Source organism: Macaca nemestrina, chromosome 20 (assembly GCF_043159975.1).
Source record: "Macaca nemestrina isolate mMacNem1 chromosome 20, mMacNem.hap1, whole genome shotgun sequence".
NCBI classification, from domain to species: domain Eukaryota; kingdom Metazoa; phylum Chordata; class Mammalia; order Primates; family Cercopithecidae; genus Macaca; species Macaca nemestrina.
Genome location: NC_092144.1, coordinates 20,824,911 through 20,954,156, shown reverse-complemented (window position 1 = coordinate 20,954,156; position 129,246 = coordinate 20,824,911). Strand labels below are relative to the sequence as shown.

The 129,246-nt window shown below is 40.7% G+C and overlaps 1 protein-coding gene and 3 long non-coding RNA genes across 9 annotated transcripts; 3 read left to right on the top strand and 1 right to left on the bottom strand.

The window, feature by feature from the left end:
• Window positions 1–8,028: 8,028 nt before the first annotated feature.
• On the top strand, window positions 8,029–23,740 carry LOC105489684 (uncharacterized). Of its 6 annotated transcripts, XR_011617970.1 has the most exons (7): window positions 8,029–8,504; window positions 8,939–8,993; window positions 9,914–10,019; window positions 10,932–11,117; window positions 15,351–16,410; window positions 18,100–18,626; window positions 23,174–23,740. It is a non-coding gene; the product is annotated as an uncharacterized lncRNA (long non-coding RNA). The 6 variants fall into 6 exon arrangements; XR_003019851.2 differs by having other exon boundaries at window positions 9,914–11,117; XR_011617968.1 differs by having other exon boundaries at window positions 8,939–10,019.
• A 10,773-nt stretch (window positions 23,741–34,513) lies between these two features.
• On the top strand, window positions 34,514–37,138 carry LOC139360215 (uncharacterized). The gene is made up of 3 exons (XR_011617436.1): window positions 34,514–34,831; window positions 36,127–36,201; window positions 36,927–37,138. It is a non-coding gene; the product is annotated as an uncharacterized lncRNA (long non-coding RNA).
• A 19,508-nt stretch (window positions 37,139–56,646) lies between these two features.
• On the top strand, window positions 56,647–90,888 carry LOC139360531 (uncharacterized). The gene is made up of 3 exons (XR_011617979.1): window positions 56,647–56,949; window positions 87,871–88,008; window positions 90,756–90,888. It is a non-coding gene; the product is annotated as an uncharacterized lncRNA (long non-coding RNA).
• LOC105489683 (zinc finger protein 728) lies at window positions 72,827–106,517 on the bottom strand. The gene is made up of 4 exons (XM_024795349.2): window positions 106,337–106,517; window positions 91,324–91,450; window positions 86,515–86,610; window positions 72,827–75,313 (listed from the first exon to the last, which is right to left on the bottom strand). Exons 1-4 carry the CDS (start codon window positions 106,337–106,339, stop codon window positions 72,921–72,923), a joined length of 2,619 nt encoding a protein of 872 aa, XP_024651117.2. The 5' UTR covers window positions 106,340–106,517; the 3' UTR covers window positions 72,827–72,920.
• Window positions 106,518–129,246: the final 22,729 nt, after the last annotated feature.

The following is a 129,246-nucleotide window of genomic DNA, read 5'->3' as shown; positions in this document are numbered from 1 at the left end:
CCAGCTACTCAGGAGGCTGAGGCAGGAGAATGGCGTGAACCCGGGAGGCGGAGCTTGCAGTGAGCCAAGATCGCACCACTGCACTCCAGCCTGGGCCACAGAGCGAGACTCTGTCTCAAAAAAAAAAAAAAAAATTATATATATATATATATTTTCTAGGCCAAACGTGGTGGCTCATGCCTGTAAATTCCAGCACTTTGGGAGGCTAAGGCATGTAGATAAACTTGAGATCAGGAGTTCCAGACCAGCCTGTGCAACAGGGTGAAACCCTGTATCTACTAAAAATACAAAAATTAGCTGGGTTTGGCGGCTCACACATGTAATCCCCGTTATTCAGGAGACTGAGACACGAGAGTCACTTGAACCCAGGAGGCAGAGGTTACAGTGAGTGAGCCAGTGTACTCAAGCCTGGGCAACAGAGAGATACTGTGTCTCGACAACAACAACAACAACAGCAACAAAGAAAAAATATATATTTTTATTCTGTCAAGTTTAAATGGATACACTTCATAGTAAAAGAAATCTCAACCAAGGCTCTGCTAGCTGGTGGCTGCTTCATCCAGGATGATGCACCACCATTGCAAGGCCTCTGGTTTCTTGATAACAATCCTCTGTTTTTGGTGGTTGGTGGGCAGGTGTGTACCTGAGACTGCAGCACTGAGCTCTTGAGGTATGTGGGGTGTTCCAAGCACTAGCTTCCAAGCGTCTATTCTGTCACTGTTTAAAATTCTGCAGTGTAGGATACAGATGAGAATAAACAACTCCTGAATGCTAAAAAGTGACTTAGTTCACTCTAGGGTGGTCCCAGGTGGCCATGCAGTGGTTCTGAATCATTCTGTGGCTCCTCCCTCAGTAGCTAGTGGAATGGTTTTATTGGTCTTGTGATTTAAGGTCTGTGTGTGTAAAAGCAGTTAAGGTAAGGGTGGAGAGAGGAGGTAAAAGCCAGATTCCTGAAGCAAATATCCAGGCATTTTTCTTTTGGCTTGGCAAGTTTATTATTTGAATTTATTTCTTGATAATGGTTCATGTGTCCTGAGCAAGGGAGTGAGGAAGGAAAAGAAGCTCTGAGTGGTCTGAGCTCTGTGATTTGCAAAATGTATCAGGTCCAAAGAGATGAGAGTATACGACTTTAATTTCACACCATGTCTGTGGCCAGGGCCAATTGTTTAAGATGTTTTGTTCCTGATTAGCTTCCTCACCTATTATTTCTTTTTTCTGGAATTTGTGAAACAAAGAGCAATTTATAGCCAATAAATAGCTTATGTATTTTAATGTAAATGTTTGGTAAATAACTTAGAAACTGCCTCCTTATTTTATAAGAAAAAAGACCAACTAGTAATGGCTGCTAATTGGTGTATATATTGAGGACAACTTAAATCTATGCTCCTGGTGGCCATCTTCAATATATATTCTTGGGCATTTGTTTGTTTGTTTGTTTATTTTGAGATGGAGTCTCACTCTGTCACCCAGGCTGGAGTGCAGTGGTGAGATCTTGGCTAACTGCAACCTCCACCTCCTGGATTCAAGCGATTCTGCTGCCTCAGCCTCTCAAGTAGCTGAGATTACAAGCATGTGCCACCAGGCCTGGCTAATTTTTTTAATTTTTACTAGAGATGGGTTTCTCCATGTTGGTCAGACTGGTCTCAAACTCCTGACCTCAGGTGACCCACCCACTTCAGCCTCCGAAAGTGCTGAAATTACAGGCATGAGCCATTGCATGCCTGGCCTGTTTGTTTTTTGAGGGCCTCAGTTTGTCACCCAGGCTGAAGCATAGTGGTGGCATCTCTGCTAACTGCAACCTGGACCTCCCAGGTTCAAATGATTTTCTGCCTCAGCCCCCATCCAAGTAGCTAAGACTAAAGGTGCACCACAATGCCCAGCTAATTTTTGTATTTTTTTGTAGAGATGCGGTTTTGCCATGTTGCCCAGACTAGTATCAAACTTCTAAACGAAAGTGATCCACCTGACTCAGCCTTCTGAAGTGTTAGGATTACAAGTGTGAGCCACTATGCCCGCCCTCAGTATATGTTCTTGAATAAACTGTTTTAAGACTAGATTGTGACCTTTGGTTGACTGAGGGCTGGCTTGGAACACCCTCCTTGGAAAGAATACCCAAACCATGAGCCAACTGCTCAGCAGAGAAGGCAAATGAACAACAGGGCACAGCATAGGTTAAAGACACATACAGTGAGTATCTGAGGACTGGCTCCTAATTGTAAGGAAAGTCGCACAGTTGTCTCTGAATGCTTGGACAGCCTTTGAAACTGAGATTATAACTAAAGAAATCATGACAATGAAAGAGATAAGACCTAACCAACTCCATCTTCTAACTTTTAAGCTGTCTGTGTTCATTTCTGGGCATAGGCCAAACTGGCTTTGTAAAAAAAGTTGGTTTATAAACTCGAAAGCACAATTGATAAAAGTTCTCCCCTCTGCAAAAACAAACAAACAAACAAAAAACCTTCTTTCCTGGGGACATATCTGTTTTTGTAGAAAAAACAAATTAGCTAAATGATTAGAAATTACAGTTTGGGGCCATGTAGCCTCTGGCTGCAAGAGTGAGAGCCTCCCAAATTTCTCCTAAGGATAAAATTATTGTTGCAAATCCTAACATTAGTGATAGAGCAAGAGCATCACCATCTTGAACAAGCCCCTCATTCTAAAGTTCACCTTAAAAAAAACTGCCTAAATCCAAAGGACATCAGCCTAAAGGCTAAGGTCAGCATGACCATAAACCACAAATAACATCTCCAACCAGAAACATTCCAAACTCCTCCCTGACCAGAGACATGCTAGCCCTCAGATAACCCCCCTCTGGCAGGGAAGATGCCAGCCTCAAGATAAACCACACAGTGGCTGGAAGAACGTCTGCCCCAAGATGAACTCTCCTACCAGAGACATTCCAACCTAGCCATAAAACTTCTTACTCACAAAGGAAGATTTCAAACTTGTGATAAGCCCCCTCACCCTAAAACCAATATATGTCCTTAGTTTGTAAGAGAAAGCACTCCTGACTGAAATTGGCCAGAATCCCCTCTCAGGTTTCATCTAAAGTAAACCTGCCTTTAACTGTTGAGCCACATTTTGTGTTTTTTTCCTCTTTCTTCAACTCTTACAATCAGTGCTTAAGATATTTTGCAGACCCTGCATTCTGATGCAGCAAATAACACCGTTCAAACTGATAATCTGGTGCAACCAGTTCTGTGATCCCACCCAGGAAGAGAAATTAGCAATTAAGAACTCATTTTAATCCCCTATAATTTTTTTTTTTTTTTTTTTTTTTTTTGAGGTGGAGTTTTCATTCTCATTGCTGAGGCTGGAGTGCAATGGTGCAATCTCGGCTCACTGCAACTTATGCCTCCTGGGTTCAAGTGATTCTCCTTCCTCAGCCTCCCAAGTAGCTGAGATTACAGGCATGTGCCCCCACACCCAGCTATTTTTTTGTATTTAGTAGAGATGGGGTTTCACCATATTGGTCGACCTGGTCTTGAACCCCTGACCTCAAATGATTCACCCACCTTGGCCTCCCAAAGTGCTGGGATTACAGGCGTGAACCATTGTTCCCATCCCCCCCATGCTTTTGAAGTGGCATTGTTATCTGAGGTGATACCCAAGATTCGTTGTCTCATGGCCACGGAAACCTAGGACATGTACACACAAAGAATGAGGTTTAGAGTGGAATTTTAATAGGTGAAAGAAAAAGAAAAGCTCTCTGATGCAGAGAGAGGGCCCAGAGAATTGAGTTGCCACTTTTGCAGTGAAATGCAGAAGGTTTTACAAACGAGCTTGAGGAGTTCCCGTGTGATTTACAAAGGGCATGAAAGATTGGTCATACCAAGTGTGCCATGAGCATAAGCTGCAAAAAATAGACTAGGACAGGGTGTGGCATTTGCAAAGCATGTGAAGAAACTGGCTGCCCTACCCTAATCTTTTAGTAAGCAGATGAGTTCTCTACCTGGCTAGCACCATATTGCTTGCTTCTTTACTGTACACGTGGTGACAATGAAAAGAAAAGATGGAGCTTCCATGTTGAACACACCTGACTTCCACATAGTCCTTTGCTATTGGCACAGTGGCCAGCATTCACCCGTGCAAGCTTCCAGCTTGTTTATCTATGTTTGCAGCTCAATTGTTCAGACTGCTCTTTGTTAGAAAAAACAATGATTTTGGGGCTGCTTTTAATTAAAAGGTAAACTTTACTGAGGACTACTTTACCTTCACTATCTGCCTAAATAATTTATTTCTAGCTCCTGTATTAATTTCATCTTCAACTTGACCAATCAGCACTTCCTACTTTCCCAGCCTATTCCCACCAAAATATCCTAAAAAACTGATCCCCAATGCTTGAGAAGACTGATTTGAGTAATAATAAACTCTAGTCCCATCCCAACCAGCTCTGCATGAACTACCCTTTGTCCATTGTGATTTCCCTGTCTGAATAAATTGGCTCTGTCTAGGCCGTGGGCAATGTGAACCCACTAGGCAGTTACACCTTCCCAGATTCAACTCCCTCCACCAGCTTTCTTAAGCATACTTTTACCTCTTCTTGGTCTGTTTTCTGAAATAAAAACTCATCTTCAGGGTTGTCTCCAACAGGAGAGGAACATCAGGTTACTAAAATTTTAGGAACAGAGATTACACTTTGGTTTAAGAGTATGTCCTTTCTTATGTGGCACATATACACCATGGAATACTATGCAGCCATAAAAAGAATGAGTTCATATCCTTTGCAGGAACATGGATGAAGCTGGAAGCCATCATTCTCAGCAAACTAACACAGGAACAGAAAACCGAGTACCTCCTATTCTCGCTCATAAGTGGGAGTTGAACAATGAGACCACATGGACACAGAGAGGGAAACCCACAGGTGCCTGTTGGGGAGTGAGGGACAAGGGGAGGGGGAGTATTAGGACAAATCCCTAATGCACGCAGGGCTTAAAACCTAGATGACGGGTTGATAGGTGCAGCAAACCACCATGGCACATGTATACCTATCTAGCAAACCTGCATGTTCTGCACATGTATCCCAGAATTTAAAGTAAAAGAAAACAAAGAGTGTACCCTTTCTTCAGGATGGTATGCATAAAAAGGCAGAAAGTGATTTCAAAAGTATACAAAAAAAATTTGCCTCTAATGGATAGATACTTAGGGAAATGAGACTAAAATAGAAAAGCTTTTCATTTATATGCTCCTCTTCACAGTTTATCTGTTTATTTGAATCATAGGGTGCCATTTTGACTTTTGAAAAGCCAAAGTGGCTCCTCTACCATCTTATGAGGGAAGAGGTTAAGCTGAAAGTTTCAACCCTCTATCACATGGTTGGTTTTTCTGGCAACCAAGCCCCATCCTGAGGCTGTTCAGAAGCCCCCAGCCAGCAGCCATCTCATTAGCATAAAAAACTCCTCATTTTAGACATTCCAAAACTTTTAGAGGCTGCATACAAAGTAACAGACAGATTATAACCACTTTCTCACATTGACACGAGCCTCCAGGTGTGGCTCAGCTCTGGTTCTCCCTGGGGAGGTTAGCTCCACCCTCCTCCTTCCAATTAGAACCCAACCTCAATAGCCCTGTGCACACACATGCTTTATGTGTCCTGGCACTCGGCATTCATTGAGGTGATCTTAGTGTTTGTTGTTTATTTCTTCTTGTATTTGCCCCTGGAAGCTCTGTCTAGTTCACCACTGTGTTCCCAGTGTCAAGCACAGTGCTTGGCTCATTGCAGTTTCTCAATGAGCAGTTGTTTAATCAATGAAAAATGACACTGTTTGTGAAAGAAGAGCAGAGTGGAGTGGGTCAGAGCATAACTTCCCTCAGCCCACTTCCTATCTGGGTGACCTTGGGCAAGTCCCTGAATTTTTTTTTTTTTTTTTAATAAATATATTGAGTCTTGCTCTGTCAACAGTTTGGAGTGCAGTGGTGCAATCTCGGCTCACTGCAAACTCCACCTCCTGGGTTCAAGTGATTCTCCTGCCTCAGCCTCCTGAGTAGCTGGGTTTATAGGTGTGCACCACCACGCCAAGCTAATTTTTGTATTTTTAGTAGAGACAGTGAATTTTTTCTTTTCAGTCACTTTGTCTCTGACGTGGGGAATAATTTAAGTTACTTGACAGGGTTTTTGCTATGAGGATTTAATGAACAAAAATATCTAAAATGCTTCAAAACACAAGCTGGCAGTGTGAGTGCTGCACACATGTGAGCTGTTCACATTATCATGCAGTTAGTTGTTGGATTTTTTTTTCACTCGTTTAGATCTTGCATCTTTATTCACCTCATTGCATATAAGTGAAATACATTTTGAATTGTGTTTAATATTTCACGGTAAAATTATTTAAGATATCAATGGTTAGGCCAGGCATGGTTGCTCACACCTGTAGTCCCAGCACTTTGGAAAGCCAAGACAGGTAGGTCTTTTGAGCTCAGGAGTTTGAGGCTGGCCTGGAAAATGTGCTGAAACCCCATCTCTAAAAAAAAAAAAAAAAAAAATACACAAAATTACCTGGGCTGATTCCTGTTGCTTCATAACTCTTGTAGCACAGAGTTGTTTATTTTTTAGATAATGTACATTATCAAAAAAAACAAAAAACAAACAAACAAAAAAAGATAATGTACATTATCTGCTTTTTTTCAATGACGGTTTTTGTATTTTGTATCTAGTTCAAAAAGAGTTTTTATCATCTCAGCAAATAAATATATTCTCCCTTATTTTCAGTGAATAGCCTAAGCCACATAGTTTTAAAAGATTTTCTTTAATTGTCTGGAGCAGTTGATATAATAATCCTTTTCTATATTTTCTCAGTGAGCATATAAGCATCTGGCCTCTGTGTAATTAACTAACTTTGATAATACATTTCAGGTGCTTCTTTTGTAAGACATTCTATTCATTTTCAATGCATCCTTTTTTATACATTCTATGAATACATAGATAAAGGATAGGTAGACATATGCTATATAAATATACGTGTAGATAAATGTAGATGCAAATACATCTCTTTAGACAATGCTGTTTTCAAAATCATAGAGAATGATCACTTTTTAGCCTTTGCACATAATCGGAAAGAACAACAGATTTTACATCTTTAATTACATTTACATTTTTAAAAATATAATACATATGTATACACAATATATTATTTTTAAATACAATTCTGGATTTTATTTTATATTATTAGAACTTCTGAACCTACTCTGATACTTGAGATTAACTTTAAATTGTCTTTTTCTGAGTTCACCCAGTTTTTATTTCAACTAATACTACCTTATGAGTACACCTGGGAGGCTTTCTATATTTATATGTTCTGCATCACTATCTAAAACCTGGAAATTATCTCATCTTGAATTTCTTATGGAAATAGAACATTCTTCACTAAGGATATTAGTATGATGCACTTTAAAGTACTGAGACTTTAAATTAAACCTTTCTCTTTCTGGTCATATTATCTATATAATATTTATTTATTTATTTTAATTTATTTTCAATTTTAGTATTTGCTTATTAATTTACTTTTCTTGAGAGTCTATTTACCTGACTGGAGCACAGCGATATAATCACAGCCCACTGCAGCCTCAAACATCTGGGCTCAAGAAATGCTATCACCTTAGCCCTCTGAGTAGCTGGGATAGCAGGCATGTGCTACCATGTTCAGCTAATTTATTGCTATTATTATTTGTAGGGATGAGTTCTCACTATGTAGCCCAGGCTGGTCTCAAACCCTGGGACTCAAGTAATCCTCCCACCTCAGCCTCCCAAAGTGTTGGGATTACAGGCATGAGTCATTACATCCAGAATGAGGTTTAATTTTTTATATCAAAATATGAAAAACAGGCCAGGCACAGTAGCTCACGCCTGTAATCCCAGCAATTTGGGAGGCCAAGGCGGGTGGATCATTTGAGGTCAGGAGTTTGAGACCAGCCTGGCCAACATGGTGAAACCCCACCTCTACTAAAAATACAAAAATTAGCCATGCATGGTGGCAGGTGCCTATAACCTCAGCTACATAGGAAGCTGAGGTAGGAGAATCGCTTGAACCCAAAAGACAGAGGCTGCAGTCTGTGCTCTAGCCTGGGCGACAGAGCAAGACTCCATGTGAATCCTTTGTGGCCTGGCACACTTACTGTGACATATGGCTGAGTCAAACACCTAGGTGATGTAACTATTCTGCCTGAGCCCTCTTTACAGGTAGCATTGTGACATATCTCTGTGCCCATTACCCCAGTGATGTGACTCTCTTCTGCCTGATTCCTGCTCACAAACAGAATTGTGACATTTTTGCTGGACCCAGCCACTAGCTTATGTGGCTCTATTCTCCTGCCTTGGTGCTGCCCATAGGGGGCATTGTGACATACTTTTCAGCCATGCATCCAGGTTATGTGTGTCTTTCTGTGCCCTGCCCACGTGGGCTATTGTGACATATTGCCGAGTCCTACACCCAGGCGATGCTATTCTCCTGTCTGGTCCTTGCCTACAGGGAACATTGTGATATATCTCTTTGCCAATCACCCAGGTAATGTGACTCTTTTGGTTTTTCTTGTTGTCCCTCACAGGGGAGATTGTGACATACTGCTGGGCCCAGCATTTGGTTATGTGACTCTATACTCCTGTCTTGGTGTTATCCACAGAGGGCAATGTGCCATATCACTGGGCCTTACATCCAGGTGATGTGAGTCTCTTTTTCTACCTTGGCACTGCCCCACAAGGGCTACTTGATTCTCCTGCTTGTGCCCTGCCCTCATGGGTTATTGTGACATATTGCACAGTCCAACACCCAGGTTATGTGACTCTCTTGCCTGGGCCAGTAGAACAGGGGTATTGTCACATATCTCTGTGTCCATCACTCAGGACTCTTCCTGTCTGGTGTCTGGTGTCTGCTCACAGAGGAGATTTTTACCTATCGTCGAGTCCAGCACTTAGCTGATGTGACTCTTCTCTCCTTCCTAGGTTCTGCCCGCAGGGAAGATTTTGATGTGTTTGTGAGTCCAATACCTAGATGAAGGTACTCTTTTTTCTAGGCCATGCCCCATGAAGACATTGTTGCATATTCGTCTAACACCAAGCTGATTTTTTTGTAAAAATCCCTCTGATAGCACAGAGAAAAATTACAGGGCCCAGCACATACCTGAGATTGTGTTTTCTGTATGTAAAACTCACCAACAATTAGGATTGTCACTTTCACATATAGACAGAGCTCACTGGTGGTGATTTGAATATCCCATGAAAAGGCCCAGCTCTCTGGTTATTTTCTCAGCCTCATTCCACTTATACATGTTATAGGTCTACAGTTAAATTTGTGACTGTTACACATGAATATCTGGCCACAGTTGGAATGGTGACTCATTTCTAAACCCAGTTCACAGGCAGGTAAGGGCTTTCCAATCTGGTCCAGCCAGTTTGAGAGATATTGACTCTCATAGCTGTGCTTACTAAAATAGATCCAATCTTTGGTTCATATCAACATGAGGTCTCAAAGCAGATTGAGATTCTCATACATATCATATAAAGACCACAGGTGATTCAGAGATCGTACTAACAAGGCCCAGAACACAAATTAAATTGTGACATTCATATGCACACCCAGCCAACAGTAAATATTTTTATGCTCTCACATAAACACTTCTCACAGTTGAGGTTCTGAATCCTACACCTGAACGCAGTCAAAACTTAGAAAATTGACTCGTATACATAGATCTGGTCCACAGGTCGGTCGGTGACCCTCACACTATGATTCAGCACACCAGTGAGGCGGTGACTTTACTAAGAAGACACAGGTTACAGGAGGAATCGAGGCTCTCATGCAGTACACTGTTGAGATTGTGACTCATGTACACAGACTCAACATTCAGGAGGTGTTGACTCTTACACGTAGAACTGGAACATGTGTAGAATTGTTAATCTTGACCCTGGATCTTTCTGCAGATGTTATTGTGACGTATGCCTCTCCCAGCCCCTGAGCGATTTGACTTTCTTGTCGGGGCCCAGCTGACAGATGGGATTGTGGCATATCGCTGGACTCAGCACCTAGGTGATGTGACATTATTCTTCTGCCTTGGCACTGCACACCTAGGGCTCTATGACATATGTCTGGGCTCATAACTAAGATGATGGGTTCTCTTCTCTTGCCTTGTCTCTGCTCACATGGGAGATAGTAACATATTGCTGGGCTCTGTACCTAGCAGATGTATCTCTCCTTCTCCTGAGTTCTGCTCACAGGTGAGATTGTAACATATCATTGGGCTCAATACCAAAGTAATGTTACTCTTGTGATACATTGTGACATATTGTTGGGCCCAGAACCAAGGTGATGTGAGTCTTTTGCATGGACCCTGACCACAAGAACCATCACGACATATTTCTGAAAGCTCAACTCTTTGATGTGATTATATTCTTATACCTGCTCTTTGCCCATAGGAGAGACTGTAACATACCTCTGGGCCCAGCACCTAGTTGAGGTAGCTCTGCTCTCCTGCCTGGGCCATGCCTGCAGAACAAAGAGTGACTTATCACTGGGCCAGCACACAGGTCATGTTATTTTACTGCCTTGATCCTTGCCCACAATAATCATTGTACATATTTGTGGGCTCTTCTACTAGACGACGTTTGAGTCTCCTCTTCTTCCTGGGATCTGTTCATAGAGGGGATTGTAACATATCACTTGACCCAGCACCTACATGATGTGACCCTCATCTTATGCCTTGGCCCTTCTCACTGGGCTGATTGTGACATATAACTGCGCACAGCTTCTAGGTTATGTGACTCTTCTCTTCCTCCTGAGTCCTGCCCACAGGGGGCATTGTGACATACCTCTAAGCACTTAAACTAGGAAATATGACACTTTTTTCTGGGCTCTCCCCTAAGAGGGTACTGTGACATATTTCTGGACCCAGCACTTAGATGATGTTACACTTCTCTCCTACCTGTTACCTGTGACTGGCAGCAAATCCACATGGGCATGGATCTGCAGCAACCTTAATTCTTACCTCCTAAGAAGAAAAAACTCGACTTAGAGGCATAAGCAGAAGGAGAGACTGAGGAAAGTTCTAGAGCAGGAGCGACAACTGTAGAGTAGAAACAAAATGAAGGAAAGTACACTTGGAAGAAGGCCAAGTGAGTGATTAAAAAGGCAAGTGGACAGTTTGACATTTGACCTGGGGTTTTTTATGTTGGCATACTTCTGGGGTCTTGCATTAATTCTCCCCACCTGCCCAACTCCTGAGATCTTCCTGGGAAGTTTCTGATTACTAGTTTTAAGTAATCCACTAATTGCCTACTTGAGAGGAGAGGAGATGCTGAAGTTAACAGCGGGTCCCCTGTTCATCCTTGGGGTTTTGGAATGAATCAATCTTACCATGTACCCCTAACTTTTCATGCCCTCATCAAGAGGTGATGTTTATTTGAATCAGGTGGGCAAAGTGTTTCAAAAGTCACTGGAAAACTCGGTTCTGGGGCATAACAGGAATAAAAAGTATACAGTAAGTCATAAGAAACTGGCAGAGCCAGAGTTCAAATTGGTGCCTGTCCTGAAAATGTGCCAGCAGACATGGAAGGGTTAGAGGTCATCTGAGCTGTAGGATACGAAAAATTATAAATCTGAGGGGATACCCAGAAACGAGTCAGTGTCTTTGCTGCCATGCAGATGCAGTAAAAGCCATGGGTGCTTAAATAACAGGGAGTTTGTGTTTAAGAAATCACAGAGCATGTGAAGTGAAAGCAAAGAGGCAGATGTGCCCTGGAAGCAGATAGTCCAGCAGGTGAGTAAGGCCATTTCTGAACACACACAGGGAAAACAGGAGAATCGACAGTGCAGGTTTTGGGGAGTCAATTTTAATTTTAAAAAAAGCAGAGGAACCCTGAGACATTTCATGGTGTTCAGCTTTAACCCTATTACTCTTGAGAGTCTCCTATCCAGGAGGGCCACGAGTGCTTCAGTTCTACTCAGTGTGGACCCCAAGCTTCTTCCCACCCCTGCAAACCACCTGTCAGGGTGAGCTGAGAGATTAGCCCATGGAAACAGAGCCACTTGTGGCTGAGAGAAATCATTCTGGGAGCTGGTTAGTAAGCTGTAGAGTGAAGGGTAAAAGGAAATCATATAAAGGGGTTGACTGCCTCTAGCCAATGAAGGTGAGGCATAAAGGTTTTTCACCACTAGGGAGCATATCTGAGTCATGCAGCACCAAAGCATGTTAGCAGCAAAAGGTACCAAGTCACACGGCACCAAAACATGTTACCAGCAGTGAATCCGTGTGGGTACGGGTCTGTAGCAACTTCAATTCTTGCCTCCTCAGAAGAAAAAATTGACTGAGGGACTGAAGGCAGAAAGAGAGACTGAGGCAAGTTTTAGAGCAGGAGTGAAAGTTTATTAAAAAGCTTTAGAACAGCAACAAAAGGAAGGAAAGTACACTTGGAAGAGGGCCAAGCAGGTGACTTGAAAGGCAAGTGCACGGTTTGAATTTTTGACTTTGGGTTTTATTTGTTGGCATACTTTTGGGGTCTCGTGTTACTTTTCCCACCTCACCCAACTCCTGAGATCTTATTGGGAAGCTGCTGATCACCAGTTTCATGTGCTTTCCATTTAGGAGACTGTCTTTCCCTGGTGCCAGTTGTAACCAATTATTACTTTAGAGAGACAGTTAACAACTGCCTGACCATCACCTAATGGTTGACTGACACTCCTGGCGTGTGTGCTGAGGGGGGAGTCCTCCCTTGCCCTGCTCATACCTTACTAGCTACCTACTTTAACACTGCAAGCATTGTGTAATGTTGGTACAGGAGTTAGAAAGAAATTATTTAGGCAGATGGTGAGGGTAAAAGGGTCCTCACCAGAATTTTTCTTCTAACAAAAAGCAGCTCAGGAAATTTTCTTTTTCAAACAATCATCAGCCTGAAAAATGGAGCTACAAAAATAGGTAAGCAAGCTGGAAGATTTTATGGGGAATGCCAGCAGCTGTGCTAATAGAAACGGGCAATCTGGGGGCTGGGCATATGCAACATGGGGGCTCCATTTTCCCTTCTTTATGACCATGTATACAGTAAAGAAATGGGCAACATGGTGCCCATCAGGCAAAGAACCCATATGCATAATAAAAATATTAGGGTGTGGCAGCCAGCTTTTTGTTCTCTATGCAAATAGCACAACTGGTCCAACCAATCTTTTTCACCTTATGTAAATCGGACACCACCTCCTCAAGCTTATCTATAAAACCTCCTGCATTTCACCATGGAACCAGCAACCAATCACTGTGGGACCCCTCTCTACTGCAGAGAGTTCTTCTCTTTCTTTTGCCTATTAAACTTGCACCCTTGATCTCAGTCTTGTGTGTCTGCATTCTTGATTTTCTCGGTGTGGGACAAAAAACTTTGGATGTCATACCAAACAATAAAGCTGCTCCACTGTGACTCTCCTGCATAGGTGTGTATATATATATATATCTATATATCCATGTATATGTGTACATATAGATATCCATGGATATATGCATGCACACACACACACGGATATATGTATATCCATGGATATATATATGGATATATATAGATCGATCTATCTATCTATATATATATATATGGAGAGAGAGAGAGAGAGAGAGAGAGAGTCTCTTCTGTCACCCAGGCTGCAGTGCAGCAACACAATCTTGTCTCATTGCTAACTCCACCTCCCAGGTTCAAGTAATTTTAGTGCCCCAGCCTCCTGTGTAGCTGGGATTACAGGTGTGTACCACCATGCATCTTTTTCTTCGTTCCTTTCTTTCTTTCTTTCTTTCTCTCTCTCTCTTTCTTTCTTTCTTTCTCTTTCCTTTTTCTTCTTCTTTCTTTCTTTTCTTTTTCTTTCTCTCTCTTTTTTTCTCTTTCTTCTTCTTTTTTTCTTTCTTCTTTCTTTCTTTTTTTTTTTTTTTTTTTGCATTTTAGTAGAGATGGAGTTTTGCCATGTTTTCCAGGCTGGTCTCAAACTTCAGGTTACACAACATCCACCTGCCTCAGCCTCCCAAAGCACTGGAGTTACAGGCATGAGCCATCATACCTGGCTATAATATACTTTTAAATTTATGACTTAGGTGATGTGTTTTTCTCTTTCTGCCAGGTGCGGTATGGTTAACTATCACTGGACCTAGCACCTAAGTAATATGACTCTTGTCTTTTGCATCAGCCCCACAAATTTTGCGAACTGTAACATATCACTGGGCCAAACACCTAGAAGATGGGAAGTGCATGCCTATACCCTGCAAAAAGGGCTTTAGCCCTACCACTGTCAAGAGCCTCATGACATATCTCTGCATTCATCATCTAGGAGATGTGACTCTTCCCTGCTGCCTGCACTCTGCCTATAGGGAAGACCATAACAACATTTGGCCCAGCAACAGGGTGATGTGTTTTTTTCCCTGGGCCTTGCTCACAGGGAGCATTGTGACATATCACTGGGACCAGCATCCAGGAGCTGTGACTCTGTGTCCTGCTGTTAGAACAGGGTTGTAACATATCGCTGGCCAAGCACCCAGGTGATGTGACTCTTCTGCCTGGTGCCTGCCTTCAGGGAAAATTGTGACATACGCCTGGCCTAGCACCAAAGTGATGTGACTCTCCTGCTAACTCTATGCACAGGTGGGATTGTGAAATATATCTTTGTTCAGCTCATAGGTGAGGTGATAACTCTCATACCACAAACCAAACAATAGGAGAGATGCTGTCTTTCAAAACTCAGCTTACAGAAATACATAAGATTCAGGGACTCTTCTTTGTATAAATATTATAATAGATTACTGCTCTCTTGTATATAATATAAACTTCTCAGATGGTACAGAGAGTGTCATCACAGGGCCCAGTGCACAGGTGAGAATACATTTTTTGTATGCACACCCCACCACCCATTAGGATTTTCACCCTCACACATGGAAAGAGACTACTGGTAAGGTCTTGAATCTCACACGTGGATGCAGTCTACAGTTGAAATTGTGATTGTCATAGGTGAATATTCAGCTGCAGTTGAGATGGTGACTCATTTCTAACTTCACTCTAAGGCAGGTGAGGACTCTTTTATTTGGAACCAGCCAATTATAAAGGTGTTGATTCTCATACCTGAGCTTAGTTCCACAGGTACAATCACGGGTCCATACCATGATGAAGGTCATAGAGCAGTTTGCAACTCTCATTAATACTGTAGAAGGCTCTTAGGTAGTACTGGGAGAGTCTTAGCAGAGCCCAGCACACAGATGAGATTGTGACACTCATATGCACACCCAGCCAACAGTAAAACTTGTCATCTTTCCATATGAACACAGTCCACTGTTGAGGTCCTGAGTCTCCCTTATGAAAACAGTGCAAAGTTGAAAAATTGACTCTTATATGTGGATTCTTTTCACAGATGGGTTGGTGATGCTCAGACCAATATTCAGCACACCGGTGAGTCTGTGTCTCCAGTAAGCTTCCACAGCCTGCAGGAGAACCTGTGGCTCTCACAAGCAAATCAAGTGCACCAGTGAGATTGCGACTCTTGTACTCAGACCCAACATACAGAATGTGTTAACTCTCAAATTTAAAACCAGAACATGTGTGAGATTACTAATCTAATCTCTAAACCATCCTGCAGGTGTGATTGTGACACATGTCTCTGTTCAGTACTTGAGTGATTTGATTCCTCTGCCTGGGCCCAGTCCAAAGATGTAATTGTGACATATCACTGAACCCAGCACATAGGAGATGTGTCTCCATACTCCTGCCTCGGTGCTGCCCACAGGGGGCATTGTGACATATCACTGGACCTTGCATCCAAGTGATGTAAGTCTCTTCTTTCTTGACACTGACCACAGGAGACACTGTGACATATTCCTGGGCCTCAAACTCAGCTTACATCATTCTCCTATTTGTTCTCTGTCCACATGGGTCATTGTGACATACTGCTGAGTTTGACATCCATGTGATGTAACACTTCAGCCTCAGCTTTGCTCACATGGGGCATTGTGATGTATCTCTGCACCCATCACCAGATGATTCAATTCTTTTCTTCTGTCTCATCTTTGCTCAAAATGGGCAATTGTAACCTATGGCTGGGTCCAGCAAGTAGTTGATGTGACTCTTCTCGCCTTCCTAAGGCCTGCCTGCAGGGGATATGGTAACATTTTACTTTGCCCAACACCAAGATGACATGAGTCTGCTGCCTCTGTCCTGCTTTCAGAAGACATTGTGACATATCACTGGGCCTAGCACAAAGGTGATGTGAGTCTCCTGCCTGGACCCTACTTACAGAGGGAATTTTTACATATTTTTGACTTCATCAACTATTTGATGTGACTCTCCACTCTTACCTGTGCCTTGCCCATAGAAAACATTGTGGCATATCTCTGGGCCCAACACTCAGGTGATGTGACTGTCTTCGGGTCATGCCCACAGGAGAGAGATGCCTTATTGCTAAACCCAGCACACAGGTGAGGTGATTCTTCTGTCTGGTCCCTGCCCACAGTGGTCATGATGACGTCTCTGTAAGCCCATCACCTAGATTATGTGGGTCCTCTTTTGCTTCTGTTAACTATATAGAAGATTGTGACATATTGCTTGGCCCAGACCTTATGTGATGTGACTCTCCTCTCCTGACTTGGTCCTGTTTTTTGTTTTGTTTTATTTTGTTTTTTGAGATGGAGTCTCACTCTGTTGCCCAAGCTGGAGTACAGTGGCATAATCTCTGCTCATTGCAACCTCCACCTCCTGGTTTCAAGCGATTCTCCTGCCTCAGCCCCTGAGTAGCTAGGATTAAAGGTGTGTGTCACCACCCTCAGCTAATTTTTGTATTTTTTTTTTTTTTTTTTTTTTGAGACGGAGTCTAGCTCTGTCGCCCGGGCTGGAGTGCAGTGGCCGGATCTCAGCTCACTGCAAGCTCCGCCTCCAGGGTTTACGCCATTCTCCTGCCTCAGCCTCCCAAGTAACTGGGACTACAGGTGCCTGCCACCTCGCCCGGCTAGCTTTTTTTGTATTTTTTAGTAGAGACGGGTTTCACCGTGTTCGCCAGGATGGTCTCAATCTCCTGACCTCGTGATCCACCCGTCTCGGCCTCCCAAAGTGCTGGGATTACAGGCTTGAGCCACCGCGCCCGGCCTAATTTTTGTATTTTTAGTAGAGACAAAGTTTCACCATGTTGGTCAGGCTGGTCTTGAACTCCTGACTTCCTAATCCACCCACCTCAGCCTCCCAAAGTGTTGGGATTACAGGCATGTGCCACCATGCCCAGCCAAGATAGTGATACATTTCTAAACCCAGGTTATAGGCAGGTGAGGGCTCTTCTACCTATACACAGCTGATTAAAGCGATGTTGAATCTCATACGTGGTCTCAGGGCCACAGGTATAAGCATGGGTCTTCACCAGCATGAATATCTCAGAGCATATTGTGACTCTCCAGCATTGTGTATAAAGTTCTCAGGTAGTACAGAGAGTGTCCTAACAGGATCCAGAACACAGAAAAGATGTTGACGCTCCTATGCACACCCAGTCCACAGTAAAATATGTCATTTTCCCACATAATCATAGCCCAATGTTGAGATTCTGAATCTCACACCTGAAAGAAGTTGAAAGATGGAAAATTGACTCTCATATATAGATCTGGTCTACAGGTAGGTTGGTGACATTCAGATCAAAATTAAGTACACTTGTGAGGCTATAACTCTTCTTAGAAGACACAGTTCACAGGAGCAATTGATGCTCTCATGAACAAATCCAGTCCATGATTGAGATTCTAACTCATGTACTTAGTGTCAGGCCTCTGAGCCCAAGCTAAGCCATCATATCCCCTGTGACCTTCATGTATACATACAGATGACCTGAAGCAACCGAAGATCCACAAAAGAAGTGAAAATAGCCTTAACTGATGACATTCCACCACTATGATTTGTTCCTGCCGCACCTTAACTGATACAATATATTCTCCCCCAACCCTTAAGAAGGTACCTTGTAATATTCTCCCCTGCCCTTAAGAAGGTACTTTGTAATAGTCTCCCTGCCACCTTAAGAAGGTACTTTGTAATATTCTCCCTGCCCTTGAGAATGTACTTTGTACACCTATCCCAAACCTATAAGAACTAATCATAATCCCACCACCCTTTGCTGACTCCTTTTTCGAACTCAGCCTGCCTGCACCTGGGTGAAATAAACAGCATTGTTGCTCACACAAAACCTGTTTGGTGGACTCCCTTCACATGGACACACATGACATTTGGAGCCAAAGACCCAGGACAGAAGGACTCCTTCTGGAGATGAGTCTGCTGTCCTTGCCCTTACTCCATGAGGGGATTCATCTATGACCTCAGGTCCTCAGACCAACCAGCCCAAGGAACATCTCAGCAATTTCAAATTGGGTAAGCGGTCTGTTCACTCTTCTCCAGCCTCTCTCACTACCCTTAAATCTTCCTCTCTCGCTACTCTTCAATCTCCCTGTCCTTCCAATTCCAGTTATTTTCCTCTCTAATAGAGACAAGGATACACATTTCATCTGTGGACCTAGAACTCCAGCACCAGTCACAGACTTGGGAAGAGAGTCTTCCCTTGGTGTTTAATCACTGCGAGGACACCTGCCTGATTATTCACCCACACCCCACTGGTGTCTGATCACTGCGGGGACACCTGCCTTGGTCATTCACCCACATTCCCTTGGTGGTAAGTCAATTGTGGGGACGCCTGCTTTGGCTGCTCACCCACATTGCAGCCCAGGGCTGCTCAACGCTCCCGCTTCTCTGTGTCTCTACCCTCTCTTTTCTCTGGGTGGCTTGCCTCCTTCACGATAGGCAATCTTCTGCTACCCTACATTCTGCCCTCTTCTTCCATAGTCTGTGTTCTCAAGAACTTAAAGCCTCTTCAACTCACACCTGACCTAAAACCTCAACACCTTATTTACTTCTGCAGTACCGCTTAACCCCAATACAAACTCGACAATGGTTCCAAATAGCCAGAAAATGGCACTTTCGATTTCTCCATCCTACAAGATCTAGATAATTTTTGTCGAGAAATGGGCAAATGATATGAGATTCCTGACTTCCAGGCATTCTTTTACACATTGGTCCCTTCCTAGTCTCTGCTCCCAATGCAACTTGACCCAAATCTTTCTTCTTTCTCTCCTGTCTGTTCCTTCACTCTCTACCCCAAGCTCTGAGTCTTTTGAATCTTCCTTTTCAACAGACCCATCTGACCTCTCCCCTCCTCCCCAAGCTGCTCCTCACCAGGCCAAACCAGGTCCCAATTCTTCCTCAGCCTCTGCTTCCCAACCCTATAATCTTTCTATCACCTCCCTCCTCACACCCGATCCGACTTACAGTTTCGTTCCGCAACTAGCCGTCCCTCACCTGACTGACAAATTCCTCTTACAGAGGTGGCTGGAGCTAAAGCATAGTCAAGGTTAATGCTCCTTTTTCTTTATCCGACCTCTCCCAAATCAGTTAGTGTTTAGGCTCTTTTTCATCAAATATAAAAACCCAGCCCAGTTCATGGCTCATTGGACAGCAACCCTGAGATGCTTTACAGCCCTAGACCCTGAAGCGTCAGAAGGTCATCTTAGTCTCAATATGCATTTTATTATGCAATCCACTCCCGACATTAAATAAAGCTCCAAAAATTAGATTCTGGCCCTCAAACCCTACAACAGGACTTAATCTCACCTTCAAAGTGTACAATAATAGAGTAGAGGCAACCAAGTAGCAACGTATTTCTGAGTTGCAATACCTTGCCTCCACCATGAGACCAACCCCAGCCACATCTGAAGCACAAAAGAACTTCAGAATGCCTGAACCACAGTGGCCAGGTGTTCCTCTAGGACCTCCTCCCCCAGGATCTTGTTTCAAGTGTTGGAAATCTGGCCATTGGGCCAAGGAATGCCCACATCCCAGGCTGCCTCCTAAGCCATGTCCCATCTTTATGTGACCCTACTGGATATCAGACTGTCCAACTCACCTGGCAGCAAATCCCAGAACCCCTGGAACTCTGGCCCAAGGCTCTCTGATTGACTCCTTCTCAGATCTTCTTGGCTTAGTGGCTGAAGACTGATGCTGTCCGATCACCTCCGATGCTTCCTGGACCATCACAGATGCTTTGGGTAACTCTTACAGTGGAGGGTATGTCCATCCCCTTCTTAATCAATGCAGAGGCTACCCACTCCACATTATCTTCTTTTCAAGGGCCTGTTTCCCTTGCCTCCATAATTGTCATGGGTATTGATGGCCAGGCTGCTAAACCTCTTAAAACTCCCCAACTCTGGTGCAAACATCCTTTTATGCACTCTTTTTTAGTTATCCCCACCTTCCCAGTTCCCTTATTAGGCAAGACATTTTAACCAAATTATCTGCTTCCCTGATTATTCCTGGACTACAGCCACATCTCATTGCTACCCTTTTCCCCAGTTCAAAGCCTCCTTCACATCCTCCCCTTGTATCTCCCCACCTTAATCCACAGGTATAGGATACCTTTACTCCCTCCTTGATGACTGATCGTGCACCCCTTACCATACCATTAAAACCTAATCACCCTTATGCTGCTCAACACCAATGTCCATCCCACAGCACATTTTAAAATGATTAAAGCCTGTTATTACTCACCAGCTACAGCATAGCCTTCTAAAGTCTATAAACTATCCTTACAATTCCCCCATTTTACCTGTCCAAAAACCAGACAAATCTTACAGGTTAGTTCAGGATCTGCACCTTATCACCCTAATTGTCTTGCCTATCCATGCCATAGTGCCAAACTCATATACTCTCCTATCCTCAATACCTTCCTCCACAACCCATTATTCTGTTCTAGATAAACCTAGCTGACCCCATAAATCATAAATCCTTTCCCCACTCCCCTTTCCATTCCTTAAAAAAAACAGCCCTAAAAGTTGCTCCCACACTAGCTCTCCCTAACTCATCCCAACCCTTTTCACTACACACAGCTGAAGTACAGGGCTATGTGGTCAGAATTCTTACAAAAGAGCTGGGACCGCGCCCTGTAGCCTTTCTGTCCAAATAACTTGACCTTACTGTTTTAGCCTAGTCCTCATGTCTGTGTGGTGGCTGCCACTGCTTTAATACTTTTAGAGGCGCTCAAAATTACAAGCTATGCTCCACTTACTCTCTACAGTTCCTATAATTTTCAAAATCTATTATCCTCCTCACACCTGACTCATAGACTTTCTGCTCCCCAGCTTCTTCAGCTATACTCACTCTTTGTTGAGTCCCCACAATTACCATTGTTCCTGGCCCGGACTTCAATCCAGCCTCCTACATTATTCTGGATACCACACCTGACCTGCATGACTGTATCTCTGATCCACCTGACATTTACTCCATTTCCCAATATTTCCTTCTTTCCTGTTCCTCACCCTGATCGCACTTGATTTATTGATGGCAGTTCCACCAGGCCTAATTGTCACTCACCAGCAAATGCAGGCTATGCTATAGTATCTTCCACATCTATCATTGAGGCTACTGCTCTGCCCACCTCCACTATCTCTCAGCAAGCTGAACTCATTGCCTTAACTCAGGCCCTCACTCTTGCAAAGTTACTACATGTCAATATTTGTACTGACTCTAAATATGCCTTCCATATCCTGCACCACTATGCTGTCAAATGGGCAGAAAGAAATTTCCTCACTACACAAGAATCCATCATTAATGCCTCCTTAACTTCGTCTCAAAAAAAAAAAAAAAAAAAGAAAAGAAAAAAAGAAAGAAAAAAAAAACTCTTCTTAAAGCCACTTTATTTCCAAAGGAAGCTGAAGTCATTCACTGCAATGGCCATCAAAAGGCATCAGATCCCATTGCTCAGGGCAATGCTTATACTGATAAGGTAGCTAAAGAAGCAACTAGCGTTTCAGCTTCTGTCCCTCATGGCCAGTTTTTCTCCTTCTCATTGGTTACTCCTATTTACTCTCCCACTGAAGTTTCCAACTATTAATCTTTCTCCACTCAAGGCAGATGGTTCTTAGACCAAAAAAAAAAAAAAAAAAATCTCCTAGGCCGGGCGCGGTGGCTCAAGCCTGTAATCCCAGCACTTTGGGAGGCCGAGACCGGCGGATCACGAGGTCAGGAGATCGAGACCATCCTGGCTAACCCAGTGAAACCCCGTCTCTACTAAAAAATACAAAAAACTAGCCGGGCGAGGTGGCGGGCGCCTGTAGTCCCAGCTACTCGGGAGGCTGAGGCAGGAGAATGGCGTGAACCCGGGAGGCGGAGCTTGCAGTGAGCTGAGATCCGGCCACTGCACTCCAGCCTGGGCGACAGACCGAGACTCCGTCTCAAAAAAAAAAAAATCTCCTTCCAGCCTCACAGGCCCATTCTCTTCTGTCATTTCAAAACCTCTTCCTTGTAGGTTACAAGCCATTAGCCTACCTCTTAAAATCTCTCATTTCCTTTCCATCGTGAAAATCTATCTCCAATCTGCCACTCTTGACTGCTTCTTGGAGTGGATAGATGATCTTTGCTGACAGGACACACTCCAATACTTTCACCCTGATGAAGTCTTATTCTTTATTCTTTACTTTTATACTCAACCTTATTCTCATTCCAGTTCTTATGCCACCCTCTACCTCGCCCCAGCTATCTCCACCACCTTATCAATCTCACTCACTCTCTCTTAGTCATTTCTAAACCTTCTTTAACAAACAATTGCTGGTTTTGCATTTCTCTTTCCTCCAAAATCGCGGAGGCCTCAATTTACTCACTACTGAAAAAGGAGTACTCTACATATTTTTAAATGAAGAGTGTTGTTTTTACCTAAATCAATCTGGCCTGGTGTATGACAACATGAAAAACTCAAGGATAGAGCCCAAAAACTCACCAACCAAGAAAATAATTATGTTGAACCCCCTTGGACACTCTCTAATTGGATATTCTGGGCACTCCCAATTCTTAGTCCTTTAATACCTATTTTCTCCTTCTTTTATTCAGACCTTGTGTCTTCTGTTTAGTTTCTCAATTCATACAAAACCACATGCAGGCTATCACCAATAATTCTATATGACAAATGCTCCTTCTTACAACCCCACCATATCACCCCTTACCCCAAAATCTTTCTTCAGTTTAATGTCTCCCACTGTAGATTCCCACACCGCCCCAATCCCGCTCAAAGCAGCCCCAAGAAACATCGCCCATTATCTCTCCATACCACCCACAAAAATTTTTGCCATCCAACACTTCACCAATATTTTGTTTTGTTTTTCTTATTAACATAAGAAGACAGGAATGTCAGACCTCTGAGCCCAAGCTAAGCCATCATATCCCCTGTGACCTGCACGTGTACATCCAGATGACCTGAAGCAACCAAAGATCCATAAAAGAAGTGAAAATAGTCTTAACTGATGACATTCCACCATTGCGATTTGTTCCTGCCACACCCTAACTGATACAATATATTCTCCCCCCACCCTTAAGAAGGCACGTTGTAATATTCTCCCCTGCCCTTAAGAAGGTACTTTGTAATAGTCTTACCCCCCACCACTTAAGAAGGTACTTCGTAATATTCTCCCTGAGAATGTACTTTGTATGCCTGACCCAAACCTATAAGAACTAATAATCCCACCACTCTTTGTTGACTCCTTTTTTGGACTCAGCCCGCCTGCACCCAGGTGAAATAAACAGCCTTGTTCCTCACATAAAGTCTGTTTGGTGGACTCTCTTCACACGGACGCGCATGTCAGTTAGACCTAACATATGGCAGGAGTTGACTCTCATGACTAGAACCAGGACATGTGCTAGATTGTTAATCTCATTCCTGAAATTTTCTGCAAGTGTCATTGGGACATACACCTGTGCCCAACAGCTGAGTGATGTGACTGTCTTGCTTGGACACAGCTCACAGGGGCCATTGTAAAATACTGCTGATCCTATTACCCAGGTGATGTGAGTCCCCTCTCCTGCTTTGGCACTGCCCACAGGGAACATTATGACATATGACTGGGACCTGCACCCAAGTTACGTGACTTTTCTGTTTGTGCTCTGCCCACATAAGACACTGTAGCATATTGTCAGTCCAACATCCAGATGATTTAACTCTCCTGCCTGAGCCCTGCCTACAGAGAGCATTGGGACATACGTCTTCATTCATCTTTTAGGTGATGGGACTCTATGTTCCTGCCTGGTCCCTGCTTAAAAGGGATATTGTGACACATCACTAGGGCTAGCACCTAGCAGATGTCTCTTCTCTTCTGCCAGAGTTCTGCCCAAAGACGAGATTGTGACTATGACTGGTTCCAGCAGCACAGTAACATGACTTTTGTCTTGACCCTGCCCTCAGAAGACATTGTAACATATTGCTTGACTCAGCATCAAAATAATGTGAGTCTCCTGCCCGGACTCTGCCCACAGTAGGCATTGTGACATGTCTATGGATGCACCAATTATGTGATGAAACTCTACCCTCTTATTTGGGATATGCCCATTGGAGAGACTGTGACATATCTCTGGGCTCAGCACCTAGGCGATGTGACTCTTGATCCATCCTGAGCACTGCTTATATTGTGTATTGTGACACATGGTTGGGCCAACACCTACGTAATGCTACTTTTCAGCATAGGTTCTTCCAACAGTAGTATTGTAACATAACTTTTCATTTATCTTCTAAGTGACATGACTTCTTTTTCTGTCTGGGCTCTGCCAAAAAAGAAGACTGAGACATATCACTGGACCCACCAGCTAGGTGATGTGAGTCTTTTCTTTTACCTGGGCCTCTCATGTTTTGAATATTATGACATATTGCTAGGCCCAACACCTAGAGTATGGCAGGCTCTTGCCTAAACCCTACTTGCAGAAAGCCTTGTGACATATCTCTGCATACGTTACCTAGGAGATGTGACTCTCTGTTGCTTGCACCCTACCCATAGGAAACATTGTGACATATTGCTAGGAGCAGCACCCAGGTGATGTGACTCTCCTGCCTGGTCTCTGTCCTTAGGGAATATTGAAAAATATCTTTAGACTCAAACCCACATGGTGTGACTCTGCTGCTCACTCCCTATCCACAGGGAGAATTGTGACATATGTCTTTACTCAGGTAACAGATGTGATGATCACCCTCATTCCTCAAACCTGTCAATAGGAGAAACACTGTCTTTTGTAGGTAGGCTTAGAAAAATGGGTAAGATCCTTGATCTCCTCTTTGTGCAAAGATCATGGAGATTTATCACTCTAATGCATGTGGTATAAAGCACTCAGCTGGTACTGAGAGTGTCAGCACAGGGCACAGCACACAATTGAGATTGTGTTTTATATGATCACACTGTGGCACTCATTAAGATCATCACACTCACACATAGACTGAGTCCACTGGAGAGGTCCTGAATCCCAAATGCAGACGCAATCTACAGATGCAATTGTGACAGAACATTCAGCCACTGTTAAGATAGTGATTCATTTCCAAACCCAAATCATAGGTAGGTAAAGACTTTTCTATCTGGAACCTACCAATCGAAGAGATGTTGATCCTCATATCTGGGCTTAAAGCCACAGGTAAAATCATGAATCCATACTAGTATGAAGGTTTCAGAACAGACTGTGACTCTCGTACATACCACATAAAACCCTTGTGTGGTACAGAAAGTGTCCTAACAGGGTCCAGGGTTCAGATGAGATTGTAACACCTGTATGCACACCCAGCTGATAGTAAAAATTGTCATCCTCCCACATGAACACAGACCTTTTTGAAGTTCTTAATTTCACACCCTGTGGCAGTGGAAACTTGGAAAATTGACTATCATCCATGGATCCAATTCACAGGTGAGTTGGTTAATCTCAAACATTCTGCACACGTGTGAGGCCCTGACTCCACAAAGAGGACACAGTTTGCAGGAGGGACTGAGGCTGTCATGTATGGATCCATTCTCTCATTGAGACTGTGACTCCTGTTTTTAGAGCCAACATACAGGAGGTGTTGACTCTCATAAATAAAACCTAGATATGTTCAAGATAGTTGATTGCATCCCTGGACCTTCCTAGGTGTGATTGTGACATAAGCCTCAATCCAGGACCTTTGTAATTTGACTCACTTTCTTGGGGTCAGACAACAGATAAAAATATGACACATCCTTAGACCCAGCACCTAGGTGATGTGACTTTATTCTTTTGCTGTGGCACCACCCACAGAGAGCACTGTGACATATCAAAGTTTTCTGTAGATAGGATATGTGACTCTTGGCCGGGCGCGGTGGCTCAAGCCTGTAATCCCAGCACTTTGGGAGGCCGAGACGGGTGGATCACGAGGTCAGGAGATCGAGACCATCCTGGCTAACACGGTGAAACCCCGTCTCTACTAAAAAATAACAAAAAACTAGCCGGGCGATGTGGCGGACGCCTGTAGTCCCAGCTACTCGGGAGGCTGAGGCAGGAGAATGGCGTGAACCCGGGAGGCGGAGCTTGCAGTGAGCTGAGATCCAGCCACTGCACTCCAGCCTGGGTGACAGAGCAAGTCTCCGTCTCAAAAAAAAAAAAAAAAGGATATGTGACTCTTTTGCCTGTGTCCAGACAACATTGGCCATTGTGAAATATTGCAGGGTCCAACACCCAGGTGATGTAACTCTTATGACAGTTCTCTCTACAGAGGGCATTGTTACATATTTCTGTGCTCATCACTCAGTTGATGTGACTGTCCTCTCCTGCCTGGGCCATGCCTTCAGGAGAGTGGGAGATAGGGAGAGTGACTTATTGCTAGGCCCAGAACACAGGTGATGTAATACTTCTTCCTGGTCTCTTTCCACAGGCATTACTATGATAGGCTCATCACCTGGGTGATATGACGCTCCCGTTTTTTTCTGCAACTTGTGCACAGTGTGGATTGTGAAATATCACTTGGCTTAGCACCTACATGGTATGACTCTCTTCTTATGACTATGCTTTATCCACTGCATTGGTTGTGGCATAAAGCTGGGCCCAGCCACTAGGTTATGTGACTCTCCTCTTTTTCCAGAACCCTACCCACAAGAGGCATTAGGACATATCTCTGGGCCATTCACCTTGGTGATGTGAATCTACTGCCTGCGACTCCCCCTCAAGGGATATTAAGAAATATTGCTGGACCCAGCACCTAGTGATATAATGCTCCTCTTTTGCCTGGGCACAGCTTACATGTGTATTGCAATATGCAGCTTGGTTAAACACCTGGGTGATGTGACTTTCCTGCATAAGCTCTGTCCATAGGGATATTATGACATAGCATTTTGTTCATCACCTAGGTGATGTGACTCTACTCTTTTTCCTGAGCCCTGCAAAAAGAAGAGATTGTGACATATCACCAGACTAAGCACCTTGATGATGTGACTATCCTGTCTTGCTCGGGTTTCACATATTATTGGTATTGTGACAAACCTCTGTGACCAACACCTATGGGTAGGAAAACTTCTGCCTGGACTCAGCCCAAGGGGGCCCCGGGACTTTTTTTTTTTTTTTTTTTGAGATGGAGTCTCACTCTGTCGCCCAAGCTGGAGTGCAATGGTGCAATCTCGGCTCACTGCAACCTCTGCCTCCCGGATTCAAGTGATTCTCCTGCCTCACCCTCCCGAGTAGCTGGGATTGCAGGCACCCGCCACCATTCCCGGCTAATTTTTGTATTTTTAGTGGAGTCGGGGTTTCACTACGTTGGCCAGGCTGGTCTCAAACTCCTGACCTCGTGATCCACCCGCCTCGGCCTCCCAAAGTGCTGGGATTACAGGCCTGAGCCACCGTGCCTGGTCTGTCTCATGACTTTTTTAAAAGACATGTGACTTTAAAAATGTGACTGTCATTTTCTGCCTATACCCTGCCCTCAGGGAAGATTGTGGCATATTACCGAACTAAGCAACCTAGTGATGTGTCTCTTCTGACTGGGGTTTGCCCACAGAGACAATTGTGACATATCACTGGGCCCAGGACCCAGGTGATGTGACTCTGCTGCCTATTCCCAATGTTCAAGAGAGGATTGTAACACATCCCTGGCCAAGAACTCAGGTGATTTGACTCTCCTGCCTTGTCCTTGCCCTCAGAGAAGATTGTGACATATCTTCAGCCCAAAACCCAGGTAATGTGACTTCCCGGCTTGCTCGCTATTCAGAGGAGAAATTATTACATATATCCTGGCCCAGCTCACAGGTGTGATGACGATTCTCACCTCAAACAAGCCAATAGAAGAGATACTGTTTCTCATTGCTCGGCTTAGGAAGACTGGTAAAATACCTGAGTCTCTTTGTATGAAGGTGACAGAGAACTACCACACACTTGTATACAGAATAAAGCCCTTAAGTGGTACAGAGAGTGTCATCACATGTCCCAAAGGGGATATTGCTTCTTGTATGCACACCCAGCCAGCTGTTAGGATTGTCACCCTAACACCAGGATACAGCCCATTGGAGAGGTCTTGTGTCTCACATGCAGATGCAATCCACAGTTTGATTCCTGACTGTCATATGTCAACATCTGTCAAAGGTGGGATGGTGACTCATTTCTAGACCCAGCTCATAGACAAGTGAGGACTCTCCTGTCTGGGCCCAGTTAATTTGAGAAATATTAACTTTTCTACCTGGGCTTAGGGAGCAGCATAAAGGTCTCGGGCAAATTGTGGCTCTCATTCCTACGCTACTATCTCCTTGGGTAGTATACAGAATGTCCTAATGGGGTTCACACACAGGTGAGATTGTGACAGTGATAGCCACACCCAGCTGACAGTAAAAACTGCCATCTTTCCACATGAATACAGACCACTGTTGAGGTGTTGAATCTCACAACCAAAAGCAGTTGAAAATTAAAACATTGTCTCTCGTTGGTAGACCCAATCCACTGGTGGGTTGGTTACTCTCAGATCAAAATTCAGCACACTAATGGGGCCATGACTCCAGTAAGAAAACAGAATTCACAGAACAAATTGAGACTTTCATGTACAAATTCAGCCCACTACTGAGATTTTGACTCATTTACTTAGACCCAACATATAGGAAGTGTTGACTCTTGTACCTAAAACTGGGACATGTGTAAGATTGTTCATCTTTTCCTTAGACTTCCCTGCAGGAATGATTCTTACATATTCCTCTATTTGGCATCTGAGTGACATGACTCTTGCCATGGCCTAGCCCACAGATGGAATTGTGATGTGTTGCTGTACCCAGCACCTAGGTGATGTGACTCATTTTTTCTGCCTTGGCACTATCCATATAAGGTATTTTGACATATCTCTGGGCTACATACCCAGGTTACATGACTCTCCTGCCTGTGTCCTGTCCACAAATGATCATGAAATATTGCTGGGTCCAATGCCCAGGTGGTGTAACTCTCATGCCTAGGCCCTGCCAACAGGGGGCATTGTGACAAATCTCTGCGCCAATAGCCCAGGTTATGTGACTCTCTTTTTTTGCCTGTTCCCTGCTCACAGGGGGCATTATGACATATTGCTGAACTCAGCACCTAACTGATGTGATTCTCCTTTCTAGTTTTTGCCCACAGGGGAGACTGTGACGTAACACTGGGCCTCAAACTAAGGTGATGTCACACTTTCATTTTTGAACTGTATTCAGAAGGAGTTATGACATATTCCTGGGCAAAGCACCAAGGTTATGTGAGTCTCCTGCTTGCACTTAGCCCACAAACGGCATTGTAACATATCTTTAGACCTATCAACTATTTGATGTGACTCTTTTTTTAAAGTGAAAGCAAGTTTATTAGAGAAGTAAATAAACAAAAGAATATCTACTCCCTAGACAGATGCCCTGAGGGCTGCTGGTTGGCTCTTTTTATGGTTATTTCTTGATTACATACTAAACAAGGGATGAACTATTTGTGAGTTTTCCAGGAAATGGATGGGCAGCTTGCAGAAATTAGGGTGCCTCCCCTTTTTACACCATATAGGATACCCTCTTAACATTGCCATGACATCTGTAAACTGTCATAGTGCTGTTGGGAGTGTCTTTTAGCATACTAATGAGCAGTGTGGACTACCAGAGGTCACTTTCATTGTCATTTTTATTTTGGTGGGTTTCTGCTGTCTTTTGTACCACATCCTCTTCCATCAGAAAGATCTTTGTGAAAGGTACCTTGTGCTGACCTCTTTTTTTATCCTGTGACATAGAATGCCTAATCTTCTGGGAGTGCAGGAATTAGGTTAATTCCTTTCTTTTTGAGGTCCCAAGATAACTTGGGACTCTTGGGCCTGTCAGAAAGTGACATTCCTTACTTACCACAGGTCAGGAACCCTGCACAGAGACTGTGTGGACAAGGTAGAAGGCCAATTTTCCCAAAGGGCTTTTACTGGCTCTAAAAATCAAGTAGGATTTCTCAAAGAAAAGACCATGATTCCACTCAAAGCCTTGGTCAAATAACCTGTGTCTCCCATTGTGTCCTGTTGCAAATGAAAATATGTTTATTGCACTTATGCAAATAACTGTATTTCCATAAATTAAGAATACTCACCAATATCTTTGCACATTCTGGAGAAAACAGGGAGAGAGAAACAAACATACCCCAAATTATGTTTACAGGAGTATATTTTACTCAATTGTTAACAGCTGTAAAGGAAAGTGCTCCTGACTGAAAAACAAAGGATCTGCAACATTTTAAGCAAAAAGCCAAAAAATATGATTTCCACCTTTTATTAATTCAGTTCATGCAGTAAATTCTTGTTCTGCATGATATATGTTAATATTTCAGCTTTCCATGAGAGTCTTGAAAGTTTTTCTCCTGTTCTAATTTTGCAGTCTTCAAAGTTATCAGAAATTCGCATTTAAAAGTACCCATCAATGTTCCACAGCAGACTATATATCACCTTTTGAAAAGGATTAAAACAAGACAACAATTGTCTATGGGTGACAAAAAAAAAAAGTCTTAGAACAGCCATTATTAAAACCACAATTGACAGCCGGGCGAGGTGGCTCATGCCTGTAATCCCAGCACTTTGGGAGGCTGAGCCAGGTCAATCACTTGAGGTCAGGAGTTTGAGACCAGCCTGATCAACATGGAGAAATTCTGTCTCTACTGAAAATACAAAATTATCTGGGCGTGGTGGCAGATGCCCGTAATTTTCACTACTCGGGAGGCTGAGGCAGGAGAATTGCTGAGGCAGGAGAACCTCCCCGGGAGGCGGAGGTTGCAGTGAGCTGAGATCATGCCATTGCACTCCAGCCTGGGCAACAAGAGTGAAACTCCATCTCAAAACAAACAAACAAACAAACAACACAACTGACTAGAAATATTGGTTACTCTTATGGAATAAACAATTTTACATAACAATTATAACTATTAATAACATGCTACACACTAAGTCATATCAGACTTACAAGAGTTTTTCATAATTTTGTAACACTCACTAATGACATATTTATACAAATACAACCCCTAGAAAGCCAAATACCATTTCATGTTTGACAATACATTCTGTATAACTTTTATACCAAATAAATTGAATATGTCATTTTCAGACTTCAGGTGACCAAGTTATCTAAAGGATTAATTAGGTCAGAAAAGACAAAATTTATAATTTAGTTTTGGAAAGTTTTTCCCATAGCAAAGGTTTAAAACATTTTACATTATCAAATCAACTCCCAGGTCACCCTATGTCATTCATTTAGCCAAAATGGAAACTTTTCTTTTTAAAAAAATTTTAAAAGCCAAAAACCTTTACTTATTAATAGAGGAAAGGCTTAGCCTTCCAAACAATCTGTCTCTTGTCTTTTTTCTGTAGTTTCTGTATTCAAAACATAAATAAAAATCTTTCATTTTTTAAATATAACATGAAAATCTTGTTCAAGAGTGAAAGCCTATATTTCACCTTTGTGTTAGTATGCTAATGATGCCAAACTCAATTCTTAATAAAATCTTTTTTTTTTTTTTTTGAGACGGAGTCTTGCTCTGTCGCCCAGGCTGGAGTGCAGTGGCGCGATCTTTGCTCACTGCAAGCTCTGCCTCCTGGGTTTACGCCATTCTCCTGCCTCAGCCTCCTGAGTAGCTGGGATTACAGGCGCCCGCCACCGCGCCCGGCTAATTTTTTGTATTTTTAGTAGAGACGGGGTTTCACCATGGTCTCGATCTCCTGACCTTGTGATCCGCCCGCCTCGGCCTCCCAAAGTGCTGGGATTACAGGCGTGAGCCACCACGCCCGGCCCAATAAAATCTTATATGTAAACATATGAAATCTTAATTAGTTTGACTATAAGGTAAGATTCTCAGAAATCTTTTACAACCATTTAAAATTTTTGTTAAAGAGCAAATCTGTGCTATAAGAAAAACCTGCTGTGCTTTTATTCCAATGTTCAATTTATGGAAAAACTGAATAATATCTCTTTAACTTTAGCCAGTATGTTCACACACAAAAATTTTTTATGAGATTAATTTTTTAAAAACCTTCCACAACTTGCTCAAACCTTCACATTTATTCTAACCTAAAACAACTCTTTAACCTTTATCAACTCTCTAACCTAGGCCCCCAAATTAACATTCTTATGCCTTTTTATAATCTTAAGCTGAAAGCACATTCTACTTTCTTACACACTTTGCATGTAAAGCTGTTTTTATTTCCCAAAGATTACTTATGTCACATGAACTAAAAGGCATTCACACAGGGACCCAGTGCACTGGTGAGGTCTTCAACCTCATAGGTGGATGCAGGTCAGTTGGAATTGTGACTGTCATATGTGAACATCCAGCCACAGTTGGGATGGTGACTCATTTCTAAACCCAGCTCATAGACAGTTGACAAATCTTCTATCTGGACCAAATCAACTGAAGAGATGTTGACTCTCATGAATGGGCTTAGGGCCACAGGTACAATCATGGGTGCATACCAGCACGAAGGTCTCAGATCAGATTTTGACTCTCATGCATACCATATAAATCCCTTGAATGGTAGAGCGAGTGTCCCCACAAGGCCCAGCACACAGGTAACATTGTGATACTCTTAGTGGCCAATAGTAAAGACTGTCATTTTTCCACAAGAATACAGCCCACTGTTGAGGTTCTGAATCTCCCACCCAGAGGTAGTGGAAAGTTGGAGAATTAACTCTCATACATGGATCCAATCCACAGGTGAGTTGGTGACTCTCGGACTAAGACTCCCCGCAGCTATCAGGTTGTGACTTCACTAAGGGAACACAGTTTTCAGGAGAAATTTAGTCTCTTGTGTACAAATTCAGTCCCTTGTTGAGACTGTGACTCATGTACTTAGCCCAAACCTACCAAACCTACAGTTGTTGACTCTCATACCTGGAATTGGAACGTGTGTGAAATTAATCTCATCCCTGGACCTTTCTATAGGTGTGAATCTGACATATGCCTCTGCCCAGAATCTGAGTGATTCTCCTGCCTGGGTCTAGCCTTCAGCAGAGATCATGACATATCACTCGGTCTAGCACTTAGCTGATGTAACCTATTCTCCTGCCTTGGCTCTGCCCATAGAAGACATTGTGATGGATTGCTAGGCCCTGCGCCCAGGTTATGTGATTTCTGCCTGTGCCCGGATCACATTGGCTATTTTGACATATTGCACTGTCCAATACCAGGTGATGTTACTTTTCTGCCTGGGCCCTTCCAACAGGGGCCATTATAAAATATCTCTGTGGCCACCACCAATGTGTTTTAACTTTCTTCTCCTGCATGGTTTCTGCTCACAGGAGGAATTGGGTCATATCCCTGGGCTCAGCACCCAGTTGATGTGACTCTTCTTTTTTCCTATGTTCTGCTCACACAGAAGATATTGAAATATGGCTGGGCCCAACACCAAGGAGACACTCTTTCACTTTAGCCCTGCCCTCAGAAGGCATGGCGACATATTGCTGGGCCCAGCGCAAAATAGATTTGAGTCACTTGCCTGGACCCTGCTTACAGGGGGCATTGTGATATATCTCTGGGCTCACTGACTATTTGATCTGAGTCTCCTCTCTTTCCTGGGCTTTGCCTATAGAAGACATTGTAACATATCTCTGGGCTCTGTACCCAGGTGATTTGACTTGCCTCCTCTGTCTGAGCCATGACTACAGATAAAGAGTGACTTATCACATAAGACAAGGGGAGACTGTGATACATCTTCTGGCCCATCGACTATGTGATCTGAGTCTTCTCTCTTTCCGGGGCTTTGCCTATAGTAGGCATTGTGATATATCTCTGGGCTCTGCACCCAGCTACTTTGACTTGCCTCTTCTGTCTGGGCCATGACTACAGATAAGATGGACTTGTCAGTACCCAGCACACAAATGATGTGGTTCTTCTGCCTGCTCTCTGCCCACAGGCATCATTGATACATACCTGTGGTTCCAAAATGTAGATAACGTGACTCTTTTTTTTCGGTGGGAGGGGACATGTCCACGGTGGGGATTTTGACATATTGCTTGGCACAGCATTCATGTTATTTGACTCTCCTCTCAGCCTTAGGCTCTACCCACTGGGGTAATTGTGACATATCTGAGTGCAGCCCCTAGGTTTTGTGGCTCTCCTCTTTTTCATGATTCCTACTCATAGCATGAATTGTGACATACGTCAGGTTTTCTCACCTAGGTTATGTGACTTTCCTGTCTTTGCCCTTCCATCAGAGGGTATTGTGACATATTGCTAGGCCCATTATCTAGGTGATGTGACTCCCTTTGCCTGCCTGTGCACCACCCAAACGGGACATTGTGACACATCTCTGAACCAATTTCCTACATAATGTGCCTCTTCTCTGCTGCCTGAGAAATGCCCCCAAAGTGGATTGTGACATGTCTCTGGGCCCAGCACCTGAATGTTGTGACTCTCCTGCCTGGACTCTATGTGGAGGAAATATGATGATATGTCACTCGGCTCTGTACACAAACGATGTTACTCTCCTGCCTGGGCCTTGCTTATAGAGGGGATTGAGACATTTTCTAGGTAAAGAATTCAGATGATGTCACTATCATTTCTCAGCCTTTTCTGCAGGTAAGATTGTGACTATTACTCAGCCCAGCACACAGATGAAATTTTTCCTCTTGTATGCAAACCCAGCCAACAATTGCTATTGTCACCATAACACATGAATAAAGACCACTGTTGAGGTCCTGAATCTTATATGTGAACACATCAACAGTTGGAACTGTGACTGTCATATATATATCTTGCCAGAAGAGGGATGGTGACTCATTTCTGGACTCAGCTCACAGTGATGATGGTGATGACTGTCATACCTGGACCAAGCCAATAAGAGAGATGTTGAGTCTGGTAGCTAGGCTTAGGGGTCTGGGTCTTTTACTTGTAGGAAGGCAACAGATGATTATGACACTTACACATATGGTATAAAGCTCTTGGGGAATACAGAGTGTCATTACAGGGCCCAGTCCACAGGTGAGATTGTAACTCTCCTATACACACCTAGCCAACAGTTTGAATTGCCACCCTCACACATAGACTGAGCCCATTGCTGAGGTCCTGAATCCACACATGAACCTATTCCACATTTGAAATTGTTACTGTCATATGTGAATTCAGCCACAGGTTGGATGATGACAGATTTCTGAACCCAACTCACTTGCACAGTGAACCCAGACAATAGAAGATGTGTTGACTCTTACATTTAGGCTTAGGTCAAGGAGAAAGATTTTGTGTTTCTCACTTTTATGACGGTCACAGAAAATTATCAGACTCACTCCTATTGTATAATGCCCTCAGGTTGTACAGAAAGTGTCATTAAATAACTCAGCACAAAGTGGAGATTTTGACTCTCAAGTGCACACCGAGCCAAGAGTAAAAATTGTCATCGACACACATAGACAGAACCCACTGGTGAGGTCTTGAATCTCACTCTCAGATGAGTCTACAGTTTGAATTTTTTATATCATGTTTGGATCCAGCCACAGGTGAGAGAGTGACTCATATCTGAACTCAACTAAGTGACACAGTAATGACTTTCATACCTTGATCCAGCCAATATGAGAGGCGTTGACTCTCATACCTGGACTTAGGAAAAGAGGTAAGATCATGAGTGTATACCAGCACTAATGTCTCAAAGGGGATTGTGACTCTCACTCAAACAGTATAAAGCCCTATGGAGGTAAGGAGAGTGTCATAAGAGGACCCAGAGCACAGCTGAAATTGTGATTCTTATGTGCACTTCCAGCCCACAGTAAAAAGTGTCACCCTCCCACATGAATACAGACCACTGATGAGCTTCTGAATTTTACATTTGGACGCAGTTGAAAGGTGAAATTGTGATTCTCATATGTGGATTTTGTCCACAGGTAGATGATGACTCTAGGACCAGGGTTCATCACACCGGTGAGACTTTGACTCTGACACCAGGACACAGCCTGCAGGTGGGATTGGGACTCTCATGCATGGATTCAGTCCATCATTGAGATTGTGACTCATATACTTGCATACAACTCACAGGAGGTGTTGACTCTTACCTGAAGCTGGGACATGTGTGGAATTGTGCATCTTAGCCCTGGACCTTCCCACAAGTGTTGTTGTGACATATACTTTAGCCAAGCACCTGAGTAATTTTACTTCCCTGCCTGGGCCCAGCCTTCAGAAGGGATTGTGACGGATACCTGGGTCAAACACCTAAGTGATATGGCTCTCATGCTTGAGCCCTACCCACAGAGGGTGTTGTAAAATGTCACTGGGCCAAGAACTTAGGTCATGTGACTCTTATTTTCTGCCAGGACCCTGGTCACAGAGCCCATTGTGAGATACCACTGAAACCAGTACCTCAGTGATGTGACCATATGGCCTGGGCCCTGCCCACAGTAGGTATTGTGACATACCTCTGAACTCATTACCTAGGTGATATAACTCTCCTCTTTTGCCTGCATTCTGCCCCCCTCAAAATGGACTGTGACATACCACAGGTCTTAGCACTTAGGTGATATGATTCTCCTCTTCTGCCTGGGCCCTGGCCACAGGGGAAATTGAATCATTTTACTGAGTCCAGACTGCAGGTGATGTGACACTCTATCCTAGGCCCTGCCCACAGGAAGTATTGTGATATATCTCTGTGGCGATAATTTAGGTGCTCTGACTCTTCCATTCTCTCTAGGCCATGCCAATTGAGGGGGATTGTGACATATTTTTGGACCAGCACAAAGGTAATTTAAAACTCCTGCCTAGGCCATTCCCATAGAAGGCATTGTGACACATCACTGGTCACAGCACACAGGTAATTTAACTCTCCTTCCTGGGCCCTGCCCATAGGGGATATTGTAACGTATCTTTAGTCCAGCACTTAAAATACGTGACTCTCCTAGCGGGTTTCTTCTCCACAGGTGAGAATTTCACATATAACTGCACCCAGCACACAGGTGAAATTGTGACTCTAGTATGCTCATCCAGCCAACAGTTACGAGTGTCATCATCGCACATGGACAGAGAACTCTGGTGAGATCCTGAATCTTGTGCACAGACACAGTCCACAGTTGGAATTCTGACTGTCATGTGTAGATCCAGCCACAGGTGTGATGTTGACCTATTTATGGAGTTAACTCACAGGCACAGTGATGACTCTCATACCTCGAGCCAGCCAATAAAAGAGATGTTGACTCTTTTTTTTTTTTTTTTTGAGACTGAGTCTGGCTCTGTCGCCCAGGCTGGAGTGCGGTGGCCGGATCTCAGCTCACTGCAAGCTCCGCCTCCCGGGTTCACGTCATTCTCCTGCCTCAGCCTCCCGAGTAGCTGGGACCACAGGCGCCCGCCACTTCGCCCGGCTAGTTTTTTGTATTTTTTAGTAGAGACGGAGTTTCACCGTGTTAGCCAGGATGGTCTCGATCTCCTGACCTCGTGATCCGCCCGTCTCGGCCTCCCAAAGTGCTGGGATTACAGGCTTGAGCCACCGCGCCCGGCCAAAATGTTGACTCTTATAGCTAGGCTTAAGGAAACTAATAGGGTCCTGGGTCTCCCACCTGTATGAAAGTCACAGAAGATTATGACCCTCATGCATACTGTATAAAGCCCCCTGGTGGAACAGAGATTCATTACAGGACCCAGCACACAGGTGAGATTGTGACTTTGTTATGCAGACACCGCTGACTGTACCATCACCCTAACTTATAAACAGAGCCCGCTGGTGAGGTCCTAAATTTCACGGCCTGACACAGTTCACAGCTGGGATTGTGACTGTGATATTGAAATCTGATCACAGGTGAGATGGTGACTCATTTCTGGATCCAGCTTAGAAAACGGTGATGGCTCTTCCACCTGGACTCAGCCAAATGGAGAGATGTTGAGTCTGTTAACTAGGCTTAGAGCAGCACGTAAGGTTCTGGGTCTCCTGCTTGCATAAAGGTAGCAGAGGATTATGACACTATGCATATTGTACAAAGTCCCCCATTGGTCCTGAGAGGGTCATAACAGGGTCATAACAGCACACAGGTGAGACTGTGACTCTGGTTTGCACACAGGCAGAGTAAGGATTGTCAACCTCCTACATGGACACAGCCCACTGTTGAGATTCTGAATCTCACAACCAGAGCAGTCAAAAGTGGCAATTGTGACTCTCATACGTGGATGTGGTCCACAGGTGAGATGATGACCTTAGACCAGGAGGCAGCACACCTGGAAGCTGGGACTCCTCTACCTAGACGCAGTCTGCAGGTGTGACTGGGGCTCTCATGCACAAATCCTGTCCACCCTTGGGATTGTGACTCACTGACTGAGACCCAATTCACAGGAGTTCACTCTGATACACAGAGCCAGAACATGTGTGGTCACTTTGGGGTAGGAAGTTAACAGAAGACTTTAGAGGTATTGACTTGACAGGAGTGTGTGGGGATTTTATGTAGCAAGACTGAAAGTTTGTTTTTTTTTTTTTTTTTGAGATGGAGTCTCACTCTGTCCCCCAGGCTGGAGTGCAGTGGCGCGATCTCGGCTCACTGCAAGCTCCGCCTCCCGGGATCACGCCATTCTCCTGCCTCAGCCTCCTGAGTAGCTGGGACGACAGGCGGCCGCCACCGCGCCCGGCCAAATTTTTTTGTATTTTTAGTAGAGACGAGGTTTCACCATGGTCTTGATCTCCTGACCTTGTGATCCGCCCGCCTCGGCCTCCCAAAGTGCTGGGATTACAGGCGTGAGCCACCGCGCCTGGCTGAAAGTTTTATTAAGAGTAAAGACTAATTTTTTTTTTCTCCATTTTATCTCCTAAGGCTAGCAGAAAGTATGGCACAACGTGAGTGCTCCACACACATTTATCAATTAAATGAATAAATACACCCCCTTTGTAAACGGTCGAGCTGTGCAAACCAAGACTTTGTTATTATTGTTTAGTTGATAGAATCAAATAGAAGGTAATAAACTGTAAAATTCAGAAAGCGCTATTAAAAGTTTGATGTTACTTCGGCATTCTTAGGTAAAATAGAGTAAAATTTTTAGTTTCTAAGTTTGTGGCCATTATAAAATTAAATTGCTACGTGAGGATGAAAAATGAAATCTTGGCCGGGCGCGGTGGCTCAAGCCTGTAATCCCAGCACTTTGGGAGGCCGAGACGGGCGGATCACGAGGTCAGGAGATCGAGACCATCCTGGCTGACACAGTGAAACCCCGTCTCTACTAAAAAATACAAAAAAACTAGCCGGGCGAGGTGGCGGGCGCCTGTAGTCCCAGCTACTCGGGAGGCTGAGGCAGGAGAATGGCGTGAACCCGGGAGGCGGAGCTTGCAGTGAGCCAAGATCACGCCACTGCACTCCAGCCTGGGCGGCAGAGCGAGACTCTGTCTCAAAAAAAAAAAAAAAAAAAAAAAAAGAAAAATGAAATCTTACTTTAGGCGAGTATAATTTGAGAGGAAAAGGCGAAAAGAGAAAAGAAAAACTGAAAACTCGGTTGGGTCAGATATGCCAGTTCTACTCTATACTTTCTTTTTTGGAAATAGTTCCCTCCTCTCCTGACGCAGAGGGAGGCTGGCTGGGGGACCCTGGGCCCCTCTGTCCCTGTCGCGGTGGCAGTGGCTGATCTCTGCTCAGGCGTGAGGGCTGCGGCCCTGCGCTGGGCTTGAGCCTGCCCAGCCCAGCCCCTCCTCACTTCCCTGGACTCTTCACGATGTCTACCCGCCCCCGCACAATCCTGAGGTTCCCTCTGATGGAAGGGGAGGTGGCAGCAGAAAGCCAGTGGGAGGAACTGGGCCCGCAGGTCGAGGAGGGCTCGCCCAGCTGTGGGAAATGCTCTGGTTGACCGCGGATTTCTGCGCACCACCCTGAGCCCCGACCCTGGCTTTGAGCCAAGGGGTCCCCGGGCTGGGCGACCTTGGACGTGGGTGCTCCGGCTGCTGTCGCTGTTCCTGCTGTGCTCAGCTGAGTCAAGACTGGAACTGGTGCCCGCCAGAAGTGAAGGAGGAGCACCGCAGGCGGGAGGAGGCGGTAGCCCTGGTCCCTGTAAACCAGGCCTTGCTGACAAATCTCAGACGCCAAGAACAGAAGAACGGAGAGCTTCAGCCAAATGGACGAACTGTTGGAGCGGCTGAGGGTGAAGCTGCCCAGACTCCTCAAAGTGGAGCAGCAAAGCAAACACCAGAGAAGGACAAGAAAAATGAAAGTCAAAGAAAATTAGCAGAAACCGAAGGCAGACGCTAACGCAGTGCAAAACAGTTGTTCACACAGTGATAGAAAGAGTTGATGAGTCTCGGAAACTAATCTTAGTGACAGAGCGAAAGGACAGCAGTGAACATGGTAAGGTGCTGATGATTCTGGGCCACCGGATCCCACCATCCCCAGGACAGTAAATACCATCACAGTCACCACACAACGAGTTATAACTGCATCATTTCCTACTTACTCCTAAATGAATACAGTTGATTCTTATCACAAGTGCAAATAAAAAGGTATTTATCTTTGTTTAAAACTAAACTGCCATGCTTTAGCTTTTTTTTTTTTTTTTGAGTTCTTATAATTTTGAAAATGAAGTTGACATTTGTATGGCTTATGAAGTTTTTGATAGTCTTGCATTAGTTGAATTGTTCAAAGTAAGTATATTTTAAACTAAGAAGAGTAAACTGTATGTATTTGTTTTACATATTAAAGGCTCAAAGTAACAAACAATGTAGTTGTTTATGATTTGAAAAGTTCAAAGTTTGATTATTTATCCGTACATACACAGAATAGTGTATCATGCTAAAACATTTGTTTTTTAAAGTGGCAACCATAGTTCCTGCCTGTCTGGATATATTTTGGACTTTTTTTTTTTTTTTTTTTTTTTTAAACGGAGTCTCGCTCTGCCGCCCAGGTTGGAGTACAGTGGCCGGATCTCAGCTCACTGCAAGCTCCGCCTCCCAGGTTTATGCCATTCTCCTGCCTCAGTCTCCCGAGTAGCTGGGACTACAGGCGCCCGCCACCTCGCCCGGCTAGTTTTTTTTTTTTGTATTTTTAGTAGAGACGGGGTTTCACCGTGTTAGCCAGGATGGTCTCGATCTCCTGACCTCGTGATCCGCCCGTCTCGGCCTCCCAAAGTGCTGGGATTACAGGCTTGAGCCACCGCGCCCGGCCTATTTTGGACTTTTGTATGTTAAATACAACATAAAAAAACTTTATTATGTTTTAGAAAATCTAAGATTGGTATACACAAACAAACTTTACAAATTACTGTAGGGTTCAGCAAACTGTGTTACAATGTGACTTTGATACCTCTACATTTTGATGTGTAAATCTTTCTTGAGAAAAGATTGTTTTTTATAAAAAGTCTACAACTTCAGGCTTGTTATAAAATGACAAAACAGTAAAGAAATGGGTGGTTTGCATACTATATGAATACTGGCATTCAATTAAAATACCAAATATTTTAATGAAAACTCTTTAGACAATAGATTTAAATAATTTCTTGATATTTTACTACAGTAATAAATATTCACAGATATTTTATAAATCACCTCTATTAGTACTAGGTTTTACTTAATAGTAGTATATATATAAGATCAAAGATCTGTTAAAAATCGATATATTTATCAATAATTTGGTGTTTCTAAATACCCAGAAGTCTTGTTTTAATCAGATTAGCTCTGGGGATAGTTTACTAATTTTATTTTATATATGGTGTGTTCAAAGTGTTCTGGTTTAACCTAATATTGATTGATGATGGGTAAACAAATCTTTCCTTGCTAATCCCATAGGTTTATTAAATTGTTGAAAATATTTTTAATTAAAAAATTCTGTCTTTCAATGTTGTTTACAGGGATTTAGGTCTAGTTTAATCTGCTCAACCTGTTAATCAGTGTCAGGTGCCAGATTCCACTTTATTTTCAGGGCGTTTGTTGACTTTTTTTTCTTTCTTTTTTTCAGAGAGAGTCTTGCACTGCCATCTGGGCTGGAATGCAATGGTGCAATCTTGGCTCACTGCAACCTCCACCTCCTGGGTTCACACACTTCTCCTGCCTCAGCCTCCTGAGTAGTAGCTGGGATTACAGGTGCACACCACCACACCCGGCTAATTTTTTGTATTTTTAGTAGAGATGGGGTTTCACAGGCCGGGCGCGGTGGCTCAAGCCTGTAATCTCAGCACTTTGGGAGGCCGAGACGGGCAGATCACGAGGTCAGGAGATCGAGACCATCCTGGCTAACATGGTGAAACCCCGTCTCTACTGAAAAATACAAAAAACTAGCTGGGCGAGGTGGTGGGTGCCTGTAGTCCCAGCTACTTGGGAGGCTGAGGCAGGAGAATGGCATGAACCCGGGAGGCAGAGCTTGCAGTGAGCTGAGATCCGGCCACTGCACTCCAGCCTGGGCGACAGAGCGAGACTCCGTCTCAAAAAAAAAAAAAAAAAAAGAGATGGGGTTTCACTATGTTGGCCAGACTGGTCTCAAACTCCACACCTGTGATCTACCCCCGTCAACCTCCCAAAGTGCTGGAATTACAGGTGTGAGCCCCCACACCCGGCCAACATTTCTTTCTTTAGTCTTTCAATAAAATGTCTATTAACAACGACAAATTTCTGCACATATCAAGTTGCTTTTAGTAACTCAAAAGGTAATATTTCCAAAATTCTCATGTTACTGTCTGAGAAAACAGATCCTACTGTTACCTAAAAAATCAACTGGAAGGCGTTTTTATAACCTTGCACCACATAAGAAAAAAACTGCAATGCAGTAGTAATAAGTGAAGATACAGCAAATGAAAAATGGTAATCAAGAATGTCACTTTCAATGTCTGAGTATTTGGACTTTTGGTTTAAAAAAATGTAGTAAAAGAATTTTTGGTAAGCTTTCTGTAGATGAACATTATCATAAGTTAGGACAAAAATCCTTTAAAAATATAAATAAACAAAAGCCTACACCTAAAAACAACAACAACAACAAACAACAACAACAAAAACTAAGATCCAGTAGTGCATAAATATTGATCCTTATTTTGGGAGAGTATGCAACAGACCATTGCATGAACTTTATAAAGATATTTTGCCACAGTGGCGTACTAATAAAAATGATTTATCTTTAATTTGAACGAACATGTCCACATCTTAGAAATACTGCTTTGAGGCCGGACGCGGTGGCTCAAGCCTGTAATCCCAGCACTTTGGGAGGCCGAGACGGGCGGATCATGAGGTCAGGAGATCGAGACCATCCTGGTTAACAAGGTGAAACCCCATCTCTACTAAAAATACAAAAAATTAGCCGGGCGTGGTGGCAGGCGCCTGTAGTCCCAGCTACTCGGGAGGCTGAGGCAGGAGAATGGTGTGAACCTGGGAGGCGGAGCTTGCAGTGAGCCGAGATTGCACCACCGCACTCCAGCCTGGGCAACAGAGCAAGACTCCATCTCAAAAAAAAAATAATAATACTGCTTTGTACTATGAATAATAAATGTAAAAGTCTTTATGCACAAGAGGATCCTGATTCTCAACTAAACATATATGGCAACCCATTCCCCTGTTTCTTCCAAACAGAAGCCTGATTAAGTCTTAAATATGGAGTGAGAGGGACTCAATAACAGGATATGTGAAACAAAAAAGAATGAGATAGGATGGTCACTTCTAAGGCTCAGCAATTGCCTGGGGGACCTCAATATACTGATATCAACTATGAATCTTACTGGGTAAAAAGAAACATAAAAAGCTGAAAACACCATGACTTTAATTTGGTGGAACAGAGTCTCTGGAATTATACATAGTTGTGCTGAAAGTATTGAGCCAGAATGACTTGTATCTAAGGATTATTAAAGGGAATATTTACAAACACATTAGTATTTGTTCCATATCTAGTTACAGCAGCAGTACTCTTGTCTGTAATGTCAACTTCCCAAGATACACGTGCCATAGACAAACTAAGACAAGTGTCTAATATGTTGTTTGCAGTTAGTTTCTAAATTTAACAAACTTGCAATAATTTTATGAATTTCATTAAACTCTGTTTCATGTATAAATCTCACTAAAAGGCACTATTCAGTAGCTATTTCCCTCAGTCTTTTCTGGGATTTTCTGTTCCTTGTTTTCAAACCAACTTTATTTGAATCCTAGTCATTTCCAAAAACCCATTTGTAATAATAGAAAGAGAGCAGAAATGAAGCCAAGTTACCCAAACAGTCCATACCTAATGTATTTGGTTCCCCAAATGAACCAAAAACCACACAAGCTAAACAACAGTAGATTTAAAATTCAACCTAAATTCAACAGTGGTAGTCAATATCATATGCAAAAATAAGCAAAGTCACAATGTAGAAACCCTTAGTCTGTTATCAACAATCATCAAATTCTTATTTTGGCATTTTTAGAAAAACATAAATACATTACATATGACAAAACATACCCACTCACTTACAATAAAATATTTTGAAACATGTATGGTTTTATTCTTATTCTTAAATATATACTATACTGCTTAGACAAGACTTTCAGTAAAAAATACTTGTAGCTACCATGTATGAATTAAAACAGCTGTGGGAAAATAGGATTTTTAGTTAATAATGAAGATCAAAGTTCCAATGATGTAAAATATTTTTTTCTGGGCATACAGCTAAATACCCAAATCAAGCTGAAGGCTGGGTGTGGTGGCTCATGTCTATAATTCCAACACTTTGGGAAGTCGAGCCTGGTGGATCACAAGGTCAGGAGATTGAGACCATCCTGGCTAATGTGGTGAAATCCTGTCTCTACTAAAAATACAAAAAAAAAAAATTAGCTGGGCATGGTTGCAGGCACCTGTAGTCCCAGCTACTCAGGAGGCTGAGGCAGGAGAACGGTGTGAACCCGGGAGGTGAGCTGAGATTGCACCACTGTACTCCAAGCTGGGAGACAGAGTGAGACTCCATCTCAAAAAAAAAAAAAAAAGAAAATTTAATTTTCCCACTGTTGACATAACAGCCAAATCTTAGTCTCAGAGTTGGTAGTTTGGAATAAACCAAGACAAGAACTATTGAGGAAGGATGAGTAGTCAAGAAAGTGACTATGTCTTTGGGATGCAGCAAATATGGCCATTGTACAGTGGCTGCGTATTGCCAACAGAATAAGCCCCAGTATTTGTATTGCATTCCAGCTTATTCAAGCAAAGTTCTCTCCAATAGAGAAACTCCCCTGTAAAGAGCATGCACATTTTGATTTTACCTTTCCTCAAACTGACCTTTTACTTGTTATAATAGTAAAAACACACTGGGTGGAGATTTAAGATGCTAGTGATGTGAAACATGAACAAGCATGTACAGCTACTGTGTCTATGCATCAAGAGGGCCACCCAGGACATGCTTACTACTAACACCACTTTCCACCTCTTTATAATAAGAGTCCCATAAGTAAAGTCCCTAGTTCCAGTCTTTGCTTTCTCATTCTGTAAGCAACAGGCCCTGAATCCCTTCTCTCTCAAGGTGTACTGGGTATTCTGCACCTAACTTTTAAAAGAGTCTACTCCTTTGCAATAAATTATTCCATGCTGCATCTTCTTTGTTGTTTGTCTCTTGTTTAAATTTTTTTGAAACTAAGACAACAACTGAGGCTTCAGAAAAGCCATTAATACTATCATGCTTTGTTTTGCATTTTTTATTGTCAACATTTTTTCTCTCATCTGTCAATATTCACATTTTAAACACAGTCAACACTGCTAAATTGAAAATTTAAATGACCACAAAATAATTTATCATAAAAGCATGTATCTCTCTCATGTTTCACCTTCACCACACTTTCTATCTATTCAACTTTTTAAAAAATTTGACAGTCAAATACATATATCAAATTTAATATTTTAATTAATAATTTGAATTCAATTCCAAAATGATTTATATGGAAATATATTGTTATATTTACTTTTGGCCAAGTTTGGCTTTCCAAACTAAAGGAAATCTAAAGCATGTTTTCAAAGTATTAAGGAACTTAATAGCGTTGAGAGAAGTTAGCTAGCTTGCCTTAGGTAGATAGCAAGGGAAGGGTTTATGGAGAGCCCCCAACCCACGGGTTAGTGCCTTATCCCCACATAACATAAAAAGCGGCTTGGAAAAAAAAATAAGCTCTTGCACTATTAAGACAACTAGCACAGGGGGTTGTGCCTGGACTCATGCCCTCGGATGCACAAGTAGGAGAACTTAAAGCCCATTTAGATAAAAATTTGCGCACAACTCTGGCTTACTTAGATAAGGGAAGGGACTGACATAGAAATGTCTTTGCTCTTTGTATAACCAGTGGGCTCCCAGGAAAAAGTTTTTCTTTTTTTGTGGGCATGAACACAGTAGGCTTTGATGGATTCCATGGACACTTTCTTTTCTCTTTTAACTGTGAGTCTGGTCTTTATAAATTATTACTTCAGCCCTTGATTAGTCGTGGGCCAAGGTCTTTGGTCAAGCTTTTGCTTCCGCTTCTAATAGGTTTTGGGCCAACATGAGCAGCCTTTATGAATCATTACTTCAGCCCCTGATTGGTCCCAGGTCAAGGCCCCAGGCAAAGCTGAGTCACACATTATCTAAGACAGCCCACAAACTAAGCACAATTTTTTCCCATTTCAGTTTATAAAAACACTACATCCCAGCCTTAGAGTGGACAACCCATTCAGACCTCCCTCTCTGCTGGAGTAGGACGTTCTTCTTTTTGCATATTAAACTTTTTGCTCCAAACCTCAACCTTGTGTCCACACTCCTTAATCTTCTTGAATGTAGTGCAAAGAATTCTGGGTATTATATCAAACAACAGAGGTTGTTACATCTTGGTGCAATAGTAAAACTACAACATATTTTGGTGTGTTGACCAGGGAGAAAGGAATTCATCAGAAGGGTGATTAGGAGTGAGGCTCCTTGACCTCAGTTACTTTCTGAGGTTTCTCGTCCCAAGTTTTTTTCTCTCAGAAATAACCTTGAAAACATTGGTTCTGTTCTAATCCAGTTTGCTTTCATGAAGGGCCTACCCAGCGTGTGGAACTGAAAGGAGGTCTTAGGGCAACTGAAGCTTCCTGGCTGAGTCTATGCCTCAGTGTTACCTAAAAACCCTTGGACTAACTCCAGTCCCCAACAGCCAATGAGGGCACTGGCACAAGAACTTCCAGTCTTTTTTTTTTTTTTTCATTTCATTTTTTTTCCTTCTTTTTCTTTTTTGTGCCTATCATTTCTCCTATTCATTCTTTGTATGCAATGTTGTATGGATATAATCATGCTGAGGAAAATCAGTCAGTGTCTTAGTAATCAGATATGTAACTCAGAGTTGTGGTTTGGAATTTCCTAGCAACAGGGACAATTCAAAATCTCTCTAAATTTTTACTTAGTTAAGGCCTTTCTCTTCCCCAGTAATAAACATTCATGGCACTGTATGAGAGAGTATTTCACCCTGAGTAAATACCCTGCTTTGCATTTGGTTTGTTTCTTCTCTCCATGTGAAAGCTCAGCACTGTCCAATGAATCTAAACAGTTCCTTGAGACAAGTTCATTTTTTGTTCTGTGGCATATGCTACAGGAACAGCCTATCAAAACCCAAACCTCTTTCTTACTTTTGCCTAAAAATATAAAGCTGGAGTTTTTACCTACCATTTCTAATTTTACAGCATCCCTAGTGGAATGGGATTGTTCTCCACAGGAAGCCTTGTCAATGCCCAAAACATAACAGTTCCCCAATTATTTTCCCTTTTACATCCCTTTATCAATGATAAAACCTCATGCCCTGTTTGTAAACAGAAAAACTGAGCTTTCAAGAGCCAGAAGAAGCCATGCTAGCAAAACAAATCTTCAATTTTTACACATTTTAAAGGCATCTGTTCTTCATCAAACTACATTGGAATTTGAACAGAAAAGGAGTTTTATGTTTGAAAGTAAATTGGTCCCATTATCTGGGATTCTGATGCCTTCCTGAGGCCATAGCTAGGGAAACAAAAAATGGTATTAGGGCATTCCCTCTATAAAAGTATCTTACCCAAATCCAACTACTTCATAATTTCTTCCTGGCCACTGGAGTACCTTGAGAGCCTTTTGGGCTGACTGGGTCTAGAAAACAAGCAGGATGGAAAGTTAGGTGAGAAGGTGAGCATAATGTGCCCTATCAATGAACTCCTCCAGAACCATGGGTGAAGGTCATGCTTGCACCCATGGGTAACATCTATGATGGTTGCTGGGACCCAGAGGAAAAAAAGGAAGATCGAGAAGTGATATGTCCTTTTTCTTTTTCTGCCACACTGAAAAGAGAAAGGCGACTGAGGAACACCTTGTCTCACCTTTTTCTAGATAAGTAACAACCCATCTACAGTCTGCATTCCCCTCTACTGCATTCTGAAACACTGGAACTTCTTTTTTTTTTTTTTTTTTTTTTTTTTTTTTTTTTGAGACGGAGTCTCGCTGTGTCTCCCAGGCTGGAGTGCAGTGGCGTGATCTCGGCTCACTGCAAGCTCCGCCTCCCGGGTTCACGCCATTCTCCCGCCTCAGCCTCCCAAGTAGCTGAGACTACAGGTGCCCGCCACCACGCCCGGCTAGTTTTCTGTATTTTTAGTAGAGACGGGGTTTCACCATGTTAGCCAGGATAGTCTCGATCTCCTGACCTCGTGATCCACCCGCCTTGGCCTCCCAAAGTGCTGGGATTACAGGCTTGAGCCACCGCGCCCGGCCTACACTGGAACTTCTTTAACCCTGAAACTAAAGAAAAAATGACTTATATTCTATTGCACAAACCCATGGCCATCTTAGAGACAGGAGACCTGGCTTTCTAAGGGAAGTATTCATTTCAACACTGTTCAACAAATTGATCTTTCTTTGCCCTGTGAGACAACCCAGATCTTTGTAAGCATTGTAAAATTAAATCTGCCCTCTTGGCAGCCATATCAGACAAGACTAAAAAATATATTTCCCAAAAGTTGAGATATAAACCCTTGGGGAACCCTCAAATGCAACTTCTGGGTGCCCTACCAGCTTCCCATATTTTGGGCCACCAATACCCATATATCATCAGCTCCTCTGGTTGTGTCACTCAAGAAACCCACAACATTGCTGCTGTCCCCTACAGAAAATGCCCAATAGACATGGTGTGACTAGGATTCAAGTTCCCTTCTTATTGCAGGACCTTAAGAAAATAAAGTGAGCCCCAGGCAAGTTCTCTAATGACCCCGATACATATATAGAGTCTTTCCAAAATTTAAGACAAGGTTTAATGTTACATGGAGAATGTTTAATGTTACATGTTTAATGTTATTGGCTGCTTTTAAGCCAAACCCTAACTGTTAAGAAACAGGCAACCTGACAGGCAGCAAAAAAAACTCAAAAAACACAGTAGGTTTCCTAGAGCCAGTCAGAAAAGAACCCAGTCAAAAGGGAAAAAGAGAGACAGAATCTCCATTCCCAATAAGAATAAAAACAATGCCCTTTAAATATTCTAATTGAAGCCCTTGTAATCCTATACAGTAGTGGAAAAGAAAACACTATCTGATGTGCATATTAGAAAGGTTGCAAAGAACCACAATCAAGCATGTTAACTACTCTAACCCATCCTTGTTAAATCACAAACCAGATTAAAATCCCATGGTCTTTTTGAAAAGGCTGAAAAAACTAATAAACAACTTCCAAGGAATGTGAATGACCTCTTCAAGGAGAACTACAAACCACTGCTAATGAAATAAGAGAGGACAAAAACAAATGGAAGAAAATTCCATGCTCATGGAAGTGCTTGCCCATGCCGATGTCCTGAATGGTATTGCCTAGGTTTTCTTCTAGAGTTTTCTTCTAGGGTTTTTATGGTTTTATGGTTTTAGATCTAACATTTAAGTCTTTAATTCATCTTGAATTAAATTTTGTATAAGGTGTAAGGAAGGGCTATTTCTGAGGTCTTACTTCTGATCCATCTATTTTGGTACCAGTACCATGCTGTTTTGGTTACTGTAGCCTTGTAGTATAGTTTGAAAGAAGGTAGCATGATAACTCCAGCTTTGTTCTTTCTGCTTAGGATTATCATGGCAATGTGGGCTCTTTTTTGGTTCCACATGAACTTTAAAGAATTTTTTTCCAATTCTGTGAAGAAAGTCAATGGTAGCTTGATGGGGATGGCATTGAATCTATAAATTACCTTAGGCAATATGGCCATATTCACGATATTCAGTCTTCCTATCCATGAGCATGGAATGTACTTCCATTTGTTTGTGTCCTCTTTTGTTTTGTTGAGCAGTGGTTTGTAGTTCTGCTTGAAGAGGTCCTTCACATCCCTTGTAAGTTGGATTCCTAGGTATTTTATTCTCTTTGAAGCAATTGTGAATGGGAGTTCACTCATGATTTGGCTCTCTGTTTGTCTGTTATTGGTGTATAGGAATGCTTGTGATTTTTGCACATTGAAAAATTTCATATTCTGAGACTTTGCTGAAGTTGCTTGTCAGCTTAAGGAGATTTTGGGTTGAGATGATGGGGTTTTCTAAGTGTACAATCATGTCATCTGCAGACAGGGACCATTTGACTTCATCTTTTCCTAATTGAATACCCTTTATTTCTTTCTCTTGCCTGATTGCCGTGACCAGAACTTCCAACTCTATGTTGAAAAGGAGTGGTAAGAGAGGGCATCCCTGTCTTGTGCCAGTTTTCAAAGGGAATGTTTCCAGTTTTTGCCCATTCAGTATGCTATTGGCTGTGGGTTTGTTATAAATAGCTTTTATTATTTTGAGATACATCCCATCAATACCTAGCTGACTGAGAGTTTTTAGCATGAAGGACTGTTGGGTTTTGTTGTATGCTTTTTCTGCATCTATTGAGATAATCATGTGATTTTTGTCATTGGGTTAGTTTATGCAGATTACATCTGCAGACGCTGTCTGCTGCCTTTTGTTCAGCTATGCCCTGCCCCCAGAGGTGGAGTCTACAGAGGCAGGCAGGCCTCTTTGAGCTGCAGTGGGCTCCAACCAGTTCAAGGTTCCCAGTCACTTTGCTTACCTACTCAAGCCTCAGCAATGGCAGATGCCCCCTGCCAGCCTCACTGCCCCCTTGCAGTGGGATGTCAGAATGCTGTGCCAGCGGTGAGCGAGGCTCCATGGGCATGGGACTCTCTGAGCCAGGCATGGGATATAATCTTCTGGTGTGCCATTTGCTAAGACCATTGGAAAAGCACAGTATTAGGGTGGGAGTGTCCCGATTTTCCAGGTACGGTCTGTCACATCTTCTCTTGGCTAGGAAAGTGATTACCCTGACACCTTGCACTTCCTTGGTGAGGTGATGCCCCGCCCTGCTTTGGCTCACACTCCATAGGCTGAAGCCACTGTCCAACAAGCCCCAGTGAGATGAACCCAGTACCTCAGTTGAAAATGCAGAAATCACCCATTGTCTGAGTCACTCATGCTGGGAACTGTAGACTGGAGCTCTTCCTGTTCGGCCATCTTGGAACCTCTATCAACTAGTTATAAGCATTCTTAACTTACAACAATATAGTTGTTTGCATCAGTGAAACAAAAATCCATTTTCTATTTTTTTTTTTTTTCTTTTGAGACATTGTCTCACTCTGTCTGTGGCCAGCATGCAGTGGCACAATATCAGCTCACTGCAACCTCTGTCTCTCAGGTTCAAGTGTTTCTCCCGCCTCAGCTTCCTGAGTAGCTGAGAGTACACACATGCACCACCATGACCAGCTAATTTTTGTATTTTTAGTACAGATGGGGTTTCACCATGTTGGCTAGGATAATTTTGATCTCTCCATGATCTGCCCACCTCAGCATACCAAAGTGATGTGATTACAGGAATGAGTCACTGTGCCCATTTTCTTATGCAATGAAACACAATAGAAAAATGCTAGTTCTTTTACCATGGCTTTAACTGGAAGGGTGTGTTTTCCTTTAAGAAATCAAGTTTAAGTTGCAAAACCAGTAACAGCCTCTTGGGAAAGCTGGTCTCATCCTTGTCTACACAGTCCTCATACAGATTTCCTGGCCTGTGGTGAGTAAAAAGATGTCACTTTCTAGCAGACTCAGAAACACTATGCTCTTGGAACCTCAGAAATACAGGAGTTTAACCAACTCACAGGTATTTAAGAGTACAAATCCATGGCTTGGCCCAGCTTTGAAAAGTCCTATTTAAGGCCGGGCGCGGTGGCTCAAGCCTGTAATCCCAGCACTTTGGGAGGCCGAGACGGGTGGATCACGAGGTCAGGAGATTGAGACCATCCTGGATAACACGGTGAAACCCCGTCTCTACTAAGAAATACAAAAAACTAGCCGGGCGAGGTGGCGGGCGCCTGTAGTCCCAGCTACTCGGGAGGGTGAGGCCGGAGAATGGCGTGAACCCGGGAGGCGGAGCTTGCAGTGAGCTGAGATCCGGCCACTGCACTCCAGCCTGGGCTACAGAGCGAGACTCCGTCTCAAAAAAAAAAAAAAAAAAAAAAAAAGTCCTATTTAAGATTTCTTCTGGAACAGAGTTCCATCAAAGCCTATCAAAAAGGCCTATGGAGAGAGAGTTATTCTTGCTGCTCTATGTTCAAATAGTTAGGCCAAGGATAATACTAAAGTCTGTTTTGCAAACAATTCAGACTATTGTAAGCTGTTTTTAACAAAACTAAATCTAAAAGAAAGAAATTATGTTTCAAAACTTATCATACATTTATCATCAACTTCTAGTTTCATTCATTTTTTTAAAGTTTTTGATGACGTTTTAAACTAACCCTGCTTATTCCTGTAAGCCAACCAGGAATCTCTGCCTGCAGTACAGAAAAAAAAGAAAGGGAATGGTAACGTAAAAATCTAAATCAATATTCTAGTTCTAAGCAATTATTCTGGAAATCCAGCTGGGTGATGGAAATAAATAAGGTGTCAATAACCCACAGGTTTCTTTTATCAGAAAGTAAGATCAAGGGAGCTAACCAAAGCCAAGCCTCATGCCCCCAAATCTTAGCAAATATAACTATAGCTACCAGTTATCGGGGTGTGTCAGCAGCCTCAACATTTTTAGACTTTTCCTACCCTCCTCGTTTCATTTCAATGCATGTCCTCTACTAAACCAGATTGTTTCTTTTTCCCTAAAAACTCTCAAGCTCCAAGTGGTAATGCAAATGGAATGATGCATAAACACATGTTTCTTCCGAGACACTTAAACCAGCCCTGGAAGAAATTCTAGCTGCTGTTTTCTACACAGCACCCCTCTCCAGCGAGGAATAGCCAGAAATATCAATGCCTATTCTCCCTAACAGCAGTTAGGGTCTCCACTCCTGAGAGGTGACTGAGAAGGATTAACTAGCTAGCCTAATGTAGACAGCGAGGGAAGGGTCCCCAGAGAGCCCCCAATCCATGAGTCAGTGCCTCATAACCACATACCTACCAAGCCGGGCATAATGGCACACACTTGCAATCCCAGTGACTCAGGAGGCATGAGAATTGCTTGAACCTCAGAGGCAGAGGTTGGAGTGAACTGAGATCACACCATTGCACTCCAGCCTGGGTGACAGAGCAAGACTCAGTCTCAAGAAAACAAACAAACAAAGACCTCATCTTTCATCAATATTTTAATAGTTTTATGTCTGAGTACTTAAGCCTCAAGGACAGGACTCTGGATGATGATAAGAGCATATTTAAATTCATAAAGTGAAAAATGACCATCAGAGTCTAATAAGTGATGAATACAGCAACATAATACTTCACAAAATCATTCTGGGTATGTTTGACAAACAAGAAGGTTGCACAGGACCTTCTTGTGCGACCCATGTGAAGTGTTCTCTCTCACTTTAGTCTCAATTCCCAACCTTACAACTAACACATACTAACATACGCAGAATGAGAAAAATTAACTTATTTTCTTAGAAAGCCATGATTCACATTTTATTCTATTAAATCTTTTCCATATTGCTGCTACAGTAGTGTTGAAGTGCACCCTCTTTCACCAGAAGAATACTTTTGTGAAAGTGAATAGACTGACACTGGAGAAGACCAGCTCAGCACAGTCACCTGAACGATCCCATTGCTTTTCAGGCAGTAAAAATGCCTTCGAGCAGTGAAAATAAAGTTACTGCAGATGGAGCAGACAGTTACACACGGAAAAACATTGTCAATTGTTTGAAGATTACATTGCACGGTCTACAACTTTTAAAATATAAAATGCATATCATAAATACAGCAGAAGAAAATAGAATAAAAATGAGGGAGTTGTCCACAAAAGACAGTCAATGCTGTATTATAGCAATATAGAAAAATATATATCTACTGTCAGAAGAAGGTAACTTGAAGTATTTCAGAGATGTTCTCTAAGAAACTAAAAATATTTTTAGTTTTAGATTCTGTAAAAAATGCTTTTTAAGCATTTTTAATTTTCAAAAAAATGTGAGTGCATATTTTGTCAGCTTAGTTTTTCTGAAGAATTTAAATATAATAGAGTAAAATAATACATATTAAAAATACCTTTTCTGGTAATGGAGAAGTTTAATTTTTAGATTAAAAAAGTAAAATTTTACACAAATATATGCTGACCAATTTAATCAGAAGCTTCTTTCTTACAACTGTGAGAAATGACACAAAGATCCAACATTTATGTTGGTGGGAGAGAAAATGATTACCAGGTGCTAGAAAATTGTTGTTTCACTAATCAATGTTGATTTTTATTGCTATATTGTCTCAGATTATGTTAATAATAAAGTAATGGCCTTGATCCAAAAATTTTTTTTTAATTTATTGTTTCAGTCAAAATATTAACCAAAAGAAGGCATAGAAATAAAGGTATTTAACAGTCATAATTTATAGAATAAAATTAAAATGTTTCTAGAAATAAAAAAGAAAAAAGAGATAAAGAAATAAGAAAAGGAAAAAAAGTGGATTACTTACAATAGCTAAGGTATGAAATCAACCTAAGTGTCCATCAACAGGTGAATGAACTTTAAAAAGTGGTATATTTACACAATGGAATGCTCTTTATTCCTTCAAAAGAAAGAAGTCTTAGAGGTGGGCTCAGCAGTCTGTGTCTTAGCAAGCCTTGCAGGGACTCTGATGCATGCTGAAGTTTGAGCATCACTGGAATGGATAGTGTCAATATGATTGCTCAGTCACCCCACCTATCCTGAATGTCAAGAACATCTTGAGTGAGACCAGTAAGTATATTGTAGCTCTTTCTCCAGCCACAACAAGAAAGTCTTTGTTTCACCTTTGCCTTCCACCATGATTTTAAGTTTCCTGAAGCCTCTGCAGCTGTGTGAAACTAGAAAAATATGCACATCCAAAAGCCTCATTTGAAACTTCCAGACAGAAAGCCAAGCATTTGGAGGGTCTCTTTGGACAGTTCTAAACACGACTGCAGAAAAGAAAGCAACCCTACTCAGTGTGAAGATGATGAGAATGAAGACCTTTATGATGATCTACTTCCACTTAATAAATAGTGATTCCAGAATCCTTAACACAGCACTCAGCTACCAATGCCAATGAATAAGATTTTGGATCATGGTTGAAATCTGTTCACCACTCCTTTTGTAGATGTTCTGAATTGTGTACCAGAAGTCAATTGTTATTGGGGGATCCCACCCCCAATATTTCAATGTAGCTTCTATTTTCCCTAAATGTCGGCCAGTCTGAGAAATAAAGAGAGAGAGTATAAAGAGAGGAATTTTGCAGCTGGGCCTCCGGGGGTGACATCACATATTGGTAGGACCATGATGTTCACCTGAGCTGCAAAACCAGCAGGTTTTTATTAAGGACTTCAAAAGGGGAGGGGGTGTATGAACAGGGAGTATGTCACAAAGATGACATGCTTCAAAGGGCAAAAAGAGAACAAAGATCACATGCTTCTGAGGAAACAGGGCAAGGACAAAAGCAAAGATCACAAGGCAAATGGCAAAATTAGAATTACTGATGAGGGCCTATGTACAGCTGTGCATATATTGTCTTGATAAACATCTTAAACAACAGAAAACAGGGTTCAAGAGCAGAGAACCAGTCTAACCTGAAATTCACCACCCTAGTTTTTTTCCCCACCCTAATAAGCCAGAGGGTACTGCAGGAGACCAGGGCCTATTTCAGTCCTTATCTCAACCGCATAAGACAGACAATCCCAAAGTGGCCGTTTATAGACCTCCCCACAGGAATGCATTCCTTTCCCAGGGTCTTAATTATTAGTATGCTATGCTAGGAAAAGAATTCAGTGATATCTTCCCTACTTGCAAGTCCATTTATAGGCTCTCTGTAAGAAGAAAAATATGGCTCTATTCTGTCCAACCCGGCAGGCAGTCAGACCTTATGGTTGTCTTCCCTTGTTCCCTAAAATCATTGTTATTCTGTTATTTTTCAAGGTCCACTGATTACATATTGTGCAAACACACATGCTTTGCAATCAATTTGTACAATAGTGGTCCCGAGGTGACGTACATCCTCAGCTTACAAAGATTAACAGGATTAAGAGATTAAAGTAACACAGGCATAAGAAATTATGAGTATTGTTTGGGAACTGACAAATGTTCATGAAATCTTCACAATTTATGTTTAGAGATTGAAGTAAAGACAGGTGTAAGAAATTATAAGAGTATTTTTAGGGAAGTGATAAATGTCCATATTAAAATGAAATCTTCACAATTTATGTTCCTCTGCTGCAGCTCCAGGCCGTCCCTCCATTTGGGGTCCCTGACTTCCTGCAACAAATTGTCTCATTATTAAGATGGCTTCTAAAGTGATTCATTTTTGTGACACATAATAAGTGTTAGCTGAGGTCTAGCTGTATGGTGAAAAGTGCTGATGAAAACTGTTGTCTACAGAGAAGATAGTCAACTTTTATTAACTGTGAGTTATACTAGGAGCTATACTTAACTCATTTAGACTTTATTTGGTCAGCTTTTTTTATATTTCAAAAAAAGGAGACTTTTTTAAAAAGAAGTATTTTTAAATATATATTCTGCTCAAATCACCATTTCCTTTTTTTTTTTTCTGACTAAAAGGACTTTTTCATGATCTTTCAGGGATTATATTTTCTTTCACCTCTACCTTCATTCTCTTTCTTCAGCCAATTGATTACAAAAGGGATGCAGAGAAGACACATTTGCTTCTCATCCACACATCACTTCCACTTGCTATTCGTCAATGTGAGTAGAGCTGACAATAGCAGTTTTCTAAAAGGCCAGCTGCTTCCAGGAAAGCAGGCAATGCTCTTTTTACTTTAACAATGATAATCAACAGCACTTGTTTTGGTGATACTCCCGGCCAAAAACTGTTATTTTGCCTGAAGTACTGGTTTTCTATTTTTCTCTATATTTATTAATAAAATAAAATTCTTTATTTTTTTTAACTTTTTTTTTTTTTTTTTTTTTGAGACAGAGTTTCGCTCTTTTTGCCCAGGCTGGAGTGCAATGGCGCGATCTCGGCTCACCGCAACATCTGCCTCCCGGGTTCAAGCAATTCTCCTGCCTCAGCCTCCCGAGTAGCTGGGATTACAGGCATTTGCCACCACCCCAGCTAATTTTGTATTTTTAGTAGAGACGGGGTTTCTGCATGTTGGTCAGGCTGGTCTTGAACTCCCGACCTCAGGTGATCCACCTGCCTCGGCCTCCCAAAGTGCTGGGATTAAAAGCGTGAGCCACCGCGCCCGGCAATAAAATAAAATTCTTAACCAAGAGGAATTTATCTCATTCAAGTTTTATGGAATTTTGTTTACATTTACGTGTCTCTGACTTTCCTGGAATATTGAAATTGTTATGAATCTAAACTGAGTACTGTAAATAAACAATCTTCTACTAAAATACTTTTTGTTTTGTTTTGTTTTGTTTTTGAGACGGAGTCTCGCTCTGTCGCCCAGGCTGGAGTGCAGTGGCGCGATCTCGGCTCACTGCAAGCTCCGCCTCCTGGGTTTACGCCATTCTCCTGCCTCAGCCTCCTGAGTAGCTGGGACTACAGGCGCCCGCCACCGCGCCCGGCTAATTTTTTGCATTTTTAGTAGAGACGGGGTTTCACTGTGGTCTCGATCTCCTGACCTTGTGATCCGCCCGCCTCGGCCTCCCAAAGTGCTGGGATTACAGGCGTGAGCCACCGCGCCCGGCCTTACTAAAATACTTTTTGAAGTGGAATGATATTTATAAAAACTTTTCATAACATTGAAGAAATGTTTTAACCGTGTTCCCAGTAATTACGCTGAACACAGAATTTTCAATTTTCAGTATTTTCTCGGAGTCATTAAGGGGAAATTGATATCTTTACAAATGGGGAAAAAAAGGTGCTGAGTGGAGATGCAAAACATTGCAGATGAATGCTTTTCACATGCAGCTATTAGGGTCTTAATTTAGTTGAACTGTCATTTGCATAGCTAGACATACTAGCTAGACATACTGAAGCTAGTCATACTATTTTTTGGCAACTAATGCCATATTTGTTACCCATTAGTTTTATACACTTACTTGCTTGGCTGAAAAAAATAAATCTTCTCTTAATTCACTCTAAATTGAGAGACTAGATTCACAGTCAGGACTATAATAGTAGTTGAATGTTTGTAATACTACTCTTGGCAAATTCTCATATATTCACATTCAGAATGGATATAAATTTTATGAAAAGTTAGGGAACTGACAAAAAGTAAAACATTTCAAATAGGTTAAGTAAGTTTTGAGATCTATTGCACAGCAGGGTAACTATAGTAACTATAAAGTATTGTATATTTCAAAATAACTAAGTAAATTTCAAATGTAACACCACAAAAATGATTGGCAAGTGAGTTCATAGATATGTTATTAAATGAAACTTAATTATTCCATATTTTATACATATACTAAAACATCACATTGTATCCCATAAATTTATGCAACTGTGATTTGCCAATCAAAAACACTACTAATACTTTTTTTTTATATAAGAGAGAATGAAATAAGCTATTGCACCAGAGAAAAATGTGGTTGTTCACCTTAAAATTTTAGGAAACATATACATTTTTTATATATATATATATAAAATTTCAAATGGCTTGCTCATTTACAGATGTAGGTAAGTAAACTTTTAATATCATGAACAGACAGAACCCAGCACTCAGAAATAGACTATTGATTTTTAATGTTCAAAATAGTATAGTACTTTAAAAGACAGACTCTGAAGCAACTGTTTAGAGTAAAATTCTCTCTCTCTCTCTCTCTCTCTCTCTATATATATATATATATATATTTTTTTTTTTTTTTTTTTTTGAGACGGAGTCTCGCTCTGTCGCCCAGGCTGGAGTGCAGTGGCCAGATCTCAGCTCACTGCAAGCTCCGCCTCCCGGGTTCCCGCCATTCTCCTGCCTCAGCCTCCCGAGTAGCTGGGACCACAGGCGCCGCCACCTCGCCCGGCTAATTTTTTGTGTTTTTAGTAGAGACGGGGTTTCGCCGTGTTAGCCAGGATGGTCTCGATCTCCTGACCTCGTGATCCGCCCATCTCGGCCTCCCAAAGTGCTGGGATTACAGGCTTGAGCCACCGCGCCCGGCCTCTATATTTTTAAATAAGTGATTTCCTTCACTTGTTAGATAAAAATTTTATTTTTAAACTATATTGAAATTTATCAAATTAACATAAATTCATTAAACAAGTAAATAAAAAACATGATGCCTTCCTCTCTCTAATTATAAAACTGACAGACACTCTGCATTTAACCAAACACTTTGATAAAGGGATTCTAATGATGATATCTCTCATGACTTAAAAGTCACTAGTTTTAACTTAGACATATATTACATTTTTATATTAAAATCTAGGATTAGCCTATTATTACATAGAAAATTTGTGGTCTGCATGTACATCATCATCCATTGAGTAGTCTACAGTTTCTGAGTTTCAGAAACGCTAATATAAGAACACTTCTTTCAATTGAATAATTTAAATTTTCTCAGTGACTAAAAATGATTGGAATTACTTATCACTCACAATGTGGTTTTAAATATTATTTAATGAAGATATATAAAGTTTCATTTAAAATCATTTTAACAACATTTCTTTTGCTTTTTCACTTTTATTAGAAAATGAGTATGAAAATGTATGTTTTTACAAGCTTATAAATTTTATTTAAATTTAGACATAGTGCTAATCTTAAAAGATCTGTATGTTTAAGATTATGGATAACCTATTTACACTTAGAAGATAAATAACTGGGCCGGGCGCGGTGGCTCAAGCCTGTAATCCCAGCACTTTGGGAGGCCGAGGCGGGTGGATCACGAGGTCAGGAGATCGAGACTATCCTGGCTAACATGGTGAAACCCCGTCTCTACTAAAAATACAAAAAACTAGCGGGGCGTGGTGGCGGGCGCCTGTAGTCTCAGCTACTTGGGAGGCTGAGACAGGAGAATGGCGTGAACCCGGGAGGCGGAGCTTGCAGTGAGCCGAGATCACGCCACTGCACTCCAGCCTGGGAGACACAGCGAGACTCCGTCTCAAAAAAAAAAAAAAAAAAAAAAAAAAAAAAAAAAAAAAGAAGATAAATAACTGCTTTCCAGTAAATCAAATGGGGCAATTTTGACTCTCGATTATAAGCTATTAAAATATTAATACTATCATCTAGGTGGAAATTTGAGATATCTGCAGGTTCAGGTTTTTTAGCATATAATAAATCAGAAACTATAAATTTTTATAAACTAAATAATGAACTAAAAATATAAAGTATCACTTTCTTTTTCTCAGTTTTGAAATACTGTCATTATTTCTAGGTAATATAACACTAAATTACAGAGGCTGTGGCCATTGAAATTAGAAATGTCATGGTTGATTCTTCTTTACTTGCTGCCTTTTTATTTCAAACACAGCAGCACAAGGAAGGCAAGAAAGGCTACACTCTGATTGCAAACACATAAGTGCCCTTCTAGGGAGAATAAATGTGTGAGCAGATTCCCTTGAAATTCATGGCATCTTTTGTTCAAGTAAAGACTTTTGTATGGAGAGTAATAAAGACAGTAATTTCATACTGCAATGGCATAAGAAAAGTACTCTAAAAATACCTTCTGACCCATTATTTCTATTTTTCACAGGAATGATTGTGATGAAATGAGCATTTGCAGCACTGTGGTCTTAAATAACCCCTTTTTTTTTTTTTTTTTTTCTTTTTTGAGACGGAGTCTCGCTCTGTCGCCCAGGCTGGAGTGCAGTGGCCGGATCTCAGCTCACTGCAAGCTCTGCCTCCTGGGTTTAGGCCATTCTCCTGCCTCAGCCTCCCGAGTAGCTGGGACTACAGGCGCCCACCACCTCGCCCGGCTAGTTTTTTGTATTTTTTTTTTCAGTAGAGACGGGGTTTCACCGTGTTAGCCAGGATGGTCTCAATCTCCCGACCTCGTGATCCGCCCGTCTCAGCCTCCCAAAGTGCTGAGATTACAGGCTTGAGCCACCGCGCCCGGCCTAACCCCCACTTTCTGTTGAATTATTTTTGGAATATAACCATAAGCTTTTTGTGCTTTTTTTTTTTTTTTTTTTTTTGAGACGGAGTCTCGCTCTGTCGCCCAGACTGGAGTGCAGTGGCGCGATCTCGGCTCACTGCAAGCTCCGCCTCCCGGGTTCCCGCCATTCTCCTGCCTCAGCCTCCAGAGTAGCTGGGACTACAGGCGCCCGCCACCACGCCCAGCTAATTTCTTTTTGTATTTTTAGTAGAGACGGGGTTTCACCGTGTTAGCCAGGATGGTCTCGATCTCCTGACCTCGTGATCCGCCCACCTCGGCCTCCCAAAGTGCTGGGATTACAGGCTTGAGCCACCGCGCCCGGCCTTGTGCTTTTTTTTTTTTAAGAAAAAATGTTTTATATTTCTAATTCAGTAATTTAGCATAATTTTTAGTCTCACCCTTTCAAAAATAGTTCATTCTGAAAAAAATATGATTAAGCCACTTACCACATTTTCTCCCAAAACAGTAGAGTAACAAATTAAGTCTATAGTCTAGTGTACAGTTAATACATAAATAATAAAGCTGTAATTTGTTTTACCTGCACACTTGAAAATAAAACACTTTTTGGCTATAGACAAAGAAATTTCAGAGGTTAGCTTATAAAATGTGAGACCTTGTATAGAAACATTCACCACTATGTCTTAAGGGGTGAAAATTTGTCTTTCACCCCTTTCAACTATTAACCCAGAGCTGGAAAAATAGAACATGTCATTATACCAAAAAGCATTTTATTATTTTTATTTTATATTTAAGGGATACATGTGCAGATTTGTAAAACAGGTATACTACATGATGTTGGGGTTTGGACACTTAATAATTCCATTGCCCAAGTAGTGTACATCATACCTAAGCAGATTTTCAATGCTTATCTCCCATCCTTCCTCCTTCTTTATAGAATTCCCAGTGTTTATTGTTTTCATCTTTGTTTCCATGTGCACCCAATTTTTAGCGTCCATGCTGCATTCATGTTGCTGCATAGTATTGGAGGTTGTATAACCACATCACTTTTCTTATCCAATAAGAGATTCATGGGCAACTGCTTTAATTCTGCTTTTGCTATTATGTATAGTGCTGCAATGAACTTGTGAGTGCTGGTGTCTCTTTAGCAAAATTATGTATTCTTTTTGGGGCAGACACCCAGTAATGGGCTTGATTGGTCAAATGGCAATTCTATTTTTAGTTATTTGAGAAGTCTCCAAACTGCTCTGCACAGGCCCTGAATTAATTTGCATTCCCAACAGTGCAGAAAGATTTCCTCTTCTCCACAACTTCAACATCTTATTTATCTTACTTTTAACAACAGTCATTCTTACTGGTGTGAAATGGTATCACACTGTCACTTTGATTTACATCTTTCTAATAATTAGGAATGTTGAGCAATTTTTACATGTTTATTGGCAGCTCATATGTCTTCTTTTGAGAAGCTGGCTATTCATATCTTGTTTGCTCTTTTTATTAAATGTTTTATAGATTCTGTATACTAATCCTTCATTGTCTGCAGTTTGCAAATATTTTATTTCATACTGTAGGTCATCTGTTTACTTTGTTGATAGTTTCTTTTATTGTGCAAAAGCTCTTTGGATTAGATGCCATTTTTAATTTTTATTTTGGTTCCACTCATGTTAGATGTTAGTCATAAATTCTTTCCAGAGGCCAATATTTTCTAAGTATTCTTCTAAGATTTTTGTAGCTTGGAGACTCACAGATCAAGTCTTTAATCTATGTTATTTATTTTTATATATAGAAAAAGGTAGGAGTACAATTTTCTTCCACATATGACTAACCAGTTTTCCCAGTATTATTTACTGAATAGGGAGTTTATTCCCCTTTTGTTTATTTCTGTTGGTTTTGTAAAAATAACCTGGTTGTAAAGTATAGCTTAATTCAGGACTCTCTATTCCATTTCATTGGTCTATATGTATATTTTTGTACCAGAACCATGTCATACTGGTTACTCTGATGCAATCTTGGCTCACTGCAACCTCCACTACCCAGGTTCAAGTGATTCTCTTGCTTCAGCCTCCCAAGTAGCTGGGATTACAGGCATGCACCACCACACCTGGCTAATTTTTTGTATTTAGTAGAGACGCAGGTTTCACCATGTTGGCCAGGCTGGTCTCAAATTTCTGACCTCAGGTGATCCATCCACCTCAGTCTATCAAAGGGCTGAGATGACAGGCATGAGCCACCACGCTCAGCCCAGATTTATTCTTTTAGTCTGATGCTGTCTTGGCTATTCGATCTCCTTAATTCTTTTGTATATAATTTAGAATAGTTTTCTTTTTCTAATTCTATGAAAAAGCATCATGGATAGTCTGATAAAAATAGCACTTAATCTGTAGGTTGCTTTAGGCAGAATGACCATTTTAATTATATTCTTTGAACCCATGAACATGCAATATTTTTGCATTTATTTGCAAAAGAAATGCCTCTCATTTCTTTCAGCAATGTTTTGTTCTTTGTAGAGATATTTTACTCCATTGATTTAATGTATTTCCAGAGTTTTTTTGTTTGCTTGTGGCTACTGTAAATAGAGCTGTTTTTTGTTCTGTTTGAATATTATTGGTGTACAGAAATGCTATGCATTTGTGTTGATTTTGTATTCTCATATTTTTTTGAAGTCTTTTTTCACGCTTAGGAGTCTTTTGGTGAAATCTTTAAAGTATTCTAGGTAGAGAATTCTATCATCAGTAAAGATAATTTGACTTCCTTTGTTTTCTGTTTGGATTCCTTTTATTTCTCTGGCTAGGACTTCATAACTTCAAAAGGACAGTTTAGAATTGATATTTTTATTCTTACGAATGCTTCCAGTTCTTGCTCTTTTAGTATGATGATGGCTAAGGATTTGTCATAGATGACTCTTATTGAGATATGTTTCATCAATGTCTAGTGTGCTGACAACATTTTTGAGTCAATATTGGATTTTCTTGAATGCTTTTTCTGTCCCTATTGTTAAATATTTTTTTTAGTTATCTTCACATGGTGAATCACACTTATTGATTTGCATATGATGAAACATCTTTGTATTTATGGAATAAAGCTCATATGATTGTAGAAAATTAACATTCTGATTTGCTTTTGAATTCAGTTTGCTAGTATTTCATGGAGGATTATTGTTCCAATATTCACCCAGAATATTGACTTGTAGTTTCCTTTTAATCTTGTGTCTTCACTAGATTTTAGTTTCATATATTTCACTGATTTCATATAATTAGTTAGGGTGAAATCCCACCTTGATTTTTTGGAATACATAAAGTAGGCTTAGGACCAGCTTATCTTTGTATATGTGGTAAAACTTGGCTGCCATTTCATACGATCCAGGGCTTTTTATGGTTAGTAGGTTTATTATTACTTATTCAATGTCATTATACGTGTTATACATTTTTGCTCTGCTAAAGACTTGTTATTAGGCCGGGCACTGTGGCTCATGCCTGTAATCCCAGCACTTTGGATGGCCAAGGTGGGAATATAATGAGTTCGGCAGATCGAGAACATCCTGGCTAACACGGTGAAACCCCATCTCTACCAAAAACACAAAAAATTAGCTGGGAGTGGTGGCAGGTGCCAGTAGTCCCAGCTAATCGGGAGGCAGAGGCAGGAGAATGGTGTGAATCCTGGAGGCAGAGCTTGCAGTGAGCCAAGATCATGCCACTGCATTCCAGCCTGGGTGACAGAGATAGACTCTATCTCAAAAAAAAAAAAAAAAAGACTTCTGTTGTTTTCTGGTTCAATCTTGAGAAGTTTTGTGTATCCAGGAGTTAATCTATTTTCTCTAAGTTTTCTACTTTGCATGCATGTTCATAGAAGTCTCTGAGAATATTTTTACATCTATGTAGAATTAGATGTGATTTCACATCTCTAACATTTAAATACATGCAGAATAAGAGTTTAACAAAATTCAACATTTCTTCATGATAAATTTCTGAAAAAAGAAGCTCAAGCCAATAAATGCCACATATAACAAGCAGAGAAAACAAAGCACAGCTGATAACATACTAAACAGGGAAATCTTGTAAGCTTTTACTCTAAGAGCAAGAAGACAAAATTACCCACTTTCTTCAGTCTTATTAAACATAGTACTAAATATCCAAGACAGAGAAATTAGAAAATAAAATCAGAGCACTGAGATTAGAAAAATTGTTAAGCTATTCCTGTGTAATTTTTTATTTCTATACATAATCTTAAGTAAACAAAAGTCTAAGACATTACTAAAAATTAGTAGGACTAATAAACAAATTTACTAAACTTGCAGAATACAAAAGCAACATCCAACTCAGCAGAATTTCTATACACTGACAACTATCACTAAATGAGTGAAAGAAATACACAATTGAAAAAATATTACTGCTTCATAAATTGGCATTATTAATATTGTTAAACATCTGTACTGTACAAACTGATGTACAGATACAATGCAACCTCTATCGAAATACCAATGATATAATCAACAAATTTTTAAAAACATATCTAAAATTTATAGAGTACAAGAGACCCTGAATAGCCAAAGCAACCAAACAACAGAAAAAGTAAAGGTATCACTCTACCTGACTTTGAAATATACTAAAATTTTATAGCTAAAAAAAAAAAAAAGTATGGTACCTGCATAAAAACAGACACACAGGCCAGTAGAGAAGAAAAAGGAGACCAGAAATATACGGATGTATTTACAGTCATCTGCTTTTTAAATAAAGGTGGCAATTTCTTAGGCAAAAGGTAGTATCTTCAATAAATGGTGTTGAGAAAAGTTTATATCCACATGCAGAAGAATTTAATAAGACCCTCTACTCACAGCATAAATAAATTAGATAAATAAAATAAAAACACAAAATAAATTTGATACTTAAATACATTTAATACACTTAAATACATCTAAAACTCTGAAACTACTACAAAAATATAGACTGAAAACCCTGTAACATTGGTTGGGCAGGGATTTTTAAAATTTGACCTCAAATCCCAAGAGGCAAAATGAAAAAATAGATTAATCTGATTATTTTAAATTTAAAAACTGCTGCACAGAATATAATACAATCAACAGGGTGAGACAACCAAAAAATGGAAGAAAATATTTGCAATCATAAATGTGACAAGGGATTAATATCAAAACACACTCAAATGACTATAAAACAAAAAACAAATAACTACTGAAAATAACTATTGAAAATGAGAAAAAGGCTTAAATATTTTTCAGAAAAAGATACATATACGGCCAACAGATATATTTTTAAAACGCTGAATGTCAATTATTGTCACGGCAAGGCAAGCCAAAAAAACTATGAGATATCAACTCACTTCTGTTGGAATGACTCTAATTAAGAAGAAAAAGTGTTGGTAGAAATCTGAAGAAAATTCTTGCACACTATTCGTTGTGTAAGTGAGGACGGTCATTATGAAAGACAAAATAGTTCTCTCAAAAAACTTAAAAATCAAACTACCATATAACAATTGCCCCATTGTACGGCCGGGCGCGGTGGCTCAAGCCTGTAATCCCAGCACTTTGGGAGGCCGAGAGGGGGGGATCACGAGGTCAGGAGTTCGAGACCATCCTGGCAAACACCGTGAAACCCCGTCTCTACTAAAAAATACAAAAAAAAAACTAGCCGGGCGAGGTGGCGGGCACCTGTAGTTCCAGCTACTCGGGAGGCTGAGGCAGGAGAATGGCGTAAACCCGGGAGGCGGAGCTTGCAGTGAGCTGAGATCTGGCCACTGCACTCCAGCCTGGGCGACAGAGTGAGACTCTGTCTCAAAAAAAAAAAAAAAAAAAAAAAAAAAAAAAAAAAAAAAAAAAAAAAATTGCCCCATTGTATATCCAAAACAAATGAAATCAGAATGAAGAAACATTTGCACTTCTAGGTTTTTTGCAGCACTCTTCATGTGTAAAATATATAAAATCAACCGTTCAACACTGAATGAGTAAATAAAGACAATGTGGTAGATATACACAATGGAAGACTATTAATCTTTAAATAACAAAAATTATATTATTTTCAATCACAGGGATTAAACTGGAGGACATTAAATTAGTTGAAATAAGCGAGGCACAGAAAAATTCATGTCTCGTGATTTCACTTACACATGGATTCTAAAAAAGTTAATCTCATTGATGCAGAGTAAAATGGTGACCACCAAATGCCAAGGTATTTATTTAGAAGAGACGAGGGGATTGATAAAGGTCTGTCCAAGAACACATAATTATACTTGGATAAAAGAAATAATTTCAAGAGATTTATTGTACAGTATGGTGACTATAGTTCACAACAATGTATTTGTATTTTTGAAAAATGCTTACAATTTCATGTTGTCTAACCACAAAAACGTTACCAATGAGATAAAGCATTAAGCATGTAGAACTAAGCATTTGACAATGTATATATACTTCAAAATGTTGTTTTACAAAATTAATATACATTTTGTCAAGTTAAAAATATATTTTTAAGACACTATAGAAGGATAACAATGTTTCAAATACTGTCTATCTCTTTTATAAACTTAACAGAATCCTACCAAAATATAGTTTTTTTTTGCTGTTTTCTCATTTGTCAGTCATAACCATAGGAACGTTGATGTTCAACAGCATGTTCTGAACCCAGCACAGTGCATGGGAGAAACCAATGACTCTAGGGTTTTTATTTTAAGCTTGGGGCACCTGGAGTTACTGGTGTTTGTGGTAACAGTATGAAAGACACGAAAAGGGGCAGGCTTGCTTATGGTCCCATGACTGGCCACTGTGATCATGGTAAACTGGTTTGCATGCAAACTAACAGGAAATGTTTTAATCCAGAAGCTGCCATTATCTCTGAAAGTTTTAAGAGAAAATGATCAAGGAGCTCGCTACAGTTAGGTGACTAAAAATATAAACTGTAGACTAAACTTCAACCTCCTAAAAATTTATTTAAAAAATGAGCGATAAATTTCTTCAAATTGTAATATCAATATGGAAAATAAGTATTATTCCAGATTTATAGGGGTCATTTTATTGTTTTGCAATCTTTAACACTGACACTTTAAAATAGAGGATTTTACATGGAACTATAAGTTGTGCTGTAAGTACATCCTAAATAACTAAATTGAAAATTGCTCACTATTAATTCTCTTAAAAATTTAATTTTTATAATATATGTGTGTTCTAGCAAATTATATATCTGCCACACTTTGTATGAAAATCCAATCTCTTTCTCTTATGAAGGAACACCATGCTGATTTAATCCTCTCTTTGGTAGACAGTGTATATCTTTTATGTTAACTAACCAGTCTTAAAAGTTATTGATAAACAAACCTTCCAGTTAAAACCAATTTTTCAGTGCATTAAAAAATACCAATGTTATACAAAAAATTAGCCGGGTGTGGTGGCAGATGCCTGTAGTTCCAGCTACTTGGGAGGCTGAGGCAGGAGAATTGTGTGAACCCGGGAGGCAGAGCTTGCAGTGAGGCGAGATTGCACCACTGCACTCCAGCCTGGGCAACAGAGTGAGACTCCAATCTCAAAAAAAAATTTAAAAAAAAACAATGTTCTCCTTAAAACCTACAACATACCGTGTGAAATCAACAACGAGAAAACTGTAGTGATAACAAAGAAAAATCAATGTTATTTGATTTGTGTTATTTTATTTGTGTTATGACTGTAATCATAACGCAGAAGAATCAATGTTATTTCTTTGCAATTGGTATTTTCCATCTCTGACTCGAAGTTACAAACTAACTTTAGCAGGAGTATTTATGACTAATTATGGAGCATCTGTTACACACTCAGCACTGTCATGTTTGTTTGCTACATTTATATGTAAAAGCATCTGCATGACTTATGAAGCTTCCCTAGTACTTACTGAAACAAATTGACTCAATGTCACTTATAAAAAGTTAAGGGAACAGTAACTAAAGAAAAGTAAGCTTATATAGGATTTTCCCATTAAAAGAACCTAATGAAATGTTTTAACAAAATAAAACATAACTTAATACACAAATTGTGGAATTATGTCTAAAAATAATTTTGTGTGCATGATGAAATTTTATAAAATATATTATTTTAACTACACATCAGCTCAGATAATAAACACTTCATAAACTATAAAACAAAAAAAGAAACAAAAAGATTATGGGTCGAGCACCAGTATCATGCAAGCAAAAACAGAAAGTTTGCATGGAAAGATTCTAAATGATAAGCTATAAGATAGTTGTATAAATTGAATACAAAGCAAAGAGTATACATCCGCTTTTAACATTTTTGAGGATTTTTGTTTCCTAGTAAATTAGACATCTTACTAAAATGATTTATTTTGCTTCAATATTACTCTTTTCTTCTGAAAATACTTACAAATTTATAGTGAAACAAACACACTTACTCATTAAACCTAAGTTATATCTTTAGACTAAGAGACGTGTATATTTAACTCTATGCAGGTCAAAACTAAAACTCTATTATGTGCTCACAGGCAGAGGCCACATGTTCAAAAAATATACAATAAATTTTTGAAAATTATTCAGGACTCAGAAATATACTGATTTTATTTACACTTATTTACAATTTTTATCACCATAAAAATAACCATGTAGTCAATAACAATTTAATTGTACAATTTAGAATAACTAAGACTGTAGAATTAAATTGTTTGTAATGCAAAACATAAAAGCCAGGTTATAGGTACCTTATTTACCATGTGATTATTATATATTTTATGAATGTATCAAAATATGCCATATATGGCATAAATGTATACACATATCATGTACACACAAAAACTAAGAAAAATAAATTTAAATGTCAAAAAAATTTAACCTGCAGGAACCATACTATTTAACTTATTTTCAGTTTAAAGCCACTGAAAAAGAATACTAGAGATGTTAGTCTATTATGTTAGCAAATAGTGAATTGTTACTATCTTCTAAATATACCCTTGAGTAAGGTGAAATAGGTTAAAATTAGTGGCATAATAACACTTTTTCAATGTATAACAGTATTTAACATGTTATAAATGTTGAATTAAAAAATTAAAGTAACACATAACCTAAAACTTTAAAAAACGTAGTTTCATCACATAAAAGTACAATTAGTAAAATGACAGTAATTTAGTTAATTTTAACTATAATTAAGAATAATTGGCCGGGCACGGTGGCTCAAGCCTGTAATCCCAGCAATTTGGGAGGCCGAGACGGGTGGATCACGAGGTCAGGAGATCGAGACCATCCTGGCTAACATGGTGAAACCCCGTCTCTACTAAAAAATACAAAAAACTAGCCGGGCGAGGTGGCGGGCAACTGTAGTCCCAGCTACTCGGGAGGCTGAGGAAGGAAAATGGCATAAACCCAGGAGGCGGAGCTTGCAGTGAGCTGAGATCCAGCCACTGCACTCCAGCCTGGGCCACAAAGCGAGACTCCGTCTCAAAAAAAAAAAAAAAAAAGAATAATTTTATCTCATAATACTGCATTACAATATTACTAAGGGCCAGGCGCAGTGGCTCATGCCTATAATCACAGCACTTTGGGAGGCCGAGGTGGACAGATCACTTGATATCAAAAGTTCAATAACAGCCTGGCCAACGTGGTGAAACCTCGTTTTACTAAAATACAAAAATTAGCTGGATGTGGTCATAGGCACCTGTAATCTCAGCCTCTTGGGAGGCTGAGGCAGAATAGCTTGAACCTGTGAGGAGGAGCTTATAGTGAGCCGAGATCACGCCACTACACTCCAGCCTAGGCAACAGAATGAGATTCCCTCCCCAAAAAAAAAAAAAAAAAAAATTACTCAGAATACCTACTTCATACATCACTCAATTCCATAAGTTAACCACAAATAGCCTTTCTACTTAGATTTTCATCATGCATCTTACATTTTAATTTCCTTAGTCGTCCATAAGAAGGGTCATAAATAATGACCACCTATTAAAAAAGTCTCCCAAATCTTTGATGCAAAAAGAATTGATCACATTCTTTTACATGTGAATGCAACAGAAATGAAGAAATAGCATGAAGCAATTTAAGAGTTGAATTCCATCATTATTCAGTTTCCAAATAAGCTGTCTTTTTATTGGGTGTGAGGGAACAGAGTCTCACTGTCACCTGGGCTGCAGTGCACTGGCAAAAATCTCAGCTTACTGAAACTTCTGGCTCCCAGGTTCAAGTGATTCTCATGCCTCAGCCTCCCACGTAGCTGGGACTACAGGTGTACACCACCATGCTTGGCGCATGTGTATTTCTTTTTAGTAGATATGGGATTCCACCATGTTGGCCAGGCTGGTCTTGAACTCCTGACCTCAGGTGATCTGCCCACCTTGGCATCACAAAGTGTTGACCTTGTGGGTATAAGCCACTGTGTCTGGCCAAAAAAAATCTGTATTTTTAAGATATAAGTATACTTTAAATTTAATTATAACTTCTCAAAATCTACTTCTTTTAAAGTTATAAACAAATAATTTTTCTTTTTACCAACTTTAGTTTTGGATTTATTCCTATATTCAGCAGTCTGATTTAGTGTAATGTCTGAAATTTGAGACAGATATTTCTACTGTGAATTCTCTCATATTGACATAAACTTACTTTTGGATTAAATATTTTTTACTTTTATATATCTGCAAAAATACATTTTAATACGAACTCTTTTGTGTTTTATAATCAGTAGTTTTTGAAAAAATGTTTTTCCAAACTTATTAAACTTGCAGGGTTATTCTTCAATATAAATTCCCTGATGTTGAGCAAAGTTGGAAAAACTACCTCAGGTATTCCTGTAGTACAAAATGTGTACAATAAAATCTGTGATACAAGTAAATATACTACAACCCTCTTTATATTTGTAATGTGTTTCCTCAAAATTAATATTCTTCTGTATTTTAAGGGCTTTTATTTTCTGAAAGATCTAGTGAGAGTAATTGCACTCTTAATGCTTTTATTTAGTATGAACGCTCTGATGTTTAGTAAGATGTGGGAAGATATTAGTGGCATTCACAATTTTTTTTTTCCAGACAGAGTCTCTCTCTGTTGCCCAGGCTAGTATAAATGCTTTCCTTTGCAATAAGTCATGAGCATTGGTTAAATGTTTTGCCACATGGTTTATTCTAGTAGTTTTCTCCAGTATGAGTTATCTTACCTACAATCAAGTGTGATAGCTGTTTAAAGGCTTGCCACATTCTTCACATTTGTAGGGTTTCCCTCCTGTATAAATTCCCTTATGTTCAGTAAGAGTTGAGAACTAATTAAAACGTTTGCCACATGTTTTCACATTTGTAGGGTTTTTCCTCCAGTATGAATTCTTTTATGAGCAGTAAGGTGTGAGGACCAGTTGAAGTCTTTATCACATTCTTCACATTTGTAGGGTTTCTCTCTAGTATGAATTATCTTATGCTCCATAAGGCTTGAGGACTGGTTGAAGCCTTTGCCACAGTCTTCACATTTCTAGTGTTTCTCTCCAGTATGAATTTTCTTATATGTAGTAAGGGTTGAGGACTGTTTAAAAGCCTTGTCACATTCTTCACGTTTGTAAAATTTCCCTCCAGCATGAATTTTCTTATGTTTACTAAAGACTGAGAACCGGCTGAAGGCTTTGCCACATTCTTCACATTTGTAGGGTTTCTCTCCAGTATGAATTACCTTATGTTTAGTAAGGATTGAGAACCTACTAAAGCCTTTGCCACATTCTTTACATTTGTAGGGTTTCTCTCCAGTATGAATTCTCTTATGTTTAGTAAGGATTGAGAAAGTACTAAAGCCTTTGCCACATTCTTCACACTTGTGGGGTTTCTCTCCAGTATGAATTTTTTTATGATAACTAAGGGTTGAGGACCACTTATAGGCTTTGCCACATTCTTCACATTTGTAGAGTTTCTCTCCAGTATGAATTACCTTATGTTTAGTAAGGATTGAGAACCTACTAAAGCTTTTGCCACATTCTTCACATTTGTAGGGTTTCTCTTCAGTATGAATTTTCTCATGCGTCATAAGGGTTGAGGACTGTTTAAAAGTTTTGCCACATTCTTCACATTTGTAGAATTTCTCTCCAGCATGAGTTTCTTTATGTTTACTAAAGACTGAGAGCCAGCTGAAGGCTTTGCCACATTCTTCACATTTGTAGGGTTTCTCTCCAGTATGAATTACCTTATGTTTAGTAAGGACTGAGAACGTACTAAAGCCTTTGCCACATTCTTCACATTTATAGGGTTTCTCTCTAGTATGAATTTTCTTATGATAACTAAGGGTTGAGCGCCACTTATAGGCTTTGCCACATTCTTCACATTTGTAGAGTTTCTCTCCAGTATGAATTACCTTATGTTTAGTAAGGACTGAGAACGTACTAAAGCCTTTGCCACATTCTTCACATTTATAGGGTTTCTCTCCAGTATGAATTTTCTTATGATAACTAAGGTTTGAGAACCACTTAAAGGTTTTGCCACATTCTTCACATTTGTAGGGTTTCTCTCCAGCATGAATTCTTTGGTGTTTAGTAAGGCTAGAGGACCAGCCAAAGGCTTTGCCACATTCTTCACATTTGTAGGGTTTATCTCCAGTATGAATTACCTTATGTTTAGTAAGGACTGAGAACTTACTAAAGGCTTTGCCACATTCTTTACATTTGTAGGGTTTCTGTCCAGCATGAATTCTCTGGTGGTTAGCAAGGCTTGAGGACCAGCCGAAGGCTTTGCCACATTCTTCACATTTGTAGGGTTTCTCTCCAGTATGAATTACCTTATGCTTAGTAAGGACTGAGACCTTACTAAAGGTTTTGCCACATTCTTCACATTTGTAGGGTTTCTCTCCAGTATGAATTTTCTTATGTTTGGTAAGGATTGAGGACCACTTAAAGGCTTTGCCGCATTCTTCACATTTGTAGAGTTTCTCTCCAGTATGAATTACCTTATGTTTAGTAAGGACTGAGAACGTACTAAAGCCTTTGCCACATTCTTCACATTTGTAGGGTTTCTGTCCAGTATGAATTTTCTTATGATAACTAAGGGTTGAGCGCCACTTATAGGCTTTGCCACATTCTTCACATTTGTAGAGTTTCTCTCCAGTATGAATTACCTTATGTTTAGTAAGGACTGAGAATGTACTAAAGCCTTTGCCACATTCTTCACATTTGTAGGGTTTCTCTCCAGTATGAATTTTCTTATGATAACTAAGGTTTGAGTACCACTTAAAGGCTTTGCCACATTCTTCACATTTGTAGGGTTTCTCTCCAGCATGAATTCTCTTGTGTTTAGTAAGGCTTGAGGACCAGCTGAAGGCTTTGCCATGTTCTTCACATTTGTAGGGTTTCTCTCCAGTATGAATTACCTTATGTTTAGTAAGGACTGAGAAATTACTAAAGGCTTTGCCACATTCTTTACATTTGTTGAGTTTCTTTCCAGTATGAATTCTCTTATGATAAGTAAGGGTTGAGGACCGGTTAAAGGCTTTGCCATCTTCTTCACATTTGTAGGAATTCTCTCTACTGTAAATTCTTTTATGGTGAGATAGGTGTGAACGCATGCAAAATGATCTGACATATTCTTTACATTTCAAAAGTTTCTTTCCAGTATGCCTTACCTTACGTCTGTTTGAATTTGAACATTTATGAAAGACATTTGCATATTTGCCACATTGAAATACTTTGCTCTGTGTAGTTGTCAAACTATGGTTAAGCTGATTATAACCTTCTTTGTGCACCTTACACTCATCCACATTGGTACAACCAATTTTTAACTGTAAATTCTCAGGTCCACATTTTTCATATCTTCTCAATGTAACTTTTTGGAAAGAATCTTCTACGCCCTGCTCTGGCCAAAGGTCTTGAGCAAAATGAGAACATATAACTGAAAAGAAATAAAAATAACAAATTAGTCCACTTATTAGACTCAGGTAAATATAGTTTCCAAATGTAACCTACAAAATTATTCAAACTACATAAGCAAGATGACATTGCAATATGACACAGGCCCTAAGTCTTCATAGACATAGAAATGTAATAAAAACACACAGACCAAAATACATATGTGGATAATTTATACATGAGTTAAGTGCATGCAGTGCCTGAATTAAGACCAATGCAAAGAGCCACATAGAAAAAAAGAAAAGTTTGTTAAATTTACCCAATACAACTCTTTCTACTCCTCAATATTACCTAGTCCCTTCAGAAGTAAATTGTCAACTTCTGTATGTACTTTTTTTTTTTTTTTTTAAGGAAAGTAAAATATTGACACATATGATTTAATTTTTATCTTCTACAACCCTTTCCACACACTGGTTCTGTCTCTCACGACAAAAAGGGCTGATAGATACAGTGGTATACTTTGAAATGACAGTTTGAGTCTGCTGAGACCAAAGGTAAATGCACTGCAGCAGAGCACTGCAGTGCTGCAGAGAGAGAACAGTGTACCAAGTGACTACTTTTCAGAAGAAACAAAAATAATCTCTTTTAACTAAAACCAAACACAAAATTTCAGACAAGACAAATCTCAAGGAGATGTTTGAGAGACCCACATAATCTCTAGCCAAGATGACTGTTTTCTGACTATGCCAGGACAAAGCTACATTATAAATTATGTGACAGGTAGCCTTTTTAAATGTCCAAATCTCAGAGATTACAATCTATACAAAATAGGGTAATATAATCTCATCAAAAATATTATAAAATTTTCAGAAAGAAACCATTAAAAATGTATACACTAATTTTAAAAACTGAATAACATTCAATGAGTGAAATAGGAACACAGAAGAGTATAGAAAATCAGAAAAATGAGGATAAGAACAAAAATAACCAGTGAGTTGTCAACAAAAGATTTGCAGGCCAGAAGAGAACTGTGTGATATAGTCAAAGTCCAAAAAAGAAAAAGAAAAAAAATAGCTATCAAGTGAGAATAATGCCATCAGCAAATCGGTACTGCCTAATAGGAAAAAACAAACAACAACAACAAAAACTTTCAAAATAACTAAATTCTTAAGAAGTATCTTGGCACTGCATATGTCTTCCATACAAAAGATGCTGAAAGCAGTTCTTACCGGTGAAAATAACAATGTAAGAAAACAACACCTAATCATATAAAAATACATTATTTTCTAGGAAAGATATGCACATACAAAAAACTGAATTTCTAGCATTATTCTAATGGTGCAGAAAACATTTTTAATTATTCTCTAACATTTGAGAGATAAAAGCATAGGAATTATTATAAACATCTGTAAATGTATATACAACATAAACAGATAAACTTAGCAACATCAGTGACAAATTTGAGGTCAGACATAATAAGGAAGAATTTTTTATGCAACTGAAGCTAATTTTTCACCTGATTAAAATATACTGTTTTAGTTTTAGAGGTTTTATGTAATCCCAACGGTATCATACACAAAAAAAAAATTTAGAGGTTTTATGTAATCCCAACGGTATCATATACAAAAGAAAAATAAGAAAGTGAAAGTATATCAATGCAAAAATCAGAAAGAAACAAAGGAAGACAGAAAGAGAAAATGAGGGACAAGATGCAAGAATCAAATAGAATAGGTAATAAAATAAAAGTAACTCCTTCACTTTCAGAAAATTATTTAAATATATGGAAAATTAACTTTCAAATCAACAGATTTTTAATAGATTTATTAACATTTTTTCTTTTGAGACAAAGTTTTACTCTTGTCGCCCAGGCTGGAGTGCAATGACACTATCTCAGCTCACTATAACCTCTGCCTCTGAGGTTCAAGCAATTCTCCTGCCTCAGACTCCTGAGTAGCTGGGATAACAAAAGTCCACCAACACGCCCAGCTAATTTTTGTATTCTTAGTAGAGACGGGGTTCCACAGTGTTGACCAGGCTGGTCTGGAACCCCTGGCCTCAGGTGATCCACCCGCCTTGGCCTCCCAAAGTGCTAGGATTACAGGCATAAGCCACCATGCCCAGGCTATTAAAAACTTTTAAATACCAAGATCCAACTTGCCTTTCGACAAGAGTCAGTTGAAATCTAATGTTAAAAAGACTCAAAGTGGAAGGTGGAAGTAGACATTTCATGCAAATGTTAATCAAGTGAGAGCAGAAGAGGTCAAAATAATATTACATGAGCTAAATTTTAAGTCAAAGACTCATATTTCATAAAATGCACTTGACAGTGAAACTCCAAAAAGACAAAGAAAGATATTAACAATAGTAGGTTCACTGGGAACCTGTGAAAACTTTGAATATGTGTGTGTGTGTGAGTGTGTGTGTGTCATACATTAGGATTACAAATACATAAAGCAAATACTGACAGAAGAAACACAAGGAAAGCAATATAATTATAGCAGGATATTATTATACCACACTTTCTGTAATAAAAATCAAAATAGAGGAGGCTGGCAAGATGGCCGAATAGGAACAGCTCTGGTCTGCAGCTCCCAGCGCGATCGACACAGAAGGTGCGTGATTTCTGCATTTCCAACTGAGGTACCCGGTTCATCTCATTCGGACTGGTTGAACAGTGGGTGCAGCTCACTGAGTACGAGCCAAAGCAGGGTGGCATGTCGCCTCACCTGGGAAGTGCAAGGGGTCGGGGAACTCCCTCTCCTAGCCAAAGGAAGGGTTTAGGGACTGTATCATGAAGCACAGTGCTCTCCAACCCAGATACTATGCTTTTCCCATGGGTCTTCGTAACCTGCAGACCAGGAGATTCCCTCTGTTGCCTATGACACCAGGGCCCTGGGTTTCAAGCACAAAACTGGGTGGCCATTTGGGCAGACACCAAAGTACCTGTAGGAGATTTTTTTTTTCCCATGCCCCAGTAGCACCCAGAAGGCCAGTGAGGCAGAACTGTTCACTCCCCTGGAAAGAAGGCTGAAGCCAGGGAGCCAAGAGGTCAGGCTCGGCGGATCCCACACTCATGGAGCCCAGCAAGCTATGACCCACTGGTTTGAAATTCTGGCTGCAAGCACAGCAAACAAAAAAATCAATGAATCCAGGAGCTGGTTTTTTGAAAGGATCAACAAAATAGATAGACTGCTAGCCAGTCTAATAAAGAAGAAAGGAGAGAAGAATCAAATAGATGCAATCAAAAATAATAAAGGGGCCATCACCACTGATTCCACAGAAATAAAAACTACCATCAGAGAATAAACCTATCTACACAAATAAACTAGAAAATCTAGAAGAAATGAATAAATTCCTGGACACATACACCCTCCCAAGTCTAACTCAGGAAGAAGTCAAATCCCTGAATAGATCAATAACAAGTTCTGAAATTGAGGCAGTAATGATGAGCCTACCAACCAAAAATGTCCAGGACCCGATGAATTCACAGCCTATGTATGAGAGGTACAAAGAAGAGCTGATTCTATTATTTCTGAAACTATTCTCAACAACAGAAAAAGAGGGATTCCTCCCTAACTCATTTTATGCGGCCAGCATAATCTTGATACCAAAACCTAGCAGAGACAACAAAAAAAGAAAATTTCAGGTCCATATCCCTGATGAATATGGATGCAAAAATCCTCAATAAAATACTGGCAAATCGAATCCAGCAGCACATCAAAAAGCTTATCTACCGTGATCAAGTCAGCTTCATCCCTGGGATGCAAGGCTGGTTCAACATACACAAATCAATAAACATAATTGATCACATAAACAGAACCAATGACAAAAACCACATGATCATCTCAATAGAGGCAGAAAAGGCCTTCGACAAAATTCAACAGCCTTCATACTAAAAACTCGCAATAAACTAGGTATAGATGGAACATATCTCAAAATAATAAGAGCTATTTATGGCAACCCCCCAGACAATATCATACTGAATGGGGAAAAACTGGAAGCATTCCCTTTGAAAACTGGCACAAGACAAGGATGGCCTCTCTTACCACTCTTATTCAACATAGTATTGGAAGTTCTGGTGACAGCAATCAGGCAAGAAAAAGAAATAAAGGATATTCAAATAGGAAAAGAGGAAGTCAAATTGTCTCTATTTGCAGATGACATGATTGTATATTTAGAAAACCCCATTGTCTCAGTCCAAAATCTCTCTAAGCAGACAAGCAACTTCAGCAAAGTCGCAGAATACAAAATCAATGTGCAAAAATCACAAGCATCCTTATACACCAATAATAGAGAGCCAAATCATGAGTGAACGCCCATTCACAATTGCTACAAAGAAAATAAAATACCTAGGAATACAGTTTACCAGGGATGTGAAGGACCTCTTCAAGGAGAACTACAAACCACTGCTCAAGAAAATAAGAGAGCCGGGCGTGGTGGCTCACGCCTGTAATCCCAGCACTTTGGGAGGCCGAGGCGGGCGGATCACAAGGTCAGGAGATCGAGACCACGGTGAAACCCCGTCTCTACTAAAAATACAAAAAATTAGCCGGGCGCGGTGGCGGGCACCTGTAGTCCCAGCTACTCGGGAGGCTGGGGAAGGAGAATGGCGTGAACCCAGGAGGCGGAGCTTGCAGTGAGCCAGGATCGTGCCACTGCACTCCAGCTTGGGCAACAGAGCAAGACTCCGTCTCAAAAAAAAAAAAAAAAAAAAAAAAAAAAAAAAAAAAAAAAAAGAAAATAAGAGAAGCCAGGCACAGTGGCTCCCGCCTCTAATCCCAGCACTTTGGGAGGTCGAGGCGGGCAGATCAGGAGGTCAAGAGATCAAGATCATCCTGGCTAACATGGTGAAACCCCGTCTCTACTAAAAATATAAAAAATTAGCTGGGTGTGGTGGCGGGCACCTGTAGTCCCAGCTATTCAGAGGCTGAGGCAGGAGAATGGCATGAACCCAGGAGGAGGAGCTTGCAGTGGGCAGAGATTCTGCCACCACACTCCAGCCTGGGTGACAGAGCAAGACTCTGTCGAAAGAAAGAAAAGAAAGAAGAAAGAAGGAAAGAAAGAAAGAAAGAAAGAAAGAAAGAAAGAAAGAAAGAAAGAAAGAAAGAAAGAAAGAAAGAAAGAAAGAAAGAAGGAAGGAAAGAAGGAAAGAAGGAAAGAAGGAAAGAAGGAAAGAAGGAAAGAAGGAAAGAAGGAAAGAGAGAAAGAGAGAAAGAAAGAAAAAGAAAGAGAAAGAAAGAAAAGAAAGAAAAGAAAGAAAGAAAGAAAGAAAGAAAGAAAGAAAGAAAGAAAGAAAGAAAGAAAGAAAGAAAGAAAGAAAGAAAGAAAGAAAGAGAGAGAGAAAAGAAGAGAGGACACAAAAAATGGAAGAACATTCCATGGCTGGGCGCAGTGGCTCATGCCTGTAATCCCAGCACTTTGGGAGGCCGAGACGGATGGATCACGAGGTCAGGAGATTGAGATCATCCTGGCTAACACTGTGAAACACTGTCTCTACTAAAAATACAAAAAATTAGCAGGGCCTGGAGGCGGGCGCCTGGAGTCCCAGCTACTTGGGAGGCTGAGGCAGGAGAATGGCGCAAACCTGAGGCAGGAGAATGGCGCAAACCTGGGAGGTGGAGCTTGCAGCGAGCTTCGATTGTGTCACTGCACTTCAGCCTGGGCGACAGGGCAAGACTCTGTCTAAAAAAAAAAACAAAAAAAAGAGAAAGGAAGAACATTCCATGCTCATGCATAGAAAGAATCAATATTGTGAAAATGGCCATACTGCCCAAAGTAATTTATAGATTCAATGCTATCCCCATCAAGCTACCATTGACTTTTTTCACAGAATTAGAAAAAACTAATTTAAATTTCTTATGGAACCAAAAAAAAAAAAAAAAAAAAAAAACCCTCATATAGCCAAGACAATCCTAAGCAAAAAGAACAAAGCTGGAGGCATCATGCTACCTGATTTCAAACTATACTACAAGTCTACAGTAACAAAAACAGTAAGGTACTGGTATCAAAACATATATATAGACCAATGGAATGAACAGAGGCCTCAGAAATAACACCACACATCTACAACCATCTGATCTTTGAGAAAACTGACTAAAACAAGCAATGGGGAAAGGATTCCCTATTTAATAAATGGTGTTGAAAAAACTGGCTAGCCATATGCAGAAAACTGAAACTAGACTCCTTCCTTACACTTTATACAAAAATTAAGATGGATGAAAGACTTAAATGTTCCATATCAAACCATAAAAACCCTAGAAGAAAACCTAGACAATACTCTTCAGAACACAGGCATGGGCAAAGACTTCATGACTAAAACACCAAAAACAATGGCAACAAAAGCCAAAATTGACAAATGGAACCTAATTAAACTAAAGAACTTCTGCATACCAAAGGAAACTATTCTCAGAGTGAACAGGCAACCTACGGAATGGGAGAAAAATTTTGCAATCTATCCAATCTGGCAAAGGGCTAATACCAGGATCTACAAAGAACTTAAACAAATTTACAAGTGGGCAAAGGATATAGACACTTCTCAAAAAGACATTTACATGGCCAACAAACATATGAAAAAAAACACATCATCACTGGTCACTGGAGAAATGCAAATCGAAACCAAAATGAGATACGATCCCATGCCAGTTAGAATGGCGATCATTAATAAGTCAGGAAACAACAGATGCTGGAGAAGATGTGGAGAAGTAGAAAAGTTTTTACACTGCAGGTTGGAGTGTAAATTAGTTCAGCCATTGTGGAAGACAATGTGTTGATTCCTCAAGGATCTAGAACTAGAAATACCAGTTGACCCAGCAATTCCATTACTGGTTATATACCCAAAAGATAATAAATCATTCTACTATAAAGGCACATGAACACGTATGTTTATTGCAGCACTATTCACAATAGCAAAGACTTGGAACCAACCCAAATGCCCATCAGTAATATACTGGATAAAGAAAATGTGGCACATATACACCACGGAATACTACGCAGCCATTAAAAAAAATGAGTTCATGTCCTTTGCAGGGACATAGATGAAGCTGAAAGCCATCATTCTCAGCAAACTAACACAAGAACAGAAAACCAAACACAGCATGTTCTCACTCATAAGTGGGAGTTGAACAATGAGAACACAGGTACACAGGAAGGGGAACATCACACACGGGGGTCTGTCGGGGGGTGGGGGGCTAGGGAAGGGATAACATTAGGAGAAATACCTAAAGTAGATAATGAGTTGATGAGTGCAGCAAACCTCCATGGCACGTGCATACCTAAGTAACAAGCCTGCATGTTCTGCACATGTACCCCAGAATTTAAATTATAATTAAAAAAACAAAACAGAATATTAATAAGGAAACAGACTACATAAAGGAGGCATAAAACAACTATTTCTGACAGAGGTATAGAGAGCACTCCTCAACATCAGGATACACACCCTTCTTAATAGCTCATACAATATATTTCTTGATAGATCACATCTTGGGCCAAAAAAGAAGTCTTACCAAATTTTTTAAAACAAATTTTATGAATTATTTTCTATGACTAAACTCGATTGCAAGTATACAACAAAAATAGAAAACAACTGAAAACAAAAAAATAGGCCAGGCACAGTGGTTCACACCTGTAATCCCAGCACCTTGGAAGGCCAGGGTGGGAGAATCACAAGGTCAGGAGATCAAGACCATTCTGGCCAACATGGGTGAAACCCTGTCTCTACTAAAATACAAAAAACTAACGAGGTTTGGTGGCACACACCTGTAGTCCCAGCTACTAGGGAGGCTGAGGCAGGTGAATCACTTGAACTCAAGAGGTGGAGTTGCAATGAGCTGAGATCATGCCACTGCACTTCAGCCTGGTGATAGAGCAAGACTCCATCTCAAAAAGACAAAAACAAACAAACAAACAAACTATATGTGTGTGTATATATATGAATTTAACAAAACACTCGAGCATGCTCTTATGTAAAGGTTGTAATGTTAATATTGTAAAGATGTTCATCCTGCTTAATGTAATCTACAAATTTAATGAAATGTTTTTCAAATTTCTCATTGCATTTTTGAAAAAATAGAAATAGCAACCCTAAGTGTATATAGAATCTCAAGACAATAGAGTTCCCAACAATCTTAAAATAATAATAATAATAAAGCAATATTGCAGGCATTAAAGTTCCTGATTTCAAAAGACATTCCAAGCTGCAGAATTAAAACAATCTGGTATAAGTATAAGGAAGAAAAATTAGACTAATAAAATAGAATGCAACACTTACATATACTTTAACATGGTCATATGAGAAGTCATTTACAGAGCAATAATTATTACTGTAAGCTAATAGGTAAAGGCAATGCAAATTTCTATTGCCAAATCATTCAGTAAATATAATCTGAAATATAAAAATACTGGAATATCACTCAGTTTTCAAAAAGCAGAAAATATTCTACCAATTATAAAGATAAATCTTGATAACATTATGCAAAATGAAATGACTCAGCCACAAAAAGACAAAGATTGTATGAGACAGACAGATATAAAGCATTTACACACTTAGAAACAGATAAAAATAAAAAGGTCTCCTATTTGCTTAACCCGTAACAGCAAGAAAGTTTGTCAGTCATCTGTGACAAAAATGTCTTAATGAGAGAACCAGGCATCATGGTTAACATCTGTAATGACAGCTACATAGTACAGTAAGGTTGGAGAATGGCTTCAGGCCAAAATTTTACGACCAATCTGGGTTATGTAGTGAGACGCCATCTCAAAAATAAGTGCCTTTAAGAGAGCTTTGAGATCCAGGGAGAGAATTGTGAAACTTTGCCGAGCCCAAGGTCGAGGAGCACCCTTTTCAGAAGGCAAGCTTTCATTCAGGTGGCAAACTACAGGATCCCTGCTCTTGACTACAGACACAGAAAATGTCCCACCCAACTTGGTCCCACTGAGAATTTTGAACTTACTGTGTAATCATCCCAAACTCCTCCCAGCCACAGTTTGTGAGAGGTCTTAGTCTTCCAGAAGCCCGGAGAGAGATACCAATTTAGACCCATGCTGGCAGGCTGGCAGACCTTGGTCCTTACTGTGGTCCTAATAGCAGTTCCAGCTTCCTAAGTCACAGTTCATGGCCACTTCTGCCCATGTAGAAAGCCACAGTGACCTCAGAAATCCTCTCTGGTACTCAGTACAAGCCATACTAATCCACATCCTAATACAAAGCCCACCATATGCAGACCTAACTGTAGAACCTGCCCTAGCATCTATCCTACTGAGCAAAGTCCTGAAGGATATTTACTCTGTCCAAAAATAAAATGAGAATTACAATTACCCAAGCCCCTTCCAATAAGCCAACCCTAGTCCAGAGCCAGCAGCCTTGTGACCAAGCTACAACCCCACTCAACTACAAACCCAGAGGGCATTCTGTCACCCTAGGGGCCCAACAAAAGACTTTTACCCTCTGAAACCTTAAACTTGAAGTTTACAAAAACTTTAAGAGGTGTTTGCTCCTTCAAATTCAGACACCAATGCAAAAGTATATTGTGCCCATTGTCAATGCCTCCATTTTAACACAGCACTTGATGTGGAAGAAAAATTAGTCAAAAAAATTTTAAAGTCACTGAAATTGAAGACAAATAAGTAAAATGTTGCTGTTTGTAGATCTTGCAATGTCCTCTATAAAAAACCATAAACAGTACATTAAAACCTTTTGAAACCAATAAGTACACTCCATAAATTAGCAAAATATAAAATTAACATACAAGTATAAGTTATGATTCCATACACTTAAACTATCTGATAAAAGAGGAAGAAAACAATCTTATTTACAATCACACTAAAATAATAAATATCTGAGAACAAATTTAACTGACAAGCTGAAAAAGTTTTCAAGTGAAAGACTTATCAATGAAAAATAATGAGAACACAAATAAATTTAAATATATTTTATGTCTATCAATTCAAAGAATAAATGTTAAAATGCCATTTTATCCAAAGTGCTCTCTAGATTCAGTGAACTCTCTATCAATATTCCAGTGTTTTTTTTTCACAGTAATGAAAAATACAATCATAAAATTTACATGAAACCACAAGATACCGCCGGGCGCGGTGGCTCACGCCTGTAATCCCAGCACTTTGGGAGGCCGAGGCGGGCGGATCACAAGGTCAGGAGATCGAGACCACGGTGAAACCCCGTCTCTACTAAAAATACAAAAAAAATTAGCCGGGCGCGGTTGTGGGCACCTGTAGTCCCAGCTACTCGGGAGGCTGAGGCAGGAGAATGGCGTGAACCTGGGAGGCGGAGCTTGCAGTGAGCCGAGATCGCGCCACTGCACTCCAGCCTGGGCGACAGAGCGAGACTCCGTCTCAAAAAAAAAAAAAAAAAAAAAAAAAAAAAAAGTAAAGAAACCACAAGAAACTGTGAATAGCCAAAGCAATCTTGAAGAAAAAGAAAAAAGCAGGACATCATACTTTAAAATTTCAAACTATATTTCAAGACTATAGTAATAAAAACAGAATGAAATGTGCAGAAAAATGAACCAAAAAAACTCAATGATACAGAAACCACTAGTCTCACACATTTCAGAAATGATGGAAAAAGAGAATGTAAAAGATAGTTTAACATGGAGTATCTTAAAATTATGCAGATATCTGTGTGTCCACAAAAACAAACAAACAAAAAGTCAGAATGTTCACTCTCTTGTATGCCATGAACAGTACTTTAGCTGTCACTGTAAACTTGAAGGAAGATTACGGAAGTGAAAGAAGAAATCTTAGTGGCCGGGCGCGGTGGCTCAAGCCTGTAATCCCAGCACTTTGGGAGGCCGAGGCGGGCGGATCACAAGGTCAGGAGATCGAGACCACAGTGAAACCCCGTCTCTACTAAAAATACAAAAAATTAGCCGGGTGCGGTGGCGGGCGCCTGTAGTCCCAGCTACTCAGGAGGCTGAGGCAGGAGAATGGCGGGAACCCGGGAGGCGGAGCTTGCAGTGAGCCGAGATCGCGCCACTGCACTCCAGCCTGGGCAACAGCGTGAGACTCCGTCTCAAAAAAAAAAAAAAAAAAAAGAAGAAATCTTAGAAATTTTAAAAGCATAAGACAGAAGATGCCCGTGTGTGAGAGAAAATTAAAAAATAAAAATAAAAATAAGGCTTTCCAGAAACTACTTCTTTCGGAGCACAGCTTCCAGAATCACTTTAAGGACTGGCTTCCTCCTTGACTTTGGACCTCTCATCCATGTTGTCTGTATTCACTCTCACCTACCTGGGGGTTCTTCCACCATCTCATGTCTCTTCATATTCCAGGGCTCTTTTCCTTGCTCCAGAAAAATGATGAGGTCTGGCTTAAAGGCAGCAATACCTGTTTTATTAAAAATGAACAACATGCGTCTTGCTCATATTCTCCAATTACCGACTTAGTAATGTGCTCAGTAAAGAGGATGTAATAGAATATTCTAATACATTTATCCCAAAATACTAAATTATAACATGTTGGGAAAAAGGCTTATGGAGTGCCTGCATAAACTGGCCATAAAAATATGGGACAATAAGTTGTGGAAAGTTACAGGAGGTCTCTGAGGAGGAAAGCCTCCTTATTACCATCACGTTCCCATGACCAGAGCTTGACCTGCTCCCTTATTTATAAACACTGTGCTCAAGGAGAAAGATACTCCTTTGAAGCATTGGAATGTGGCCAGATATGCTGGCTCCCAGTTAGGCCCACTCCCCACAGCTGCTCTCTGATAAGTTAAAGAATAAATCAGTAGTTAAGTTTATGCTGCTTCAGCACAAAGAAAATGTACCCAAACTACCACTACTCTAGGTGTATGACACACCACCTCCCTTTCACCGTTTCACCCCTTCTCATTCCTTCATCCCCACCACACTTTATGTACCCTACAGGTGGTGTTAAGGCTGGTCCCCAACAATAACAGAAATTTCTAAATATTTAGAAAGCACTCTAATTTTGCAGGTTCTTAATTTTATCACCTGGTACTACTGAATTAAAACTTGGGGGTTGCCAGCAAACTTTTGAAATTACCATTAATCTAAAGTGAAGGACACAGATCAGCTCAAAAATGTGGTAAGTTCAGGTCAAGATGAAACATCTTGAAATTTTTTTTCTATATGGAAAAATCCCTATGATTTTCTTGAAAACAAAAATCTGAAAGCATAAATTACCAAAAAGAAATTATACAAAAAAGAAATGATGTTGGGAGCTGAAAGCCTGAGGGTCGTGACCCACTCAGCATTCCACTGGAGGCTATATGATCAAACAGCAAACTGTTTATCATGAATGCAAAATGTGGGCAAACTCGCTTCTGCTCCTGCCACCAGAAGGTACACTGAGGGCAGTCACTCCCTGGTGCCATGTTTCTTGAGGTTATCTACTGTAACATCTGGAGACTACTGTTCAAAGAATGCAGTCGTGCAGTCCTGCACTGAGTCAAGCAGCTGACCACAACCTCCCCCTTCTCCCTATCTCCTTGATTCAATAAATACAAAGGGCTATAGAGGCTCAGGGCCCTTATTACTAGAAGCAAAGAGTCCCCTGACTCCTTCTTCCAAATATACTCTTTTGTCTTTGTCTTTATTCCCACATTCATCCCCCTTTGTTCAGTCCAATAAGGTCCGCAGCAAAGCGGCATCCACACACAGGGACTTTGAGGACACTAATGAAGAAAGTCTGCTGGAGCAGAAGTGAAATTGACCAGATGAACGGGGACCCTGAGACAAAATTGCCAGAAGTGGATATAAGGTCAGTGCTCTAAAGAAATACTGGGAATGGGAACTTTCTGAATCAAGGTAACATGAGCAGAATTTGTCTATTGAAGAAACACATTATGTGCAGTTGCTTAAAGTTCTGTTGAAACAGTCTGGAGCTCAAGTTAATTCACAGACATTAACTAAGCTTCTGAAGGAGGTTATTACGTATAACTTATGGTTTCTGCAGGCAGGCACTCTCAATGTGGAAAATTGGGACAGAGTAGGAGACGGATTGAAATGGGTTCATCAAAAAGGCCTTAAAGTAGACCCTTCTGTTCTTTTCTGCTTGGGGTTTGGTTTGCACAGTCCTACTGCTGCTGTCTCCTTCTTATTCTGTCAGACAACAAGAGTCAGGTTCTGAGTCTCAAGAATTAAAAAGATAATTTGTTCCTCCGACAATGCCTACTGAAAATAATGAGCAAAAGAAAGGGGAGAATTGGCCACTTGCTAAGCAGGAGAAAGGAGAGGAGAATTGGCCTTTGCCACCCCCTGCAATAACAGAAGTAGAAACCCCCATACAAGATAATTTTGCATGCTGCTGCTGTGGCTGGGGAGCCTTTAGGACCTTGTGCTTTTCCTATTACTGTGAGGCCTGATCCGAACAATCCACAACATCTTTTACATGAGCACACTCCTGTACAGTTTAAATTACTAAAAGAATTAAAAGTTAGTGTGGTTAATACTAGAGTGCAAACCCCATTCACTACAGGGCTGTTAGAATCAGTGTTCAGAGCCATGCACCTCCCACCCTTTCATATAAAACATTTGGCTTGCACTTGCTTATCCACCAGGGCACACCTGACATGGAGTTTAAATTGGCAAGAAATGTGTGCAGATCAGGCAAGGTAGAACCACGCCACTGGTCAAGGAAACATTACAGAGGAAATGATGACAGGCAGTGGCCCATTTTCAGATCTGGTGCAACAATTAACATTCCCAGAGGCTGCTTACCACGGGTCTGCCTTAGCCGCCAAGCATGCTTGCAGAACAATACCTGAAGAGGGAGTTCCAGTGCAGTCTTTCTACATATCATGCAGGGATCATGAGAGCCTTATGCACAATTTATCGCATGGTTGCTAGAGGCAGTGTGGCATCAGATCCCTCATGTCCCTGCTCCAGAAATACTTACTATAATTCTAACCTATGAAAACACAAATGCAGATTGCAAGTGAGCAGTGGCTCCTGTGAGATTCACAAAAAGCTTGGGGAATTACCTTAAAGCTTGTCAGAATGTAGAAATTGAATTTCATTGTTCCACAATGTTAGCACAAGTAATGGCTAGTTTAGTAGTGGACAGATCTAAAAGGAGCCAAGGGTCAAACCCTAAAGTGGAAAAATGTTATAATTGTGGAAAAACTGGACATTTCAAAAAGGGATGTCACCAGATCCCAGGACAGAAAGGACCTTACAATGCAGTGCCCCCAACCCTGAGCAGAAAAAACACCAGGACTCTGTCCTCACTGTAACAAAGGGAATCACTGGGCTGCAACAGTGGAAATCATTGGGTTAATCAGTGCCACTCAAAATTTCATCATAATGACAACCCCCTGTCAGGAAACGAGAAGGGGCCCTGGACCCAGGCCCCTCAAACAATGAAGGCATTCCCATTTCAGACCACAACCCCATTTAAAGGGTTGGTCCCAGGAGAAACATTGATTTCCTCTCCCCAGGAACACCAGGAAGTACTGGATTAGATCTCCCAGTCAGAGAAAGAATTACATTAGTTGCAGGAGACAAACCTACCAAAGTACCCACTGTCACTTTGGGGACCTTTACAAGCAGGACACATGGGACTAATTTTAGGCAATAGCTGCCTTAACTTGCAAGGCATCACTGTAGTCCCAGGAGTAGTTGACTCTGATTATGAAGGAGAAATTCAAGTAGTTTTAATGTCACAAGATCTTTGGGTTTTTGAACCAGGGGAATATATAGTGTAATTATTGCTTATGTCCTGTAAATTACACCCTTCTCCACAAAAGGAGAAATGAGGAAATAAAGGGTTTGGGAGCACAACTACATGAGAAATCCATCTATCACAACCCATAGTCTCTAATAGACCCAGCTGTGTAGTGCAAATTAAAGGAAAGAAATTTTATGGGCTTATTGAAACAGGAGCTGATGTGTCAGTAATATCCGGTAAAAATTAGCCCCAATTTTGGCCCATTTTGGGTCGCATCCCTGGGCTATGGATTCCTGTTAATCTGTCCGAGTCTTGGGCTGCCACCCCTTCTTTGCACTTCATGAAACTTCTTCTAACTCAACTTACTCATCGTGTCCATAGAGCCTTAGGCATGATAATTTTTGCTATTGTTTCCTTGGTCACACTAATAACTTCTGTTGTGATGTCCTCTGTAGCTTTGCATAGTTCTATTCAACAGTTCTATGTTGAGGAGAACAAGTACAAAGCTTCAATTGCAACAGCAATTGTGTTGTCATTTAAATCACACTCATATTTGTGTAACCAACTTAGAACATAACCAAAGTGAGTATCCATGGGGCCTTGTGAGAGCCCATTTGCAGGGAACTTTCACATCCAACATCACCTTTGATACTGATGAATTACAAAACAAAATTCTTGATTTAAATAGGCAAACTCAAGAGTTTCAGCCTTCTTTAGAAGACTGGATCGAATTCCAGCAAGGCCTGGAGAGCCTCAATCCTTGGACCTAACTAAAGCACCACATTAAAATCTCATATGTGGTTCTTGGAGTAATGCTGTTCTCTGTTTTCTCTTCATAGTCTGTAAAATCGGATGGACCAGAATATGAGAGCTGCCCAACCTGGCCTTACATTCATTCAGTTAATGCTAAACAGAAAGGGGGAAACGTTGGGAGCTGAAAGCCTGAGGGTCATGACCAACTCAGCATTCCACTGGAGGCTATATGATCGAAGAGTAAACTGTTTATAATGAATGCAGAATGTGGGCAAACTCGCATCTGCTCCTGCCACCAGAAGGTACACTGAGGGCAGTCACCCCCTGGTGCCATGCTCCTTATGGTTATCTACTGGAACATCTGGAGAGTACTGTTACAAGAATACAGTCATGTAGGCCTGCATTAAGTCAAGCAACTGACCACAACCTCCTCCTCCTCCCTATCTCCTTTACTTAGTAAATACAAAAGGGCTATAGAAGCTCAGGTCCCTTGTTCACTAGAAGCAAGGAGCCCCCTGACCACTTCTTCCAAATATACTCTTTTGTCTTTGTCTTTATTCTCACGTCCATCGTCCTTTTTTCAGTCCAATAAGGTCTGCAGCAAAATGAAACCTGTAGCATATACTAGGAATTGCGTATTAAAGTTATTCTCACCCAGGAAGACCAGGTTTCTGTAGTTCTCTAACATCACATTTCTATATAAATTCTGCTGTGCAGTGTCCAGGCATTGCCACTCCTCCAGAGACAATTCTATGGCCACATCCCTAAATGTCAGTGATCCCTGGAAAACACAAACAAACACACATATTTACCAATTGGTCATGGGCAGAATTTTTAATTTCACTCAAGGTAAAATGGAGAAAGTAAAGAGAGCTGGTTCTGACTTATAAGCAGAATGGAAATTATTCAATAAAATAGTTTTCAACACAGAAATATTCTCTAATGTTTTCTCTAACTCTGACAAAAGAAAGTGGTATAAGATCCATAACATCAGTGTATATGTAATATTTTTCTAGATAATAAAGTATAAATTGAGGGCACAAACACTAGCACGTACAATTTTGAGTGCTGTATTTACACCATACAGAATTAATTGTGTGCTGGGCGTGGTGACTCATGCCTGTAATCCCAGCACTTTGGGAGGCAGAGGTGGGCAGATCACCTGAGGTTGGGAGTTCGAGACCAGTCTGACCAACATGGAGAAACTCCGTCTCTACTAAAAACACAAAATTAGCCAGGCGTAGGGGTGCATGCCTGCAATGCTAGCTACTTGGGAGGCTGAGGCAGGAGAATCACTTGAACCCGGGAGGCGGAGGTTGCAGTGAGCCAAGATCACACCATTGTACTCCAGCTTGGGCAACATAAGTGAAACTCCATCTCAAAAAAAAAAGGAATTAATTGAATTTTTCAGATGGAAAAGACATAGTTTTGTATATGATTCAGATGGAACAGACATGTTGAGTTAGCAGATGTCACTCCAATTTTAATGTGTACAATAAGCTAGAGATCCTGTTACTGCAGATTTTTTATTTTTCAGAAGTTCTAGGATAAAATCTGAGTTGCTGAATTTCTAATAAGCTCATCAGTATGCCAATGTTTTTGGCCCAAAAAGACTATTTGGTCAAACATCCAGTAATTGAATAAGCCTGTGTTTTTCTCAGTTTTTCTGGTTTGTAAACAAAGATGAGAGCCTTCATTTTCCAAAAACAGATAAATGCAAAGGAAACCTAAGAAAGAAGGGCAGCTGCCAGATTAAATGTGTTGATTTGTTCATATCAGCTGCATAAAGATACTTAATGATGAAGAGAAAAACAATTAATTCTATAGTGAAAAAATGTGTCAGAGAGCTTATCAACTAAGTGATTTATTAACATCAACTACACTAGAACAAACTTTTATAATGTCCTGATGCACCCAGAAGGACACAGCATTGCTGCTGAGATACCGCCCCCTGAAAGGTAAATTATAGTGTGAATTTCACCATAAGGAAACATTAGTTTTATGGAAAGTTCAAGATAGAGAGAGATATCTCCCATGTGCTGTAATGCTTAATAGTGATTTTAAGTAGTCTTTCTTTAGCACTGTAGAGAGCAGGTATCTCCTAACAATTCTTTTAGAATTTTCTGGGTAACAAATACCATACTGCTTCAATGAGTGTTTTCTTAATCCTGTACTGCATAGACATAATAAAGAACACAGATGAAACCTCAACATTACATGTTCTCTGTCTTCACTAAAAACACCAGGTTTTCCCCAACAGGAATTTGGAGTATCTACACCTTCCACGTTCAACAGCCACAAAAGGATATTTTTAATATTGCAGATTATAAATTCACAGTGAGATTTCTGCATGGCATATAAGAAGCGGTGATATAGAAAAGGCTCTGGTATATAGAAAAAATGTATATTTTTCAGAGACTTTGATTATTGTAAGAATTTTTTAAAGTAGTTAAGACAAACTTATAAGGGAGGAAAAACACAAGTACAGAAATACAGGTTTGCAAGTACCAAACGCATGTTTCCTGAAGGAAGCAGAGTGGACACAGATCTTGATCTGAGACATGTTTAGCTGAAAGAGAAAAGGCCATTTTTATATATTTCTCCTCTTTCTCTACGGTCCTTTCTCAGATAAAGTTTTCTGGACAAATTACACCTGCATCTTGAGAATATGCCTTTAAAAGTGTCAGCACCACAGGTCTACCTGCTCTCACCACATCCATAGGCAGAAGGACCAAGACAGAAAAACTCCATCCGTTGTGTCCTTTATCTCCTCCACAGAGATAAAAATGCACTTTTCTTTATTTTGTCCTGAGGAGCCATCCCCTGACACAGGCACCAGCAATTTCTGCTACAGCAATGGAAATATGGGCCATGCTGTACTGTCCCTACCAAATCCAAACAGAATAGGTTCTTGGACCACCCTTTAATGCAAAGATGGAACTTAACTGTCATGAATGTATTTTGAATTCCTCATACTTGATTCTGGCCTCACCTTAGAGTCACATGAGCCACTTAATTACAACAACATGGTGGCTTGCACCAGAACAATAAACAGAATCCATGGACAGGGCACAAGTAAAAAGAGTTCTGCAAAATGACCAGGTGATACTAATTGGAAGCCTGGGCTGATAATCCCTTAATTAAGCATTTCCTCTCAAGCTCTAATGAGCTTATAAAATCACTTGGTAATTTTGGCCCTACTCTATGAAATGTAATTCTGAGGTATGGAAAGGGTCCATAAATGGGTCTTTTAAACAAGTGCCCTGTCAATCATGATGTTGCTCCCCCTGGGCTTATTATTAGCATTAGTTAGAGAAATGAGGCACAACACAGAGTCCCTTACATGTAGCACTCTTGTCACAACACATATATTCTAGTACAAATGAAGACAATCATTCTTCAATCTAAAGTATTATATTCTTTGCTGACTCTTTAAAGTTTACAGAGAAAAAAAAAAGCAGTAATTTCTGAGTAAGTCTGCGTTTGGAGAACATGTGCACATGTACTAATGCAGTGTTTATTAAGCAGGTACTATGGGCTCAATAGGATGTTACAGAGCACTGTGATACCACATTATGTGGTTTAATCCTAATAACACCCTGTGAGTTGATACTATGTGTTCAATAATTCCAAGGCTTTAAAGGACCCAGCATTTTTATTTCTATTTCTGTTGATCTGTCATTTATTTTTTCCAAAAAATGCATAGAATAAAAGCTAAATATAGACAGATGAAAGGATACAGCTGGAAAGAGTTTAATAAAATTTAGATAAATTTTTATTGTGTTTATGTTTACTTTCTTGTGACTTATGAATCAACTACTAGATCTGCAGGAACAGAAAACAAGCTGCTAAATAATGTCTCTGCAAGCACTGGTTTTAATAAAAAATTTGAAAAGATCCTATAATATATACTTTATATTTCCCATTTATCTGCTTTTAAGTTTCAGAAAATGTTGAGCACCAGCTCTAAAAAGGCAACAGGATTCATGACCCAAAACTCCGATCTCTTCTAATCAGTTCTTTGAGGCAAGACTCCAGGGTAGAGCCAGACATAAATAAGGATTCCAAAAACGGTGAATATGAACAGGGCTGGGGCAGAGTAGAGGGCCAATGTACAATTCTGTTCTCTATGCCACTGGGGGGTATTGTCAGTTCTTTTTTTATAAAGCTTACTTAAGTAAACTTAAATCTGAGTTTTTGGCCGGGCGCAGTGGCTCAAGCCTGTAATCCCAGCACTTTGGGAGGCCGAGACGGGCGGATCACGAGGTCAGGAGATCGAGACCATCCTGGCTGACACGGTGAAACCCCGTCTCTACTAAAAAATACAAAAAAAACTTAGCCGGGCGCGGTGGCGGGCGCCTGCAGTCCCAGCTACTCGGGAGGCTGAGGCAGGAGAATGGCGTAAACCCGGGAGGCGGAGCTTGCAGTGAGCTGAGATCCGGCCACTGCACTCCAGCCTGGGCGACAGAGCCAGACTCCGTCTCAAAAAAAAAAAAAAAAAAAAAAAAAATCTGAGTTTTTATAATTTTAACCTTTTTTAGCCACTGCCCTGTAAAATTTATATTATATGCTAATAGGCAATTCAAAAAAAAAATCCCTTAAGGTTTTCTAGAATAATTTTTTTAGAAGAAAAATAAGTATTCTTAGCAGGGTAAAAGAAACACAAATAATAATAAAGACTCTTCTGGTTGTAAGTTCAGGTGTAGCCACCAGAAACCACAATATAGGTCGGGCGCGGTGGCTCAAGCCTGTAATCCCAGCACTTTGGGAGGCCGAGACGGGCAGATCATGAGGTCAGGAGATCGAAACCATCCTGGCTAACACGGTGAAACCCTGTCTCTACTAAAAAATACAAAAAACTAGCTGGGCGAGGTGGCGGGCGCCTGTAGTTCCAGCTACTCAGGAGGCTGAGGCAGGAGAATGGCCTAAACCCGGGAGGCGGAGCTTGCAGTGGGCTGAGATCCGGCCACTGCACCCCAGCCTGGGTGACAGAGAGAGACTCTGTCCCCCCCCCCCCCAAAAAAAAGAGAAACCACAATATAAAGAAAGTGGCTGAAATAAAACCCAAGTTTTTTGCACACATCTATTTATTGTACCCACCATCTGATGTATAATTCAACCACTTTTCCAGTTGCTAGTCTAGACTAAAACTGCCAGGATGGTAGGAACAATGACTGCTTCATCGATTTTTCTCTTTTTTCTTTCTTTCTTTCCTTTTTTTTTTTTTTTTGAGACTGAGTCTCACTTTTTTGCCCAGGCTGGAGTGCAATGGTGTGATCTCGACTCACTGCAGCCTCCTCCTCCCAGGTTCAAGAGATTCTCCTGTCTCAGCCTTAAGTAGCCCGGACTACAGGCATGAGCATTTCCTAACCATTGAATGTGAGATCTATACTGGAATATATCTGACAACTTCCACCAGCACTTTTTTAATAAAAAATTGAAATCTGACTGTGTTAATATAGTAGAATATATTAGAGCTTGCAACATAGCTGACTGGAGAGCTATTACGGTTTCTAGGTAGCCATATCACCTGTCTTTATTTGTCCTCTAATAGCAGCACACTAATTTGGTAAAATATAGGACACTAAAATTATGCTTACCTATAATTATTCCCACTGGATACATTAATAAGCATGTCGGACTAATATCCACTATAACGATTTAATGGGAAATTTTTTTGGGTATCAGATATAAATATATAAGTATGAATAATTTTATGTACTAGTCATAATGTGTGGAAGATTTTTAAAAATTATCTGAACTATAATTCGGTTGAAACACTATATTTCAAAAATATAAATAATAATATTAAAATAATTAAGGAATTCAATCAAAGTAAATATTGTGGCCTTAATTTCATACTGCTGTAGAAATACTGTTTATATGAATGCAGGTTGTCTACAAACACTACACATAACTACACTAACTGTACTGAAGTAACCCAAGTACAACAGACTCCACTGTTCAGTTTATACACTGAACTCTTCTGGCTTTTGCAGTGTAAGTATGTCAGCCTGCAAATAATCACCTTGGATAACCAGGTTTCTGCAAAAGAACTTACTCAGTATCTTTTGGTCTTTGTTATTCTGTATTGGTAAATTTAATCTGATCTTTGTGCTCAATTTTATTATGCTCTTGAATGAACTTTACTCTGAACAAGTCTGTGTCTACCTTAAAGACTAAAGATAAAAAAAAAATAATCTTTTGCCAAGACAAAAAGCAATGAATCTCAAGTCGCAGATAAAGACAATTCTGAGTCAAAAAGAATGGCAAAAGGTTTGTTTCTTTGCTAATATGATTTACATATATTTCAAAAAGCAGAAGAAATATATACATATAATCTAAACCTTTTATAAAAATCAGGTAGTTATCCTCCCTTATTTTCACATATGAGAATAAAGCCTCTTATTTATAATTTATATTTTCTCTTAAAACAGCAGGTCTCTGGACAAGTTCTTGAACTCTTGGACATCTGAATTTTGCACACTGTGTGCACCTGAAAGGATGTTTATGGGGGGAAAAGCAGAAGAGAGAAAGGTGTTATAAAAAAATCCATGGGTTCACATGAATAAAGCAAGTTCTTAGAGACTTTTGAAGAGACTTAGAATCTGACACAGTAATACTCAGAGATGACATCTCACAGGCACTAATGGACAGATCATTGAAGAAAAAAATTAACAATATTAGGACCTGAACTCAACACTTTACCAAATAAATAGTTCTAATAGACATCTACAGAACTCTTCATCTAAAAATACCACAAAACACATTCTTATCATCACATGGCACATACTCTAAAATTCACCACACAATCAGAAACAAAACAATTCTCAGCAAATTCAAAAATCCCAAAATGATACAAACCACACACACAGATTACAGCTTAAGAAAAACATGATTCAGGCCGGGCGCAGTGGCTCAAGCCTGTAATCCCAACACTTTGGGAGGCCGAGACGGGCGGATCACGAGGTCAGGAGATCAAGACCATCCTGGCTAACACAGTGAAAACCCAGCTCTACTAAAAAAAATACAAAACACTAGCTGGGCGTGGTGGTGGACGCCTGTAATCCCAGCTACTCGGGAGGCTGAGGCAGGAGAATGGCGTGAACCCGGGAGGCAGAGCTTGCAGTGAGCTGAGATCCGGCCACTGCACTCCAGCCTGGGCGATAGAGCGAGACTCTCTCTCAAAAAAAAAAAAAAAAGAAAGAAAAGAAAAATATGATTCAATACCAATAAAACAACTGGAAACTAAATAATTAAATAAAAATTAAATGGCCTACACTTAAATAACTTTTTGGTAAATAATGAAATTAAGGCAGAAACCAAAAAGTGTTTTAAAACAAGTAAGAACTAAAGTACAACACATCAGAATCCCTGCAATACAGCTAAGGCGGTGTTAAAAGAAAAATTTATAGCATTAAATCCTCAATCAAAAAGAAAGATCTCTGGCCGGGCGCGGTGGCTCAAGCCTGTAATCCCAGCACTTTGGGAGGCCGAGACGGGCGGATCACGAGGTCAGGAGATCGAGACCATCCTGGCTAACACGGTGAAACCCCGTCTCTACTAAAAAATACAAAAAACTAGCCGGGCGCGGTGGCGGGCGCCTGTAGTCCCAACTACTTGGGAGGCTGAGGCAGGAGAATGGCGTGAACCCGGGAGGCGGAGCTTGCAGTGAGCTGAGATCCGGCCACTGCACTCCAGCCTGGGCGGCAGAGCGAGACTCCGTCTCAAAAAAAAAAAAAAAAAAGAAAGATCTCAGTTTAACAACCTGAATCCATAAATAAAAGACTGAGAGCAACAAAAGCAAATCAGCCCCTAAGCTAGCAAAAGTCAGATCTGAAATGAAGGAGATTTAGACATGAAAAACTACAAAATACCAAGATCCAGGTATTAAATCTATTTTTTTAAAAAGGTAAATAAACTACTAGCTAGATTAATGAAGATACAGATAAACACAATTAGAAAATAACATTACCACTGACCCCACAAAAATATACTGAAGTCTGCCATGTACATAAACAAACAAATAAAAATCTAGAAGAAATGAAAAAATTATTGAATTTCTCAAGGCTTCTCAAGACTGAATACACACACACACACAAAATCAAAGCCCTAAATACATAGATAAGCTCAAAAAATTGAATTAGTAATAAATAGCCTACCAACTAAGTGAAGCTCAGAACCAGACATATTCACAGTTGAATTCTACCAGAACAACAACAAAAAAAACAAGATTATGTCCTTTGCAGCATCATGGATGAAGCTGGAGATCATTATTCTTAGAAAGTTGATGCAGAGGGGGGAGGGGGGAGGGATTGCACTGGGAGTTATACCTGATGTAAATGACGAGTTGATGGGTGCAGCACACCAACATGGCACAAGTATACATATGTAACAAACCTGCACGTTATGCACATGTACCCTACAACTTAAAGTATAATAATAATAAATAAATTTAAAAAAAAAAAAAAGAAAGTTGATGCAGAAACAGAAAACCAAATGCATATTATTTGTAAGTAAGAGTTAATGATAACACAAGAACACACAGGAGAAAAACACACTGAGGCCTAGTTGAGGGTGAAGGGTGGGAGGACTAAAAGGGTCAGAAAAAATACCTTTTTGGTGCTATGATTAGTACTGCAGGGACAAAATAATCTGCACACCAAACTCCCATGGTACAATTTTAGCTGTATGACAAAGCTGCACGTGTACCCTTGAACCAATCAAAAATAAAAGTTAAAGGAAAAAAAAAGTCCCTGGGTTGGAGAGAGTACAAGGCAGGTAGAAGGACTGGTTTGTGCTATAGGTAGTGGCCCAGGTGGGGCTGTACTCTGATTTATTTCTGGGCCCATGAAGGCAGATAAGATTACAAACCCTAGGCTTGTGGAGAAACAGGTCGCTACTGCAGATTCAGTGTCTGAAAATAGATATGCCAGGAGATTCATAGACACTTTTGTAGGTTTCTGGCCAAAAAAACCACTAGGATCAAAAATGCTGTGGTAAAATTTCTGAGGGTGGTGCCTTGTCCTGAGAGGGGTGTGGACACATCAATGTCTAGTGAGTGTTTGTGAGTGGGTGGAAATCCTCTGCTGGCAGCTGTGACAAAATAGAGTTTGTCATCAGATCTCCTTTAAGTTTTCAGTCCTCTGTCACCCTGGGAGGAGATGTGAAATCAAAGAACAAGGGGCAGTGTGACAGCCCGTGTAGAGGAGAGCAGAGCCTCCCATTCCCAGACACCCAGAGTTTCATTCCAGGCCAGGAGTCTGATATTTTTCTTCTGGCACCAAATCTGCAGAGTTTGATGAACACCAACAATTCTCCAACACCAACTCATTGTCTAACACTTGAATTCTGACACCACCCAGAGTCAGCACAGACCCTGATTCAGGGCTCAGTCCCACAACATTGTCCTGACTGCAGATGCCAGTCACAAACTCCATGGGCCCCATCTATGCTTCTGAGGTACTATTTAAAAATTGGGGACTCTCCTTTCTGAAATCCAATAATCTGATAGAGTTACTCACAGAACTCAACAGAACACTGTAGTTATATTTACTGGCTTCAAATAAAATATACAAACCCCAAAAAGTCAAATGGAAGAAAAGTATAGAATCAAAAAAATGGGTGGGAAAAGATGATGCATATAGATAATAAACAGCTGTGATTAATAAAACTCTCTATCCTCTGTGTTCTCCAGGAACATTTTATGAGAAGAAACACCCTTCCCATTATGACTTAGATGCTGCTCTCTTTGCTTACCTAATACACAGCCAGAAAAACACTCTGCATATTTTCTTCTTCTCATTAAAAAAATCAGCTGAATTTGCCTTCAGTGGTCAACATAAAATACTTTTTAATCAAACTTAAGTTTATTTTCTTCCCACAGGTTCCTAAACTCTGAGCTACACTCACTCTGAGCCACCATACGACCTCATTTTATGCTACTGCAGATTCACTGTCTGAAGAACACTCCTTAGAACACACTGACTTCAGGTTAAAACATTCTCTGATCTAAAATCTGAGTATTTCACCCTTCGTTTAAACATTCCCCTCACCTTCTTTCTAATCTTATTTGCTTTTCCCTAGGAAAAAAAGCCCTTTTCTACCTAATCTTTGCAATCCTTAAAGATCTTATAGTTGGTACTTCCTCCTTTTGCAATACTCCTTTGGAATTCAATTTTTTTTTATATATATACGTCTAACTGGTTTATTTTAAAACCTCTCGAAACTGCCTCAAAACAGTAACAATTTTATCTTCAGTAAGACCCCCAAATCCCTTCTTTCTTAACCTTAACTGCATCTGCCTGTGGGGCCCCAGCTTTGCAGGGCTCTGTAGCTTCTCTCACTATGGAGGCTTCTTCCACCGCTGGGGTAAGCAGGCTGGGACATCTGCAGGAAAGGCTTTCCAGAAGGAACTAACTGGGCCTTTAATAACCTCCTTTTGCTGGCTCAAAATTAACCTTATCTTGTAGTCATTGGGCTCAAGCTTTAATTACTATGTCAGAGTCATTTACTTAGTTTTTGAAACTGTTTGAAAAATCCAGCAAAATGATTCAAAACAGTGTTCATGTAAGAAAAATGTTTTTTTTTTGTTTTTTGTTTTTTTTTTTGAGACGGAGTCTCGCTGTGTCTCCCAGGCTGGAGTGCAGTGGCGTGATCTCGGCTCACTGCAAGCTCCGCCTCCCGGGTTCACGCCATTCTCCCGCCTCAGCCTCCCAAGTAGCTGAGACTACAGGCGCCCGCCACCACGCCCGGCTAGTTTTTTTGTATTTTTAGTAGAGACGGGGTTTCACCATGTTAGCCAGGATAGTCTCGATCTCCTGACCTCGTGATCCACCCGCCTCGGCCTCCCAAAGTGCTGGGATTACAGGCTTGAGCCACCGCGCCCGGCCAAGAAAAATGTTAAGATGCTTACCTTTTGTACCTCAGTAAGAGAAGCAAATGTATTTCTTTTTTTTTTTTTTTTTTTTTTTTTGGACAATAAAGCATGATTTTATTTTTTGTATTAAAAATAAGGTGGTAAATAGTTATATGGGAACCTTCTAGGAGGTACCAAGTTTCATCACATAAAATTTACCATTAAATTCAGAAATCAAAATAACAGAATATAGAACAAACATATTTATTTTTGCAAATTCACCCTGCAAAAAAAGAAACTGATGTTTCCACGAATCTATGTAACTCATCAATTATCTACCACATTTTCTTGTGGAAATATATTAATGGAAATGGAAGAAAATGGAAGAAAAATTTTTATTTTTTTCCTCAGTAGCTAACATTGTAAAAGCTAGATGGAGTTCTGTTTGAAATTAATCAGTCATTAAAAAACACACCTATGGGCCGGGCGCGGTGGCTCACGCCTGTAATCCCAGCACTTTAGGAGGCCAAGGCAGGCGGATCATGAGGCCAGGAGATGGAGACCATCCTGGCTAACACGGTAAATCCTCATCTCTACTAAAAATACAAAAAAATTAGCTGGGTGTGGTGGCAAGCGCCGGTAGTCCCAGCTGCTCGGGAGGCTAAGACAGGAGAATGGCATAAACCGGGGAGGCAGAGCTGGCAGTGACCAAGATCCCGCCACTGCACGCCAGCCTGGGTGACAGAGTGAGACTGTGTCTCCAAGAAAAAAAAACAAAAAACAAAAAACAAAACACCTGAAAAAACTTCTAAATTCACTCTGAGAAAGAAAAAGGTGAACGACAATTTTCAACAAATAAAATATATAATTAGATATTATTTTTTTGAAATTCACCTTTTTTATGCCCTTTGTAAATATTTTCTTACCTTTTAAGACCTACTAATAAAATGCAACTTACAGTTAAAAAACTGAGGTCAGTTGGGCACATCTGCAATCCCAGCACTTTGGGAGGCCAAGGATGGCAGATTACTTGAGGTCAGAATTTTTTTTTTTTTTTTGAGACGGAGTCTCGCTCTGTCACCCAGGCTGGAGTGCAGTGGCCGGATCTCAGCTCACTGCAAGCTCCGCCTCCCGGGTTCACGCCATTCTCCTGCCTCAGCCTCCCGAGTAGCTGGGACTACAGGCGCCCGCCACCTCGCCCGGCTAGTTTTTTGTATTTTTTAGTAGAGACGGAGTTTCACCGGGTTAGCCAGGATGGTCTCGATCTCCTGACCTCATAATCCGCCCGTCTCGGCCTCCCAAAGTGCTGGGATTACAGGCTTGAGCCACCGCGCCCGGCCGAGGTCAGAATTTTGAGCTCAAACAGCCTGATCAACATGGCGAACGCCCATCTCTACTAAAAATACAAAAAGTAGCCAGGTGTGGTGGCGGGTACCTGTAGTCCCAGCTACTTGGGAGGCTGAGGCATATGAATCACTTGAACTCGGAACTCGGAATGAGGAGATTGCACCACTGCACCCAGCCTGGGTGACAGAGGAAAACACTGTCTTAAAACAAACAAACAAACAAACAAAAACGGCCGGGCTTGGTGGCTCATGCCTGTAATCCCAGCACCTTGGGAGGCCGAGGCGGATGGATCGCAAGGTCAGGAGTTCGAGAACAGCCTGACCAATACGGTGATATTCTGTCTCTACTAAAAATACAAAAATTAGCTGGGCATGGTGGTGTGTGCCTGTAGTCCCAGCTACTCTGGAGGCAGAGGCAGAAGAATTGCTTGAACCTGAGAGGTGGAGGTTGCAGTGAGCAGAGATTGTGCCACTGCATTCCAGCCTGGGCAACAGAATGAGACTCTATGTAAAAAAAATAAATAAATAAAAGAAATAAAACTGAGGTCAAAATGAGTGAACAAAATCATTTGAAGGTACAGATACGCCTGACTCTTGTGTCAAGTCAGGCCATCCAATTACTTGAGAGATTCTCCCACCCCATCCTGTTCACTTAAGTGCTCAATAATCATCCTCTGAACTCTGCCCCAGTGAGTGCCCCAGGTACATTTTACTTTGCAAGTTCTTGCACCATCTCACTGGGGTCAGTTTTTTTCTTTGTCTTTGGAGTGCTATTCTTTTCCACAAACTTTTTACCATTTTTATTTCACTATTTTTCTGTCCCCTAAGAGAATCCAGGGGCAAAAATTATTTTGGTTTCCCCTTCAATACCAGCATCTGATTGTCTGAACAACAATGTCTCTCCAAGAAATGGAAGCTGGGTTGGTAAAGACAATATTAATATCTCAAGGGGATAGCTTTCCAAAAAAACAGCGCACCGGAAGATGCCTCTCAGCCCCAGGGCATTCACCTGCTCTTGAGAGGCTCCACTCCATATCTCAGGTTGTCTTATGGGAAATGAGAGGCTACACTCCATACCTCAGGTTATCTTATGGGAGAAAATGACCCAGGAACTGATATTCACTAGACACTCTCGCAGACATAGCCATGGCGGGTATCCTGGTTTTTCCCCAGACGGTACTGAATCTCAGGTCCAAGAAAAAACTGAAAGGTGGCTGAGGACACATCTCCCTATAAAGTTTCCAAAGGGAAACCTTGATCCAAAAACATTCTGATATCTGTGTCTAGGGAAAACAGAAGAAAAAAATATTTACAAACAGAAAACAAATCTTTTTAAATGTGCCATCAAATGTTTTGTCAAAAAATGATTAAAATAGGTATCAAAATGTACACTAAAGGACAAATAGTTGATAATGTGAATAAGGGAAGGGAAATTGGCATTTGGGAATGTCAGAAGGAAGTGGAAATTAAGTATTTTACTGCAAGCCAGAGTCAGGCTGGAGAAATAGGGGGTGGCGAAATGACTTGAGGCCCTGCTTGGGACACATGTGAAAAATGCAAGGAAACAGCAGTTCCTTGTGGGGTGTGAAAATAATTAAGTGGCTGGCAGTTAGACTGAGAAGGCTCTAGTTCCTAATTTCTACTTTTAAAAAATCTACTTCGGCCAGGCGCGGCGGCTTACACCTGTAATCCCAGCACTTTGGGAGGCCAAAACAGGTGGATCACTTGAAATCAGGAGTTCGAGACTAGCCTGACCAAAATGGTGAAACCCCGTCCCTGGTAAAAATACAAAGTTAGCTGGGCATGGTGGCACATGCCTGTAATCCCAGATACTCGGGAGTCTGAGGCAGGAGAATCACTTGAACCTGAAAGGCGGAGATTGCAGTGAGCCCAGATGGCACCATTGCACTCCAGCCTGGGCGTGAGACTTGTTTTCAAAAAAAAAAAAAATCTAATACAAATGCATTTTTTGTAAATTACTACATTGGGGGGAAAAAAATTCAGGCTTAACACACTATGAACTGCCAATTAACCTCTGATTACATAACCAAGAAATTTCCATCTTGATGTTACAAATTAAGAAACTACAAGGCCGGGCTCAGTGGCTTACGCCTATAATCCAAGCACTTTGGGAGGCCGAGATGGGCGGATCACGAGGTTAGGAGAGGGAGACCATCCTGGCTAACACGGTGAAACCCCGTCTCTACTAAAAAATACAAAAAAAAAAAAAAAAATAGCCGGGCTAGGTGGTGGGCGACTGTAGTCCCAGCTACTCGCAAGGCTGTGGCAGGGGAATGGCGTGAGCTTGCTGTGAGCCAAGATCGTGCCACTGCACTCCAGCCTGGGTGACAGAGGGAAGACTCCGTCTCAAAAAATAATAATAATAAAACAAAACAAGAAACTACGTAATTGTAGTTTCTTGATTAACTGTAATAGAAATGCAATACAAATATAATGTGAACCACATGAGATTTTTCTTTTTTTTCTAATAACTATTTCGTCAGTAATCAATGAGATTTAAAAATTCTCCTAGATCGCTTGAATCATGCAAATGTGCTTTGCCTTTGTATTGTAACCCTTGTGGGTTGCTAATAACCAAGCAGTTTGTAGCAGAGTTAACTCAGGCTGGTTCCAGGACTCATTCATGTTCACTCACTGTACAATCATCTCTGGAAATGTGAAATTTACTTTTATATTATTGTTATGTAGGGCTGACAGGACAACTGGATCAAGTTCCATTAAAAAGAGTAAACTTGAAGATAAATCTTTTGACTCCAGCTCTTTAGAGATCTAAAGTGATTTTGATGGACAGTGGAAGAAATCACAACATGGAATTCCTTGAATAAATACTTATTGACTTAAAAAAGAAGAAGAAAAGAAACTACGTAACTGTACCTAACCAATTATTGAATGTGGTTTTCTTCATTATGCACCTTATAAAACTCTTTCCGTCAAACCCCTTCAATAGATCATAAACTACAACCCATAGCTGGGTGCTCTACAATTTTGGAATCACTCTTTGATTAAATTCCTTAATATTTTTGCGGTGACTTCCGTAAATTTTTAATAGGAGAAAGCAGGAACTGGGAACCTCACGGACCAAAGCTCTTCCCATTCATGAAACCACACCCCGAGTCAGGATTCTCCTCCGACGACCCTCCCATGGTCCCTGCACATCTGGGGGAGACTCCGGCGCTGCGGGTGCAGAGCTGCCCCAAGAGTAGCCCTGGCTCCAGGCCAGGGCACAGTCACAGCGCAGGGAAGAAACAGGACGCCCGGGGCCGGCTGTCAGCGCAGCCGCCATCTTATGGCTAAAAGGAACTGAGGTCCAGCTAGGCAAGGAGAACTCGGGGCGCAGATGTGGAGCTGACTGCGGGGAGGCCAGAGTGCAGCCACAGCCACTTCCCACCGGTTCTAACCAGCCCCGGCCACTCTCTCGGGCTGTCGGACCGGGCACACTCACCATTTCTAGGCTTCCAGGGGGTCCTGGCGACTTCGTTGTGGATCTCTCAACACAGGAAGGTCACAGCGCCACACAGGCTGGGCCTCTAGGAGCAGAGGACACACAGCAATAAAGGCAAGACCTTGACCTCCGGCTGCAGCGAGAGTCAAAGGTTCAACCACGTCCAGGAAGCCGCCCTGTCCCCTCCAGCTGCGTGCCTGATTGGACGTTCCCAGCCCAGCGTCCCTGATTGGATAATGTTTAAGGCCCCGTCCCTTCAGGCCCTGAGTGACAGAAGATGTGATCAGATGCTGGGCTGAATGAAGAAAGAGTGCCAGCCTAGGCTGCAGCCCTTTCAGGCAGGGCTTCCTCCCTGAGCTGAGCCAGGCCCACCCCAGAGCATGGGAAAATTCTATCTCTTCCTTACTTTCTCTCTTTTTAAATGTATTCGAATTGTGAACAGATGTATTTTACTGTCATGTTAATAATACATAAAACTTTTGTTCAAAAGTAAACCAATTTTTACTTTAGTAATAGTGTATTATCAATACTAAAGGCCGGGCGCGATGGCTTACGCCTTTAATCCCAACAGTTTGGGAGGCCTAGGCGGGCGGATCACTGGAGGTCGGAAGTTCAAGACCAACCTGGTCAACATGGTGAAACCCCTTCTCTACTAAAAATACAAAAATTAGTCGGGCGTGGTGGTGGGCGCCTGTAATCCCAGCTACTCAGGAGGCTGAGGCAGGAGAATCATTTGAACCCAGGAGATGGAGATTGCAGTGAGCCAGTTTTGGGCCATTGCACTCCAGCCTGGGCAACAAGAGTGAAACGTCATCTCAAAAAACAAAACAAAACAAAAACTAAACCTAATTTTAGTAAAACCTTATAAATAAATCCATCAAACGTCATTTCTGAACACCCTAGATTTTCATATATATTTTATAATCTCACATTTTTTGACTTTTTCTATTTTATTTTAATAGACTTTTTGTTTTTTAACTTGAAACAACCTTAATTTTTTTTTTTTTTTTTTTTTTTGAGACAGTCTTGCTCTGTCAGTCAGGCTAGAGTGCAATGGCATGATCTCAGCTCACTGCAACTTCTGCCTCCTGGGTTCAAGTGATTCTCCTGCCTCAGCCTCCAGAGTAGGTGGGGTTACAGGCACCCGTCACCACGCCCAGCTAATTTAGCATGGTGACCTGAACCTGTAGTACCAGCTATTCAGGGGCTGAAGTACGAGGATTGCCTGAGCCCAGGAGGTTGTGGCTGCAGTGAGCCCTGATCAAGCCACTGCACTCCATTCTGGGTGACAGAGTGAGCCCTTTCTAAAAAAATTAAATTAAATTAAATTAAATTAAAAAAAATAAAAAGCCAAAGCATATAAACAAACTTAGGGAGTTTGGAGATTTTTTATTTTTGTCTTAAGTTATTATATTTCAATAGTTTTGGGGTATAGGTAGTATTTGGTTACATGGATAAGCTCTTCTGTGGTGATTTCTGAGATTTAGGTGCACCAATCTCCCAAGCAATGTTCACTGTACCCATTGTGTTGTAATACCTAACCTTGTTTTTCACTAACTTTGTTTTTAGACTCTCCCTTTCTTCCTTAATCACCTAGTCTTGTTTCCACATGAATAAGCTCTCCCTTAGCTGAAAAAGCCGGATGAACTCCATTTGGCTCTATCATTTGCAAGGCTTCAAGGACTCCTTACCCACCCCCTTCCTCAAGGAGTTAACTTGTATAAGCAGACTCTCAACATATCAACATGATCTTATGAAAGACTTAAGAGCTCCTGCACCTGGAAACTGTTTGTTTCTCTGTAACCATTTGTCTTTTTAACTTTTTTACATGTTTTTACTTCTGTAGAATTATTGCAACTGAGTCCCCCTCCCCTTCCTAACCCGAAATATAAAAGAAAATCAAGCCCCTTCCTCCAGGCGGAGAGAATTTCAAGCGTCGCCGGCTAATAAAGGACTCTTGAATTTGTCTCAAAGTGTGGTGTTTTTCTAACTCGCTCGGGTACAACAGTGTATTCTTTCATCCCTCATCCCCTCTCCCACTCTTCCCACTGAGTGCCCAGAGTCCATTACATAATTCTTTCATTTATCTATTTATTCTTGTTGCCCAGGCTGGAGGACAGTGACGTCATCTTGGCTCACCACAACCTCCGCCTCCCAGGTTCAAGGGATTCTCCTACCTCAGCCTTCCCAAGTAGCTGGGATTACAGGCGTACCCCAACATGCCCGGCTAATTTTGTATTTTTAGTAGAGACAGCCTGACCATGTTGGTCAGGTTGGTCTTGAACTCCCAACCTCAGGTGATCGCCCGCCTCTGCCTCCCAAAGTGCTGGGATAACAGGCGTGAGCCACCGCACCCGGCCCTCTTATATAATTTTTATGCCTTTGCATCTTCATAGCTTAGCTCCCACTTGTAAGTGAGGACATACAAAATGTGCGGGTTTATTCCCTACTTCTTTTTTTTTTTTTCTTTTCCAGATGGAGTTTGCTGTGATTACAGGCGTGAGACACCGTGCCTGGCCTATTTTTTGATGTTTTAATTATGGTCTTTTCTGTTTGTTTGTTTGTTTATTTTTGAGATGGAGTCTTGCTCTGTCGCCCAGACTGGAGTGCAGTGGTGTGATCTCAGCTCACTGCAACCTCCCCGTCCTGGGTTCAAGCTATTCTCCAGCCTCAGCCTCCGCACTACCAGGGATTTCAGACACACGCCATCGCGCCCTGATAATTTTTGTATTTTTAGTAGAGGCACGGTTTTACCATTAGCCAGGCTGGCCTGGAACTCCTGACCTCAGGTGATTCACCTGTCTCAGTCTCCCAGAGTGCTGGGATTAGAGGCAAGAGATGCCATGCCCAGCCAATCATGGTCATTCTTGGGAGAGTAAGGTGGTATCACACTGTGGTTTTGATTTGCATTTCCCTAATCATTAATCATTAATGATGTTCAGTATTTTTTTTTTCTATGTTTGTTGGCCATTTGTATAACTTCTTTTGAGAACTGTTTAAGTCCCATCTGTCTTTGTTTTTGTTGCATTTCCTTTGGGGTTCTTGGTCGTGCACTCTTTCCCTAAGTCAATGCCTAGAAGAGTCTTTTCAATGCTTTAGACTTTGTGTAGTTACAGGTCTTAGATCACAGTATTTTTCACTGGCGTCCGTGTGAAGAGACCACCAAACAGGCTTTGTGTGAGCAACAAGGTGCAGTTTATTTCACCTGGGTGCAGGTGGGCTGAGTCCAAAAAGAGTCAGCAAAGAGAGATAGTGGTGGGGCTGTTTAATAAGATTTGGGTAGGTAAAGGAAAATTACAGTCAAAGGGGGGTTGTTCTCTGGCGGGCAGAAGTGGGGGGTCACAAGGTGCTCAGTGGGGGAGATTTCTGAGCCTGCAAGAGCCCGGAGAAGGAATTTCACAAGGTAATGTCGTCAGTTAAGGCAAGGACCAGCCATTTTCACTTCTTTTGTGGTGGAATGTCATCAGTTAAGGCAGGAACAGGCCATTTAAATTTCACTTCTTTTGTAATTTTTCAGTCACTTCAGGCCATCTGGATGTATAAGTGCAGGTCACAGGGATATGATGGCTTAGTTTGGACTCAGAGGCCTGACAGTATTTGATCCATCTTGAGTTGATTTTTGTAAAAGGTGAGAGACAAAGATCCGTTTTTTGTTTTGTTTTGTTTTGTTTTGTTTTGTTTTGTTTTTGAGACGGAGACTCGCCCTGTCGCCCAGGCTGGAGTGCAGTGGCATGATCTCGGCTCACTGCTAGCTCCGCCTCCTGGTTTCACACCATTCTCCTGCCTCAGCCTCCCGAGTAGCTGGGACTACAGGCGCCGGCCACCACGCCCGGCTAATTTTTTGTATTTTAGTACAAGCGGGGTTTCACTGTGTTAGTCATTTGATGGTCTCGATCTCCTGTCCTCGTCCTCGTGATCCGCCCGCCTCGGCCTCCCAAAATGCTGGAATTACAGGCGTGAGTCACGGAGCCCGGCTTTTTTTTTTTTTTTTTTTTTTGAGACCGAGTCTCTGTTCCCAGGCTGGAGTGCAGTGGCACCATCTCAGGTCACTGCAACCTCTGGTTCCTGGGTTCAAGCAATTCTCTGCTTCAGCCTCCCGAGTAGTTGGGATTACAGGCACCCACCTCCATACTAGGCTAATTTTTTTTTTTTTTTTTTGAGACGGAGTCTCGCTCTGCCACCCAGGCTGGAGTGCAGTGGCCGGATCTCAGCTCACTGCAAGCTCCGCCTCCCGGGTTCACACCATTCTCCTGCCTCAGCCTCCCGAGTACCTGGGACTACAGGCGCCCGCCACTGCGCCCGGCTAGTTTTTTGTATTTTTTAGTAGAGACGGGGTTTCACCGTGTTAGCCAGGATGGTCTCGATCTCCTGACCTCGTGATCCGCCCGTCTCGGCCTCCCAAAGTGCTGGGATTACAGGCTTGAGCCACCGCTCCCGGCCTGCTAATTTTTTTTTTTTTTTTTTTTTTTTTTGTATTTTTAGTTGAGACGGGGTTTCATCATCTTGGCCAAGCTAGCCTTGAATTCCCGACCTCATGATCCACCCACCTCGACCTCCCAAAGTGCTGGGATTACAGGTATGAGCCAACGTGCCCAGTCGAAGATCCAGTTTTATTCTTCAATGTGTGGCGTCCCAATCGTCCCAGCACCATTTATTGAATAGGGTGTTCTTTCCCCACTTTATATCTTTGTTTACATTGTCAAACATCAGTTGGCTGTAAGTATTTGGGTTTATTTCTGGTTTTGCTATTCTGTTTCATTGGTCTATGTGTCTATTTTCATACCCCTAAAATGCTGTTTTGGTAACTATAGCCTTATAGCATACTTTGAAGTCAGATTGTTATGCCCAGACCGTTTATTCCCCGAAGAAGACCACCAGAGTCCAGAGTCAAAGCTAAGCAGCAAGGATCTTTATTACAGGCTCGAACCTGGAACTCTCCCTCGCTCGTGAAACGAGATGGGCAGGAGAGCTCCCCCACTCAGCTCCGAACAATGTTATATAGTCTAAGAAAAGTGGGCATAGAGTTATTATACAAATCAGATATATGATTGGCTAGTGTTTGAACAAGGCGATTTGGCTAACTATGATTGGTTCCTGCCATTTCTGATATTTTGGTTCAAACTTTGAGGCGGGAGAGCAGGTTTATGGCAGCAAGAGTTTATCTTACTTAAACACGTCTTGTGACCTTGCCTCAGAACTTACAAAATCTCTGGTATGTGCAAAACAAAATCTCTGGTACGTGCAGAAAACCAGGTACTCACAGAACTTACGAAATCTCTGGTATGTGCAAAGATTAGAGAGCAGAACAAGGGTGTAGCGGGTGGGGGGCGGGTACACATCTATCTTTGTGTCCTTTCAAGATAACGTGATGCCTTCAGATTTTTTGGTCTGTTTTTGGTTTGGTTTTGTTTTTCTTAGTCTTGCTTTGACTATGGAGACTCTCTTTTTAATCTGTATAAATTTTTGGATTTTTTTTAGTTCTGTAAAGAATGATAGTGTTATTTTGATGGAAATTACATTGAATTTGTACATTGCTTTTGGTAGGTTGATCATTGTCACAATAAGATTGCTACCCATCCATAAGCATGAAATATGTTTCCATTTATTTTTGTTGTCTATGTTAAGCCTCTGAGCCAAAGCTAAGCCATCACATCCCCTGTGACCTGCACATACACATCCAGATGGCCAGTTCCTGCCTTAACTGATGACATTCCACCTCAAAATAAGTGAAAATTGCCTGTTTCTGCCTTAACTGGTGATAATTACCTTGTGAAATTCTTTTTCCTGGCTCAAAAGCTCCCCCACTGAGCCCCTTGTGACCCCCTACCCCTGCCTGCCAGAGATCAACCCCCTTTGACTGTAAGTTTCCTTTACCTACCCAAATCCTATAAAATGGCCCTGCCCCTATCTCCCTTCACTGTCTCTCTTTTCGGACTCAGCCTGCCAGCACCCAGGTAATTAAAAAGCTTTATTGCTCACACAAAGCCTGTTTGGTGGTCTCTTCACACAGACACGCATGACAGTCTATGACTTCTTTCATCAACGTTTTGTAGTTTTTCTTGTAAAGATCTTTCACCACCTTGGTTAGACATATTCCTAATTATTTTTTTTGCAGCTATTTTAAAATGATGAGTTCTTAATTTAATTCTTAGTTTGGTCACTGTTAGTGTACACCAGTGCCACTAATTTGTGCGCATTGATTCTGTATCCTGAAATTTTACTGAATTTATGTATCAGATCGAAAAGTTTTTTTTTTTTTTCCTTTTTGAGACAAAGTCTTACTGTCATTCAGGCTGGAGTGCAGTGGCAAGATCTCGGCTCACTGCAACCTCTGCCTTCCAGGTTCAAGTGATTCTCCTGTCTCAGCCTCCCTAGTAGCTGGGATTACAGCCACTCGCCACCATGACCGGCTAATTTTTGTATTCTTATTAGAGACGGGGCTTTACCATGTTGGCCAGGCTGGTCTTGAACTCCTGACCTCGGGTAATCCACTTGCCTCCTCCTCCCAAAGTGCTGGGATTACAGGCTTGAGCCACTGCACCCGGCCCTACAAGCTTTTTAGATGAGTGTTTAGGGTTTCCCAGGTATACAATTATATCATTGGTAAACATCAGTGACAATTTGACTTCCTCTTTGCCAATTTAGATGTTGTTTATTTTATTTTATTTTATTTATTTTTTGAGACGGAGTCTCGCCCTGTCACCCAGGCTGGAGTGCAGTGGCAAGCTCCGACTCCCAGGTTCACGCCATTCTCCTGCCTCAGTCTCTCCAGTATCTGGAACTACAGGTGCCCGCCGCCATACCCGGCTAATTTTTTGTATTTTTAGTAGAGACGGGGTTTCACCATGTTAGCCAGGATGATCTCGATTTCCTGACCTGGTGATCCATCCAATTCGGCCTCCAAAAGTTCTGGGATTACAGGCGTGAGCCACTGTGCCTGGCCGATGCTGTCTACTTTTTGCTTTACTCTGATTGCTCTGGCTAAGACATCCATTACCGCATTGAATAGAAGTGGTGAGAGTGGGCATTATTGTCTTGTTCCAGTTCTCAGAAAAAAATCGTTTCAACCTTTTCCCATTCAGAGTAATGTTGGCTGTTTATCATAAATAGCTTTTTTTTTTTTTTTTTTTTTTCCCCACAGGGAGTCTCGCTCTGTCTCCCAGGCTGGAGTGCAATGTCAGGATCTCCGCTCACTGCAATCTCTGCCTTCCGGACTCAAGCGATTCTCCCGTCTCAGCCTCCCCAGTAACGAGGACCACTAGACACCGGCCATCATGCTTGGCTAATTTTTGTATTTTTGAACAGAGGAGGTTTCACCCTGTTGGCTAGGCTGATCTCAAACTCCTGACCTCAGGTGATCTGTCAGCCTTGGCCTCCCAAACTGCTGGGATTACAGGCGTGAGCCACCGTGCCCGGCCTGTCATAGATGGCTTTTATGACCTCACAATATGTTCCTTCTATCCCGATTTTGCTGGGAATTTTAATCATAAAGGGATACTGGATTTTGCTAAATGATTTTTCTGTGTATATTGAGATACTCATATAATTTTTGTTTTAATTCTGTTTATTTGGTGTATAACATGTATTGATTTACCTATGTTAAATCATCTCTGCATCTCTAGCATAAAATGTTCTCGTTTATGCTGTACTATCTTATTAATATGCTGCTGTGTTTGGCTAGCTAGTATTTTATTGAAGATTTTTGCATTTATGCTCATCAGGAACATTGGTGTGTAGTTTTCTTTCATTGTGTCTTTTCCTGATCTTGATATTGGAATGATATTGGCTTCTTAGAATGATTTAGGAAGGACTCCCTTTTTCTCTATCTTTTGGAATAGTTTCAGTAGGACTGGTACCAATTCTTTGAATGTTGGATAGAATTGAGCTATGAATCCATCCTGGACTTTTTTGGTTGGCAGTGTTTTTTTTGTTTTGTTTTGTTTTGTTTTGTTTCTTCTTTCTTGAGTCTTGTTCGGTCACCCAGGCTGGAGTGCAGTGCTGCAATCTTGACTCACTGCAACCTCTGCCTCCTGGGTTTAAGGGATTCTCCTGCTTCAGCCTCCCAAGTAGCTGGGATTACAGGCACAAACCACCATGCCTGGCTAATTTTTGTATTTTTAGTAGAGATGGGGTTTTGCCGTGTTAATCAGGCTGGTCTCAAATCCCTGACGTCAAGTGATCTACCCGCCTCATCCTACCAAAGTGCTAAGATTACAGGCACGAGCTACTGCACCCAGTTGGCAATTTTTTATTACTAGTTTAATCTTGCTACTTGTTATTGGTCTGTTTAGAGCTTTTATTTCTTCCTGATTTAACCTAGGAGGTTTGTATATTTCCAGGAATTTATCGAACTCCTCTAGGTTTTCTAGTTTGAGCATGTAAAGGTGTTCATAGTAGCTTTGACTGATCTTTTATTTCTAATTGAGCATATTTGGATCTTCCTTCTGCTTTTCTGGGTTAATCTAGTAGTCTATCAATTTGGTTTATCTTTTCAATTAACTACCTTTTTGTTTTATCTTCTGTGTTTTTTTAAATTTCAATTTTATTTAGTTCTCCTCTGATCTTTGTTATTTATTTATTTATTTATTTTCTGCTGGGTTTGGGTTTGGTTTGTTCTTGTTTCTCTTGTTCCTTGAGGTGTAATCTTAGGTTATTTATTGTGCTTTTTTGAACTTTTTGATGCATGTATTTAAAACTATGAACTTGGGCCGGGCGCGGTGGCTCAAGCCTGTAATCCCAGCACTTTGGGAGGCCGAAACGGGCGGATCACGAGGTCAGGAGATCGAGACCATCCTGGCTAACACGGTGAAACACCGTCTCTACTAAAAAATACAAAAAAACTAGCCGGCCGCGGTGGCGGGCGCCTGTAGTCCCAACTACTCGGGAGGCTGAGGCAGGAGAATGGCGTGAACCCAGGAGGCGGAGCTTGCAGTGAGCTGAGATCCGGCCACTGCACTCCAGCCTGGGTGGCAGAGCGAGACTCCGTCTCAAAAAAAAAAAAAACAAAAAAACTATGAACTTTCCTCTTAGCACCGCTTTTGCTGTATCCCAGAGGTTCTAATATGTTTTGTTACTATTATTTGGTTTAAAGAATTATTTAATTTCCATCTTGATTTGATTGTGGAATGAACAATCATTCAGGAGCAGTTTATTTAATTTTCATGTATTTGTATGGTTTTGAGTGTTCCTATTGGAATTGATTTCTAATTTTGTTCCACTGTGGCCTAAGACAGTACTTGATATAATTTTGATATTCTTACATTTATTCAGGGGCTGAGCATGGTGGCTCATGCCTTAATCCCAGCACTTTGGGAGGTCAAGGCAGGTAGATAACTTGAGGTCAGAAGTTCAAAATCAGCCTGGCCAACATGGTGAAACCCCATCTCTACTAAAAGTACAAAAATTAGGCAGGCATGGTGGCACAAGCCTGTCATCCCAACTACTTGGAAGGCTGAGGTAGGAGAATCCCTTGAACCTGGGAGGCAGAGGTTGCTGTGAGCTGAGATTGTGCCATTGCACTCCAGCCTTGGTCACAGAGCAAGACTTTGTCACACACGCAAAAAAATTCAGACTTGGCCGGGCGCGGTGGCTCAAGCCTGTAATCCCAGCACTTTGGGAGGCCGAGATGGGCGGATCACGAAGTCAGGAGATCGAGACCATCCTGGCTAACACGGTGAAACCCCATCTCTACTAAAAAATACAAAAAAAAAAAAACTAGCCGGGCGAGATGGCGAGCGCCTGTAGTCCCAGCTACTCGGGAGGCTGAGGCAGGAGAATGGCGTAAACCCAGGAGGCGGAGCTTGCAGTGAGCTGAGATCCGGCCACTGCACTCCAGCCTGGGCGACAGAGCAAGACTCTGTCTCAAAAAAAAAAAAAAAAAAAAAAAAAAATTCAGACTTGTCTTATGGCCTATCATGTGGTATATCTTTTTTTTTTTTTTTGAGACGAAGTCTCGCTCTGTCGCCCAGGCTGGAGTGCAGTGGCGCGATCTCGGCTCACTGCAAGCTCCACCTCCCGGGTTCACGCCATTCTCCTGCCTCAGCCTCCCGAGTAGCTGGGACTACAGGCGCCCACAACCGCGCCCGGCTAATTTTTTGTATTTTTAGTAGAGACGGGGTTTCACCGTGGTCTCGATCTCCTGACCTTGTGATCCGCCCGCCTCGGCCTCCCAAAGCGCTGGGATTACAGGCGTGAGCCACCGCGCCCGGCTCATGTGGTATATCTTGAATGTTTTATGTGCTGATAGAATGTGTATTCTGCAGTTATTGGGTAGAATCTAAGGGACAACTTAGGTGAAACAAGAAAATTTATATTTCTGAAGCACAGAAGTAACAGCTTAGGCTAAAAAATAATTTTTTTTTTTCTTTGAGATGGAGTCTTTCTCTGTTGCCCAAGTTGGAGTGCAGTGGCATGATCTTGGCTCATTGCAACCTCTGCCTCTTAGATCAAGTGATTTTACTGCCTCAGACTCCCGAGTAGCAGGGACTACAGGCACCCACCACCAAGCATGAGTAATTTTTGTGTTTTTAGTAGAAACAAGGTTTCACCATATTGGCCGGGCTGGTTTCGAACACCTGACCTCGGGTGATCTGCCTGCCTTGGCCTGCCAAAGTGCTGGGATTACAGGTCTGAGTCACTGTGCCTGGCCTTAAATGTACTGTTTATTTTTTTAATATATAAGATTATATGATTTGCAAACAGCAACTTTTTACTTATTTGTCTTCAATTTCAATGGCTTTCAACAATTTTTTTGCCTAATTCTTCTGCCACATACTTCCAGGGTTATGTTAAAATAGAAGCATTGACAATGGACATAATATAGTTTTGCATTGCATTGGTTTTTGTAAATTTCATGAAATGAAAACTTCTTCAAGCTTATATAAACTGGTTACAAGAGGTAAAGATATTCTTTTGTTGGGCCACCATATTTATAAAATGCCCTCTTTATTTGTAATAGAGAGAGGTGGTAGGTTGGTCACAAGGCTGCTGCCTCTGTATAGGATTTACCTTTAGTTCGCTTCTTACAGAAGGCTTGGGTAGTGGTAATTCCCGTTTTATTATTGGACAGACTGAGTATCTTTCAGGACTTTTCACCTGTAGAGCAGGCACTAGAGGAAGTTGTTGCAGTCATATCTGCATATGGTGGGCCTTACATCAGGATGTGGATGAGGATGTCTTTCACTGAGTACCAGAGGGGGTCTTCCCAGGTCACTGTGTGGGATTCTACCTAGGCAGAATTGGCCATGAATTGTGGCTTGGAGTTAGAACTAAAACATTAAACTGTATGGCTACAAATGGGTGTCTTCCTCCAGGTCTCTGGAAGGGCAGGAGCTCTCCCAGGCTGTGGTTGGGAGGAGTTTGGAATGGTTACAAGGTAAGTTCAGAATTCTCAGTGGGAGCAAGTTGTGTTGGCTAATTTTTGGTCTGTAGCCATTTGGTCTGTAGCCAAGTCCTGTAGTTGCCATCTTAATGGAAGCCTGTCTCCTGAAAAGAACGTTCCTCAATCTTGAGCTTTAGCAGAGTTTCACAACTCCATCCCTGGATCTCAAAGCTCTTTTGAAGGTACTTGTTTTAGAGATGAAGTATTGCTACATTACACAGATTGGTCTTGAAATCCTGGCCTGAAGAAATTCTTGAACCTGAATGTATTATGTAGCTATCATTACAGATATGAGTCAGGATGCCTGGATCTCTCCTAAGGACATTTTTGTCCAGGATGGCTCACAGTTTTCTCGTTGCCGGGAGATAAGAAAATAGGTCACCTTTTTTTTTTTTTTTTTTTAATTTTACTGATGTCGCTCTCCGTATACATTTTTACTTTCTATTTTCTATTTCAAATTTCTCTGTTATTTTAGATTCAGACATTCAGGATAATATGTTAGAATTTACATGTTATGCCTGAAGTAAATTAGATGATTAGTAGGTATTCTATATTTACTAAAATATTTAGATATAAATTTAAGTTTGCTGCCGGCAGAAAGGAATTATATGATTTCCATTCACTTTCTTCAGCCCATATTTAATAATAAAATAAGTTTTTCCCAGATAATTGGCTTTATATATCAGAGGCTTTAATTATATTCTGCAAGACATTTTTCTTTAACAAGGTAATACTATACTTTGCTTCTAAAGTTAAATTCCAGCAGTTTCATTTTGTGTAAGAATAGCACATATTCTTTAAGAATATATGTAGCATATATTGCATAAGAATAGCATATATAATGATGAAATTTACCTCTAGTTTTATTTAATCCTTATTTATTAAAAGCTTATCATTAGAATCTTCTATTTATGATTATACTGCAATTTCTCTTAAATTTTGCTGTCATACTGTGCGTGCGGATGATTCAAAATACCTGCTTTCCATGACTACACAGATACAGTCAAATATTGCAGTTATCTAGACAAATTTTTTTAATGGTACATCAGTGTTGCATACCAGATCTTATGAGTAAACATTTATTATTATTTGCAGTTCTATATGTGTGCTTTTTAGTGTCAGTTTCTTAATATCACTGTATTGGGGTTTTTTGTTTTATTTATGTATTATAATTCTAGACAATTTGCAATTCTGTTTGTACACTTTAACTCAACGTGGGGTTTAATTAAGAAATAAATTAGCCATATGTCTATCACAATCAGATTATATATTTGTGTGTTTTTATTTATAAATATCATCCCAATTATGGTTATGGCTTATCTTGTGTATATTCTTTCTTAGCTGATTTTCAGTGATTGTTTTATCTTGTCTAAGAGAGTAGTTGTGGAAATAATCTTATTTTTGCCCTGTGTTTAATAATGAATATATATTTCCTTTGTGTGAGGGAAACACATTTGTGATTTGAAGGTAATTCTAGAAAAGATTTATAATTCTGCGTTTAGTTTTTCTTCTAAAATAATTTATGTAGAAACATATCATAAAATTGATTATCTAGAATCTATTTTAGTGTCATTTTATGACCAGGCATGGTAGTGGCTCACCTCTGTAATCCCAGAAATTTGAGAGGTCAAAACAGAAGGATCACCTGATCCCAAACGTTTGAGACCAGACTGGGAAACATAAGGACCTGCTGTATCCAAAAAAATTTTTAAAATAACAAGCCATGGTGGTGTGCACCTGTGGTTCCAGCAACCCGGGAGATTAAGGGACAAGGAGTACTTTATCCTGGGAGTTTGAGGCTGAAGTGAGCCATAATTTTGCCACTGCACACCAGCTTGCGTGACAAAGTGAGACCCTCTGTCAAAAAAAGCGGATTTCAGGCATGTTAAAGTATATTCACCTGGTTATGTGAAAGGCTTCTAGAGGTTCTACGTCTTGTAAAACTAAAACTCAATATCCACTAAATAACAACTGCCCATTTTACCCTCTCTCCAGCCCTTGGCAAACACCTTTCAGCTTTGTGTTTTTATGAGTTTGACTATTTAACTTCTCTCATAAATGGAATCATGTAGTATTCATCATTTTGTTACTGGTTTATTTCACGTGACATAATATTTTCAAAGTTTATCTTAAAATGTGACAAAATTTTCTCTTTTAAGGCTGAATAATATTCCATGTATGTATATGTTAAATTTTTTGTTGTTTTTATAAATCAAGGGACATCTAGGTTGCCTCAGATATTTGGCTTTTGTGAAATCTGGTACAAAAAGCATAAACCTTTACATACCTCTTCCAGGTTCTGTGTTGCATACTTGGGAAATGAATTTATAAATAAGATTGCTGTAGTTGATTATAATTTTACTTTTAATGATCTGAGGAATATTTTTAACATTTTAAAATAATGGCTGCATCTTTGTTTTCCACCAAAAATCAACCTAGGTTTCATTTTCATAGCATCATCAACAGATTTGGTTTTCTGAAAAAATTGATAGTGGCCGTTCTAATGGTTGTGAAGTTATTTTGTATTTCATTGTGATATTTATGCATTCCTCTACAAATTAATAATTTTGTGTATCCTTTCAAATGCTCTTCCCATTTATACTTTTGATAAAATTTAGATTAATTAGTTTTCCATTTCTAAATCCTGTTATTCCACTTTATTGTTCAGTTTCAAGAGTTGCTTATATATTCTGAAGATTAACTTCTATCACATGTGATTTGCAAATACTTTCATTGATTTCCTAGGAGGTCTTGTCACTCTCTTGAATTTTTTTTTTTTTTGATGTGCAAAAATTTTGGCGTATATTTCAGTTAAATTTTTCTGTTCTTTTCAGTGCTGCGCATGAGTTTAATGTTATCTAAGACAATGATTCCAAGGCCAATGTCATGTTTTTCTCCATTTTTTTAAAGAGATTTGTGAGCTGTTTTTTATATCTAAGTATTTTATTTGAAATTTTTTTGCATGTGGTTCAAGGAAAGAATTCAACTTTGTCAGTATAGATATTCAGTTTTCAGCATTAATTTTTGAAGATATTATCTTTTCTCTATTGTGTGCTCATGGCAGCTTTGTGGAAGACCACTTATTTACAGAAGGGTTCATTTCTGGGCTCTATATTCTGATTTATCATCCGTTTATGTGTCTTTGTGTCAGTACATTGTTTTTGTTACAACTTTTAACATGTTTTGAAATGAGAAAGTATATTGCCTCTTCTTTTTCGTGGGTGTTTGGCTAGTTATAGTTCATAATCAAATTTTAAAATGTTAAAGAAGATTTCTGTTTAAAAATCCTGTGCTATTAGGTTTTTTATAGAAATTATGTCGAATTTGTTTACCACTTCGGTTGTACTGAAATCTTAACAACATTAAAGTTTTTGACTCTTGAGCAAGAATATGTTAAAGAGTGTTTTATTTTTATTTTATTTTATTGTTTTTTTTTTAGAGAGAGAAAGGATCTTGCTTTTTTTTTTTTTTTTTTTTTTCCTTTGAGATGGGGTCTCTCTCTGTCATCCAGTCAGGAATGCAGTGGCACAATCTCAATTTAACACAACCTCCACCTTCTGGGTTCAAGTGATTCTCCTGCCTCAGCCTCCTGAATAGTTGGGATAACAGGCATCCACCACCATGCCCAGCTAATTTCTTTGTACTTTTAGTAGAGACAAGGTTTCACCATGTTGGTCAGGCTGCTCTCAAACTCTTGATGTCAGGTAATCCACCTGCCTCGGCCTCCCAAAGTGCTTGGATTACAGAGGTGAGCCACTGCGCCCAGCTAATGTGTTTAATTTTTACATGCTTTTGGATTTTCCTGTTTTACTTTTACTTTAAGTTAGAATAATAGCATCAGCAAATCTGTCCTGCCAAATCAAAAGAGGAAAACCTTTCAAAATAGCAATATTTTGACAAAGCATACTGACACTGCATATGCCCTATAAAGAATGCTGAAAAGTATCCCACTTATTCTGAAATTGACCACATAATTGGAAGTAAAACACTCCTTGGCAAACGCAAAACAATGGAAACCATAACACACAGTCTCTCAGACCACAGTGCAATCAAATTAAAACTCTGGATTAAGAAACTCACTCAAAACCACACAACTACATGGAAATTGAACAACCTGCTCCAGAATGACTACTGGGTAAATAATGAAATGAAGGCAGAAATAAGTAAGTTCTTTGAAACCAATGAGAACAATGACACAATGTACCAGCATCTCTCGGACACACACAAAGCAGTGTTTAGAGGGAAATTTATAGCACTAAATGCTCACAAGAGAAAGCAGGGAGGGTCAAAATCGACACCCTAAAATCATAATTAAAAGAACTAGAGAAGCAAGAGCAAATAAATTCAAATGCTAGCAGAACACAAGAAATAACCAAGATCAGAGCAGAACTGAAGTAGATAAAGACACAAAAGACCCTTCAAAAAAATCAATTAGGCTAGGCGCGGTGGCTCATATCTGTAATCCCAGCACTTTGGGAGGCCGAGGTGGGCGGATCACGAGGTCAGGAGATTGAGACCATCCTGGTTAACACAGTGAAATCCCGTCTCTACTAAAAATAAATAAATAGATAAACAATAAAAATAGCTGGGCGTGGTGGCTGGTGCCTGTAGTCCCAGCTACTCAGGAGGCTGAGGCAGGAGAATGTTGTGAACCCGGGAGGTGGAGCTTGCAGTAAGCCGAGATCACGCCACTGCACTCCAGCCTGGGGACAGAGCAAGACTCCATCTCACAAAAAAATAAAAAATAAAAAATAAATCAATAAATCCAGGAGCTAGTTTTTTTTAAAAGATCAACAAAATAGAGAGACCAGTAGCCAGACTAATAAAGAAGAAAAGAGAGAAGAATCAAATAGATGCAATAAAAAATGATATTGGCACTGATCCCACAGAAATACAAACTACCATCAGATAATACTATAAACACCTCTATGTAAATAAACTAGATAATCTAGAAGAAAAGGATAAATTCCTGGACACATATACCCTCCCAAGACTAAACCAGAAAGAAGTCAAATCCCTGAATAGACCAATAACAAGTTTTGAAATTGAGGCAGTAATTAATAGCCTACCAACCAAAAAATAGCCAGGACCAGACAGATTCACAGTCGAATTCTACCACAGGTACAAAGAGGAACTGGTACCAATTCTTCTGAAACTATTCCAAAGAACAGAAAAAGAGGGACTCCTCCTTAACTCATTTTATGAGGTCAGCATCATCCTGATACCTAAACCTGGCAGAGACACAACAAAAAAGAAAACTTCAGGCCAATATCCCTGATGAACATGGATGCAAAAATCCTCAATAGAATACTGGCAAACCGAAACCAGCAGCACATCAAAAAGCTTATCTACCATGATCAAGTCAGCTTCATCCCTGGGATGCAAGGCTGGTTCAACATACACAAGTCAATAAATATAATCCATCACATAAACAGAATCAATGACAAAAACCACGTGATTATCTCAATAGATGCAGAAAAGGTGTTCGACAAAATTCAACACCCCATTCATGCTAAAAACTCTCAATAAACTAAGTATTGATGGAATATATGTCAAAATAATAAAAGCTACTTATGACAAACCACAGTTAATATCATACTGAATGGGCAAAATCTGGAAGCATTCACTTTGAAAACTGGCACAAGACAACGATGCCCTGTCTCACCACTCCTATTCAACATAGTATTGGAAGTTCTGGCCACGGCAATCAGGCAAGAGAAAGAACTAATGGGTATTCAAATAGGAAAAGAGGAAGTCAAATTGTCTCTGTTTGCAGATGACATGATTCTATGTCGAGAAAACCCCATCATCTCCGTTCCAAATCTCCTTAAGGTGATAAGCAATTTCAGCAAAGTCTCAGGATACAAACTCAATGCGTAAAAATCACAAGCATTCTTATACACCAATAACAGACAAACAGAGAGCCAAATCATGAGTGAGCTTCCATTCACAATTGCTACAAAGAGAATAAAATGTCTAGGAATACAATTTACAAGGGATATGAAGGACCTCTTCAAGAAGAACTAAAAATCACTGCTCAAGGAAATAAGAGAGGACACAAACGAATGGAAAAACATTCCATGCTCATGGATAGGAAGAATCAATATCATGAAAATGATCATACTGCCCAAAGTATTTTATAGATTCAATGCTATCCCCATCAAGCTACCATTGAATTTCTTAACATAATTAGAAAAAACTACTCTAAATTTCATATGGAACCAAAAAAGAGCCTGCATTGCCAAGACATTCCTAAGCAAAAATAATAAAACTGGAGACATTACACTATTTGACTTCAAACAATTGTAGAAGGCTACAGTAACCAAAACAGCATGGTATTGGTATCAAAACAGATACATTGACCGATGGAACAGAACAGAGGCCTCAGAAATAACACCACACATCTACAACCATCTGATCTTTGACAAACCTGATGAAAACAAGCAGTGGGGAAAGAATTCCCTATTTAATAAATGGTGTTGGGAAAACTGGCTAGCCCTATGCAGAAAACTGAAATTGGACCCCTTCCTTACACCTTATACAAAAATTAACTCAAGATGGATTAAAGAGTTAAATGTAACACCCGAAACCATAAAAACCATAGAAGAAAACCTAGGCAATGCCATTCAGGACATAGACACGGGCAAAGATTTCATGACTAAAACACCAAAAGCAATGGCAACAAAAGCCAAAATTGACAAATGGGACCTGATTAAACTAAAGAGCTTCTTCAAAGCAAAAGAAACTATTATCAGAGTGAACAGGCAACCTATGGAATGGGAGAGAATTTTTGCCATCTATCCATCTGAGAAACGGCTAATATCCAGGATCTACAAAGAACTTAAACAAATTTACAAGAGAAAAACAAGCAACGCCATCAAAAAGTGGGCAAAGGATATAAACAGACACTTCTCAAAATAAGACCTTTATGCAGCCAACAAACATATGGAAAAAAAGCTCACTATCACTGGTCATTAGAGAAATGCAAATCAAAACCACAGTGAGATACCATCTCACGACAGTTAGAATGCAATCATTAAAAAGTCAGAAAACAACAGATGCTGGAGATGATGTGGAGAAATAGGAACACCTTCACACTGTTAGTGGGGGTGTAAATTAGTTCAACCATTGTCGAAAACAGTGTGACAATTCCTCAAGGATCTAGAATCAGAAATACCACTTGACCCAGCCGTCCCATTACTGAGTACATACCCAAAAGATTATAAATCATTCTACTATAAAGACACATGAACACGTATGTTTATTGCAGCACTATTCACAATAGCAGAGACTTGGAACCAATCCAAATGCCCATCAGTGATAGACTGGATAAAGAAAGTGTGGCACATATACACCATGGAATACTATGCAGCCATAAAAAAGGATGAGTTCATGTCCTTTGCAGGGACATGGATGAAGCTGGAAACCATCATTCTCAGCAAACTAACACAAGAACAGAAAACCAAACACTGTATGTTCTCACTCATAAGAGGGAGTTGAACAATGAGAATGCATGGACACAAGGAGGGGAATATCACACACTGGGACCTGTCAGGTTGTGGAGGGCTAGGAGATGAATAGTATTAGGAGATATACCTAATGTAGATGACAGGTTGATGGGTTCAGCAAACCATCATGGCACATGTATACCTGTGTAACAAACCTGCACATTCTGCGCATGTATCTCAGAACTTAAAGTGTAATAATAGAAAAGAAAAAAAGCCCGGTGTGGTGGCTCACGCCTGTAATCCCAGAACTTTGGGAGGCCGAGGCAGGCGGATCACAAGGTCAGGAGATCGAGACCACGGTGAAACCCCGTCTGTATGAAAAATAGAAAAAATTAGCCAGGCGTGGTGGGGGGCGCCTGTAGTCCCAGCTACTCAGGAGGTTGAGGCAGGAGAATGGCGTGAACCTGCGAGGCGGAGCTTGTAGTGAGCCGAGATCACGCCACTGCACTCCAGCCTGAGGAACAGAGACTCCGTCTCAAAAAAAAAAAAAAAAAAAAAAAAAAAAAGAATGATGAAGGCAGTTTCTTTTACTGAAAATAAAATGACTAAAGAAAATGACACATAATCATATAAAAAAAATATATATATATATTTGTGTGTGTGTGTGTGTGTGTGATGGAGTTTTACTCTTGTTGCCCAGGCTGGAGTGCAGTGAGTGTCCTGATCTCCGCTCACTGCAACCTTTGCCTTCCGGTTTCAAGTGATTCTCCTGCGTCAGCCTCCCAAGTAGCTGAGATTACAGGTGCCCGCTACCATGTCTGGCTAATTTTTTGTATTTTTAGTAGAGATGGCATTTCACCATTTGGGCAGGCTGGTCTCAAACTCCTAACCTCCTGATCTGCCCACCTCAGCCTCCGAAAGTGCTGGGATTACAGGCATGAGCCACTGCGTCCGGCCAAAAGAAAGAAAAAAAAGGATTACTTCTCTAATAAACTTGCTTTTATTTTATTGCATGGACTTACCCTGACTTCTTGGGGTTGGATCAAAAAACCTTTTTGTCAGGCCTCTGAGCCCAAGCCAAGACATCGCATCACCTGTGACTTGCACGTATATGCCCAGCTGGCCTGAAGTAACTGAAGAATCACAAAAGAAAAGTGAAAATGCCCTGCCCTGCCTTAACTGATGGCATTCCACCACAAAAGAAGTGAAAATGGCCAGTACTTGACTTAAGTGATGACATTACCTTATGAAAGTCCTTTTCCTGGCTCATCCTGGTTCAAAAAGCTCCCCCACTGAGCACCTTGTGACCCCCGGACTCCTGCCTGCCAGAGAACAACCCCCCTTTGACTGTAATTTTCCTTTATCTACCCAAATCCTATAAAACGGCCCCACCCTTATCTCCCTTCGCTGACTCTCTTTTCAGACTCAGCCTGCCTACACCCAGGAGATTACAAAGCTTTATTGCTCACACAAAGCCTGTTTGGTGGTCTGTTCACAGGGACGCGCATGACACTTTTCAGTAACAGCTTTCTGGCAAACTATAAAATGACTATACTGAGAAGAAAACTGAACCAAAGGAAAAAAACTGCAGCACCAATTAGCCAAATTTGGGTAACTAGTGGGGTACATTTTACCAGGGTAAAAAATAGGATTGGGTTGGAGGCCCAACATAGAAGAGTTAGAGTCTCTCCTAAGATATACTGGGTTAAAGACCTCTCTTAATAAAAAGCTTGAGACCCCAGTTAGGAAGGTTCGAGACCTTTCTAAGATTTAAGGGGTTGGCCAGGCATGGTGGCTCACATCTGTAATCCCAGCACTTTGGGAGGCCAAGGTAGGCAGATCACCTGAGGTCAGGAGTTTGAGACCAGCCTGACCAACATGGAGAAAACCCGTCTCTACTAAAAATACAAAAACTAGCTGGGCATGGTGACACAAGCCTGTAGTCCTAGCTACTCGGGAAGCTGAGGTGGGAGAATCACTTGAAAGCGGGAGGTGGAGGTTGTGGTGAGCCAAGATCATGCCATTGCACTCCAGCCTGGACAACAGGAGGAACACTCCGGCTAAAAAAAAAAAAAAAAACTTAGGGGGTTAGAGGCCCCCTCAGTAATATCACTCTTGGTTAAAAATAGACAAGGCAGGCCAGGGGCGGTGGCTCATGCCTGTAATCCCAGCTACTCAGGAGGCTGAGGCAGGAGAATGTCTTGAACCCGGGAGGTAGAGGTTGCAGTGAGCCAAGATCATTCCACTGCACTCTGTAGATTAATTTTCCCTGTGTTCTTTGCTGACAGTTGTGTGTGACACGATTAGGCATATACAGGATCATGAATGGGGAGCTTCTATTGTCCTCAAAAGGGGAAACTTGAGAGCTAATGAAATTGCTGGAAAAGATCCCTTCATGACTGAATTTCTCGGTGTCGCTGCAATGGGTGGGTCTTTCACTGGCATCCCTGAGCTCCTCCCTTTCCCCAACCTGCCTCAAGCAATGCTTTTCTTTCCTTCTATCCTTTTTCTTTCTTATCTTTTCTGTTATTCAGGGCAACTGTCCTTTGTTTTTTTGTTTGTTTTGAGAGGGAGTTTCTCTGTTGTTGCCCAGGCTGGAGTGCAATGGGGCAATCTTGGCTCACCGCAACCTCCGCCTCCCAGGTTCAAGCGATTCTCCTGCCTTAGCCTCCCGAGTAGCTGGGATTATAGGAATTTGCCATCACACCCAGCTAATTTTTGTAGTTTTGGTAAAGACAGGGTTTCACCATGTTGACCAGGCTGGTCTTGAACTCCTGACCTCAAGTGATCTGCCTATCTCGGTCTCCCAAAGTGCTGGGATTACAGGCATGAGTCATTGCACCCGGCCATGTGTGATATTTATGTATGAAAGAGTTCTGATTAATTGACTTAAAAATAATAAATGCTTAAGTCTAACTTTTTTTCAGAAAAGGAACAAACATAATGCCTTTTAGTTCATGTGACATAAGTAATCTTTGGGAAATAAAAGCAGTTTTACATGCAAGGTGTAAGAAAAGTAGAATGTGCTTTTTGTAAACGATTATAAGATAGCATAAAATGTTATTTTTTTTGGCTAGTTTAGAGGGCTAAAGAGTTGTTTTAAGTTAGGACTGAGCTGAAGGTTTGAGCAAGTTGTGGAAGGTTTGTAAAAAATAAATCTTGTAAAAAAAATTGTGTGTGTGAACATATTGGCTAAAATTAAAGACATATTATTCAGGTTTTTTTGTTTTTTGTTTTTTTGAGACAGAATTTGGCTCTTGTTGCCCAGGCTGGAGTACAGTGGCATGATCTCAGCTCACCGCAACCTCCGCCTCCTAGGTTCAAGTAATTCTCCTGCCTCAGCCACCCTAGTAGCTGAGTAGCTGGGATTACAGGCATGTGCCACCACGCCTGGCTAATTTTGTATTTTTAGTAGAGACGGGGTTTCTCCATGTTGGTAAGGCTGGTCTCGAACTCCCGACCTCAGGTGATGCACCTCAGCCTCCCAAAGTGTTGGGATTACAGGTGTGAGCCACCATGCCAGGCCTGTATTCAGTTTTTGTTGTTGTTGTTGCTTTTAACAAATTAAACATTGGAATATAAGTACAACAGGTTTTTTGTTTGTTTTAGAGCACGGATCTGTTCCTTAACAAAAGTTGTACAGGGTTATTATATTAAAGGTTTATGAGAATCTTGCCTTATGGTCAAACTTATTAAAATTGGATAGATTTGTAAATAATATTTTATTAAAAATTTGTTTTGGCCAGGTGCAGTGGCTCACATCTGTAATCCCAGCACTTTGGGAGGCCAAGGAGGGAGGATCACTTGAGGTCAGGAGTTTGAGACCAGCCTGACTAACATGGTGAAACCCCATCTCTACTAGAAATACAAAAATTAGCCAGGTGTGGTGGTGCATGCCTGTAATACCAGCTACTTGGGAGGCTGAGGCAGGAGAATTGCTTGAGGCCAGAAGGCGGAGGTTTCAGTGAGCTGAGATCCCATGACTGCATTCTAGCCTGGGTGACAAGAGCGAAACTCCATCCCAAAAAGAAAGAAAAAAACTGAGTTTGACATCAATAGTACAGTAGTTCAAAGGTGAAATG

Coding starts and splice junctions, on each gene's coding strand:
- LOC105489683 (XM_024795349.2), bottom strand. Junction 86,611..91,323: donor CAGAAACCTGGTCTTCCTGG/GTGAGAATAACT, acceptor TTAATAAAACAG/GTATTGCTGCCTTTAAGCCA. Junction 75,314..86,514: donor GATGGTGGAAGAACCCCCAG/GTAGGTGAGAGT, acceptor ATTTCTTTTCAG/TTATATGTTCTCATTTTGCT.